This window comes from Dryobates pubescens, chromosome 17 (genome assembly GCF_014839835.1).
Source record: "Dryobates pubescens isolate bDryPub1 chromosome 17, bDryPub1.pri, whole genome shotgun sequence".
NCBI classification, from domain to species: domain Eukaryota; kingdom Metazoa; phylum Chordata; class Aves; order Piciformes; family Picidae; genus Dryobates; species Dryobates pubescens.
This window is the reverse complement of record NC_071628.1, coordinates 21,124,576-21,261,901: the sequence shown is the minus strand read 5'-3', so window position 1 is coordinate 21,261,901 and position 137,326 is coordinate 21,124,576. Positions and strand designations below refer to the sequence as shown.

At 54.9% G+C, this 137,326-nt stretch overlaps 6 protein-coding genes across 6 annotated transcripts in view; 4 read left to right on the top strand and 2 right to left on the bottom strand.

The window, feature by feature from the left end:
• Positions 1 to 21,669, top strand: part of EDC3 (enhancer of mRNA decapping 3) — a 33,283-nt gene extending 11,614 nt beyond the window's left edge. The window contains exons 3-6 of the mRNA XM_009911594.2: positions 1,859 to 2,194; positions 17,253 to 17,406; positions 19,005 to 19,222; positions 20,944 to 21,669. Of these exons, the coding sequence (XP_009909896.1) occupies positions 1,859 to 2,194; positions 17,253 to 17,406; positions 19,005 to 19,222; positions 20,944 to 21,278 (1,043 nt within the window). The 3' untranslated portion in view covers positions 21,279 to 21,669. The remainder of the gene's footprint in view (positions 1 to 1,858; positions 2,195 to 17,252; positions 17,407 to 19,004; positions 19,223 to 20,943) is intronic.
• A 3,375-nt stretch (positions 21,670 to 25,044) lies between these two features.
• On the bottom strand, positions 25,045 to 43,949 carry CLK3 (CDC like kinase 3). Its single transcript, XM_054168830.1, has 13 exons — positions 43,842 to 43,949; positions 43,264 to 43,415; positions 36,684 to 36,891; positions 33,091 to 33,184; positions 32,584 to 32,650; positions 30,782 to 30,898; positions 29,695 to 29,861; positions 28,776 to 28,870; positions 27,909 to 28,038; positions 26,950 to 27,032; positions 26,362 to 26,441; positions 26,131 to 26,221; positions 25,045 to 25,245 (listed from the first exon to the last, which is right to left on the bottom strand). The coding sequence occupies exons 2-13, from the start codon at positions 43,413 to 43,415 to the stop codon at positions 25,060 to 25,062; spliced, it is 1,470 nt and encodes a 489-aa protein (XP_054024805.1). The 5' UTR covers positions 43,842 to 43,949; the 3' UTR covers positions 25,045 to 25,059.
• Positions 43,950 to 55,500: 11,551 nt separating this feature from the next.
• On the bottom strand, positions 55,501 to 107,096 carry ARID3B (AT-rich interaction domain 3B). The gene is made up of 8 exons (XM_009911606.2): positions 106,479 to 107,096; positions 91,369 to 91,440; positions 89,032 to 89,104; positions 69,283 to 69,466; positions 61,471 to 61,736; positions 59,499 to 59,756; positions 58,146 to 58,247; positions 55,501 to 55,655 (listed from the first exon to the last, which is right to left on the bottom strand). The coding sequence occupies exons 1-8, from the start codon at positions 107,076 to 107,078 to the stop codon at positions 55,501 to 55,503; spliced, it is 1,710 nt and encodes a 569-aa protein (XP_009909908.2). The 5' UTR covers positions 107,079 to 107,096.
• A 3,984-nt stretch (positions 107,097 to 111,080) lies between these two features.
• Positions 111,081 to 112,629, top strand: LOC104310186 (actin, cytoplasmic type 5). The gene has a single exon (XM_009911595.2). The coding sequence runs from the start codon at positions 111,089 to 111,091 to the stop codon at positions 112,217 to 112,219; it is 1,131 nt and encodes a 376-aa protein (XP_009909897.2). The 5' UTR covers positions 111,081 to 111,088; the 3' UTR covers positions 112,220 to 112,629.
• An 899-nt stretch (positions 112,630 to 113,528) lies between these two features.
• Positions 113,529 to 123,509, top strand: LOC104310197 (ubiquitin-like protein 7). The gene is made up of 10 exons (XM_054169179.1): positions 113,529 to 114,005; positions 114,962 to 115,081; positions 116,075 to 116,157; positions 116,280 to 116,364; positions 118,534 to 118,591; positions 119,590 to 119,723; positions 120,946 to 120,995; positions 122,188 to 122,355; positions 122,554 to 122,676; positions 122,996 to 123,509. Exons 1-10 carry the CDS (start codon positions 113,822 to 113,824, stop codon positions 123,131 to 123,133), a joined length of 1,143 nt encoding a protein of 380 aa, XP_054025154.1. The 5' UTR covers positions 113,529 to 113,821; the 3' UTR covers positions 123,134 to 123,509.
• Positions 123,510 to 132,832: 9,323 nt separating this feature from the next.
• Positions 132,833 to 133,126, top strand: LOC128898027 (feather keratin Cos2-3-like). The gene has a single exon (XM_054169056.1). It carries the CDS (start codon positions 132,833 to 132,835, stop codon positions 133,124 to 133,126), a length of 294 nt encoding a protein of 97 aa, XP_054025031.1.
• Positions 133,127 to 137,326: the final 4,200 nt, after the last annotated feature.

The following is a 137,326-nucleotide window of genomic DNA, read 5'->3' as shown; positions in this document are numbered from 1 at the left end:
ACAGTGCTGGATGTGATTCCTTTGTTGGTGTGGCAGTTGGTTGCTCCCTGCCAAGTTCTGTGCACCTTTGGAGTTGTTTATCTGTTAGCTTTGGTTTGGGAATCCTTCATTTACAGCAGGAAGCTCTGTGTGTGTGTCAGTAACAAGCTTTCCCTTTCTCCCAAAGCTCTGCATGCAAATGACTGCTCACAGCTGGCCTACTGGAAATGTCTCCTTTCCTCTCTTCCAAACCCCACTTTATCACCAGGAGGTCTTGAATTCTGTGACCTGACATTCAGTGGGTTCTTGGCCAAGTCCCCAGTGTGGTGGGGTTTGGAAGGCACCTCTAGGCATCATCCAGTCCTCAAATGTCAGGAGGAGGTAGCCTCAGGTTGTGTCAGAGGAGGTTTTAGGTCAGACATGAGGAGCTGTTTCTTCCCCAGAAGGGTTGCCAAGGCCTGGACCAGGCTGCCCAGGGCATTGGTGGAGATCCCATCCCTGCAGGCATTCAGCAGCTGAGCAGACGTGGTGCTTTAGTGGCGACCTGGCAGGGCTCGGCTAACTCTTGAACCTGATCATCTGAAAGGACTTTTCCAACCCAAATGAATTGTGAAACATGCAGAGAGACACTGCTGCTGTGGGCAGGCTCGTTTTTCTAACCTTGGAGCTGGTGGAAAGTCCCTGGAAGTCCCTTCCCTTGCTGGGGTCAGAGTGGCTGGAGAGCAGCCAGGTAGAGAGGGACCTGGGGGTGCTGGTCGATGGTAGGCTGAACATGAGCCAGCAGTGTGCCCAGGCAGCCAAGAGGGCCAATGGCATCCTGGCCTGCATCAGGAACAGTGTGGCCAGCAGGAGCAGGGAGGTCATTCTGCCCCTGTACACTGCACTGGTTAGGCCACACCTTGAGTCCTGTGTCCAGTTCTGGGCTCCTCAGTTTAGGAAGGAGATTGACTTGCTGGAAGGTGTCCAGAGAAGGGCAACGAAATTGGTGAGGGGTTTGGAACACAGCCCTGTGAGGAGAGGCTGAGGGAGCTGGGGTTGCTTAGCCTGGAGAAGAGGAGACTCAGGGGTGACCTTCTTGCTCTCTACAACTACCTGAAGGGAGGTTGTAGACAGGCAGAGGTTGGTCTCTTCTCCCAGGCAAGCAGCACCAGAACAAGAGGACACAGTCTCAGGCTGCACCAGAGGAGGCTTAGGTTGGATGTTAGGAAGAAGTTCTATACAGAGAGAGTGATTGCCCATTGGAATGGGCTGCCTGGGGAGGTGGTGGAGTCATCATCATTGAAGGTGTTCAGGAGGAGACTTGATGGGGTGCTGGGTGCCATGGGTTAGTTGTTTAGGTGGTGTTGGATTGGTTGATGGGTTGGACACGATGATCTTGAAGGTCTCTTCCAACCTGGTTTATTCTGTGTATTCTATTCTATGCTCTCCTCCTGTTCTCTGTCAGCGTACCTAACCAGTATCTGAAGGGGGCCTACAGGAAGGCTGGGGAGGGACTGCTCAGGTAGTGATAGGACTAGGGGGAATGGAATGAAGCTGGAGGTGGGGAGATTCAGGCTGGATGTGAAGAGGAGAGTGGGGAAGCTCTGGAATGGGTTGTCCAGGGAGGTGGTTGAGGCCCCGTCCCTGGAGGTGTTTAAGCCCAGGCTGGCTGAGGCTCTGGCCAGGCTGATCTAGTGTGGGGTGTCCCTGGCCATGGCAGGGGGGTTGGAACTAGCTGATCCTTGTGGTCCCTTCCAACCCTGACTGATACCATGATACTAACAGTGGGCTGAGGTCCGCGGCCCCTGGGGCGCGCGAGCGGCGGCGGGGCCGCGCGCGGGAGCCGCGGGGCGGGGCCGGCTTTGCCCGGGCCTTCAGCTTGCTTGGCTGTCTTGTTCAGGGTCCTCCAGCAGCCGCCACCCCAACCAGGTGACCCCCAAGAAGAGCGGCCTGAAGAACGGGCAGATGAAGAGCAAGGACGACGAGTGCTTCGGGGACGACATCGACGAGATCCCCGACACCGACTTCGACTTCGAGGGCAACCTGGCGCTCTTCGACAAGGCGGCTGTCTTTGAGGAGATCGAGACCTACGAGCGGCGCAGCGGCACCCGCTCCCGGGGCACGCCCAGCGAGAAGCCGGCTCGCTACCGGCACGACGAGAACATCCTGGAGTCGGAGCCCATCGTCTACAGGAGGATCGTCGTGCCCCACAACGCCAACAAGGAGTTCTGCACGGGTACGTGTGCCGCTTGGGGCCCCGGCTGGGGCTGGAGAGCTCAGCTGGGGGCGAGCCTGAGGATCCCTCCCGCTCTGCACCCCCTCCTCTTGCCCAGCAGATGTGGCACCTGGTGCCGTGGTCTAGTCGTGAGGTCTGTGGTGACAGGTTGGACTTGATGATCCTTGAGGTCTCTTCCAACCTTAGTGATACTGTGACCCCTCCCTCTCTTCCCCCCTCCTCTTGCCCAGCAGATGTGGCACTTGGTGCCGTGGTCTAGTCGTGAGGTCTGTGGTGACAGGTTGGAGTTGATGATCTTTGAGGTCTCTTCCAACCTTGGAGATAGTGTGAGACTGTGAAATAAAAGGGAAGGGGAGAGGACAGGGAGGGGAGGAGGGAAGGGGAAAGGACGGGGAGGGGAGGAGGGAAGGGGAAAGGATGGGGAGGGGAGGAGGGAAGGGGAGAGGAGGAGGTAAATCCACCAAGAAATAATTTGGAGTTGGTCTGGAAGTAGAGAGGTGAAAGTTTAAAGAAAACTTTATATATATGTAACAATAACAGGAAGGGTTCACAAGGGATAAGGAGCAAGGGTACTGATTGACAGCTGGCTGAACATGAGCCAGCAGTGTGCCCAGGGGGCCAAGAAGGCCAAGGGCATCCTGGCCTGCATCAGGAACAGTGCAGCCAGCAGGAGCAGGGAGGTCATTGTGCCCCTGGGCTCTGCACTGGTTAGGCCACACCTTGAGTGCTGTGTCCAGTTCTGGGCCCCTCAGCTTAGGAAGGACATTGAGAGACTTGAAGGTGTCCAGAGAAGGGCAACAAGGCTGGGGAGAGGCCTTGAGCACAGCCCTGTGAGGAGAGGCTGAGGGAGCTGGGGTTGCTTAGCCTGGAGAAGAGGAGGCTCAGGGGAGACCTCATTGCTCTCTACAACTACCTGAAGGGAGGTTGTAGCCAGGAGGGGGTTGGTCTCTTCTCCCAGGCAGGCAAGCAGCACCAGAACAAGAGGACACAGTCTCAAGCTGTGCCAGGGGAAGTTTAGGCTGGAGGTGAGGAGAAAGTTCTTCCTAGAGAGAGTTGTTAGCCATTGGGATGTGCTGCCCAGGGAGGTGGTGGAGTCCCCATCCCTGAAGATTTCAAGAGGGGACTGGACATGGCACTTGGTGCCATGGTTTAGTAGTCATGAGGTCTTGGGTGACAGGTTGCACTTGATGATCTTTGAGGTCTTTTCCAACCTTATTGTTGATTCTAAGGATGGATGAGGGGGAAATAAAAGTATACAAAACCAGCCCACCAGGTGTGGAGGTAGCAAGGAGAGGCCCAGGCCTGAGCAGGTGGCAGAGAAGCAGGAAGCCAGCAGCAGCAGCTCTTGTCCAGGCAAGGCAGGAGCCAAAAAGAGAGCTAATGGCTGCAGTGTCTTCCTGTTTATAGGCTTGCTGGTCAGGGAGGGGGAGTGGAACAGACTAACTCAGTTTCCCAGGGGAAAAACCCCCTCCAGGGAGGGCAAAGCTCTCACAAGCCCTGTCCCATCCTGCAGTCAGGATGGATGTAACCCATCACAGTATGCCCCTGCCTCCTCCTCCCCTAGCCACAGGGGTGCAGGCTCTGCTGCTTTCCTGGGGGAGCATGTGCTGGATTGCTTTCCTCAGGGGGTGGCTGTCAGCTTCACGTGGTGCCAATGAGGCTGTGCCTTCAGGAGTGGTTTGGTTGGTAAAGCCCTCTAGGATCATCAAGTCCAACTGTTGACCTAACACCAGCATGGCCACTAAACCCTGTCCCCAAGTGCTGTGGCCACTCCTTTCTTGGAGACCACCAGGCACAGTGGCTCCACCACCTCCCTGGGCAGTCTGTTCCAATGCCTGAGTGCTCTTACAGCAAAGGCATTTTTCCTCATATCTGATCTAAACCTTCCTGGCACAATTTCAGGCCATTTCCTCTCCTTCTGTCAGCTGGTAGGAGGGAGAAGAGACCAACCCCCACCTCACTCCAGCCTCCTTTCAGAGAGTTGTAGAGAACAGAGAGGTCTCCCCTCAGTCTCCTCCAGACTCCACAATCCCAGCTGCTGCTAACCAGACCTGTTCTCCAAGCCCTTCACCAGCTTTGGTGAGCTTGGATCTGGGCCTTGTAGCTCCAAACAAGCTTTATCTGCTGTGTTTCTGAGATTAAAAAAGGACTTGGCCAGGGGAACAAAGGAAGTGTTTTTGTGGTAGGGAACAAAGCTGATTGTGGGATAACAGGAATGGAAACTGAGCAGGAGCCATTTGACTCCTTGCTTTGATTTCAGGAGCGTGACAAGCCTGTGGTGGCTTGATTGGGCTGTTCAGCCTGGAGAAGTGAAGGTTCCAAGCAGACCTTAGAGCAGCCTTCCAGTACCAGAAGGGGCCTACAGGAGAGCTGGGGAGGGACTTTTGGCAAGGGCTTGTAGTGACAGGATGAAGGGCCATGGCTTTGAGCTGGAAGAGGGGAGATGGAGACAGGAGATTAGGGAGAAATTCTTTCCAGTGAGGGTGGTGAGACACTGGAACAGGTTGGCCTGGGAGGTTGTGGATGCCTCATCCCTGGAAGTGTTCCAGGGCAGGCTGGATGAGGCCTTGAGGAGCTGAGTCTAGGTGACAGACATCCCTGCTGGTGGCAGGGAGGTTAGAGAGGCTAATCTGGAAGGTCCCTTGCAGGCTAAGCTGCTCTGTGATTCTGTAATCAGAGAATCCTTAGGGTCGGAAAAGACCTCCAAGGTCATCGAGTCCAGCTGTTAACCCAGCACTGCCAAGGCCACCACTAAACCATGTCCCTTAGCACCACATCTCCATGGCTTTTAAACCCCTCCAGTGACTCCACTCCTGCCCTGGTCAGCCTGTTCCAGTCCTTGACCACTCTTCCAGGGCAGAAATTGTTCCTCACTTCCAAGCTAAACCTCCCCCGGTGCAACTGGAGGCTGTTTCCTCTAATCCTATCACTTGCTACTAGGGAGAAGAGACCATCCCCCACCTCACTCCAGCCACCTTTCAGGGAGCTGTAGAGAGCCAGGAGGTCTCCCTCAGCCTCCTTTTCTCCAACCAACTGCAGTTCCCTCAGCCACTGCTGTTGCTGAACTCCTCCTGCCCTGTGGAAGCTGCCTGTTTGCAGAGGGCTGAAGGAGCAGCCCAGCCAAAGGGCCTTGCTACTGCCTTGTTTTGCTCTTGGCAAAGCCCACCCAGGGAGGCTGCTAAGCGACTCCCCTCTGTAGCTGCAGGGTCTTGGTGGCCTCATTAGCTGCTGTTGGGTGATTAGTGTCCCCTGTGGAATTCTGAAGAAGAGCTGTGGTGTCACACAAGGGGCAGGGCATTGGCAACTGCAGCTCCCAGGCGTGGAGCTGAGCAGGGCACGTTCACAGTCCCCTGAGCCATGGTGCAAGTGTCCCAAGTGCTTCCCTAGAGGTTTCTCCCCCAGAGAGTGACTTCCTTTGTGTTTGCTGCTGAAGTTTGCTTCTGCTTTTGGAAGCTGTAGTGACTTGCCTGCTGGTTCTGGCCTTGGGTCTGGAGCTCCTTGGAGCCAGGCTGAGGGACAGAGATGCTCAGTGTGCTTGGGGTAATGATGGGCTGTCCCTTGGAAAACAATCCTGCTGGCTCTGGTTAGTGGCTGGAAGAAGGATGCTGAGCTGTAGCAGCTCCAAGAGCTGGAATCAACTAAGTCCTGGTAGCCCTCAAACCCATGAGTCTGGGTTTATCTGTGGCAGGAATCTCTTTTTCCCTCCCTTCTTCTGATTTCTCTCTGCAGGCTTTTCTCTGGACTCCTAAGAGCTGCCTGCAGAAGCACTTCCCAGTTAGAAGAGCAATCAGTACTCTTTCTTCTTTCTTTACCCTAGACTCATCTCAGAGGTTAGAACAGACCTGGCTGATGCAATCATGACTCTCTCTGCTCTACCAGCAGCAAACAAAGTGGTGCTGGTGCTTGGCAGTGAGCTAACACCCAGCTCTTATGGCTGTGGGAGAGGAGAGAGCCTCTGAACCCTGCCATGCTCTTTTGTGCCACATTGCCATGGAGCTAGGAAAGAGCCAGGCTTGTGCAGTGGTTAAAGCAGCAAGCTGCTGGTGCCACTTCTGCAAAGATTCATCTGCAGGGCTTTCAGTTTGGTGAACAGCAATTGATTTGTGCAAGGCAGAGCTTGACCATCCCTTCAGTGCAGCAGGATGCTGTCAGGTAGGTGTGTCCTAGCCAGGGGGTTTAGAAGTCTTGCAGGGAATGAAGGTTTGTTCCAAACAGCACTGAAAACCTGCAAGTGAAGGAGCTTGCCAGGGCTTGGATCCAAGAGGCCTGTAGGCTGGAAAGGACCTGTGAGGTGATCAACCCCAACCATTAACCTGGCACTAAACCTTGAGGCACCATATCTGCATGGCTTTGAAGTCCCTCCAGGTTCAGGAACTCCACTGCTGCCCTGGGCAGCCTGCTTTAGGGTGTGACAGCCCTTTAGGGGGAAAAAAACCTTTCCACATATCCAACCTAAACCTGCCCTGGTGCAACCTGAGGCCATTTCTTCTTGTCCTGCCACTTGTTACCAGGGAGTGGAGACCAACCCCCACCTGGCTCCAGCCTCCTTTCAGGGAGTTGTGAAAAGCCAGAGGGGCTCCCCTGAGCCTCTTTTGCTCCAAACTAAACACCCCCAGTTCCCTCAGCTGCTCCTCCCCAGCCCCTTCCCCAGCTTTGTTGCCCTTCTGGGCACATCTCAGCCCCTCAATGCCCTCCTTGGAGTGCAGGGCCCAAAACTGAGCCCAAGACATGGCCTGAATGAAGAGGGACAATCCCTTTCCTGCTCCTGCTGGCCACACTATCGCTGCTCCAGGCCAAGCTGCAGTTGGCCTTCTTGGCCACCTGGGCTCACAAGTGGCTCATCTTCAGCTGGCTGGCAACCAGCACCCCCAAGTCCTTTTCTGCTGGGCAGTTCCCAGCCACTCTTCCCCAAGCCTGGAGTGTTCCTTGGCTTGTTGTGACCCACATCAGTCATCAGCAAGTGTGCAGATGGCACCAAGCTGGGAGCAGAGGTTGGTCAGTCAGAGGGCAGAAGGGCTCTGCAGAGGGACCTTGCCAGGCTGGACAGATGGGCAGAGGCCAACAGGATGGCATTCAACAAGTCCAAGGGCCAGGGGCTGCACTTTGGCCACAGCAACCCCAGGCAGAGCTACAGGCTGGGGGCAGAGTGGCTGAGAGCTGCCAAACAGAGAGGGAGCTGGGGGTGCTGAGTGACAGCTGCCTGAACATGAGCCAGCAGTGTGCCCAGGGGGCCAAGAAGGCCAAGGGCATCCTGGCCTGCATCAGGAATAGTGTGGCCAGCAGGAGCAGGGAAGTCATTGTGCCCCTGGACTCTGCACTGGTTAGGCCACACCTTGAGTGCTGTGTCCAGTTCTGGGCCCCTCAGCTTAGGAAGGACATTGAGAGACTTGAAGGTGTCCAGAGAAGGGCAACAAGGCTGGGGAGAGGCCTTGAGCACAGCCCTGTGAGGAGAGGCTGAGGGAGCTGGGGTTGCTTAGCCTGCAGAAGAGAAGGCTCAGGGGAGACCTCATTGCCCTCTACAACTGCCTGAAGGGAGGTTGTAGCCAGGAGGGGGTTGGTCTCTTCTTCCAGGCAACGAGCACCAGAACAAGAGGACACAGTCTCAAGCTGTGCCAGGGGAGGTTTAGGCTGGAGGTGAGGAGAAAGTTCTTCCCAGAGAGAGTTGTTAGCCATTGGGATGTGCTGCCCAGGGAGGTGGTGGAGTCCCCATCCCTGGAGGTGTTCAAGAGGGGATTGGATGTGGCACTTGGTGCCATGGTCTAGCCATGAGGTCTGTGGGGACAGGTTGGACTTGGTGATCCTCGAGGTCTGTTCCAGCCTTAGTGATACTGTGATACATGCAGGGGCAGCATTTGGCCTTGTTGAGCCTCATCCCTCTGGCCTTGGCCCACTGATCCAGCCTGTCCAGATGCCTCTGCAGAGCCTTCCTGCATGGCTGAACTCAGTTCATCCCCAAGGCCCCACAAGGAGCTGCTCTTCACTCTCTTGGGTTGGCTGCTCTCCATCTGTCTCTTTACTTACTGCTGCATGATGCTTGAAAGGGGCAATGCCACTGCTGCAGCGCCCTGGGATTGCTGCTCCTTGTGGGAGCTGTCTTCTGCTTCCAGAGCTGGCCAGCTAGGCAATTTCCACGTGTCTGTCTCCTGCTGCTGTTACTGGCATTGCAGTGACCTGTGCTTGAGCAGCTCTGTGGTTTGGATTCAGATCTTTCAGCAGAGCCAACCTCCTGTGGGTCTGGTGGAGCTCAGAGGAATTGGCAGTAGATGGAGTGTCTCAGGTCACCATTCAGTGACTCTGCATCCTGTAATCCCAAGCATCCCAGGCTGTCCAAGTGGTTCCTTTTCACTCTTCATCCCTCCTCCCCTCTTAGCCTTCTCTGATCACGCCAGCACATACCACATGCATACCGTGGCTTCCAGTTCCTGATGATTACACTGGATTAAACTCTGCCTGGCCTGCACTGTGGCCACCAATTGCAATCCCCATGTGGCACAGGGGGTGCAGATGCCTGTAGCCCATTCCTGGCTTGTTGAGTAGTGGTGGATTATGAGTAAGGAGGAGGAGATGAGTAAGGGAGGGCTGTATGCCACTAGCTCTGATGTGCTGCTAAGATGTTGTCCAAAGCAGGCACTCTCCTAGTTGATGCTGTTCAGGTAGAAAATGGGGGGGCTTTGCATCTTGGTGTCCCTGCTGGGACCTTTCAAGCTCCAGAAATTCAAGACTGAAAGCAGGGCTGTGCTCATACTCTCAGAACAAGTAAAGTCCCTAAGGTTGGAAAAAACCTCTGAGATCAAGTCCAGCCTTCTACCCAGCAACCTCCATGACCCCAAGGGCCACATCCACACATTTCTTGCCTCCAGCACTTCCCTGAGCAGCCTGTTCAGTGCCTCACACATGTCTCTGTCTTCCTTTCCTGGGTGATCTGCTCTCGGTGCTCCTGCTCTGGCAGGAGGGTTGGACTGGATGAGCTCTCAAGGTCCCTTCCAGCCCCTCCCATTCTGTGATTCCTCTTAGGAAAAAACCTTCAAGCTTGTCCCTTCAAGAAGCCTTTCCCCCCCCACCTTGGGGTAAGGAGATAGGGAAGGAGAATTGAATTGAATAGAATAGAATTGACCAGGTTGGAAGAGACCTTTTGAGATCACCAAGTCCAACCTACCACCCAGCACCATCTAATCAACTCAACCATGGCACCAAGCACCCCATCCAGTCTCTTCCTAAACACCTCCAGGGATGGTGCCTCCACCACCTCCCTGGGCAGCCCATCCCAAGGGGCAAATGTGGCATCTAGGAGTGAAGGGATGCAGCAGGCAGAGTTAATGTGCTGGGACTCTTGACTGCCAAACTCCCCTGAGCCTGCCCTGGGAGGGTGATGCCCACAGTGTGGCTTTGATTTATTTTTCTGGTGTGCCCTGTCCTTGACTGACTTTTCTCCTCTCTGTAGCTTTCAGCTCTTCAGGCTGTGGCTGGCTGCCTGGCAGTGACTGTGCTGAGTGTGTGAAGTGTCCCTGGGATCTCGGGGTCGGGTGCAAACGAAGTTCACTTGATCCAACCACAGGAGAAAACAAAGCAGGCCTGGGGCAGAGTCTCTTTTGTCCCTGGGATGAGGGGTTAGGGGTTTTTTGTTTGGTTTGTGGTGGGTGGTTTTTTTTCCCTCTCAGCTGGAGGGAATTGTGCTGGGAGAAGCTGACAGGGGAAGGTCAGCCAGAGCTGGCAGAGAATTTGCCTTCATTAAAAAACTAATGAAGAGGAAGCCTCCCCAAAATCCAGCCCTTAAGGGGAGGGGGGGGGGGAAGGAAAATCATTCCTGTTTGGGGGGGTTTTGCTGAGTCTGCAAGCAGGTGGCTCCAGGTTTACAACCAGCCAAAGCCAGCAGGTAATGTCCCAGCAGCATGGAGGGGACAAGAGTTAGAGTCTGAGAGCATGAGGTGGCTGTGGGAGCTGGAATTTCTTGCTGAAGGAAGGAGTTGAGGGTGAGGATCTTAACTCCTAAACAGCTTTCAGGCTGGTTCCATCTCCTCTGCTCCTGCAGCTTGCCTGGGGGTTAAATGATCAGGGGGCTGGAGCACCTTTGCTGTGGGGGGCAGGCTGAGGGAGCTGGGGGTGTGCAGCCTGGAGAAGAGACCTAACAACAACCTGCCAGGCTGGAGAGAGACTGTTAGCAAAGGCCTGCAGGGCCAGGACGAGGGGTAGCAGCTTCAACCTAGCGCAGAAGAGATTTAGATTGGATTTTAAGGACAACTTCTGCACCATGAGGCTGGTGGAACAGGTTGCCCAGGGAGGTGGTTGAGGCCCCATCCCTGGAGATACTCAAAAGTGAGACTTGCCAGGGCTCTGGGCAACCTGATCTAGTTGAGGCTGCCCCTGCTGACTGCAGAGGGGCTTGGACTGGGTGAGCTGCAGAGGTCTCTTCCAAGCCAAACCTTTCTGTGGTTCTCGAGGAAGTGATTGAGGGAAAGGGCTGAATGGTTATGGAGAAGCTGCTGCTCTCAGCCACACTCATGCAGAGGGACCTGGGGTGGTTGAGCCTGGAGAAGAGGAGGCTGAGGGGAGAGACCTCGGTGCTGGAGAGCTGCAGGAGGAGGAGCGGGGCTGACCCTCAGCTACTCCAGCAGCCAGCTTCACCTTTTTTCCCCTGCAGCTGCAAGCACAGGAGGCATTGGGGCTTCTGACAGCAGTGTTCCCCTGGAGGAAAACTCTTCTCTTTTTCACTTGTTGAGGGTTAGCTCAGCACTCCTGCTGGCACAGGCTGTTTGAACCCTACCAGCACCTATCTGCCAGTGCATAATGACCTTGGTCCCAGCCGTAGTGCCCAGGACAGTGCCTCAAACACACCAGGCTGCAGCAGCACCCCCCTGCCTGTCACAAGACTATGCAAAGTCTCTCTCTCTCTCTGCCTGCCTTTGTTGCTGTTGTTGTTGCAGGCAGCTGTAAAATGCATTGATTCAATATTAAAAGGCCTGGGCTAATTAATTTTATTGCCTTCATTACCGAACAATAAAAGCTGCAGTGTCCAACCCAAACATAATTAGGGCTGGCAGGGGCTCAGCTCTGCTGCAGCACTCTTATTGTTCCTGGGGTTTGCACCTCCCCTGCTCCAGCACTTGCTGCCAGAGTTTATTTAACTCCCTCAGCCTGGTGGTGATAAGCAGGTCTGACTGGTTGGGCCTTGCGTGAGTGAGTGTGAAGAAGGGAAGTTCTCTTGGCATTTCAGCCTGCTCTTCAGAGGCAGCAATTAGGACAAAGTGTAAGCCTTGGCATGCTCAATCAAAGTTCAGCTCCTGCCTCTGCTGCCTCCCAGTAACCCCCTTTCTGTTAACCCCCTGGGCACCGAGCTGCTGGCTCCGTGGTGGTGACCTGGGGGCTGACTCGTTGGGGAAAGGTCTCAGTGGTTATGGGGAAGGTGCTGGGAGGAGTTGTGCTAAATGGGGTAGGTGCCTGGTGCTGAGGGGACTGGAGCAGGAGCAGGGAAGTCATTGTGCCCCTGTACCCTGCACTGGTTAGGCCACACCTTGAGTCCTGTGTCCAGTTCTGGGCCCCTCAGCTTAGGAAGGACATTGAGAGACTTGAAGGTGTCCAGAGAAGGGCAACAAGGCTGGGGAGAGGCCTTGAGCACAGCCCTGTGAGGAGAGGCTGAGGGAGCTGGGGTTGCTTAGCCTGGAGAAGAGGAGGCTCAGGGGAGACCTCATTGCCCTCTACAACTCCCTGAAGGGAGGTTGTAGCCAGGAGGGGGTTGGTCTCTTCTCCCAGGCACCCAGCACCAGAACAAGAGGACACAGTCTCAAGCTGTGCCAGGGGAAGTTTAGGCTGGAGGTGAGGAGAAAGTTCTTCCCAGAGAGAGTTGTTAGGCATTGGAATGTGCTGCCCAGGGAGGTGGTGGAGTCCCCATCCCTGGAGGTGTTCAAGAGGGGATTGGATGTGGCCCTTGGTGCCATGGTCTAGCCATGAGGTCTGTGGGGACAGGTTGGACTTGATGATCTTTGAGGTCTCTTCCAGCCTTGGTGATTCTGTGGTACTGGGAGTTGTTTAATCTGGAGACCCAGAGGCCCTCTGCCAGTGGCTGGCCTGTTGTGCTCAGCTGTGTTGGGTTCAGTTTTGGGCCCTTTGCTCCAAGAAGAACATTGAGATGCTGGAGTGGGTCCAGAGAAGGGCAGCAAAGCTGGGGAAGGGCAGCTGAGGGAACTGGAGTTGCTTAGCCTGGGGGAAGGAGGGTGGGGGGAGACCTCATTGCTCTCTACAACTCCCTGAAGGGAGGTTGGAGCCAGGTAAGAAGTGCTAGGATGAGAGGAAACAGCTTCCAGTTGCTCCTGGGCAGGTTTAGGTTGGACAGTAGGGAAACTTTTTTTTCCCCTGCAAGAGTGGTTAAGACCTGGGTAAGGCTGCCCAGGAGGTGGCTGCATCCCCATCCCTGGAGGTGTTGCAGAGCTGAGGGCTCAGCCTTGGTGATCTTGAAGGTCTTTTTCCAGCTGAGACAATTCTGTGCTCCTGGTCTGGGAGGGGGCTTCAACAAAAAGGTAAGCAGGGAGTTTGCAGTCAGAAGGACCCAAAGCCCAGCTTGGGAGCCCCCCCTGCTTCAGCTTGGCAGAGGCTGAGTCCCAGCAAAGGCTCTGGGAGGGATCCTGACCTGGGGTCACTCGTTCCAGGCCCTCCCTCAAGCTTGCACAGCAGGAGCACCAAGGGGCGGGAGCCCCGGGGGGGCTGGGAGCCCGGGGCAGGTGCCTGGCTGCTGCCCAGGCTGAGGGCTCTGAGGGCCTCAGGACTCCCAACCTTCAGCAGCTGCTAGCAGGAGTCTGAAGGGACTCTGATAAGGTGCCTGCTTGCCCCTGTGCTGCCTGCAACGAGGGACTGTCAGCTGAGGGAGCTTAATGGGCGCTTGGCGTGCGAGGCCAAGTGTTTGGGGCATGCCTGGGCCCTCTGGGGCTGGCTCAGGAGCTGGTGAGGGCAGAAGGGAAGGCCAGAAGGATTCAGCAGCTTCTCTTCCCATGGCATTTTCTTCTCTTTTGCCTTGGAAAAACCTCCAGATGAAGAAAAGAGAGAGAGGAGGTGGTGGTGACCCCTCCCCTGCAGACATCATCTGGAGGGGCTGGAAGGTGTCCAGAGAAGGGCCCTGAGGATGAGCAGAGGGCTGGAGCTGCTCTGCTGTGAGGACACACTGAGGGAGTTAGGGCTGTTCAGTCTGGAGAAGAGAAGGCTCTGAGAAGACCTTCTTGTGGCCTTCCAGGATCTGCTGGGGGCTCCAGGAAAGCTGGGGAGGGACTTTTGAGGGTGTCAGGGAAGGATAGGACTGGGGGGGATGGAGCAAAACTAGAAGTGGGGAGATTCAGATTGGATGTTAGGAAGAAGTTGTTCCCCATGAGGGTGGTGAGAGCCTGGCACAGGCTGCCCAGGGAGGTGGTGGAAGCCTCCTGCCTGGAGGTGTTTGCAGCCAGGCTGGAGGTGGCTGTGAGCAACCTGCTGCAGTGTGAGGTGTCCCTGCCCATGGCAGGGGGTTGGAGCTGGCTGAGCCTTGAGGTCCCTTCCAACCCTGACAATTCTATGATTCAAGGCCAAACTGGATGGGGCCCTGAGCAACCTGATCTATCACAGGATGCTAGGGGTTAGAAGGGACCTCTGGAGGTTGAGTCCAAGATGTTAAAGGTGCCCCTGCTGGCCACCAGGGGTTTGGTTGGCCAAGATGACCTTTGGGGGTCCCTTCCAACCCGAGGCATTGTGTGACTCTGTGACAAAACTTGCTTGACTTCACTGCTTTGGGCCTGGGCCACCCTGGGGAAGGGTGGCAGTGTGAGCAACTCCTCACCACTGCAAGAGGTGCTGCTGCTCTCTGTTGCAGGTGGCCCCTGCTTGCCACAGCTGCTCCTTGCTGTGTGTTTTTGGTCTGCAGAAGGGCCCAAGCCCATGAGGAGCTGTTTGGTCTCCTCTCCCAGTGGATGTGCATGCTGTGATGGTTCCCCTCTGAGCTCCTGTTGCTGCAGAGCATTTCCTCTGGGCTGTGTCATCTTCCCACCACTCTTTGCAGCCAGCACAGGCAGTCTGAGCACCCAGGTGGCTGCTCTTTTGCCCCAGTTCAGAGGCAGGGCAGCTGATGGGAGTCCTGCACCTTCTAGAGTCGTGGGAACAGACTCCTCTGCACCTCCTCTGCCTGCAGGAGTAAATTCAGAGGCCTTGCTCAGCCTGGCTGTGCTGGGACTGCTTGTTCAGCTGAGGGCAGGGCTTGGGAATGCTGGGGACAGAAGTTGCTGGGAGCTTCCCTTGCTGGCAGCTGTGCTCCAGCTCTGTGGCCATCCCAGGCTGGGAGGGAATTCAGCTGTGCTGCTCCTTAGCTGCAAGGCAGTTGAGGGCATCCAGGCCTTGCAGGGGAATGTTTTGGGGGAAGAAAAGCTCTCATAGGGGCAAAGTCTCAAATGTGGAGCAAAGGGGCTCAGATATCTGAGTTGCTTTGGGGAATGGTGGAGTTGTTTAGGCTGGAAAAGACCTTTGAGGTGATTGAGTCCAACTGTTAACCCAGCACTGCCAAGTCTCTTGCTAAAGCACAGCCCTCAGCACCACCCTCCACCCTGCTTTTGAAACCCCTCAGGGGTGGTGACTCCACTGCCTCCTTGGGCAGCCTCTTCCAGGGCTTGACCACTCTTTTGGTGAAGACATTTTCCCCAACATCCAACCTAAACCTCCCCTGCTGCAACTGGAGGCCATTTCCTCTTGTCCTGGTGCTTGTCCCTAGGGAGAAGAGTCTGACCCCCACTTGGCTCCAGCCTCCTTGCAGGGAGCTGTAGAGAGCACCTACAGCTGCCTTCCTCTGTGTGCAGAGAGCAGGTGGAATGAGGAGGCTGATTTAGGTGGCTGAAGCTGCTCAGGGCTCTCCCCTCTCTGGCTTTTGGCACTTCTCTCCCCACCAAGGTTTTTCCTTCCCTTGTACTTCTCTACTCCACACAGCACCAAAAAACTGCTGTGGCTCCCTCAGCATGAGCCAGCAGTGTGCCCAGGAGGGCCAAGGGCATCCTGGCCTGCATCAGGAACAGTGTGGCCAGCAGGAGCAGGGAGGTCATTCTGCCCCTGTACACTGCACTGGTTAGGCCACACCTTGAGTCCTGTGTCCAGTTCTGGGCCCCTCAGTTTAGGAAGGAAGTTGAGCTGCAGGAAAGTGTCCAGAGAAGGGCAACAAAGCTGGGGAGGGGTCTGGAGCACAGCCCTGTGAGGAGAGGCTGAGGGAGCTGGGGTTGCTTAGCTTGGAGAAGAGGAGGCTCAGGGGAGACCTCATTGCCCTCTACAACTCCCTGAAGGGAGGTTGTAGCCAGGTGGGGGTTGGTCTCTTCTCCCAGGCAGGCAAGCAGCACCAGAACAGAGGACACAGTCTCAAGCTGTGCCAGGGGAAGTTTAGGCTGGATGTTAGGAAGAAATTCTTCACAGAGAGAGAGATTGGCCATTGGAATGTGCTGCCCAGGGAGGTGGTGGAGTCCCCATCACTGGAGGTGTTCAGGAGGAGACTTGATGGGGTGCTTGGTGCCATGGCTAAGTTGATTAGGTGGTGTTGGATGATAGGTAGGATGTGATGATCTTGAAGGTCTCTTCCGACCTGGTCTGCCCCATCCCATCCCATCCCATCCCATCCCATCCCATCCCATCCCATCCCATCCCTCTGTGTTTATTGCCAGCAGAGCTCACAGATGTTTATTTCTGCCAGGACAGTGCCAGCTCAGCCTGCTTGGAGGAGGAAAAGCTACAGAGTCCCCCAGTGCAGTGTTCCCCTTACCTGCTGATGGCAGGCAAGGCTGCTGCTGAAGCCAGGGGGAAGGATGGTGTTGCTGACAGCTGCAGGGCACTGTTCTCACCGCTGCACAAAGCCTCTCTTTGTTTGTTTTCCCTCCATCCTCCTGCTGGAGTGTTTCCTGGCTGGCAGAGCAGGCTGGCAGCAATGTCTGACAAGGGCTTTTCTGTCTCTTTTTCCCCCCTACAGCCTGTTTTTCATTCTTTCAGCCACCTCCTTCCCCTGCTGCTTCAGAGTATCATGGCTCAGCTTCTGTGCCAGAGGCCAGCTCTTCTGGCAGGCCACAGCTCAGCTTGGTTGGTTGGTTGGGAGCAGTGGGGTGGGGGCTGCAGGTTTGGGCTGGTCAGTGTGTCCCAGCTGTGGGGAATGAAGTCACAGCTGTCCTCCTGCTTTACACAGTGATGAGGAACAGTGAAATGTCTTTGGGAAGGGGTAGGAGTTAAAGCACTGGTGGCCTGGAGGTGGTCAAGAGGGAGTTTGGTCACAGAATTGCTTCAGTTGGAAAAGACCTTTAAGGTCAAGTCCAACCACTCTCTGACTCTGCCAAGGCTGCTGCTAAACCAGGTCCCCCAGCACCACCTCTCTGCCTCTCTGAAACACCTCCAGGGATGGGGGTTCAGTCACCTCCCTGGGCAGCCTGTGCCAGTGTTTGAGAACCCTTTCAAGTGAAGAAGTTTCTTCTGATGTCCAACCTAAACCTCCCCTGGTGCTACTTGAGGCCATTTCCTCTCATGCTGTTACTTGTTCCTTCAGAGAACAGACCAACCCCCACCTGGCTCCAGCCTCCTTTCAGGGAGTTGTAGAGAGCAGTGAGGTCTCCTCTCAGCCTCCTCCAGGCTGAACACCTCCAGTTCCCTCAGCTGCTCCTCCCCAGCCTTGCTGCCCTTCTGTGGCCCTGTTTCACCCTCTCAATGTCCTCCTTGGAGCATGGAGTCCAAAACTGACCCCAGGACTCAAGGTGTGGCCCCAGCAGTGCTGAGTGGAGTGGAAAAGGCCTCCTCAGTGCCTGTGTTTCTGAAGCTGGATTTTGGTGGCCACCTGTTCTTTGAAGGCCAGCAGCTGTCTTTAGCTGCCTCTGCTTCACTCAGAGGAAGGTTCCTGTGATGCAGGAGGTTGGATTCGATTGATGCTCTCAGAAGGCAGTTGGGTGACTGTGTTAAGCAAGCAGCTTGACAGCTACTAAACCACCTCCCTGTCACGATGTCCAAGAGCTGTCATCTAAGCCCAGGCCAGTCTGCAGCATTCTGGAGAAGTCTTCTGCTCACAGCTGGTTCTCCCTCCCCTCTCTCTGCCCCCCAGACTCCGGGCTGGTTGTCCCGAGCGTGTCCTACGAGCTGCACAAGAAACTGCTGTCGGTGGCAGAGAAGCATGGGCTGACTCTGGAGAGGAGGCTGGAGATGACAGGAGTGTGTGCCAGCCAGATGGCCCTCAGCCTCCTTGGGGGACCCAACAGGTAAGGCTCTGCCCCAGCTTGCCTGTCAGCCGGCTTCCAAAGGAGCCTGAGCACAAGTGTGAGGCTCAGGCTTGCTGAAGCAGGAGGAGGGCTTGGAGCAGCTCTCCCCAGCCAGGCTGCTTTGTTCCCCTCTCTAGGAAAGGGCTGGCTGCAGGTCCTGTCTTGGATCAGTGACTCACTGAGGGCTGCTCTTTGGCTTCTGTGTCCCACATTTTTCTCCTCACTGCTGTGGCCTCCTCTGGCCCTGCTCCAACAGGTCTCTGTCTGTGCTGTGCTGAGGGCTCCAGAGCTGGCCCCAGTGCTGCAAGGAGGCCTCAGCAGCCAATCCCCTCGCTGCCCCTGCTGCCCATGCTGCTGGGGGTCAGCCCAGGACGTGGCTGGAGCTGGGCTGGCAGTGCTTTGTGCCAGCTCATGTCCAGTTTTTCATCCCCTAGCACCCCCAAGTCCTCCTCAGGGCTGCTTTCCAGCCTGTGCTGATGCCAGGGGTTACCCTGCCCCATGTGCACCACCTTGCACTTGGCATTGCTGAACCTCCTGAGGTTCACACAGACCCAGTTCCTGAGCTTCTCCAGAGCCCTCTGGAAGGATCCTGTCCCTCAGGCACATCAGCTGCACCACACAGCTTGGTGCCATCTGCAGGTGTGCTGACTAAGGGTGCACTCGACCCTGCTGGCTGTCCCTGGTGTTTATTTTGCAGCTGATGAGGCTTAGGCAGTAGAAAGGATCTTTTTTCCCTTCTCTTTTTGAGCTGCAGCTGTGCTGACAGAGGTCACTCACCCCATGCTTCAAGCTGGTGCAGTTAGCTCTCTGCTCAAGTCACAGGGCCAGAGAGAAGAAAGCCTCTGGAAAGTGATGCTGCGGCAGAGCTGGGCTTGCTTGGTGATGAACCAAGACAGATTGGGACCTTGCTGCATTCTTTTGGTTGGAAAAGACCACCAAGGTGGAGTCCAGCCACTGACCCAACCCCACCCTGGCCACTAAACCATGTCCTCAAGTGCCATGGCCACAGGTCTCTGGAACACTTGCAGGGACGGTGCCTCCACCACCTCCCTGGGCAGCCTGTGCCAGTCCCTGACCACTCCTGCAGTGAAGGAACTTTTCCTCATCTCCAACCTAAACCTCCCCTGGCACAATTTCAGGCCATTTCCTCTTGTTCTATCACCTTAGAAGGGACCAACCCCCACCTGGCTCCAGCCTCCTTCCAGGGAGCTGTAGGGAGCAGTGAGGTCTCCTCTCAGCCTCCCTTTTCTCCAGGCTGAACACCCCCAGCTCCCTCAGCTGCTCCTCCCCAGCCCTCTTCTCCAGACCCTTCCCCAGCTTGGTTGCCCTCCTCTGGGCCCACTCCAGCCCTTCAACGCCCTCCTGGGAGTGAGGGCTCCTAGAGCTCATGCTCCCTGCCGCAGGTGTGAGGAGGGCTTGCAGGGCAGCTGCGGGCAGAGCCGCTGAGGAGGGGCAGCGCCGCGGAGGATGTGGTGGCCCGAGGCTTGCAGAGCACCTGGCAGCTTGCATCCGGCTGCTCCTCTTTTCCTCTGGCAGGAAGCAGCGGGGAGAGGCTCTGGGAGTTGATCAGCAGTCCCCTGCTGCTCTGTTTCTTTCAGGCTGAACCCCAAGAACGTGCACCAGCGGCCCACGGTCGCCCTGCTGTGCGGCCCCCACGTGAAGGGGGCGCAGGGCATCAGCTGCGGGCGGCACCTCTCCAACCACGACGTCCAGGTCATCCTCTTCCTCCCCAACTTCGTCAAGATGCTGGAGTCCATCACCAACGAGCTGAACCTCTTCAGCAAGACACAAGGCCAGCAGGTGTCCAGTGTCAAAGGTAAGGCCCCTGGGGGCAGAGCTGCTCCTCGCCTGTGCTCTGCTGCTTTTCTTGGGGTCTCTCTTTTTTTTTTCCCCTCCTCTGCTGAAGTTCAAAATGTGGCAGGGTCTTGGGTCAGCTGGGTAGTGGCAAGAGCAGAGTGAGAAGCAGTATTCAAAAAGGGTTAGAAAAAGCCAATATTTGGCAGGTGTGTGCTGAAGGGGAGCTGCTGGAGCAGGTCCTGAGCAGGCCACCAAGATGATCAGAGGGCTGGAGAACCTCCTCTCCGGGACAGGCTGGGAGAGTTGGAGCTGCTCAGGCTGGAGAAGGGAAGGGCTCCAGGGACACCTCAGAGCAGCCTCACAGTACCTGAAGGAGGCTACAAGAAAGCTAGGAAGGGACTTTTGATCAGGGCTTGGAGTGATAGGATGAAGGGCAGTAGCTTTGAGCTGGAAGAGGGCAGATGGAGACTGAAGATGAAGAAATTCTTCCCAGTGAGGCTGGGGAGACACTGGCACAGGTTGCCCAGGGAGGCTGTGGATGCCCCCTCCCTGGAGGTGTTTAGGGCCAGGTTGGATAAGGCCTCCAGCAGCCTGGGCTGGTGGGAGGTGTCCCTGCCCGTGGCAGGGGGTTGGAACTGGATGAGCTCTAAGGTCCCTTCCATTCTCTGAAGCTCCGTTCTCCCTGCTGCCTGCCCGGTCTGCTGGCGCCACCTAGTGGCCCCTCCGCAGGCCGGTGGGACCGCAGCGGCCGGGAGGGGCTGCGCCGCGCAGGGCTTGTGCCGGGGCAGCTGTTTCCTGGCTGAAGGGATGCGGAAGAGCTGCCGTCTGGCCGGGAGACAGAGCAGCCCTTCTCTGGGGACAAGGCCCTGCCTTGGCCGGCACATCAGAGCTGCCACTCCATGGGCAGCCAGCTGCTGCTTCCACCCAGGCAGACAGCTTTGCTGGACCAGTCCCAGCAGCTGTCACCATTCACATCTCTTGGTGTGGCCCTGCACAGGCTGGGGCTCCATCTCCTCTGAGAGCTGGCTGCCCTTTGGTGGCTCACCAGCAATGTTTCCTACCCTGGCTTCTTTCAGCTGCCTGGGAGAAACAAGGCTGGGAAATAGGTTGGTTTGTGGGGTGGTGAGGGGCTTGCCCTGTGCTGCCTGAGCTGCTCCTCTGTTCTAGAAGATGATAAAAGATTTCCTATCAAGGACAGAAGAGAAGGCTCTGAGGAGACCACCTTGTGGCCTTCCAGGATCTGCAGGGGGCTCCAAGAAAGCTGGGGAGGGACTTTTGAGGGTGTCAGGGAGGGATAGAACTGGGGAGGATGGAGCAGAAGTAGAAATGGGGACATTCAGATTGGATGTGAGGAAGTTGTTGCTCAGGAGGGTGGTGAGAGCCTGGCACAGGCTGCCCAGGGAGGTGGTGGAAGCCTCATCCCTGGAGGTGTTTGCAGCCAGGCTGGAGGTGGCTGTGAGCAACCTGCTGTGGTGTGAGGTGTCCCTGCCCATGGCAGGGGGTTGGAGCTGGCTGAGCCCTGAGCTCCCTTCCAGCCCTGACAATTCTGTGACTCTATGAACACTCCCCAGAGCTCTGAAGAGCTTTTAGAAGTCAGTGTGGGTGTCTTTGGCAGCAGTTAACAGCAGGTGAGGGCAGGCTGGGCCCAGTGAGGCCCTGCAAGGAGAGGGGGAGGCACCAAGCCTTCAGCCTGGTGCTTGAGGTTGGTGCTGAGCACTCAGTGGTCTCCCTGCCTTTCAGATCTGCCCGACACCCCTGTGGACCTGGTGATCAACTGCCTGGATTGTCACGAAAATGCCTTCCTGAGGGATCAGCCTTGGTACAAAGCAGTGGTGGACTGGGCCAACCAGAACAGGGCACCTGTCCTCAGCATAGACCCTCCCATCAACGAGCTGGAGCAGGGCATCGAGGCCAAGTGGTCGCTGGCCTTGGGCCTGCCCCTGCCCCTGGGCGAGAGGGCAGGGCGCCTGTACCTCTGTGACATTGGCATCCCCCAGAAGGTCTTTCAGGAGGTGGGCATCAACTACCACTCCCCTTTTGGCTGCAAATTCGTCATCCCCCTGCACTCCACCTAGAGCCCAGCCAGCCACGAGGCTCTGGAGAGAAGAGAGAGGCAGGAGGAAGATGATGATGATGAAGATGATGATGATGATGATGATGGAGAGGAGGAGGAGGAGGTCTGTCAAGGAAGCTGCCCAAGTGTGGATCCTGACCTAGTAAACTCGTGACGCCTTAAGGATGTGAAGTTCTGGAGAGCATTTTTTGGCCTTCCAGGAGAAAGGGAAGTTTGTGTGTTTAAACAAACAACCCCACCCCCACCCCCCCAGAATCATACTGAAATGAAACAAAGGAAAAACACCAAACCAAGAAGAAAGAATAAACAGGAGAAACAAACAGACAAAAAGCCAACAGAAGAGAAAACCCAAGGAGGAAGCAAAAAGCTCCTGCAGAGCCCTTTCCCTTCTCTTGTGCCATGGGGGGAAAGGGGCAGGCAGGGAGATGCTGCCTGGGCCCAGCCTAGGAGGCTGTTGAGTGCACCTGGAGGTGGTGCAAGCAAAGCGGGGGGGGGGGGTTGGAAATGTGAGACTTAGGTTTTTTTCTTGTCCTGCTGGGGCAGGGAGACCCCAGCCAGGCTGTCCTGGTGGGAGCAGCACCCCTTGGGGTGTGTTAGGAATCCCTTCTGTTGCAGTTGGGGGAGGGAGGACTTGGTTTGGTTCTCTTGTTCTCTCTTTGTGTTTTTTTACTTCCCCCTCCCCTGTTTTATGTTCCTGAGGGCAGCTGTAGCTTGCTCTGCCCCCCAGACCCTGGGGGAGAGCTTTCCCTCTTGGAATGTGTCATGAGCCAGCAGCTCTCAGGCCTCAGGTGCTCTGGGAGCAGTGATGTCCTCAGCTAGGCCTTACTTGCTTGTACCCCCTGTTGGCTGCTTGTTGGTTGGCTTGGTGGGAGCAGCAGGCTCTGTGGGTGCCAGGTGGCTTTGGGGGAAGAACTTTGCCAGAGGAGTCTTGGGTTAGGTTAGGTTTGGTTTGGTTGGTTCTTCTTCCTAGCACAGTGAGTGGCTGAATAAGGGAAGGCAGTGGTGAAGCAGGGCAGCATCACTCTGACTTTGGTGTGTATGGGGCAGGTGATGTTTGGGTGAGGTTCTCCCCAGTGCTTCCACTCTCCCTCCTCCCCTCAGTGCAGTTTGGGAAGCAGCTTCTGGATCTGCTCATTCCCTTTGGGCTTGAAGCCTGCACGGAGGGTGGGCCTGAGTGTGTGCATCCCTGTGCTTGAGACCCAGCTTGGGGAAGGCCTGGAGCCCCCAGTCCTGTTTACAGGCAGGAGAGGGCAGGGTGAAGGCTACTGCCCTCCTGGAGCAGCAGGAGGTTCTCAGCTGAATTACCATGGGGGCTGGATCTAGCCCAGGTTGCTCTGCCAGCTGCTGCTGTACTGTGCTCACCTCAGCAAGGGGTGGGTTGGGTGATCTCCTGCCCCCTTGGTGCTGAGAGCAGGGACAGGCCCAGAAGCCATCAGCTGGCCAGCCTCAGGAGGCCATGGTGCTGGCCCTGAGCTCCCTGGAGGCTCTGTGCCTGGTAGGAGCCCTGGAGGAGTGCTGAGTGATGCAGGAGGTGCCACAAGGCCAAGCTGTTCCCTCAGGGATGCAGAATTCCAAGCAGGGGCCCTGTTCTCACCGAGCAGCTCCCAGTGCTGCTGTGAGTGTGAGCACTGCTTGGAGCTCTGCTCTTCTTCTGGTACCTTACCTGGCCCCAGAGCTCTGAAAGCTCAGAGACCCTGTTCTGGCAGCTGGGAGAGCTTCAAAGGGGACCTTTCCTCCAGGGCAGCTGGATCCCCTCAGAGGCTGCAGGGCAGGGATGTGTGCCAATGGTCACCTACTGCTGTAGCTGCTCTGCTAAGCAGGGAGAGCCCCCCCTGGCCGAGCTGTGGCCCACTGGTGCTCCTAGAAGTGAGGAGGTAGGGGTCAGGTGCTTGGCTTCCGCTGCTTCTGCTTAGACAAGGGCCAAACGGTGTCCAAGGAGGAGGGAAGAGGCTTCCCTGCTTGAAAATGGAGTGGTTCCTCCTGCCTGCAAGTGTGGAGGGGTGGGGAAGGCACACAGCTCCCCCAGGCCTCTTCCTGGACCAAACCCTGCACCTTGGCCTATCTACCTCAGCAGGCCCCAGGGGGCTGGAGCCCTGGCTCCCACCCTGAGCTGCTCCCCACCTCCGAGGGACCTGGACCTGCATCTGCTGGCTTAGGCTGAGTGGTTTTAGAGGAGGCAGTGCTGTGCCAGGGGCCTTCCAACCCTCCTCCCCCTCTTGAAAGGGCACAGCCATGGCAGCTACTCCTCAGGGAAGCCAGGGCTCAGGTGGGGCTGTGGTGGCTCTGGTTCCCCCTCAGCCACGCTGGGGTTGGTTAAGCCACAAAACAGGAGGCTTCCCTCTGCCCTCTTCTTGGGTTTGTTTTGAGCCTCATCCTGTCTTGAGCCAGGCAGAGGAGGTGACAAAGTGGAGAACCACGGCCTGGTGGCTGCTGCAGCACAGCTCTGGCTTTAGCCCCCTTCCCCTTTTGCACTCCCCTTGCTCGCCACATGCAATAAGAGGCCTCAGCTGCCTCCACTGCTGCTTTCCTTGTGCCAGGCTGCAGCTTTGCCTCCAGCAGCAGGGTAGAAATAATCGAGGCTTCTTCACAGGCTCCTTCTCCACCTCCCCCCAGGCTGCCCCGAAGGACACCGAAGCAGCTTTTGTGTGGGTGTGTGCAGGGATGGCAGCAGACTCGGCTCTGTCCCCACTGCCAGGTGGCTCCAGGAAGCAGCGAGGCCCCGTGCAGCAATAGGCTCCCCCTCCCTCCCCCTTTAACCAAAACAAGGTATTGCACAGCAGGAGGGCGCAAGCCCTCCCCTGAGGAGGAGGCGTGCCAGGCCTCAGGGACCTGCAGCATTCATGGCCCAGCAGGCAGCTTTGGGCTGTGCTTGGCACGGCTGAACTTCACTTTCTGGAGTGCTTTAGGCACTGGGCTGTGCTTTCCCTCGGCTACAAAGGTTTTTCCTTTGGGAGGTGCTGGCCTCACCCCCATGACCCACCTCTCACCTGCAGCTGGGAGCTCCTCTGGAGCTCTGGGAGACCCACAAGGAGGTCAGGGTGGGGTTTTTTCCCCTCTCCCCTGCCCCCCCACCTCAAAAAATGGAACACTCTGGGGGTGGTTTGGGTTTTGTTTTTAGCTGTGTTTGAGCCTAGTTTCTGCCCTTCACCACCAGCCCAGGAACTGCCTGTGAGTGCTGCTCTGGTCACCGAGAGGTGAAGCTCACTGCACTGTGTCACTGCTTGATGACTCCATTTGTGACCTGACGTTTGTAACGATTCCTGCCGCTGCTGGGAGGGGGGAGGGGGTGGGGGAAGAGGGGGCATGCCCTGAAATAAAGTGCAACTCTTCACAGTCTTCTCCTGGCCCTCCAGCTGTTTTTTTGGTCCTGCTCTCCTTGCTGCAGCTGGCAGAGGCCCCACGCTGCTCAGAGGGAGACACTTGGGGAGGGGGAAGCACTCTCTCCTCCAAAGCCCCCTGGCTGCTTCTTGTCCCAGTGATATTTGTCTCCATCTTCCCCTCCAGAGAAGGCAAAGGTGGGAGGCAAAAGAACCCTAGAGCTGCCTACAAGGAAAGTATCAAACAATAAGAAACACTTTTATTTTAACTTTACAACATATAAATAGACAAATCTGTGCTTTCCAAGGGAGCTTTGTTGGGTTTTCGTCTCTCCTTCCCTTTTCCACCCCCTCCCCCCCAGCCCCTCTGCCCTCTCCAGCAGGGGCAGAGGCTCTGGAGCCTGTGGCACCCCCCAGCTATGTACAGCCCCTCCCCGGCAGGCCCCCCCGCGGCCTCCCCGGCCGTCATCTGCTGAGGTCCCTGCTGGCTCCCCGCCCGCACAGCAGCCGCTCCTCGGCCGACAGCCCCGCGAAGAAGGGGTGCAGGAGGGCTTCTGAGAAGGTGATCCTGCGGCAGGGGTCGAACTCCAGCATCCTCCTCATCAGGTCAAAGAGCTGGGCGTGCTCCAGCGAGTCGTGCAGCATGTAGGTCTGGAAGGGAAGGAGGCCGGGGGGGAGGGGGCGCTGCGGCAGGCTGCCACAGTGCCTGCCAGGGCGGGGAGCAGCCTGGGCCCTCGGCTCCCAGGTGGGCAGGGAGGGGCTGGAGGCAGAGAAGGGCAAACAAGCTGGGGAAGGGGCTGGAGAACAGAGCTGGGGAGGAGCAGATGAGGGAATGGGGAGTGTTTAGCCTGGGGGAAAGGAGGGTGAGGGGAGACCTCCTTGCTCTCTACAGCCTAGAGAATAGGTCTCATGAGGAGCAGCTGAGGGACTGGGGAGCAGGACACTGAGGGGAGACCTTCTGGCTCTCCACAGCTCCCTGAGGAGGCTGGAGCCAGGTGGGGGTTGGTCTCTTCTCCCAAGGAACAAGGGACAGGATGAGAGAAATTGGCCTCAAGTGGCACCAGGGGTGGCTTAAGTTGCACTTTAGAAGAAACCTCTCCCTGAAAGGGTTCTCAAGCTCTGGCACAGGCTGCCCAGGGAGGTGGCTGAATGCCCAGCCCTGGAGGTGTTTCAAAGCCACAGAGCTGTGGTGCTGAGTGCCACGGTTTAGCAGCAGCCTTGGCAGAGTTAGAGAATGGTTGGACTCCAGGACCTTAAAGGTCTTCTCCAGCTGCAAGGAATCTCTGACAGGAACCCAAGCCTATGGCCCCAGCAAGGCACTGGCTGTCTCCCAGCCTGGGGTACAGAGTCCCTCCACCTCCCCAGTGCCTGTTCTGCTTCAGTTCAACTTCTGTTACTGCAGGTGAGAGTTGGGGGGTGGTAAAAGCAGAACTCCCTGCCCCAAGCCCCATAGCACAGGTCTGGAGAAGGGGACAGCACCGTGGTTCGGCCTCCCCAGGCAGCCAAGGCCTCCAGCAGCCACCCAGCAGCACCTACCCGCAGGGGCTTGCAGTTCTCTTGGACGTATCTCCCATCAGAGGTGTTCTCATCCCACACCAGATTCCCATTGTGGAAATACTTCTGCTTCCTGCAAAGGAGAGGGGGTGCTGAGGGGAGCTGCTCAGGGGCCATACCTCCAGCACATCTGCCCCTGAGGTGAGAGCCAGTGTGAGGACCCAGCCTCGCCGGCCTGAGGTGAGCAGGCTGAGCTGAGGAGAAGGCTCTCACCGAGTTTTGTGGATCATGTGAGAGGGAATGGGCCCAAGGATCTTCTCCATCATCACAAGGTGCTCCCGATTCTCATGGGTCTGCAAAGCAGAAGGGGGAGGGTGCAGGAAGTCAGGGCTTGGGAGAGCTGGCAGCCAGAGCTCTGTCCCTGCGTGGCACAGGAGAAGCAGAGCCAAGCTGATGCAGCTCCTGGCCACCTCTGCTTCCCCTCTTCATGTTTCTACTCTTCACAGGCAGGGGGAAGAAACCAGAAGTGATCTGAATTCTGTCTGGAGAGCAAGGCACAAATCTCAAACCATGAGTTCTCCTGGGCTTGTTTTCAGAATCCCAGAATTCCAGCCCAGAACTGTCAGGGTTGGAAGGGAGCTCAAGGCTCAGCCAGTCCCAACCTCCCTGCCATGGGCAGGGACACCTCACAGCCACATCCAGCCTGGCCTTCAAAACCTCCAGGGATGAGGCTTCCCTCACCCCCCTGGGCAACCTCAGTGCCTCAGTTTCAAACTTCCCAGTGCCTGCTCTGCATTTGCCTTCCCCTGGGTGCTGTGGGGCAGGGAGGGAGGGCTGGGGAGGAGCCCCCGGGGGCCGTACCTGGAAGAGGGTGAAGCCGCGGTAGTACTCGAAGAGGATGCAGCCAGTGCTCCACACGTCGCAGGGCTGCGCCCAGCCCAGCTCTGCAAAGACAAACAGCTTCAGCTGGAGCTCTCCACACACCACAACAGCTTCTTCATCTTTGGCAGCAACAAGAGACACCGAGGAGATGCCTGTGCACGCTGGCAAGGACTTGGCCAGTCTCCCTCCAGTGATCTGGGTTGGAAGGGACCTCCAAAGGGCATCCAGTCCAAGCCCCCTGCAGGCAGCAGGGGCAGCCTCAACTAGATCAGGCTGCCCAGAGCCCTCTCAAGCCTCACCTGGAGTATCTCCAGGGAGGGAGCCTCAACCACCTCCCTGGGCAACCTGTGCCACTGTTCCACCACCCTCATGGTGCAGAACTTGTTCCTCACAGCCAATCTCAATCTGCTCTGCTCTAGTTTGAAGCCATTGCCCCTGGTCCTGTCCCTGCAGGCCACTGCAGAGTCTCTCTCTCCAGCCTTCTTGTAGCCCCCTTCAAATATTGGCAGGTTGCTATTAGGTCTCCCTGGAGCCTCCTCTTCTCCAGGCTGAACACCCCCAACTCCCCCAGCCTGTCCTTGTAGCTGAGGTGCTCCAACCCCTTGACCATTTTTGTGGCCTCCTCTGGACCTGCTACACCATTTGGAACAGATTGGCTTCTGTTTCAGCTTATGCTGACTCCTTGTTCCCCTGGAGCTAACCTGAGCACCTCTCAGGCTTTCCCCAGCTCCATGTCAAGCCTCTGCACCATCCCTGGGCACCTTCCATCCAGTCAGGACCTTCAGACCACTGAGGCAGGGATGCAGCAATGCACCGAACAGCTCATCCGCAGGAACTGGGAGCCCTTTTGAGCTGCTTTTCTTCCAGCCAGCACCACCCTACAGCCTCCCTGGGCCTCCTGCAGCTCTGGCAGGCCCCCAGGGGCCAGCAGCACTCACCCAGGATGACTTCTGGGGGCCGGTAGTGCCGGGTGGCCACGATGGTGGTGTGGTGCTCGTGGTCGAAGGTGGCGCTGCCGAAGTCCGCCACGCGGATGCTCGTGTTCCGGATGGACTTCTCCTCACAGCTCTGCAAGCAAACAAGGAGCCCTTGGGGCTTCCAGCAGCTGCTCTGGGATTAAGCTGGGCTTTGAGAGGAGCCCTCTGACCACCCCCACCCAGAGCTGCCAAGTCCACGCCGCTAAGAGGAGGAACGATGACGGCAAAGCTCTGAGCTCTCTGCGTCTCAGAGCAGCGCTAAGGGAAGCCACCACACGCTCCACTGGAGGCAGCCACGGGATGCAGAAGAGGCTCAGCTTTCAGGCTCTTCCCACCAAGCAGGCTTGCTCTCTACAACTACCTGAAAGGAGGCTGTGGAGAGGCTGGTGCTGGTCTCTTCTCCCAGGTCATTAGTGACAGAGCAAGAGGGAATGGCCTCAAGCTACGACTGGGGAGGTTCAGACTGAAAGAATTTTTAGGTTTGGTATTAGGAAGAAGTTTTTCCCAGCAGGAGTGGTCAGGGTGCTGCCCAGGGAGGTGGTGGAGTCACCAAGCCTGCAGGTGTTTAAAGGTCATCTGGATGTGGTGCTTGGGGCTATGGTTTAGGGGTGAGCCTCATACAGCAGGGTTCTGGGCTGGCCTTGGGTTTGGGTTGGAAGGGACCTCTGAAGGTCATCCAGTGCAAGCCCCTCAGGGGCAGCCTCAACTAGATCAGGATGCCCAGAGCCCTGCCTGTTCCAAGCTGGATGTTTCTGTGACTGGCAAGGCCCTGTGAGGGGCAGATGGCATTTGTGCAGGCAGGGACAAGGCTGTGGGGCACCCACTCACCTTCTTCTCGTTGTAGAGAGTGTCGAAGTCCGAGTTGACAAAGAGGATGTTCTCTGGCTTCAGGTCGGTGTGGGTCAGTTGGTTGTCATGGAGAACTGCATGGAGGGGGGCAAGGAGAATCACAGACCTGTCAGGCTTGGAAGGGAGCTCGAGGCTCAGCCAGCTCCAACCCCCCTGCCACGGGCAGGGACACCTCACACCACATCAGGCTGCTCACAGCCACATCCAGCCTGGCCTTATAAACCTCCAGGGATGAAGCTTCCACCACCTCCCTGGGCAACCAAGGAGGAGAAGTGTGGGGGTGTGGTAGTTTCAGGCTATACCTTTAAAATGTCTCAAATCTTGAGCAGAAAAGCAGCAAAAATGTGAATCAGTCACTGCTGGGGGTAAAAATAAAGGGAACTAAAGAGAATCCTAAACAATCCCCCTGGAGGGATAAGGAACTTAAAAGTGGTTGTACCAAACCCATTCTCTCTTCTCTTCTGGCTTCTCAGCTCTGGAGAGAGACTAACTGGATTCTGGCTTGAGCTTGGCTGCATTGGTTTGGTATTGGTGTCCTCAGCTCCTCCTCTCCCTTCTTTTGGGCAGGGGGGTAGGCAGAAAAGGAGGAGCTAGTAGCTGCAGGGGGTCCTTGTTAGTTGTAAATACCTCTCAGTATTGTAACTCCTGTGCATTTTGTACACATTCATTGCATTCCACTCTAGCTTGTGGTTCTGCCTGCAAATACAGCTTCCATTTCCTTCCAGCTGGGCTGGGCTGGCAAAAGTTAATGCTGGGGGGGCAAACTTGCAGCCCCCTAATGCTGGGGGGAGGGGAAACACCTAAGGACCACAGAGTGAAGCACCCCGACAGCTCTGCCCATCCAAGCAGCAAGCTCCCTCCCCAGCAGGCAGGCAGGCAGGCAGCAGGGCTGACTTACACCTCAAGGCATGGCAGAGCTGGTAGGCCATGTGCCTGATCTGGGGCAGAGGGTAGGGCTGGAAGTTGTTCTCCTTCAGGAACTCAAAGGTGTTCTTGCCCAGGAGCTCGAAGGCGATGCACATGTGGCCGTGGAAGTTGAACCAGTCTGACATCAGGACACACAAGCTGGGCAGAGAGGAAGACACCAGGATGAACCTGCATGCAGTCACTCTGCCTGGGCCTGGCTCCCTCAGAAGGGGTTGGTGAGCCAAAGCTCTCCAGCAGGGGACTGAGGCAGAAGAATCCCTCGGTGTACACCACGGACACAGCTCCTCCCCAGCTCTGTCCAACACCTTTGGGGAGACAGCTCCAGTTCAAGTGGGACAGGGCAGCAAGAGGCTGTTAGAGAACTTCTGGCTGATCTTGCCTTGCTGTGACTTGGCAGGGCAGTTGTTGATGTGTTCATATCACCACTGGAATCCTTTGGGCTGGAGAAGACCTTTAAGGTCCTGGAGTCCAACGGTTCTCTAACTCTGCCAAGGCTGCTGCTAACCCATGGCCCTCAGCACCACAGCTCTGCCCCCTGGAAACACTTCCAGGGCTGGGGCTTCAACCACCTCCCTGGGCAGCCTGTGCCAGTGCTTGAGAACCCTTTCAGGGAAAAGGTTTCTTCTCATGTCCAACCTAAACCTCCCCTGGTGCAACTTGAGGCTGTTTCCTCTTGTCCTGTCCCTTGTTCCTAGGGGGAAGAGACCAACCCCTACCTGGCCCCAACCTTCTTTCAGGGAGCTGTAGAGAACAATGAGGTCTCCTCTCAGCCTCTTTTCCTCCAGACTGCACACCCCCAGTTCCCTCAGCTGCTCCTCCCCAGCCCTGTTTTCCAGCCCCTTCCCCAGCTTTGTTACCCTTCTCTGGACCCACCCCAGCACCTTAATGTCCTTCCTGGAGCGAGAGGCCCAAAGCAGAGCTACTTCTCTGCCTCTCTTCCAAAAACCAGAGGAGGGACAGCAAGCAGCAGGTATTCCAGTACCCAGCCCCACATTTCTCTGGCTGTCACCCAAGCCCAGAACACTTCCTGCCCACCCTGGAGTCCTGGAGGAACTTACAATTTGTTGTCCTTGTCCTTCTCTTTGATTTTTTTCAGGACATTGATTTCCAGCCTGGCTGCTTCTCTGTACTTCCCAACATTCTTTATGATTTTCAGAGCCACCTGAGATTTGCCTCTGGGAGGGAAGAGAGCAGAAAAGGCTGGAGTCACAAGCAGCCCCCCACAGCCATCCTCAGCCCACAGGGAGAGGGCACATCCCAGTCACTCCAGTCACATTTTCATCTCTACAAAGCCTTTGTCCTTCCCTGGCTTTCAAGGTCTGCCAGAGATTTCTGATGCTTGACCAGTAGCTAACTGGGAGGGGAAGGCTCTTGCCAGTTCAGACTGCAGACAGCAGCAGGCAGCTCTGCCAGCACTGCAGTCTCCCAGGGCTCTGTGCCTCCAGCAGCCACCTGCAGAGGTTTCTGAGAAGGCAGAAGCCACTCCTCAAGCAAGCTGACCTCAGGGCTCAGAGCCAGACAAAAGGTCAGAAAGAGGCAGGGGTCAAATGTACTCCCTGGAGGGGTAAAACAGAGAAGGACCCAGGCAGATCATGAGGTCACTTCCCCAGCTGGAGCTCGCTGCAGAAGCCCTCAACCATGGGACTCCAAACCCTTCCTGCTTCTCCTAGCAGGACAGCCTGAGAAGCCTGAGGTGTGCCGCAGGCCCCTTCCCACCTGCTGTGCAAGTGGAACTTCTCCACTTTTACAGAATGGTTTGGGTTGGAAGGGACCTTAAAGATCAGCCAGTTCCAACCCCCCTGCCATGGGCAGGGACACCTCACACCAGCCCAAGTTGCTCAAGGCCTCATCCAGCCTGGCTCTGAACACCTCCAGGAAGAGGACAGGCACAGCCTCCCTGGGCAGCCTGTGCCAGTGTCTTATCACCCTCCCTGGAAAGAAACTCTTCCTAATCTCCAGTCTCAACCTGTCCTCCTCAGTGACAAGTGGAAGGTGCTGATGGTTTGCTCCAGGCAAGGCTGGCACCATTAGTCCTGTGCACTTGTGAGGGCCTGGGCTGGCTGCAGCAGGGGTGGGAGCAGGGGCGGAGGCGGGGGAGCTCCCAAACAGAGAGGGACCTGGGGGTGCTGATTGACAGCTGCCTGAACATGAGCCAGCAGTGTGCCCAGGGGGCCAAGAAGGCCAAGGGCATCCTGGCCTGCATCAGGAACAGTGTGGCCAGCAGGAGCAGGGAAGTCATTGTGCCCCTGGACTCTGCACTGGTTAGGCCACACCTTGAGTGCTGTGTCCAGTTCTGGGCTCCTCAGCTTAGGAAGGACATTGAGAGACTTGAAGGTGTCCAGAGAAGGGCAACAAGGCTGGGGAGAGGCCTTGAGCACAGCCCTGTGAGGAGAGGCTGAGGGAGCTGGGGTTGCTTAGCCTGCAGAAGAGGCTCAGGGGAGACCTCATTGCCCTCTACAACTCCCTGAAGGGAGGTTGTAACCAGGAGGGGGTTGGTCTCTTCTCCCAGGCAAGCAGCACCAGAACAAGAGGACATAGTCTCAAGCTGTGCCAGGGGAAGTTTAGTAGGAGAAAGTTCTTCCCAGAGAGAGTCATTTGTCATTGGAATGTGCTGCCCAGGGAGGTGGTGGAGTCTCCATCCCTGGAGGTGTTCAGGAGGGGATTGGATGTGGCCCTTGGTGCCATGGTCTAGCCGTGAGGTCTGTGGGGACAGGTTGGACTTGATGATCCTTGAGGTCACTTCCAATATTAGTGATACTGTGAGCAGGGGCAGGGCAGCATGCAGGGGCAGGGGAGGGCAGAGCAGAGAGCTGGAAGGAGCAGGCAGGGGCAGTGGGCAGGGGCAGGGGCAGCTACTCACCTGGCATGGTCCACGCACTCCACCACTTTGCCGAAAGTGCCTTCCCCGAGGCTGCCGACGATTTCATCTAGGAGAGAAAACAGGAGCGGCTGTGAGCTCCAGGGCTCAGCCAGGGCTGGTCAGGGTCCTGCAGCTTCACAGCGAGAAAACCATCAAAGCCAAAAAAACAAAAACCAAACCAAAAACCAACCAACAAAAAAAAAAAACCCAACCCCAAACACCCCCAAAAGTAAACCCCCAAAATGAAACCAAACAAACACTGAATTGTCTCTGCCTGCTACTCTCTTTGCAGCTCAAAGCATCTATGGTCTGCCTCAAGCAGTTTTACTGCTCAGTCCCTGTTTTGTTAAGCAGTAAAAGACCAGCAGAGACCTCTCCAGGGCAAGAGGAGAGAGCTCTGGGCTAGGAGAGAGGGGGGAAACAGAAAGGAAAGAAGGAGAAAGAGATGGAGAGAGGAGAGAAGGAGAGAGAGGGAGAGAGGAAAAGGTTTACGAAAGGTGGCTGTACATCGCTCCTGGAGCCAATCGCCGATCCTGCACACCAGGTGACCTTCTTTGTCATCTTCCACGCTCCTGCTGCGCTTACTGCTCTGCTGGCTCCTCTGCACGGCGCCACCCGGGCCACAGATGCCACCCAGGCCACCAGCAGCGCAGCACCGGGGCGGCCAGCCGCGGCGGGAGGGGCGCGGGTTGATGGGCGGGTGGTAGGTTGGGAGTTGATTGGTTGGTGGTTCGTTGGTGGTGGGTGGTTAGTTGGTAGGTTGGTGGTTCATTGGTGGTGGCAGGTTGGTAGTTGATGGTAGGTTGGGAGTTGATTGGTTGTTGGTTCATTGGTGGTTGGTAGTTGATTGGTTGTTGGTAGGTGGTTCATTGGTAGTAGGTTGGTAGTTGATTGGTAGTTGGTAGTTCATTGGTGGTAGGTTGGTAGTAGGTAGTTGATTGGTTGGTGGTTCATTGGTGGTAGGTTGGTGATTGGTTGGTGGTTCATTGGTGGTAGGTTGGTAGTTGATTGGTTGGTGGTTCATTGGTGGTTGGTTGGTAGTTGATTGGTTGGTGGTTCATTGGTGGTTGGTTGGTAGTTGATTGGTTGGTGGTTCATTGGTGGTTGGTGGGTAGTAGGTAGTTGATTGGTAGGTGGTTCATTGGTGGTAGGTTGGTGGTTGATTGGTGGTTGGTTGGTAGTTGGTAGTTGATTGGTTGGTGGTTGATTGGTGGTTGGTTGGTAGTTGGTAGTTGATTGGTTGGTGGTTGGTTGGCAGTAGGTAGTTGATTGGTAGGTGGTTCATTGGTGGTAGGTTGGTGGTTGATTGGATTTTCCAGATCCCAGCATTTCATAAGGCACACAGCATATATAACGATAGGGATATTGCAAGGGACACGTCAAAGACACAAACTAACTTCAAAACAGAAAAGTAATCAACAGCTACAGGTATGTAAAGGAAAAAAAAACAACCAAACAAACCAACCAAAAAAAAAACAACCAACAAAAGCCAAAACAAACAAAACCCAAACAAACAATCTCCTTGGCTGATGCCTCTCAGCTAGGAAGGTGTCTCCTGCCTTCTCCAGGGGGGAAGCTCGAGGGTTCGGGAGGGCTTTGGCACCACCGTTCCCCACAGAGGGCAGCACCAGAGCACAGGGTCACAGAATGCTTTCAGGTGGAAGGGACCTCTAAAGGTCATCAAGTCCGAGCCCCTCACAGCCAGCAGGGAGATCTGCAGCTGGAGCAGGCTGCAGAGAGCCCCAAACAGCCTGACCTGCAGTGCTTAAAGGGCTGGGGCGTCTACCACCTCTCTGGGCAGCCTGGGCCAGGGGCTCACCACCCCCAGCGTAAAAAATGTCTTCCTTAATGTAGCCTGAATCTCCCTCCTTTAGTTCAAAGCATTAGCCCTTGTCCTCTCACAACACACCCTGACAAAATGTCTGTCCCCATCTTCTTTCAGGCCCCCTTCAAGTTCTGAAAGGCCACCAGAAGGTCCTCCCACAGCCTTCTGCCAGAGGAGGGCTTTGCCAGAACCTGATTTTCTCCACTGGCCAAGCTGATGAAGGCTACACAAAGCTGTCAGTTAGGACATGCTCTCCAGCAGGAGCCAGAGGAGCAGCTGGGCTCCTGGTCATGCCTCAGCTAACAGACCTCCAGCTACCCAGAGCCATGCCCTGCCCTGGCTGCCAACCAGCCCATCCCTTCCTGACACCCCCACTGACCACCCTGGCCCCTAGGTCCATCCACACAGACCTGGTGTTGCACATTGGCCTCAGGATGCAGTTTTCAGCCTGGGAGAACTTTAGGACAGTTCAGTTAATTCCCCCCAGGGACCATTTCACTCCACTGAAGGTGTGAGGTCACATTCTGCTAGCTTCCACTGGAAAACCAGCCCAACATTCCTGACAGGACCCCAGGGTCCACCAAACAGCCAAAGAAAATCATACAAAGCTTCTACCTCTCCATGCCTGAGTTTGTAACAAGCTTCACCCCCACCCCCAGCTAGTCCAAAATCATCAGCTACAACTAAAACCCCAAAAGGCCAGTGGAGGAGGAGGTAGAGAGAGCTAGGAGAGCTGTGAGGCTTCCAAAAGGACTTGAGGTGACACCAGCCCAAAGCTGCAGGTTGTTGCCACCACTCACACACACAAACCCCACCACAACCCCTGGCTCTGGCTAAAAGTCACATTCCAGCTGGAAAGCAATCGAAGGAGGAAAGCAGCAGCCCCTCAGAAGCTCTTGGGCCATGCAGGTATCTGCTCCAGCTGCAGGGAGCAGAGCCTGCTCACTTAGCTGTAGTGGCATTGAAAAACAATAAAGGTGTGAAGGATGGAAAGGTTCCTGCCAGGAGAGGAGCAGGGAGGCACAGGGCTGGTACCTCACCACGCTTCCAGGGTATTCCCAAGTCTCAGGCCCAGCCTCCTCACCCAGTTCTCAATATTCCCTGGAAGGAATGCTGTGTGCTTCGGGGTGGGGAAGAACACCAGGGGGATGTCTTCAGAGAAGCTGAAGTCTAGGGACAGTTGTGTGGAAGGAGGCAGAGAGCACAAGTGCACATCCCCAGGAGGTGGAAGCCTCTAACTATGGTGGGGCAGGGGTTTACAAGCCCAGTGGAGAACCAGGCTGGGAACAGAATCCACTGGAGGTGCCTCTGCAGGAGCGCTGCACACCAAGCCCTGCCAAGAAGCAGCTCTCTGCAGAAGCCAAGCCCTGGCCATGTTCAAACCCTACCACGACACAATCCCCAGCAGCCAGGCTGGCCTGTGGCCAAAGCTGGCTCTCCTCAGCCTGTCACATGGGTGCCATTTGAAGCTCTCCCTGATCCCCAGCTTAGTTCCCTCATGTATTAAAGCTAGAAGGGGTTGAACCAGGCAAAACCCAGTAACTCCAAACGCTTCCCACTTCACAAGAGACAAGCTTTTGAGACCATTCATGGAATCACAGAACTGTTAGCCTTGGAAGGGAGCTCAAGGCTCAGCCAGCTCCAAGCCCCCTGCCATGGGCAGGGACACCTCACACCACAGCAGGTTGCTCACAGCCACATCCAGCCTAGCCTTAAAACCTCCAGGGATGAGGCTTCTACCACCTCCCTCTAGGGTATAGCTGCACCTCCAGCAACAATGAGGGCTGCAAGTGTGTGAGGGAAGTGGCTTTCAAACCCTCAAAATCTCTGGCTTTGAATGTCTCCAGAGAGGGAGACTCCACAAGCTCTCTGGGCAGCCTGCTCAAAATCTCTGGCTTTCAAAACCTCCAGGGCTGAGGCTTGCACCACCTCCCTGGGCAGCCCGTGCCAGTCTCTCACCACCCACACGGTGAAAGAATTTCTTCCTAACATCCAGTCTGAATCTCCCCACTTCTACTTTTGTTCCATTCCCCCCAGTCCTATCACTCCCTGATAGTCCCTCCCCAGCCTTTCTTGTAGCCCCCTTCAGATCCTGGAAGGCAGTGAAGGCACAAACACACACACACACACACCGGCTCGAAGGAGGAACGAAACCAAACCAACAACGACAAGAGAAGGGATCAGAGGTTACTCACCCAGCGCCCTCAGAGCTGGAAGGAAGGCAAGAAGAGTTAGTAACCTGAACCCTCCTGAGCTCGTGCTGGCTGCTACTCACCGAGGAGGCACTGCTACAAGACCTGCTCCTGCGTTTCCGGCAGTAGTGCTGGTGCTTGCGGGGCCGGTGCTGCTCCCTGCCCCGCGAGCGGCGCCAGTGGCGCGGGCGGCTGGGGTAAAAGTCCTCGGCGAAGGAGGGGCTGCGCTCCTCGCAGCGGTAGGCCTCGCTGTCCCGCCGGTACCTCCGGTGGTAAGGCATCCTCTCGTGGCTGCAGCACAAACGACAGCGCCCTTCAGCAGGCCTGGCAGCCAGCGGGAAGCTTGGGAACAGGCCTGCAGGGAGCTGGAGCCCAAGCGTCCGAGCCGAGCGCCGCCGGAGCGCGGCTCTGCCCGCGGTGGGCGCTCGGAGCCGCACGGAAACAGGCGGGTGGGAAAAGACCCTCGGGGTCACCCAAGGCCAGCCCAGAAGCCTACTCTGCAAGGTTAGAATAGAATAGAATAGAATTAACCAGGCTGGAAGAGACCTCTGAGATCATACAGTCCAACCTATCACCCAACACCATCTGCTCAGCGCAGCCGTGGCACCAAGCACCCCATCCAGGCTCTTCCTAAACACCTCCAGGGATGGGGACTCCTCCACCTCCCTGGGCAGCACAGCCCAATGGCCAATCTCTCTCTGTGTGAAGGATCTCCTCCTAAGATCCAGCCTAAACCTCCCCTGGCACAGCTTGAGACTGTGTCCTCCTGTTCTGGTGCTGGTTGCCTAGGAGAAGAGACCAACCCCCACCCGGCTACAACCCCCCCAAGCACCACAGCCAAACCACCTTCCAACACACCCAAGGCTGGCGACTCCGCCACCTCCCAGGGCAGCACGTGCCAAAGCCTGACCACTCTTGCAGCAGAGAGTCATAGAATCATAGAAGAGGACTTGGCAAGTCTCCCCCCTCAGAGATGTCATGGAACCACAGAACGGGTTGGGTTGGGAGGGACCTCCAAAGGCCATCCAGTCCAACCCCCCCTGCAGGCAGCAGGGGCAGCCTCAACTAGATCAGGCTGCCCAGAGCCCTCTCCAGCCTCACCTTGAATGTCTCCAGGCATGTAGCCTCAGCCACCTCCCTGGGCAACCTGTGCCACTGTTCCACCCCACTCATGGTGCTGAACTTGTTCCTCACATCCAATCTAGATCTGCTCTGCTCTAGTTTGAAGCCATTGCCCCCAGTGCTGTCCCTGCAGGCCTTTGCTAACAGTCTCTCTCCATCCTTCTTGTAGCCCCCTTCAGGTACTGGCAGGTTGTTCTTAGGTCTCCCTGGAGCCTCCTCTTCTCCAGGCTGAACACCCCCAGCTCCTTCAGTCTGTCTTGATAGCAGATGTGCTCCAACCCCCTGATCATTTTCATGACCCTCCTCTGAGAAAGCAGGGAGCTGCTCAAAAGAGTCCAATGCAGAGCCACAAAGGTGATTAAGGGAGTGGAACATCTCCCTCTTGAAGAAAGGCTGAGGCAGTTGGGTCTCTAGCTGAGTCTGGAGAAGAGAAGACTGAAGGAAGATCCTGTTGCTCCCTACAGCTACTTGAAAGGAGGCTGGAGTGAGGCTGGTGCTGGTCTCTTCTCCCAGGTAACTAACTAATAGGACAAGAGGAAATGGCCTCAAGCTGCACCAGGGCAGGTTTAGGTTGGAGATTAGGAAAAATGTCTGGGCTGCAAGAGTGGTCAGGGATTGGAACAGGCTGCTCAGGGAGGTGGTGGAGTCCCCACCTCTGGAGGTGTTGAAGAAGTGTGTGGCCATGGCACTTCAGGATAAAGCTTAGTAGTCTTGGTAGTTTGGTTAGAATTGGGCTTGATCATAAAGGTCTTTTCCAGCCTTAACTGCTCTATGGTTCTTCAGCCTGGAGCAGAGGAGCCTGAGGGGTGCCCTCAATGCTGCTGATAAAAGATGTGCAGGGCAGTGCTGGGAGGATGGAGCCAGGCTCTGCTCAGAGATGTCCAACAACAGGACAAGGGGCACTGGGTGCCAGCTGGAGCAGAGCAGGTGCCATGGGAACAGAGGGGAAAACTTTGTCAGTGTGAGGCTGACAGAGGCCTGGAGCAGGCTGCCCAGAGAGCTTGTGGAGTCTCCCTCTCTGGAGACACTCAAAACCCACTTGGATGTGTTCCTGTGTGACCTGCCCTAGGTGATCTTGCTCTGGCAGGAGGGTTGGACTGAATGATCCCTCAAGGTCACTTCCAACCCCTAATGTTCTGTGATTCTGTAAGGGACTTTTCCCTAACATCCAACCTAGACCTCCCCTGGCACTACTTGAGATCATGTCTTCTCATCCCATCACTTGTTACTTCAGAGAGGAGACCAGCCCCCAGCCTAGCTCCTTCCAGGGAGCTGTAGAGAGCAGTAAGATCTCCCCTCAGCCTCCTCTTCTCCAGGCTGAACAACCCCAGCTCCCTCAGCTGCTCCCCCTATGCCACCCTCCAAACTCCTCACCAGCCTCACTGCCCTGCTCTGGGTGCACTCCAGCACCTCAATGTCTTTTTTGGGCAGCTTGGAAAAGCACAAAAGGGCAAGAGTCCTGCTGAAACAAAGTGCTCCTGCCCTCTGGCAGCAGGGCAACACCCCAGCTTCCAACCACCCCTCTGCTGTGGCTCAAACACTGACCACCTCTCACAGAAGGAGAAGGTTTGCAAGAGAGAACAATGTGGCCCTCCCACATTTCATGATGCCAGCAGGAAACAACCCACTTTGGAGCTCCACCTGGGATGCCTACCTCATCTGAGCCACCTCCACCACCACACAGAATCACAGGGGCTGAAAGGGACCTCTGAAGATCACCAAGTCCAACCCCCCCTGCCACAGCAGGATCACCTAGGGCAGGTCACACAGGAACAGACCCAGGCAGGCCTTGGAAGCCTCCTGCCATGGAGGCTCCACACCAGTGTTTGTCTGCCACCCTTTCTCCTCCCCCTGGAATCACTGAATCATTTTGGTTGGAAAAGACCTTCAAGATCACCCAGTCCAACCATTCTCTACCTCTCCCAAGCCTGGTGCTAAGCCATGTCCCTCAGCACCACATCTCTGCCTCTGTGAAACTCTTCCAGGGATGGGGGTTCAATCCTCTCCCTGTGGAGCCTGTTTCAGTGTTTGTAACCTTTTCAGTGAAGATGTTTCTTCTAATATCCAACCTAGAGCACCTAGGGAGATGGCTCATTAGGTCCTCAGCAAATGAGACTTGAAGGCAGCAGCAGTCATCATCCCAGGGGAGAACTGGGGGCCCCTGAAGGCCAGGCCTTTGGTGCACACCTGCCCAGCAGATCATTAGCTGAAGCCAGAAGCAAAATGTGGCCTCTACAGTGTAGAACCATAGAATTGTCAGGGTTGGAAGGGAACTCAAGGATCAGGCAGTTCCAACCCCCCTGCCAGGGGCAGGCACACCTCACACTACAGCAGCTTGCTCACAGCCACATCCAGTCTGGCCTTAAAACCTCCAGGGATGAGGCTTCCACCTCCTTCTACAGTACAGCTGCACCTCCAGCAACAATGAGGGCTGCAAGTGTGTGAGGGAAGTGTTCAAGCAAGCTCATCTCTGGCCTCAAAAACCTCCAGGGATGAGGCTTGCACCACCTCCCTGGGCAATCTGTACAAGTGTCTCACCACCCTCATGGAGAAGAACTTCTTCCTAACATCCAATCTGATGCCAGTCTGCTGTGTGACCACTTCTACCCTCCCTTTCACACACAGAATGCTCTGGGTTGGAAGGGACCTCCAAAGGTCATCCAGCCAAACCCCCTGCAGTCAGCAGGGACATCCTCCACTAGATCAGGCTGCCCAGAGCCCTGTCCAGCCTCACCTTGAGTATCTTCAGGGTCCCAATCACATCTCTGGGCAACTTGTCCCACCACCCTCCTGGTAAAGAGCTTGTTCTTAGCATCCACAGAGCTTGTTCCTCACACAGAATCATAGAACTCTCAGGGCTGGAAGGGAGCTCAAGGCTCAGCCAGTGCCAACCCCTCTGCCATGGTCAGGGACACCTCACACCAGAGCAGGCTGCTCACAGCCACATCCAGCCTGGCCTTCGACACCTCCAGGAATGAGGCTTCCACCACCTCCCACGAGAGTACAGCTGCACCTCCAGCAACAATGAGGGCTGCAAGTGTGTGAGGGAAGTGTTCAAGCAAGCTCATCTCTGCACTGGGAAGGGCCACAAGGCCTCACACAAAGCTCCTGGCTGTGAGTATTTACTGCACACAAGAGTTTCAGGCACCCTGAGCTGCTCTGCAGGTCCCTGTGCTTCCCTCTCTTGCAGAAGGCAGCAGAAATGGTGCCACTGAGCAGTGCCCTGATTCTGCCCCCAAAAGCACCACTGCCACTGCCAGCCCAGCTGGTGCAGCTGCTCTGATCAAACACCTTCCACTGCCTTGCTTCACAGGTCAGCAAGTGAGAAGCTGTGGTTGAGGCAGAAGATCCAAGCACTCAGCAGGGAGATTTGCTGCTGGCTTTCCAGATACCTTTGATCTCATTTTAGACCAAGAAGGCAATTTCAAGCTGCCTGCCAAGAAAGCAGCAGCTCCAGGTCGCTGCTGAACTGGCCAAAGCACACACAAAACCCAACCCACAGTCCTGTTCTGACACCCATCCTCAGCTCCAGCCACACCTCTGGCACACCTCTGCCTACCTGCAAGATATGGAGGATTCAGAAATAAACACAGAGGAGGCCAACAGACCTCTGAGAGGCCCAGAGGCTGAGAATAAAGGGGCAAGAAGACTTCCACCTAGCAAATCACAGAATGGTTTGGGTTGGAAGGGACCTTAAAGATCACCCAGTTCCAACCCCCCTGCCATGGGCAGGGGCACCTTGCACTAGACCAGACTGATCAAGGCCTCATCCAGCCTGGCCCTCAACACTTCCTTGGAGGGGGCATCCATAACCTCCCTGGGCAGCCTGTTCCAGTGTCTCCCCACCCTCACAGCAAAGAGCTTCTTCCTAATCTCTCTTCTTCCAGCTTCAATCTAGTGCCCCTCATCCTGATGGAGAGGGTCCAGAGGAGGGCCATGAAAATGATCAGGGGGTTGGAGCAGCTCTGCTAGGAAGACAGACTGAGGGAGCTGGGGGATGTTCAGCCTGGAGAAGAGGAAGCTCCAGGGAGACCCAAGAACAACCTGCCAGTACCTGAAGGGGACTACAAGAAGGATGGAGAGAGACTGTTAGCAAAGGCCTGCAGGGACAGGACCTGGAGCAATGGCTTCAAACTAGAGCAGAGCAGATTGAGATTGGATGTGAGGAACAAGTTCTGCACCATGAGGGTGGTGGAACACTGGCACAGGTTGCCCAGGGAGGTGGCTGAGGCCCCATCCCTGGAGATATTCAAGGTGAGGCTGGAGAGGGCTCTGGGCAGCCTGATCTAGTTGAGGCTGCCCCTGCTGCCTGCAGGGGAGGTTGGACTGGATGCCCTTTGGAGGTCCCTTCCAACCCAACCCATTCTGTGATTCTGTGGTCCTATCACTACAAGCCCTTGTAAAAGGTCCCTCCCCAGCTTTCCTGTAGGCCTCCCTTCAGCCAGCTCCATCCTAGGTGCTCCACCAGACGAAAGAAGGGGAAGGCCTACTGCGTGCGTCAGCTGTTATTTCACAATGCTGCAAGTAAACAACAGCCAGGCTGGGAAGAGAAATTCATCTGCAGAACACTTCAGGAATGATGACTTCAGCTCCCTTCTGGCTGCACCTGCCCTGCTCAACCTGCTCAACTGCACCAGCCTTGGTCCTGGGGAGCAGCAAGGACCAAAGCAGTCTATTTCGGCCGCACACACGGCGGCGATGTGTCAGCAGGTGCCTACTGCCTCTGTTCCAGAACCCTCACTGCCACTCCTCTCACCAAAGGGCCTCATCCACCCTGCTTCCAGCACCTCATTGTCCCTGTGGAAACGCTGAACAAAGAGAGGATCAAAGGTAAAAGCCAGTGCTGAAGCAGGAAAGAGCAGCTAGTGACGCTCGGATCCTTGCTGGCAGCACAGGTGAGGGCAAAGCTCCTCTCACTCCAAATCTGCTCTGGGATACTTTCAGAGAGGCTCACAGAACAGAATCACTGAGGCTGGAAAAGACCTCTAAGATCACCCAGTCCAACCATCAGCCCAACACCACCATGGCCATTACACCACGTCCCAAAGTGCCACGGCCACAAGTGTGAACACCTCCGGGGACGGTGACTCCGCCGCCTGCTCGGGCAGCCTGCTCCAACCCCTGACCACTCCTGCAGTGAAGGAATTGTTCCTCATCTCCAACCTAAACCTCCCCTCATGCAGCTTGAGGCCGCTGCCTCTTGTCCTGCTGTCAGGAAGGGAAAGGCTTGGAAGCCCTTCACAGCATCAGTACTGGGAAAGATGATACTAGGGCAGGTTGTTATCCCTCTCTGATAGTCAGGACATGGCTTTGGGGAGAAGGTTTGGCCAGATGCAGCAACATGTAAGGGAAAGCACACACACACCCCCACAGCCCTTTCCTTCCATCTCTGGGATTTACAGGTTTAAAGCTGATCCTCAGCCAGCAGATGAAAGCTGCCACCGTGCAGCGCTGGCTCTGGAAGGTGCCCAGCAGAGAGGAGGAGGAGGAGGGTCTGTGAGCTGGCTGTCCCCTCTCCCCCTGCCCAAAACCTGCTCTCACCTTCTGGATCGTGACCTCCTGGCCAGATCCCTGCGGGGTGGGTATCGCAGCCTCCCCTCATAGTAGTCTCTGCTTCGAGATCTCTTCCTCTTCCACCTGTGCCCCAGGTAGTTCTCCTGCTCCGGGGACCGGTACCTCTTACAGTGATGCATCTGGGGGGACAGGAGGGCTTCCAGCCAGCTCTAACCACGCCTGGCTCTTCACACACTCACCCCTTGGCCTGGCACCAGCCCGCAGAGGCGCCCGACCTGGTCCCCCCGGAGCTGCGGGCTCGGGGCAGAGCGCAGGCCGAGAGGCGCCGTGCGGAGCCCCGGGGCTTTGCCGGGACCTTACCGCTCGCGTCCCCGCTGCCCCCTGCCACGACCCGGCCGCAAGCCGCCGCCGGGCCCGGGCCCGCGGCACCCTGCCCGTTTGGCTGGGGGCAGCCGGGGCGCGGAGCGCTGCAGGCCGCGGGCACCGCACCGAGGGCGCCACCAACAGCCCCGGGGCGCCGCGGCCGGGCCCGGCCCGATCCCCGCCCCGCGAACCCCTCCGGAGGCCCCGCACGGCCGCGCTCCGCCGCCCCGCTGCCTACTCACCTCCCCTCCGCTCCCCTCCGGCCGCGCTCGGCGGCTGCGGCCCGGCCTGGCCCGGCCCCACCGGCCCAGCAGCGCCGCCGCAACGGCTCCGGCTGCCCTTCCGCTTCCGGCCCCGCCCGCCCGGGCCCGCCGCGCCACCGCCTCCCGCTGCCCCCTGCGGGCCGCTCTTAACTCCCGCCGCGCCGGGGCCGCCGCCGGCGGCCGGCATGGGGGCGCCGCGGGGCGGGCACTGGCGGCGGCCCCGCCGCGGCCTCACGGCCCCGGGGCGGCCTCCCTTCCTCACCCTCACCCTCCTCACCCTCGCCATGCCCTTCTGCTCCCTGACCTTCATCACCGTGGCCACCCTCATCCTCCCTGTGACCTTCCTCACTCACCAGCGCCATCCTCACCCTCGCCATGCCCTTCTGCTCCCTGACCTTCATCACCGTGGCCACCCTCATCCTCCCTGTGACCTTCCTCACTCACCAGCGCCATCCTCACCCTCGCCGTGCCCTTCTGCTCCCTGACCTTCATCACCGTGGCCACCCTCATCCTCCCTGTGACCTTCCTCCCTCACCAGCGCCATCCTCACCCTTGCCATGCCCTTCTGCTCCCTGACCTTCATCACCGTGGCCACCCTTATCCTCACCGTCACCTTCCTCACTCACCAGCGCCATCCTCACCCTTGCCATGCCCTTCTGCTCCCTGACCTTCATCACCGTGGCCACCCTTATCCTCACCGTCACCTTCCTCACTCACCAGCGCCATCCTCACCCTTGCCATGCCCTTCTGCTCCCTGACCTTCATCACCATGGCCACCCTCATCCTCACCGTCACCTTCCTCACTCACCAGGGCCATCCTCGCCATTGCCATGCCCTTCCTCTCCCTGACCTTCCTCGCTGTGTCCATCCTCACCCTTACCATGATCTTCTGCACTGTGGCCATCCTCACCCTCAGTTCCACTTTCCTCACTATGGCCATCCTCTCATCCTCAGCATGATCTTCCTCCCTATAGCCTGCCTCCCTGTGGCCTTCCTCACCATGACCCTACCTCACTGTGCTCCTTCACCCTCACCATGGCCCTCCTCACCATGGTGTGCCTCACTCTGCTCCTTCATCCTCACCATGGCCCTCCTCACTCTGCTCCTTCACCCTCACCATGGCCATCCTCACCATGGCCTTTGTCTCCATGGTCTTCCCCACCACAGCTTGCCCCACCGCTGCCATCCTCACCCTCATCATGGCCTTCCTCCCCATGTCTGCCTTACAATGACCTTCCTCAGCAAGGTCACCCTTGCCACAGCCATCCTCACCTTTGCTTTCCTCCCTGCTGGACCATCCTCAGCCCAGCCTGCTTCACCCTGACAACCTTCACCATGACAACCCTCACAATGGTCTGCATCACTGTGGCCCTGTGCACCTTCTCTCCCCATGGCTTCTGCAGACACTGTCCTGACACCAAACGGGGCTGAGAGCTGCTCTTGTCCCCACCTGGGACCTGGCCTTGGGACTGGAGATAGGTCTGGGACAGCAGGGTGAGGAGCTGGTGGAAGAGGCTCGGTGATGAGTTAATCTCCATGGAGAGAGGACCTCATTCCCATTGATTTGGTGTCCCTCAGGGGTCTCTACTGGGACCTGTGCTGTTTCATATTGTTATCAGTGCTGTAGACAGTGAGATTGAGGCACCATAAACAAGGGTGCAGATGACACCAAGGGTGCTGTCTATACACCAGAGGGACAGGATGGCACCCAGAGGGACCTGGACAAGCTGGAGAGAGAGGCAGTGCCCAGGGGAACCTCATGAGGTTCAACATGAGCAAGTGGAGGGTTCTGCTCCTGGGCTGGAACAATCATCACTGTCAGGACAGACCTGGGGAGGAGGTGATGGAAAGCAGCCTTGAGGAGAAGGACTTGGGGGTGCTGGTGGGGGAGAAGCTGGGCAGGAGGAGGCAGGGTGAGCTTGCAGCACAGAAGGCAAATCACAGCCTGGGCTGCATCCAAAGCAGCATTGCCAGCAGAGCCAGAGAGGTGATTCTGACACTGTGCTCTGCTGTGGGGAGACCTCACCTGCATCCAGGTGTGGAGCTCTCAGTAAAGGAAGGACATGGACCTGGTGGAGAGGATCCAGAGGAGGGCCACAAGAATGCTCAGGGGGTTGGAGCAGCTCTGCTATGAGGACAGGCTGAGGGAGCTGTGGATGGTCAGCCTGGAGAAGAGGAGGCTCCAGGGAGACCTAATAGCAGCCTGCCAGCACCTGAAGGGGGCTACAAGAAGGATGGAGAGCAAAGGCCTGCAGGGACAGGACCCGGAGCAATGGCTTCAAATTAGAGCAGAGCAGAGTGAGATTGGATGTGAGGAACAAGTTCAGCACCATGAGGGTAGTGGAACACTGGCACAGGTTGCCCAGGGAGGTGGCTGAGGCCCCATCCCTGGAGATATTCAAGGTGAGGCTGGAGAGGGCTCTGGGCAGCCTGATCTAGTTGAGGCTGCCCCTGCTGACTGCAGGGGGCTTGGACTGGATGACCTTTGGAGGTCCCTTCTGGCCTGGACCATTCTGTGATTCACTATTTAGCACCATCATAGCAGGGGTTAGGAGTGGGGCTTTGCTCCCTCCAGGCCCATCAGTAGGTGACCATCCACTCCCACCATGGCCACCACTCTGGAGGACATTTCTTGCTCCTGCCCCTGGATGCTGCCAGCCTGTGGCAGAGCTGAGCCAGGAGCCCCAGGGTGGGAAGAATTCCACTGACTCCACGGTTACAGTCATGCTCCACCCCTTTATTTATTCACTGACCACTTGTCTGGGCCACCAATACATTCAAAATGCTGGTGATCATCTTTAGCACTGCGCCAGGGAGGGCTGGGGAGATGCCCATGAGTCCTTGACCTTCTTCTGGGCAAGGGGCAGAGCAGGGCATTGTGACCACAGCAGAGCCACCAGAGCTGCCAGATGGCATCCTGGCCTGCCTCAGGAACAGTGTGGCCAGCATGAGCAGGGAGGTCATTCCATCCCTGTACACTGCACTGGTCAGGCCACACCTTGAGTCCTGTGTCCAGTTCTGGGCTCCTCAGTTTAGGAAAGATGTTGATGTTCTGGAAGGTGTCCAGAGAAGGGCAACAAGGCTGGGGAGAGGCCTTGAGCACAGCCCTGTGAGGAGAGGCTGAGGGAGCTGGGGTTGCTTAGCCTGGAGAAGAGGAGGCTCAGGGGAGACCTTCTTGCTCTCTCCAACTCCCTGAAGGGAGGTTGTAGCCAGGTGGGGGTTGGTCTCTTCTCCCAGTCAGCCAGCACCAGAACAAGAGGACACAGTCTTAAGCTGTGCCAGGGAAGGTTTAGACTGGATGTTGAAAGAAATTCTTCACAGAGAGAGTGATTGCCCATTGGAATGTGCTGCCCAGGGAGGTGGTGGAGTCACCATCACTGGAGGTGTTTAGGATGGGGTGCTTGGTGCCATGGTTTAGTTGATCAGATGGTGTTGGGTGATAGGCTGGACTCTATGATCTTGAAGGTCTCTTCCAACCTGGTCTATTCTATTCTATGCCATGCCATGCCATGCCATGCCTAGTGGAACAACAGCATAGAGCACAACTGGCAGCTAAGAGCAGTCACAGCTTGGTGGTTTGCATCATCCCACCCTGGCCATGGGGCTTGGGAAAGAAGCCCAAGGTGGAGCACAGAATTATTTCAGTTGGAAAACACTTCCAAGATCACTGAATCCAACCATTCTCTTAACTCCACCAACACTGCTGCTAAACCAGGTCCCCCAGCACCACATCTCTGTGTCTCTGAAACACCTCCAGGGGTGGGGACTCATCCACCTCCCTGGGCAGCCTGTGCCAGTGTTTGAGAACCCTTTCAAGTGAAGAAGTTTCTTCTCATGTCCAACCTAAACCTCCCCTGGTGCAACTTGAGGCCACTTCCTCTCATCCTGTCGCTTGTTCCTTAAGAGAAGAGACCAACCCCCACCTGGCTCCAACCTCCTTTCAGGGAGCTCTAGAGGGCAATGAGGTATCCCCTCAGCCTCTCCTCCAGACTGAACACCCCCAGTTCCCTCAGCTGCTCCTCCCCAGCCCTGTTCCCCAGACCCTTCCCCAGCTTGGTTGCCCTTCTCTGGACACACTCCAGCCCCCCAATGACCTTACTGGAGTGAGGGGCCCCAAACTGAACCCAGTACTCAAGGAGTGGCCTGAGCACAAGGAGGCTGTGCCAATGTGTGCCAGAGGCCCTGCTGTGGTCCACAGCCATGTGTGGGGCTGCTCTGCAGCCAGATGCTGATGGCAGCAGAAGGGGAGACGTTTCCAGGTGGTGATGCTGCGGCAAGACTACTGGAAAGGTGTTTTAAGGTTTAAGCAGCAGGGCCCCTGGGTGGGCCACCAGCCAAAGCAAAGGCAGACAGCAGGGCATTGGACACATCACAGAATCACCAAGGTTGGAACAGACCTCAAAGATCATCAAGTCCACCCTGTCACCAGAGACCTCATGACTAAACCATGGCTCCAAGTGCCATGTCCAGTCCCCTCTTGAACATCTCCAGAGATGGACACTCCACCTCCTCCCTGGGCAGCACATCCCAATGGCTAACAACTCTCTCTGGGAAGAACTTTCTCCTCACCTCCAGCCTAAACTTCCCCTGGCACAGCTTGAGACTGTGACCTCTTGTTCTGGTGCTGCTTGCCTGCCTGGGAGAAGAGACCAATCCCCTCCTGGCTACAACCTCCCTTCAGGTAGTTGTAGAGAGCAATGAGGTCACCCCTGAGCCTCCTCTTCTGCAGGCTAAGCAACCCCAGCTCCCTCAGCCTCTCCTCACAGGGCTGTGCTCCAGACCCCTCCCCAGCCTTGTTGCCCTTCTCTGGACACCTTCAAGTCCCTCAATGTCCTTCTTAAATTGAGGAGCCCAGAACTGGACACAGGACTCAAGGTGTGGCCTAACCAGTGCTGAGTCCAGGGCACAATGACCTCCCTGTTCCTGCTGGCTGCACTCTTCCTGATACAGGCCAGGATGCCCTTGGTCTTCTTGGCCACCTGGGCACACTACTCATGATGTTCATCTGCTGTCCACCACTACCCCCAGGACCTTTCTGCCAGGCTGCTCTCCAGCCACTCTGTCCCCAGCCTGTAGCACTGCATGGGGTTGTTGTGGCCAAAGTGCAGCCCCTGGCACTTGGACTTGTTGAATGCCATCCTGTTGGCCTCTGCCCATCTGTCCAGCCTGGCAAGGTCCCTCTGCAGAGCTCTCCTACCCTCTAACAGATCAACCTCTGCTCCCAGCTTGGTGCCATCTGCACACTTGCTGATGACTGACTCCCTTCCCTCATCCAGATCATCAATGAAGATGTTAAAGAGCACAGGGCCCAGCACTGCTCCCTGGGGCACACCACTAGTGCCTGACTGCCAGCTGGCTGTGGCACCATTCACCACCACTCTCTGGGCTCAGCCTCCAGCCAGTTCCTAACCCAGCTCAGAGTGCTGCTGGCCAAGCCAGGGGCTGACAGCTTGGCCAGCAGTTTGCTGTGGGTGACGGTGTCAAAGGCCTTGCTGAAGTCCAGGCAGACCACATCCCCAGCCTGCCCCACATCCACCAGGCAGTCACCTGGGCATAGAAGGAGATCAGGTTGGAGAGGCAGGATCTGCCCTTCCTAAATCCATGCTGGCTGTCACTCCAGTGAGGGCTGGAAACCAGTTCCTCTCCCAGTGCCAAACTGGTTCAGCAACTGGAAAAAGCAGCGTCAGGTGCTGCGTCAACAGCAAATCTTGGGGGAATCTTGGAAGCTAAGGTTCCAGGGGGGCAAGAAAGGAGGCCTGGGGGTGTGAAGAGGTAGAAGTTTATTGGAATATAAACATTCAGATAACATGTAAGATAGAAAAAAACCCAACAACAACATATACAGACACTTGTTGGAAGGAGACCTTGAGGTATTTATCCACCGCCTAGGCTAGCACATTTCTTTTTTTAATTAATTTTTTTTTCTAGTCTTTTTGTTTGTTTGTTTTTATTTTTTTTTTTTACTTTTTATTTTTTTTTTAAACTCTTTAAATAGGTAAGAAAACAAATAAGCAAGGCTGCTGCAGCTGGTTGGTGACCACATCACCCCAGCCGAATCGGGTATGATGCCTTCGACATTCGGCTGTGGGAGCCCAGCAGGCGGGCAGCAGCCTTCCCCCACCCCCTCACCCCTTCCCCAGCTCACAAGCTCTGTGCCTTCCCAGCATCAACTGGGAGCTGCTGGGGAAAAAATAAAAAGAGGATGAGAGCAGGTTTGGGTTTATTTTTATGGATTTTTAAATGACTTTTTGCTTTGTTTCCCCCCCCCCCAGCTGGTAAATCTTCCCCCCCCCCTAGATGGGGAGCCTCGAGGGCTGCACAGAAGCAAGCTGGGGGAGGGCTTGGAAAAGTTTCTTATTTCTTGCTGCTCAACTGTAAATAGGGAAAAAAAAAAAGGAAAAAAAAATGGGAGAAAAAGGAAAAAAAGAAAAAAAAATAAAGAAAAAAAAGGGCAAGAAGAAAGAAAAAGAAGAAAGAAAAAACATAAAAAAGAAGAAAAAATAAAAAAGGAAAAAAGAAGAAAAATAAAAGAAAAAAAGAAAAAATAAAAGAAAAAGAAGAAAAGATAAAAGAAAAAAGGAAGAAAAAATAAAAGAAAGAAGAAAAAATAAAAGAAGAAAAAAGAAAAAATAAAAAGGAAAAAATAAAAGAAAAAAGAAAAATAAAAGAAAAAGAAAAAAATTAAAAGGAAGAAAAATAAAAAAGAAGAAAAAAGAAAAAAAGAAAAAAAGAAAAAAGAAAAAAAAGAAAAAAAAAGAAAATAAAAGAAAAAAGAAAAAAAATTAAAAAGAAAAAATAAAAAGGAAGTTAAAAAAAAGAAAAAAGAAAAAGGAAAAAAGAAAATAAAAAGAAAAAAGAAGGAAAAAAAAAGAAGAAAAAAAAGAAGACAAAAAAAAAAGACACACCCCCCCACCACAATAAAACCAAACCAAAACCACCAACAAGGGTAAAACCAAAACACCAAACAACCACCTTGGCTGGTCTGGAGTTGAAGGAGAATTTAAGCCACACTGCAAAGCAGAGCACTTCACACCAGGAACAGTCCTACCCGCAGTATCAAAACCCCTGAGTACTATACAATCGAACACGGTCGAGTGAAATGAAGCAGAGCTGGGGAGAGGCCAGAGGAGGAGGCGCCACCCCCCTCAAGTCCCTCCCTCCCCTCCTCCTCAGCCCTCTCCCCCAGCTCCTCTTGCCCTGCGCCTCTGCTGCTGGTTTCCCTAAAACCCTGTTCCCCAAAGCCTGGCAGCTCGGTAGGAGATCTGGAGCTCAGCAGCAAAACAAACCCCCAAACCAACCCCAACCCCCCCACCAACACATCGACAAACGGCCCGCGTGAAGCCGACTTGCCACAGTCTCAAAGCCAGGCTTCAAGGCCAGGGTTAACTCTTCACAGTCTGAAGGGCTGGGCCTCCTCAGCAGGCTGCTGAGCAAGGCTCAGGTTTATTGTTGCAGCTTATTTTCATCTCTCTTTTTTTTTTTTTTTTTTCTCTTTTTTTCTTTTATATTTTTTTCTTAACTGAGGTATCTGTTAAGCATCCCAAACTTGAGTCTTTTTCCCTGAATTGGATACAATCTGTTAGTCCCTGTCTAGTTCCAGTCTAGCTGTGTCAAGCTTATCAACGTTAATACTCTAGAAGTAGTGTCAAAGCTGTTCTTATTTTTTGTTGAAGCAGTTCAGTGATCTGAGTGCCTCTTTCTGTGCAAGAAAACACCAAATGTTAGCCATGGGAGACAGAAGCAAAGAAACAAAACACAACAACCACCCACCCCTTTACTAACCTCTGCTCCCCAGGACCAGAGAAGAAAAGCAGAAGGGAAAGCCAACAACAACAGAACAACCCCCAGTGCCCCCAGTCCCACTCGTTAGGAAACAGCACCACCCCAAGCCCATCCCAGGTTAAAAACCAAACCAAACAAAAGGAAACAAGAAAAGAGGGGAGGAAACCCCCCAAAAAACCCAGTCTGGATGAGGCTTTGAGTCTGGGAAATCCTCTTGGAGCCTGCAAGGGTGAAATGCCATGGAGGCCTGCAGGACCTGGCATTTCAGCCTTGCAGGGGTTGGGCCTGCAGCCCAAGAGCAGCTCCAGGGCATCTCACCCCTGCAGGCCAAGAGCAGCTCCAGGGCATCTCACCCCTGCAGCCCAAGAGCAGCTCCATGGAATTTCAGCCTTGCAGGAGTTTGTCCTACAGCTCAAGAGCAGCTCCATGGCATTTCACCCCTGCAGGGGTTTGCCCTGCAGCCCAAAAGCAGCTCCGTGGAATTTCAGCCTTGCATGGGTTTGCCCTGCAGCCTAAGAGCAGCTCCAGGGCATCTCACCCCTGCAGCCCAAGAGCAGCTCCATGGAATTTCAGCCTTGCAGTGGTTTGTCCTACAGCTCAAGAGCGGCTCCATGGCATTTCACCCCTGCAGGGGTTTGCCCTGCAGCCCAAAAGCAGCTCCATGGAATTTCACCCTTGCAGGGGTTTGGCCTGCAGCCCAAGAGCAGTTCCAGGGCATCTCACCCCTGCAGGGGTTTGCCCTGCAGTCCAAGAGTAGCTCCATGGCATTTCACCTTTGCAGGCGTCTGGCCTGCAGCCCAAGAGCAGTTCCCTGGCATTTCTTTCACCCCTGCAGCCCAAGAGCAGCTCCTGGAATTTTGCCCCTGCAGGAGTTTGCCCTGCAGCCCAAGAGCAGCTCAGCATCCCCAGGCCCAGCAGTGAAAGCAGTGCTCCAGCTGAAAGCAGCCAGAGCTGGGTCATGTTGGAGCAGCACCCATCTCAGGACATGTGCATCCTCACCTCTTTCTCCTTTTCCTTCCACGTGGTTGGGCAGAGGTCAAGCTACAGTGCAGGAACTAACACATGGAGAGCACAGAGCTTCTGGCAAGCAGAAGGTCCTGCCTGGGGGTCACACAAGCTCCCAAGGACACAGCAGCAGCCCAGCTGAGCAGTGCTGGGAGGTTACAAAGGACAACCTGAGCGTCTGAGGAAGGCTGCTGGCTGCTGGTGGGGCCTCTCCCCTTGTGTTTTTTTAAAGCCACACTTTTCAGCAGTAGAAAACCATCAGCTTCTGGGAGTAGGACATCCAGGGAGCACAGAGCCCATGCTGTGGCTAAGCAGAGGTATCAGGGCATCTCCCCCGGACCTGTGAAGGCTCTCAGAGCACCAGGCCAGGCTCAAGCTGCAGGTGACTGTGCAGGAAAGGCTTGCAGGCTGAACTTGGGCTCAGTGGTGCAGGCAGACAGGCACCAGTGCCTGGAGCCTCCTGCAGGGCTGAACGCTCCCACAGCTCTGCTCATTTCTGGACCAGGGAGAAGGTGACCATCTCATACTCCTGTGACAGACTGCAACTCACCCTCCATGCTCCAAGGAAGCTAAACCTCTGGAGTGAGAACATGGCTTTTACTTACACCATAACACATCTAATAGCTCAGGTGGTCATTACACAGAGATGAAAAAACAGAGTAACTTCTACTTTTGGCCTCTTTCAGGGGCTACTTAACATGCCTTGGACTCAGTGTAGACAGGATTAGCTGTGGCAGGGATACCAAAGTCCCAGCACAGCTGAGGAGGTGGTTGGGTGCAGCACCACAAGCCCAAGCTGTGCTTTCAGGCCACCAGAGACCACCTTGCTGGCCAGAGGCTTGGCCAAGCTGTAGTGTAAGGAGTGCTGGCCTCTGCCAGAAGCATCCTCAAGCAGCTTTGCTGAAGGGAAGCTGGGAGAGAAAAGAATGGGGCCTTTGGAGTCACCCTGGGTGTCCAACATGAAGGACAGGTCTTCTAAGCAAGCAGTCACTCTTGCTCCTCTTTTCCCACCTCTACCTGTGCCATGCACATGTCCTGGGACAGAGCTGCTCCACTTTAGCTCCTGCTTGGCCCAAGGGCTGGGTGGAAGCCACTGCTCCTTTGGCTTCAGCCTTTTCTTTTTGCTTGCTGTCTTTGGTGATAGGATTAAAATCAAAGAAAAAGAACCCAACCAAAACCCCCAACCCTCACCCCCAAACACAAGGCCTGCAGAAACCACATATAAAAAGAAACCCCCAAACAATTAACAATCCAAACCAAAAAAGAACCCCAACCCCCAAGCAATAAAGATATGCCAAGGCTTCCTGAAGAGGTCAAAACCCAACCAACCAACCCCACCCCAACAAGAAGAATATATCTGAGGTATTTCATCTGCTCAAAACAACAAACCAACCAACCTGACTGGGGCCTGGAGGATGGCAAGGACGTCACCAGGGCAGGGGGGATGATGGATGGGGCTTGCACCCTGTTCTCCAGGGCTGGGCAAAAGGCCAGGAGAAGAAAGGGGGATGAAAAAAAAAAAAGAGGGCCATCCTGAGCAGCTGCTGAGGTTATGGAGTCACTAAGTCAGCTTGGTTGGCTTCAGACACAGGAGAGCTAGGGCCAGCTTCTGCTTGCTGGAGGGTTGAGGAAGAAGGGCAAGGAAGGGCTTGGTCTCCATTTCTCTGCTTCCAAAAGGCCTCACTCAACTGAGAGCCACTTTCCTTCTGCTTGTGGACAACTTAAGGGGTCTGGGCTTCTGCAGGCTTGTCCAGATGCCAGCCTGTGTAACATTGACCACAATGCCAACAAACCCACCAAAACTCTGTTGAGACTTCCTCTATCACCACCACCTGCTTCCTCAGCTCACAGATGTGGGAAGCTTAAGACACCTCACGAGGAGGAACGGGCTCCAGGAAGCCCAAATCCACCTAACTGCCAGTGTCCTGGGGGGCAGGGGACAGAAACACCAAGCCAGCAACAAGTTCAGGCTGTCAGGGTAAATGTCAGTGGGATGAGTTCCTCAAGGGGAGAGAGAGAGATGAGGTCAAGGGCAGTTAAAACTTGGCTGAAAGCCTGAAGGCAACAGGAGGGAAGAGGCAAGCACCAGCCAGGAGAAGAAAGCAGCTGATGGAGAGGTTTGCCATGGGTCTGTGGGTCAAAGGTAGCGGTGAGGAAGTCCTTCAAGCCCTCTTGCCAAGACCTCAGAGAGGAGGAAGGAGGCTCCCAAGCCACGAGCATGTGTTCTACAGCAGGACAGAGCAAGGGTGGCCCCCAGCAGAGCCTGGAGACGAGGGAGGCAGCTCGCCAGCCACGGGAGGCCGGGGACAAGGGCAGCCCCGCTGCTGCCTCTTCGGATTGTCAACACATGGAGTTGCTTTGGGGGAAGGGTCCTTGTGGCCACTGGTTCAGATGAGAACCAAGTTCCCTGCCCCAACTCCAGCTCTTTCCACCTGCCTTGGTGACGTCTCGGCCATCTCTCAACCTGCGGCTCCAAGAGATGATCCCTGATTGAAAAACGCCAGGCGTGTCCCCCCGGCCCACCTCCCCACTCCCCTCCACGTCCCACCCCCTGACAGGAACACAGCAAACCCTGGGAGGAGGAGGAGGAACACCACCAGAAACAAATAAAAGCAAAAGGGAGGAAGAAAGGGGAGAACAAAAATCAAAGGCTGGGCAAACAGACGATGAAGACAAACTCGCTGGCATGGAAAGGTTTCAGCATCATCAGCATCATCATCATCTTGCTGTTGGCCAAGCCCAAAAGCAGGTTCCTTGAGATGAGGTAATCTGTGCGACTCCTTCCTGCCCAGAGCAGAGAGGATGAGCTGCTGGAGGCCAGTGTGGGAGACAGAAGGGCTGGGCCCATGCATCAGAGAGACCAGCTGGTGGAGGGCTCCGCGCTGGGGGTTCCCCGCGATGAGGTAGGGCTGGGAGAGCAGTGGGAGCTGCTGCTGCTGCTGCAGGAGCTTTGGGTGCTGGAGCCTGCAATGAGGTGGACCACTGGCTTCTGGGCAAAGAGAACTCCTGCAAGGCAGAGGCAGGTGGTGAAGAGGAGGCTTACTGGGTGGAGGGCAGAGCAAAGGGCGGTCTGTCTGACCCCAAGGATCTCAGCCCAACAGAAAGAGGCTCAGTGAGAGACAAGGAGGCTTGGAGACAGATCACAGAATCACCAAGGCTGGAAGAGACCTCAAAGATCACCAAGTCCAACCTGTCCACAGACCTCATGACTAAACCATGACACCAAGTGCCACATCCAATCCCCTCTTGAACACCTCCAGGGATGGGGACTCCACCACCTCCCTGGGCAGCACATCCCAATGGCTAACAACTCTCTCTGGGAAGAACTTTCTCCTCACCTCCAGCCTAAACTTCCCCTGGCACAGCTTGAGACTGTGTCCTCTTGTTCTGGTGCTGGTTGCCTGGGAGAAGAGACCAACCCCCACCTGGCTACAACCTCCCTGCAGGGAGTTGTAGAGGGCAATGAGGTCTTCCCTGAGCCTCCTCTTCTCCAGGCTAAGCAACCCCAGCTCCCTCAGCCTCTCCTCACAGGGCTGTGCTCAAGGCCTCTCCCCAGCCTTGTTGCCCTTCTCTGGACACCTTCAAGTCTCTCAATGTCCTTCTTAAACTGAGGAGCCCAGAACTGGACACAGAACTCAAGGTGTGGCCTAACCAGTGCTGAGTCCAGGGGCACAATGACTTCCGCACTCCTGCTGGCCACACTGTTCCTGATGCAGGCCAGGATGCCATTGGCCTTCTTGGCCACCTGGGCACACTGCTGGCTCATGTTCAGCTGCTGTCCACCACTACCCCCAGGTCCCTTTCTGCCAGGCTGCTCTCCAGCCACTCTGTCCCCAGCCTGTAGCTCTGCATGGGGTTGCTGTGGCCAAAGTGCAGAACCTGGCACTTGGATGTGTTCAATCTCCTGCCCTTGGCCTCTGCCCGTCTGCCCAGCCTGGCAAGGTCCCTCTGCAGAGCTCACCCACCCTCTAACAGATCAACTCCTGCCCCCAGCTTGGTGTCATCTGCTAATTTGCTGATGACTGACTCAATCCCCATCAGATCCTGGCCATCAGTGGTGACAAGGATCTGAGAAGGGATCCCACAAGACTTGTTCTGGCAGGGGGACAATGTGCTTACAGAAGGCAAATACCCCAAATGGCTTCAGCACTGCTGGAGGAGAAGCCAGCTGGCACTGCACTGGGTGGGTGCCCTGCAGGAGCGAGATGGCCTGGGCAGGGTGCAGGGGAGGACAGTTCCTGCTTCCTGGAGATGTGTTGAGGGATGGCAGAGCAAAGCCACTGCTCAGCTGGAGAAGAGGGATAACGCTCCTTCTTGCTGGCCCTTCCCTTAGGCTTCACCACCAGCAGAAGGCAAGGCTGTTCATCTTGCAATCTCTGAATTGTTTGGCTTGGAAAAGGCCTTTAAGGTCACAGAGGCCAACCATTCTCTAACTCTGCCAGGCCTGGTGCTAAACCATGGCCCTCAGCACCACATCTCTGCCTCTTGGAAACACCTCCAGGGATGGGGATTCAACCACCTCCCTGGGGAACCTGTTCCAGTGCTTGAGAACCCTTTTGGGGCAGCAGTTTCTTCTAATCTCCAACCTAAGCCACTCCTGATGTAACTTGAGGCCATTTCCTCTCATCCTCTCACTTTTTACTAGGGAGAAGAGACCAACCCCCACCTGTCTTCAGCCCTCTTTCAGGGGCTGCAGAGAACAATGATGTCTTTCCTTAGCCTCCTTTTCTCCAGAGTAAACACCCCCCAGTTCCCTCAGCTGCTCCTCACCAGCCCTGTTCTCCAGACCCTTCCCCAGCTTCATTGCCCTTCTCTGGACACACTCCAGCCCCTCAATGCCCTTGTTGGTGTGAGGGGCCCAAAACTGAACCCAGTGTTCAAGTTATGGCCTCACCAGTGCCCAGCCCAGTACAGGGACACCATCACTTCCCTGCTCCTGCTGGCCATGCTGCTCCTGACCCAGGTCAGGGTGCTGGTGGCCTTCTTGGCCAGCTGGGCACACAGGTGGCTCATCTTCATCTGGCTGTGACCAGCACCCCAGGTCCTGTTCTGCTGGGCAGTTTCCAGACAATCTGCCCCAAGCCTGGAGCTATCATGGGGTTGTTGTGACTCAAGTGCAGGGCCCAGCACTTGCCCTTGTTGAACCTCACCCCACTGGCTTCTTCCCACCCATCCAGCCTGTTCAGGTCTCTCTGCAGAGCCCTCCCTACCCTCCAGCAGACCAGCACTCCCTCCCAGCTTGCTGTCACCATCTGCAAACTTACTGAGGGTACCTCCAATCCCCTTGTGCAGCTCACTGACAAAGAGATTAAGGAGAACTGGTCCCAGCACTGAGCTCTGCTGACCACCAACCAGGAGAGAAACAGAAACCAGCTGGTACCCAGCTCACACACCAGGCAGGTTATGTCTGTTGTGCGCTGGCAAAGCCCTGGGAGGACCTCACCCTCTCCCCACCCTCTCCCCACCAGCCCCATTCTCTGGGGGCAGTTTTCTCACCAGCATAAATGGTGCCATTGATCTCCACCGACATGTTGATGCTCCCGATGCCGTTGGGGGAGACGTTCAGCGCCGCTGCCGCCGCCGACTCTGCTTTGTCTTCTTCCAGGAAGGAAAGATGCAGAGTTAGAGAGGAGCTCCCCTGTCCTCTTGCCTGGGCTGCCCAGAGGTGACCCAAGATGTACAACAGCACTCTTTGCCCAGCAAATCCCCACACCATGGCCCCTTCCAGTCTCACTATAACCTAGTGCTGGCCCCAGGCTGCACAGCTGCCCCCAGCCCCGGGATGCAGAGCTGCCCCCAGCTCCTGAGGTGTTTCAGTGCCTCAGTGTGGAGATGCCAGGCTAGGAGCCTCCTGGCTTTGCAGATCCCTGCCCAGCTCACAGACTGGGGCCAGGTGAAGTCCCCTCCAAAGGAAACACTGCCAGCACCCAAGCTGTGCTTGCAGCAGCCAGGGAGCACCCCCAGCCCTCAGCTGAGGCTTCGCAGGCTCTCCAGGAGCAAGGCTCAGCCTGCAGCAGCTCTAGTGGCCACTGGAGGAAGGGGACCAACCACAGAGCCGAGGATCCAACCCAACAGCACTCTGCTTGTGTGCTGTCTGCTGTTTGTGCTGTGCCCTCAGCCACCAGAACTTCTCTAAGCCATGATGGGCAGCTCTGGGGGCTTCCAGGGCTCAGCAGGGCTTCAGTTCTCCTGGATAATTGAAATCTCCAACCTGAGCAACCCCTAAAAAATTCTTGCCAGTGAGGGTGGTGAAACACTGGCACAGGTTGCCCAGGGAGGCTGTGGATGCCCCCTGCCAGGTTGGAGGAGGCCTTGAGCAACATGGGCTAGTGGGAGGTGTCCCTGCCCATGGCAGGGGGGATGGAACTGGATGATCTTTAAGGTCCCTTCCAACCCAAACCATTCTATGAGTGTAGGTGTGAACCTGGGCTGCAGAATCACCTCACTTTCCTCAGCTGCTCCTCCCCAGCCCTGTTCTCCACACCTTTCACTAGCTTGCTTGCCCTCCTCTGGACATGGTCCAGCACTTCGATGTCCTTGGAGTGAGTGGCCCAAAACTGAACCCAGTTCTCAAGATGTGGCCTCACCAGTACAGAGAACAGGGGCAATCTCTGCCCTGGTTCTGTTTGACACACTATTGCTGGTGGCCTTCTTGGCCACCTGGGCCACCCCCTGGCTCATCTTCAGCCAGCTGTCGACCAGCACCCCCAGGTCCTTCTACTGAGCAGCTTTCCTGCCACTTCTTTTCAAGGCTGTGCATGAAGGTGTTTGAAATCCTAGAGGGGGAGCAGTCCCCTCCCAGCTGCACCTGCAAAGGCCTCCTGTGCAGCTCAAGGTGCTGCTGCTTACCCTTGCCATTGATTTTGATCTTCATGGGGATCTGCCGCGCCATGCTGAAGAGGTTGCGCTGCAGAGCCTGCTGGACCAGCCGCTGCTCCTCCTCTGTCATCCGGGAGACCTTCTTCTCTGGAGGTTCTCCAGACTCCAATCTCTCCCTCAGCTGCTCCAGGGTGGCTGTTCTTGCTGCCACAGATGCCTGCTGGCTAGCCAAGGTCACTGGCACGGCAATACGGTTTGGCATAGACACGGTCAAGGGCACGCCGTCACCTGGGACAGGGAAGAGCCACTCAGTACCTCCCACAGAACCTCCGGCCAAGCCCAGTCCCACTCCTCCCTGCTCCACCTCACCAGTCTAGGTGGCCAAACAAGGACAAGAACCACAGAATCAAGCAGGCTGGAAAAGACCTCAGAGATCATCAAGTCTAACCTGTCACCTAATACCCAACACCTCCTGACAACTAAACCATGGCTCCAAGGGCCACATCCAATCCCCTCTTGAACACCTCCAGGCATGGGGACTCCACCACCTCCCTGGGCAGCACATCCCAAGGGCCAATTCCTCTTGCTGGGAAGAACTTTCTCCTCACCTCCAGCCTAAACTTCCCCTGGCACAGCTTGAGACTGTGTCCTCTTGTTCTGGTGCTGATTACCTGGGAGAAGAGACCAACCCCTTCCTGGCTACAACCTCCTTTCAGGTAGTTGTAGAGAGCAAGAAGGTCTCCCCTGAGCCTCCTCTTCTCCAGGCTAAGCAACCCCAGCTCCCTCAGCCTCTCCTCCCAGGGCTGTGCTCAAGGCCTCCTCCCAGCCTCGTTGCCCTTCTCCAGACTGGTGAGAGGTCTGGAGCACAAGCCCCATGTTTGAGTGCCTGCAGCCTCCCATAGAATCAGAGAATTGGTTTGGCTGGAAGAGACCTCTGAGACCAGTGTTGGTCTCTCCTGCCTAGCATCAGGTGACAGAATGAGAGGAAATGGCCTGAAATTGTGCCAGGGGAGGTTTAGGTTGGATGTTAGGAAAACGTTTCTTTGCTGTAATAGTGATCAAGGATTGGAACAGGCTGCCCAGGGAGGTGGTGGAGTCACCATCCATGCCTGGAGATGTTCATGAAACCTGTGGCCATGGCACTTTGGGCCATGGTTTGATGGCCATGATGGTGTTAGGTCAGTGTTTGTACTCGATGATCTTAGAGTTCTTTTCCAACCAAAACTGTTCCCTGTGTCTACTGTGTCCAGTTCTGGGCCTCTCAGGTTAGGAAGGAGGTTGAGTTGCTAGAAGGCGTCCAGAGAAGGGCAACAAAGCTGGGGAGGAGTCTGGAGCACAGCCCTGTGAGGAGAGGCTGAGGGAGCTGGGGTTGCTTAGCCTGGAGAAGAGGAGGCTCAGGGGAGACCTTCTTGCTCTCTCCAACTCCCTGAAGGGAGGTTGTAGCCAGCTGGGGGTTGGTCTCTTCTCTCAGGCACCCAGCCCCAGAACAAGAGGACACAGTCTCAAGCTGTGCCAGGGGAGGTTTAGGCTGGAGGTTAGGAAGAAATTCTTCATAGAGAGAGTGATTGTCCATTGGGATGTGCTGCCCAGGGAGGTGGTGGAGTCACCATCACTGGAGGTGTTTAGGAAGAGACTGGATGGGGTGCTCGGTGCCATGGTTTAGTTGATTAGGTGGTGTTGGGACTTGATGTTCTCAAAAGTCTCTTCCAACTTGGTCTATTCTATTCTACCCCATCCTATCCCATCCTATTCCATCCTATCCCATTCTATCCTATCCTACTCTATCCTATCCTACCCTATCCTATCCTTTTCTACAACATCAGAGCCCAACCATCAACCCAACACCGCCAGAACCACTAAACCCTTCCCTGCAGCACCATGGCCACAAGCTTCTTGCACACCTCCAGGGAGGGATGGTGACTCCAGCACCTCCCTGGGCAAGCCCTGGTGACACTCTTCCCCCAGCCAAGGCTTTCTGCTGCCCGGAGCAGCGGCTGCTGACCTTTCCTGACGGCCGCTGCCGCTGGAGACACCCGAGGGTTGCTGGTGCCGCTGCCTGGCGCCACGCCGATGATGGGGAAGCGGATCTTTGGGGGGGAGAGGAGGGAAGGAGGCCCCGTGGTGGTGGTGGGGGAGTAGCTGAAGAGAGAGGAGCTGTAGCTGGGCCTCCTGCCTTCCCGCCGGTTGCCGTCGATCGCAGCCTGCAGCTCGGCCGGAGAGCTGAGGGACTTCTTCTCGCACTCGTAGGCGTACAAGTACTTCATGTACCTGGAGGGGGAGCACAGCACAGGGCGGCTCGAGCAGCTTCCACACACCCACAGAAGGGAGGTTCCCTCCCAACCTCTAACAGATACCATCCAGTCCAACCCATCCCCGCCCCCAAGCGGGATCGCCCCGGGGGAGTCTGCACAGGAACGCATCCAGGTGGGTTTGGAAAGTCTGCAGGGGAGGAGACTCCACAACCTCTCCGGGCAGCCTGCTCCAGGCCCACTTCTTATCTGCACCCCCTTGAAAGCCCATCAGTTTCTGCTTCCCTCCTCAAGGAGCTGGGCTGACAGCAGCCCCTTATCAGATTTCGGCTGCTGAACCGGAGGCGGCCGACCTGGCACCCGGTGCCCTGCTCCCATCGGCCAAGGCTCCAGCCACACTGACCTCCCCCACCCCCACAGCATCAAGACTTTCCCTCTTGCACCCAGTTCAGCCACAGCCCACCTCTTCTGTTGGGCCCAGTGGCTTACAAAGCTCTTCCCGAGCTGCTCGCGCTGCCCTGCAGCTGGCGGTGGCTTCCCATACACAGAGAGCCACAGAGGCACAGAACATTCGAGGCTGGAAGGGACCTCCACAGATCATTCAGTCCACCCCCCCTGCCACAGCAGCATCAGCTAGGGTGGTCCTCACAGGAATGCATCCAGGTGGGTTTTGGAGGTCTCCAGAGAAGGAGACTCCACAACCTCTCTGGGCAGCCTGCTCCAGGGCTCTGTCACCCTCCCTGTGAAGAAGTTTCTCCTCCTGTTGAGGTGGAACCTTCTGTGTTCCAGTTTCTCAACAGAGCATGAAATTAGAGGCTACAGCAACAAGCACTACACTCAGGAAGACTTTCAGGCTGAGGTCCTCTGCAGATCTGGAAGAGTTTCAAGGCTTAGGGCCTCTGCAAGATGATCAATTAACATCAGTGCATCCCAGGAACCTCTCAGATTGGTGGTGCCCTGCTGTGTTGTCCTTCCAACAGATATCAGGGTGGTTGAAACCTCCCTTGAGCACCAGGGTTTGTGAATGTGAAGCTGCTCCTATCTGCTTCTAGAGGGCCTCATCCACCTGGTCTTCCTGGGCAGAGACACCTCCCACCAGCCCAGGTTGCTCAAGGCCTCATCCAACCTGGCCTTGAGCACCTCCAGGCAGGGGGCGTCCACAGCCTCCCTGGGCAAACTGTGCCAGTGTCTCACCACCCTCACTGGAAAGAATTTCTTCCTAATCTCCAGTTTCAGTCTCCCCTCCTCAAGCTTCAATCCACTGCCCCTCATCCTGTCACTCCAAACCCTTGTCCAAAGTCCCTCCCCAGCTCTCCTGTAGCCCCATTCAGGTACTGGAAAGCTGCTCTGAGGTCTCCCTGAAGCCTTCCCTTCTCCAGGCTGAACAGCCCCAACTCTGGCAGCCTGTCCCCGTAGAGACTAGACTAGACTAGACTAGACCAGACCAGGTTGGAAGAGACCTTTGAGATCATCCAGTCCAACCTACCACCCAACACCATGTAATCAACTAAACCATGGCACCAAGCACCCCATCCAGTCTCTTCCTAAACACCTCCAGGGATGGGGACTCCACCACCTCCCTGGGCAGCACATCCCAATGGCCAATCCTTCTTTTTGTGAAGAATTTCTTCCTAACATCCAGCCTAAACCTCCCCTGGCACAGCTTGAGACTGTGTCCTCTTGTTCTGGGGCTGCTTGCCTGCCTGGGAGAAGAGACCAACCCCCAGCTGGCTACAACCTCCCTGCAGGGAGTTAGAGCAAGAAGGTCTCCCCTGAGCCTCCTCTTCTCCAGGCTAAGCAACCCCAGCTCCCTCAGCCTCTCCTCACAGGGCTGTGCTCCAGACCCCTCCCCAGCTTTGTTGCCCTTCTTTGGACACCTTCCAGCAACTCAACATCTTTCCTAAACTGAGGAGGTGCTCCAGCCCCTCTGATCATCTTCATGACACTCTCTGGACCCCACTCTAGCAGTTTGATGTCCCTCTTACTCTGGGAGCACCAGAATGATGTCTCCTTGACTTTGCCTTCCCTTCAATCCTCACCCATGGGCTCTTTGTCACCTCTTCATCTATCCCCACGCGCAGCTCCACGGACTCCTTGAAGTAGGGGGCAACACCACTTCCCCTTCTCCCCTGCCTGTCTTTCCTGTATCCATCTAATCCTCACCCATCCCACCACGATGCCAATGACATCACAGCATCTCAGATCTGGAGTCTTTGTGTATCCTGACAGCTGCTGGGCTGGGTTTGATAAGCATTGAGCAGTCTGAGTGTGCAGCAGCTGCCAGAGAATCTCTGAGGTTACTCCACGTGTCTAGGGAAGCACATAGTCACACACTGCTACACCCACCAAGGGCAGGAAAGAACCATCCAGAATTCCTTTACAACTGAGATACCATCAAAAATGGTAAGAATGAAGGTCTTGGGACACTGAATGCCCGGAAGGAAGTTGGAGGAATTCCCCTTGTCCAGGGCAGCTTCAGCGCTTCAGCTGAGCTGTGGCACACTGTGGAGGACTGGCTAAAGGCTAAGGGACACAAAGATGAGCTGACCAAAGGTGATTTAGCAAAACACAGGACGCAGCTGGCCTAGTTAATGGTACAAGATGCAGCTGGTCCAGCTTGGTCCAGCTGATAGAGCGTGACTTGGCAAGGTATAGTGGATTTTGACCAATCATGGACAAGGACAGAGTCACCTTGAAGAGTTTTAGGAGGAATCGTGGCCAACAAAAAGAGGAACTTGTGGTTAGCTTATCAGGATGGAAAACCGCAAGAGGCAGGTTTGACATTGAACATGTAACCAATAGCATGATAAAGATTTGCATATATGAATGAGCTATCCTATATAACCTGTGTGATTTTCAATAAAGTTTGAAGCTTGCTTATCAATCACATTGATTGAGTCGTCAAGTCTTCCCGCACTGCGACAAATGGTGGCCCGTACGGGGACGATCTTTCTGCAGGCAGAACTGATTCCCTGCCATCGGGGTTTTTTTTTCCTTCCTTTCTTTTCTTTCCTCTCTTTCTTCTCCTTTTGACGGGGACATAGGCCCGTCCTGTGATCCGCCACGGAGGCGACGAGGTGAATTCCGCCACGGGGGCGATGAGCCAGTCCAGTGTGAGGATGCCGGCCCTGTTGCAGCGCAGGAGGTGATTCACCTTGGAGACACGACGTGTAAGAGGCCCCTGGGTTCAATCCCCAGCATCTCCGCCACGAAGTGATCCAGCCGAAGACGCTGCGAGAGCGACCTCAAAAGGCTGCAAGGAAATAGGTGCGCACCTAGGGTAATTATGGAGAGGCAAGCAGCGTATGGTTTATTTAAGTGCTTTTTAGAAAAGCGGCATGTACAAGGTGTAGACCTGAATAAGGATTTAATGGGGTTATTTATGTATGGGGTAGCAAAAGAGTGTTTTAAGGACCCTAATACTGTTTTTGAGGAAGGAGAGTGGCGCAAGTTAGGAGAAATATTATGGGAAGGCATGTTAGATGATGATAAGACTGCAAGGAAATTGTCAAGGCCGTGGCAAGAATGCATAAACTGTATTGAAAACTATGAGCTGGAACAGCGGATGGCTGCTGGAGTTACAGCAAACTTGTCAGGACAAGATGCAGCCCCAGTTGTATCTGAATTGCAACCAAACGACGTGTTTGAGAGGTATCGACCGATCGACCGGGGCCGCCCCCGATACCACACTGCGTTTTACCAGCCACCACCACTGCCGTCTGCACCCAGCGGGGAAAAAGCCGAGAAAAGGCAGCTCAAGTGTGTCTGATCCCGTTCATCAACATCTTCCTCTGATATCGCCAGCGAGGGCTCGGATTCGGAGGACCACAACACCGGCAGCGAGGAATTCAAACAGCGCCGACTTTGTTTTACGGCCCCTCTGAGAAACAGCGGAGCGCTTGGGGGCTCGCGGCTACGGCGTTCTTACCACCGCACCCCGCCCGCCAGCCCTGCCGGCCCCCGCGGATACCGACGGCTCCGACAAAGGCAGTGCCGACTGACGCACCACTGATACCGGCAGCACTGAACAGCAGCGGCAGCCCAGCGGCGGCCGCTTGCCCGGCCCCCACCCTTTCCCCCGCAGAGGCTTGCACTAGCGACCCCCCCCCCCCCCCCTTCCCAGTGGCTTTAGCCGCAACTCTGTTTGCACTTAAAGCAACAGTGTTAATTTTTTCCTTTTTGGTTGTAATGTTTTTCAGAGATTTGTTATTTAGAGTTTTGCTAAGTTTTTGTAGTAAGAATGATGACTGGTATGCATTTGGTACTTGTGGGTGGTTAATACATAGCCATTGTGCTAAGGTGTGAAGATTTGTTATTTAGAGTTTTGCTGGGTTGTCCTGGTGAGCGTGATGAATGGTATGCATTTAGTACTTGTGGGTAATTAATGCATGGTTATTGTACTGAGGTGTGTGTACTTAGTGATGAGTTTATCTTGTGAGATTTTTTTTTTGGTTCGAACCTTTTTGGTTTTGTTTTTTTTTTTTTTTTTGTGTTTGCCTAGGCATTTTAAAGGAGCTCCATGTAATATTGTAATAATGTTAAGGTTTGTAGTAAATAGGTATTCATTTTTTAAGGTGTTCTTTAGCTAATGTAAGGTTTTTAGATTCCTTTTTTAGACATAGACTATAAAAGAAAAATAAAGAAAAAATATAAAAAAAAAAGTGTGAACAAAAAGGGTAACAAATGCAAAGAACAAAAAATTTTAAAATGGTAAACAAAAAGGTGACAAGTGTAAAGAAAAAGTTTAAACATACAAAATATAACAAAAGTACAAAAACTCTGGATATAAAAAACATAGAAAGAAGACATCAGGAAAGTTAAAATGCACAATAATAATAAAAGGAATTAATCGAAATGCAGAAGGTTACAAAATATAATAAAAAGCAGTAATATAAATAAAAATAGAAAATAAAAAAATAAAAAATTTGAAGAATATAAGATCAAACAAAAGATTAAATATTAGATTAAAAAAAAAAGAAAAGAAAAAAAAGGGTTAAAAATAAAAAGGTGATTAGAATAACAAATTAAAATACAGATTAAAAATTATAACAACAAAATACAAATAATAATTAGGAAAGTAGACAAGAAATAAATTTTAAAAGCAAATGGCAAGTAGGCCCCCTCAAGCCTTCTTTCCTGCTACCTGTGATCATCGCAACAAACAACAGCAGAGGAGTCAAGACCATGAGGACACAGCATCTCTCATGAAGCTGAACATTGATCATTTGGGATCACAAACGTTGTTTAGAAAAATGTACCATGGTTCCACGTGAATTAGGACTGAATTTTGATTTTGTTTGTTATAAATTTTGTAGAAAATGATAAACTTTATCGTAATGAGTGTTAACAATTAACGATAATTGGTAGTTAACAGGAACCGTGGAAACAACTTATTTATAATAGTTATTGAAATAACAGAGAAGGACAGTAACAAAAATAAGAATTATAGCACTGATTGAGACACCAAACAGTAAATAAACTAACAGTTTACGTTGCCTTTGACCAATCACCTCGATGCTGTGATGTATGTTGAAGTCACGGCCATAATTATATTGGGCAACGCAATGAAGCTTTTTGTTTTTGCTGTTTGTTTGCATGTTATTTTTGACCATGTTATTGTAGCGATAGGAGTATAGTGGCAAAGTACAGGTTGTCAATGGACAAGGAGCTGGACTCGAACGTGTATTGTGTTTGGAGGTATGTTTAAAGGGCAGTAAGGTTTTGAGCAAGTGTTACAAAGTTAGAGGAAAGTGCCGGTTGAGATGTTTGAAAAACTATTATTTATTTTTTAAGGAGAACGGGGGAGAAGGAGGATACCACTGTATTGGAATGGATCTTCCCCTCCCTGTAACCAAATGTAACCAAAAATAATAATTTAACAAAAAATTGAAATTTTGGAAGGAATGTGTTGTTTTAACTTGTTGGATAATAGTGTTTTTATATATAAGCAGATCAAATGGTTGGAGGAATATAATTAGAAAATTGAGAAGAATATGAATTTTTGATACCAGGTTTTAATTGTGGTTTGGGTGTTTATTTATTTGGTTAATGTCAATTGTAAAGGAGGGTTGTGATTGGTGGGAATTGTTTTATTGACATTGTTAGTTGTGAGAATTGTTTATGTTTGTGTTGTTGTTCAGGTAAGGAAGATCACAGCCAGAAAATTGCAAAAGATGTCAACCCACTTGATGATTGGTTTTGTTCATGGTTTGGAGGTGTATCCCCGTGGATTATGTCACTTGTTAAGGAAGGTTTGTGATGGTTAGGCATTATTATACTCATATTGTTGGTTGTTAAGATTGTTTATACTTGTATTGTTACCCAAGTTAAACAGATGACTATTTTTGTTTTGTTTGTTAAAGAAAACGGGGGAATTGTGGAGGACTGGCTAAAGGCTAAGGGACACAAAGATGAGCTGACCAAAGGTGATTTAGCAAAACACAGGACGCAGCTGGCCTAGTTAATGGTACAAGATGCAGCTGGTCCAGCTTGGTCCAGCTGATAGAGCGTGACTTGGCAAGGTATAGTGGATTTTGACCAATCATGGACAAGGACAGAGTCACCTTGAAGAGTTTTAGGAGGAATCGTGGCCAACAAAAAGAGGAACTTGTGGTTAGCTTATCAGGATGGAAAACCGCAAGAGGCAGGTTTGACATTGAACATGTAACCAATAGCATGATAAAGATTTGCATATATGAATGAGCTATCCTATATAACCTGTGTGATTTTCAATAAAGTTTGAAGCTTGCTTATCAATCACATTGATTGAGTCGTCAAGTCTTCCCGCACTGCGACAGCACACAGCTTTCCAGGAAACGGCCTGTTTGCACCAACAGCTGTAGGAACAGGGAGGAACTTCCCTCCCTGGGACTCCACAGCTTCAGTAACTTCCAAGAAAGCAAGGATTGCAGGAGAGCTGGCTTCCAGAGCCCAGCTTTCCATGCTGCTGTCCCTCAAACACAGCTCTTTACAGGAGGTTTACTTTCACTGTTCTTTCTCCTCTGCTTATTCTGCCTTTTCTTTCTGGTTGCTTTTTCACAAGGTACTGCTGGTAAGCCAAACAATCCTCACAGTAAGGAGCTCCTAAATGTCACAGAATCACAGAATATTAGGGGTTTCAAGGGACCCTGAAAAATAGAATCATAGAATGGTCCAGGCTGGAAGGGACCTCCAAAGGTCATCCAGTCTGACCTGCCCGCAGTCTGCAGGGACATCCTCAACTAGAGCAGGTTGACCAGAGCCCTGTCAAGCCTCACCTTGAAGATGTCCAGGGAAGAGGCCTCAACCACCTCCCTGGGCAACCTGTTCCAGTGTTCCAACCCCCCTGCCAAGGCAGGATCACCTAGAGATGGCTTTCTGCACCTTAGGAGTGATCACAGGCAGCCAACGATCAAATTCATACTTGCTGCCTACACATCAGGAAGCCTCTCTCCCTCCTCACTCTGCCAAGGGAGGCAGAGCAAGATCCTCCTTGCACAAGGAGTTGAAGCTCTGCAGAAAGGTGCAGAGCAGAGTGAGGGCTGCAGTGGTGGGGCTGGGATTGTTCCCACCCCAGCTGGGCTTACTGGGTTCGAAGGGTGAAGGCGGCACTGGTGATGGAGGTGGGCAGGTTAAGGCCTTTGGTGATCTCTCGCCAGATCTTCTTGTTGATGATCTCCACCAGCCCTCCTTTCTCTGTCACCAGCTTGTAGAGCATGTAGAGGTCCAGGATCTGCTTTGCCATGATGGGGATCCGATTGATGGGAGTTCCTGCAGGGAAACAGCAGGGAAGGAAACTTGGGAGTCAGGGAGAAAAGGAGGCTGAGAAAACCAGTAGGTGGAGGCCAACCATCTCCTTCCTAAGAGGAAACTCAGGCAACTCTATTTGTAGCCTGTCTGCCTGGAGGCCTCTCAACTGGCAAGTAAGTGAGCCAGAGGAGTAAGGCTACCTGGCATCCCTTCTCCAGGAGAAATCCTTTCCTGTAGGCAAAAGCAATTAGCAGACCTGGAGTACTGCATCCAGTTTTGGAGCCCCTATTACAAGAGGGATCTGCAGGTGCTGGAAGGTGTCCAGAGAAGGGCCACAAGGATGAGCAGAGGGCTGGAGCACCTCTCCTGTGAGGACAGACTGAAGGAGTTGGGGCTGTTCAGTCTGGAGAAGAGAAGGCTCCGAGGTGACCTCATTGTGGCCTTCCAGTATCTGAAGGGGGCTACAAGAAGGCTGGGGAGGGACTGCTCAGGATCTCAGGTAGTGATAGGACTAGGGGGAATGGAATGAAGCTGGAGGTGGGGAGATTCAGGCTGGAGGTGAGGAGGAAGTTCTTCCCCATGAGAGTGGTGAAGCCCTGGAATGGGTTGTCCAGGGAGGTGGTTGAGGCCCCGTCCCTGGAGGTGTTTAAGCCCAGGCTGGCTGAGGCTCTGGCCAGGCTGATCTAGTGTGGGGTGTCCCTGGCCATGGCAGGGGGGTTGGAACTAGATGATCCTTGTGGTCTCTTCCAACCCTGACTGATTCTGTGATATAAACAGGAGCCTGCAGCAAAGAGCAGCTGCTGAAATAAAGAGTAGTTGGGACTGAGGAACTCAGCAGCACTGAGGAATCATTTTTTAATGAACTCTCAGGGTAATCTCAGATAAAAATCTGCCCTGCCTGTGCTCAGGAAGGACTGAGCAGCCAGGCATCTGCAGCTATGAGTGTGTGGGGATTCGACTCCCTCACTCCTCAAGGCTTGCTTGGGAACTTTGCTGTCCCCATACTGCAGCAGAAAAAGGTAGGTGACATCTGCAGGCATCTCCCTCCCCCATGTACATTTACCTCCAACCTCCCTCACAAGCACATCTGTGAAGCTCTGCTCTCACAAAGTGCTTTCATCCTCCCACTCCTTAGCTTTCCACATGCTCCCCAAACAGCAAGGGCGAGGCCATGCCTGTGGGGACCTTGGTGGCAACCACAACCCAGGTGCCAGAGCAAGTAACATGCCGGGAGAGCAACATGAAGCCCAAACCCCTTGGAGCCCCAGCCAAGCATCACAGAATGGTCTGGGTTGGAAGGGGACCTCCAAAGCTCATCCAGGCCAACCCCCTCTGCACTCAGCAGGGACATCCCCAACCAGATCAGGTTGCTCAGAGCCCTGTCCAGCCTCACCTTGAATATCTCCAGGGATGGGGCCTCAAGCACCACCCTGGGCAACCTGTTCCAGCACCCTCATGGTGCAGAACTTGTTCCTAAAGGTCCTGCTCTGTCCTCACACAGACAGAGGGAGAATCCATCCTTCCTCTTCTGTAATTCTGTGGCTTAAGAGAGGTAAGAAACAAAATCTGATTTTTTAACCTGACTGCCCTTTTAGCAGCACCTCGAAGTGACAAAGCAGGGAAGGGTTGAAAAAGGTCAAACTAATGAGGTGTAGGCAAGGAGAAGAAGAGGGGCAGGAGAATGCTGATGTGGCCAACCTTTGATTTTGCAGAGGAAACACTGTCCTGGATCAAAGAGCCATCCACCCCAGGTCAGTATCCTGCCTCCCACAACGGTCAGCTCCAGCCTTTCCAGGAAAGCCTTCCAAGTGCTGTAATGGACAATTATGGAATTCCCAACCCACAGGGGAGGCTTCTGCCACTGCTCATCAGCCAACCACTCAGCTAATGCCCTGAAGCAGAGCAGTTTATGGCCCTTATAAATGGGGTTTATTCTGCTGACTGAAAAGGAGTTGGGCTGGGCTCCGCAGATGTCCTCATTACACATCTAAGCGTAATTTTCCCTCCCCAACCCTCTTCTCTCTGTTTTTTGTAGCCTGTTATGCATTAGCTCATGGTAGCAATCCCCTCCAAGATTAATGAGATGCTGGATGGGGAAAAAAACAGTCAAACTTTTTCACCAAGCTCCCAACTCTTGAATTGGAAGAAAACAAAAGAGCAACCTGAGCAGGCTCGGGCTGCCTGCTTCAGCATTTAACATCTACCATATCCTTTTCTCTCCTTGTCTAAACAACCTCTTCCCTGCCCACAACAGCAAAGTCCACAAAGCAATCATTTCCCAAACTGCAGCAGATCCTCTTCCTGCATTTCACAGACAACAGCTCCCTCGGGGAGCAGAGAGAGAGACAGAGACCTTCCCAAAACGTCTGAACGCGGCACACGGCTCCGGCCATCCCCAGCCAGCCACCCCGAGCCTGGCGGTGGTGATCCCTCCCCTGTGCAAAAAGGGCAATGCTCACTTTGCTCCTCAGCTTCTCCTCAGCCACCATTTTGTCTGGGTGTGTGGTTGCAAAGATGAAGAGGAGCACACCAAGGGCGTCACTGCAGCCAGGCAGAGGGCTGGTGGCGATCATGTTACCGGCCTGAAATTATCATTCATCAGCTGAGCCACAGCAACCAGAGTCCCACCCTGCCCACTCCAACTGAAAACAGGCAAATAGCTCTCTCTGAGCTTTCTAAGAAGAGCCAGGGGCAGGCTTTTCTTCCCCCCTCCCCACCCCAAAATGCCCCTTCAGGAACAGTTAGAATTTCAGCAGCTAAGCAAGCTGAGGTACCCCCAGCAGCGCCACGGCACCAGCAAAGCCTTTGCTCCCCGGGGGCAGGATCAAGATCCTCTCTCCTCACCCCCCCCCCTCACCCCCCCCCCCCCCCCCCCGACTCCTCCAGCACCCACTTTTCCCCAATCCAATTTAGGGGAATAGTATTAACTTCTCCAGAAGAGACTTTCATCCAGGACTCCTTGGGCACTGACCAGATGGGAGAGTGAAAGGGAAGGGTGATGGGCAAGGCTCCTTCAGGCTGCTAAACACAGGAGGGCAAGGAAATAGCTATATTTTAAGCACTATTTATTTATCCCAATCATGGTTTTAATCTTCCCTAGGATCCTCCCATCTCAGAGTTTGTAGAAGGTGAAGTCTATTCACCCAAGCTCTCCTTTGGAAAGGGCACCAGTGGGAAATAAAGGCTTAAACATATTTCCAGAGGGCCTGCTCGGAGCTGGAGCAGAAACAGCCATCAGCTCTGACCTCCCCTCCTCATGTTACCACCCCTTTGACACCTTCCCTTCCTCAAGTTTGCTTTTAAACAAGACCCACAGACCAAAGTGCCCTGAAATTTAATTAGCAGCTTTATAAACCAAGCTAAAGAAAAGGAAAAAAGGCTGAAGGTAGTTTGTCTTTTGGGTTTTTTTTTTCCCCCCCTCCCATAAAATGTCTTTATGCAGGTTGAGAAACTTAACAGCAGGGCCAAAAGACTTCCACCCTTCTCTCCCAGCTGAGCATGGAGATGCTCAGTTTTCCTCTCCACACCTTCTCAGAGCACCACTCCAGAGCCATAAAAACCAAACCATGATTCGGGGTTTGGGGGCTGGTAAATCAACTGGACAATGCGAGTACAGTAAGGCAGGGCTCTGTTTGGTAGGATCTGAGCTGGGAAGCAGGGGAAAGGCAGCTCAGGAGCCCTCTCCTCCCCCCCAGCCCCTGGCTTGGAGAAAGGAGAAGGTGATAAAGCCTTTATTGGACCCCCCCCCCCCCAACTCCAGCCCTGCAACAGGAAAGGCTGCAAAACGAGTATCATGGGACGGGTGGCTGCCGAAGCCCAGCGGATCCTTTCACAGGCTGCTGCGAGGCTTGTCAGGGGCCATGATGGATTACTGTCATCTGGCAGCATCAGGATTAATGATCTGGAGGTCAGAGGGGAGAATTCCAGAGGGAAAGGTCAGCAGCCAGGGGCACAGCAGAAGACTTGTTGCCTTTTGATGGCAAACTCGTTTTACTGTACTCTCGAGCCTCTCTCAGCAACGCTGCGAGGACCGTGGCGTGCAAGGAGCCGGAAGCCTTGCCCAACTTGAGAGCCCAGCTCCCTTCCTCTCCTCCTCCTCTTGGCTCTACAGCTCTTCCTCCTTTTAGCACAACCCCAGCTATCTACCTATGGGCTGTTCCTGCGAGGACCCAGCCAAAGAGGAGGACACCAGGAGCCTGCTGCCACTGCCCACAGGTGATGAGCACGGGAGACCTCAGCAAGGCAAACTCGAGGGCAGGCCAAAGAGGAATCACCCCACAGCTTGTTTTTCTGAAGGGAAAGACAGCTGTAGCTACAATTCAGACTGCTGGAATAAAGAGTTTCCCTGGAGGAAACCTGACTGTAGCTATAAACATCTCTGTCCTTCAAGGGAAACAAGCAGCACCCCCCCAGCCCCTCCTCTGCCAAGCTGCTGCGCCCCCTTCAAAAGCCTCTTGTGTTTCAGGCAGACCTAACAGAAGCCCAAAGGGCTTACATGGGCTTGAATGTCCCCTATGTGCCCTGTGCAGAAGGAGCAACTGCTTCATTTTTCCTCCTTCAAAAGCTATTTAAGAAGGGGTTGAGGAAGCTGTGAACCCAGCTCCTTTCTGAAGGGCTTCTTCACATCTGCTGGCAAGGAATCAGTACCTGGGGAAGGGGCACTTGGCTAAGCCACCACCACTCACTCAGGGCTGGGACTCAGCCTTGCCATTCTGAAGAGAGAAACTAAGCTTTGGATCAACACCTTCCTCATCCCTCCAAGGTGGATCTGCTTCCTGCTCATCAGGCCTCAGAATCAGAGCTCAACCTGAGGATGCAGACTGATGTTTGACAAAGAAACCAAATGGCTCTGTGGGCTCTCCACGGTGGAGATTCCCCTCCCAGAGGCCGCTCTCCTCTCCCCCTGCTGAGCCATGCCCACTGCAGGGAGTTCCCCAGCAGCCAGCAGTCTAAGCCATGACTTGTCCTGCATGCAGGAGGCAGAGCAGTTAATTATCCCCAGCCTGGAGCACTGCTTTTTGCAGTCCCCTCCCATTTTTCTCCCTACCCAATTTACTTTCAGAAGTGTCCATATGGTTTTTTTTTCAGTAAGAAACAAAGGAGGTGAAAATCCCAAACGTTTCTTCTGCAGAGCAACATTCAAAGTGCAATCAAACATGCTCTGGAGGGAAAAATAGGTATAGAGGGGGCATTTTGAAGCCACCACCTGTACAGCGAAGCAAAGAGCTGCCTTTTCCACCTTCCACTCTACCTTCAGAAAGGAAGCAGCTATGACAGGAGCAGGTCTTCTGCAGGAGACTGAGGAAACCCACAGGGGTTTGAAATCAGTTTGAACCAAATCTTGAGGAGATCTTCATGTTTTGTTGAAAGGAGAGGGAGTAATTGGCACACAAAAAAATATCTCCCCACCCTCCCAAGCTAAACAGAGGGAAAAATTCAGTTTGTCAGCAAACCAGCAGCAGAGAATGGGAGCAAATCAGCTCCAATCCTGCACTGCCCCAGTCCCCAGTTGGCTTTAATTCCTCTCCAAGTACAAACCCTGGCTGGCTTCATGTGAAGCTGCCTGTTCAGCTCCCTTCACCTGAGTTTGATTTGTTGATCTGAGCCTGTCCTGAGCACTCATTTAATATTAAAAACAAAAGCAAGAGGCAGACAGAAGGGAAACCACCCCTCCTCCCTCTCCTCCCTGCCACCCCTGATCTAATCTCTCCCTCTGCCTGGCATTTCCACAGCGGGCATCCTCACCTCCCAACAGGGCTGTCACCACCTGATCCTCAGGCCTGCAGCCCATTAGACCCTGCTAGCAAAGCAGGAGCCAGGAGAGAGGCTCATTAATCATGCTCCATTTGACAGGAGGCCCACTTCTTATCTGCACCCCCTTGAAAGCCCATCAGTTTCTGCTTCCCTCCTCAAGGAGCTGGGCTGACAGCAGCCCCTTATCAGATTTCGGCTGCTGAACCGGAGGCGGCCGACCTGGCACCCGGTGCCCTGCTCCCATCGGCCAAGGCTCCAGCCACACTGACCTCCCCCACCCCCACAGCATCAAGACTTTCCCTCTTGCACCCAGTTCAGCCACAGCCCACCTCTTCTGTTGGGCCCAGTGGCTTACAAAGCTCTTCCCCAGCTGCTCGCACTGCCCTGCAGCTGGCGGTGGCTTCCCATACACAGAGAGCCACAGAGGCACAGAACATTCGAGGCTGGAAGGGACCTCCACAGATCATTCAGTCCAACCCCCCTGCCACAGCAGCATCAGCTAGGGTGGTCCACACAGGAATGCATCCAGGTGGGTTTTGGAGGTCTCCAGAGAAGGAGACTCCACAACCTCTCTGGGCAGCCTGCACCAGGGCTCTGTCACCCTCCCTGTGAAGCAGTTTCTCCTCCTGTTGAGGTGGAACCTTCTGTGTTCCAGTTTGCATCCATTGTTCCTTCTCTTATCACTGCACATCACCAAGCAGAGCTTGGCCCCCTCCACTCGACACCCACCCCTCAGCTATTGACATTAATCAGATCCCTCTCAGCCTTCTCTTCTTCAGACTAAACAGCTCCAGGGCTCTCAGTCCCCTAAGCATCCTTCTGGCTCTCCATTGGAGTCTCTCCAGCAGGTCTCTCTCTCTGTCTCTCAAACTGGGGAGCCCCAAACTGGACACAGCATTCCAGGTGTGGTCTCCCTAGCAGAGAGTGGAGGTTCCTCAGAACCTTCTCCACTAGGCAGAGAGGCAGGAATACAGGAGGCAGCGCAGGGGAAGGAAGGGAGCTGGGGAAAAGAAAGGTTGGTCAGAGAGGACAACCCATCCCCAACTCACAACATGGAGTATCTCCATGCCAAACAGTTCCCTCCTCCTTCCATCCACCTCCAATGCTGTCCCTCACTGAAGGCCAATAGCATCCTGGCCCAGATCAGCAGTACTGTGACCAGCAGGGCTGGGCACCCCCTGTTCTCAGCACCGGTGAGGCCACACCTTGAATACTGGGTTCAGTTTTAGGCCCCTCACTCCAAGAAAGACATTGAGATGCTAGAGCAGGTCCAGAAGGGCAGCAAAGCAGGTGGAGGGTGTGGAGAACAGGGCTGGGGGGAAGCAGCTGAGAGAACTGGGGTTGTTGAGCCTGGAGGAGGCTAAGGGGAGACCTCATTGCCCTCTAGAGCTCCCTGAAAGGAGGTTGGAGTGAAGCAGGGGTTGGTCTCTTCTCCCCAGTAACAAGAGGAAACAGCCTCAAGTTGCTCCAAGGGAGGTTTAGGTCGGACATGAGAAGAAACTTCTTCCCTGCAAGGGTTCTCAAACCCTGGAACAGGCTGCCCAGGGCAGTGACAAAGTCACCATCCCTGGAGGTGTTTAAAAGACACAGAGAGGTGGTGCTGAGGGATGTGGTTAAAAGCAGTGGACTTGGGAGTGTTGGGTTGATGGTTGGACCTGAAGATTTTAAAGGTCTCTTCCAGCCTAAACAGTTTTCCATTTCAGTGCTGAGCCTCAAGCAGCAGCTCATTAGTCATGGGGAAAATTCTGAGGAGGTAGGAGAAAAGGAAGGCCAAGAACACTCCTAGCAGAGGAAGCACCAACAGAAGCGCCTGAGGAGATCAGGCTTTGTATGAAAGATACTGAAGGAACATCTGACAACATCTCAATCTTCAGGGGAAATCCCCTTGAAGGCCATCACCCAAGCAGCAGCCTCTGGGATTCCAAGCTGGGATTCAGCTGGCAACCAGCTGAGCAGGCTGGGGTGAGATGAATCAGCTCCAGCAAGGCTGGTGCAAAGCAGCTGCTGCCAATCAATTCCCAATCACTCTGTTTCTACCTTCTCCAGTGCCAGCTCAGCTCATAACAGGACATTTCAGCTCCTCAAACATCCTTCATGCTGCCTGAATTTCCAACAAACCTCTGAGCCATAGGCAAGTAAACTCCCAATACTATTTTCCCTGCAGCTTCCAATAGAAGCAGGCTGGAAGAGACCTTTGAGATCATCAAGTCCAAGCCATCATTCAACACCCCCTAATCAACTAAACCATGGCACCAAGCACCCTACCAAGTCTCCTCCTGAACACCTCCAGGGGAACATATTCCAATGGCCAATCTCTCTTTCTATGAAGGACTTCTTCCTAACATCCAGCCTGAACCTCCCCTGGTGCAGCTTAAGACTGTGTCCTCTTGTTCTGGGGCTGCCTGCCTGGGAGAAGAGACCAACTCACTCCTGGCTACAACCTCCCTTCAGGGAGTTGGAGAGAGCAAGAAGGTCTTCCCTGGGCCTCCTCTTCTCCAGGCTAAGCAACCCCAGCTCCCTCAGCCTCTCCTCACAGGGCTGAGCTCAAGGCTTCTCCCCAGCCTTGTTGCCCTTCTCTGGACACCTTCAAGTCTCTCAATGTCCTCCTTAAACTGAGGAGCCCAGAACTGGACACAGAACTCAAGGTGTGGCTTAACCAGTGCTGAGCAGAGGGCAGAATGACCTCCCTGCTCCTGCTGGCTACACTCTTCCCAATGCAGGCCAGGATGCCATTGGCCCTCTTGGCCCTCTGGGCACACAGCTGGCTCATGTTCAGCTGCTGTCAACTACTACCCCCAGGTCCCTCTCTGCCTGGCTGCTCTCAGCCACTCTGACCCCAGCCTGTAGCACTGCATGGGGTTGTTGTGGCCAGTGTGGAGAACCTGGCACTTGGCTGTGTTCAATCTCCTGCCCTTGGCCTCTGCCCATCTGTCCAGCCTGGCAAGGTCCCTCTGCAGAGCTCTTCTACCCTCCAGCAGATCAACTCCTGCCCCCAGCTTGGTGTCATCTGCACATTTACTGCTGGACTCAATCCCCTCCTCCAGATCATCAATAAAGATATTGAACAGGATGGGGCCCAGCACTGATCCCTGGGGGACACCACTAGTGCCTGGCTGCCAGCTGGCTGTGGCACCATTCACCATTCCTAAATCCATGCTGGCTGGGCCTAGTCCCTTGGCCATCCTGGAAGTGCTGTGTGATTGCACTCAAGATGACCTGTTCCATAATCTTGCCTGGCACTGAGGTCAGGCTGAAGGGAAGGGCATTGGTGAGGCATAGAGAGAGGGACTGGAAGAGCATTTGGGGAGGAATTGAGAGAGAAATTTTTGCCACTAATTTGGAAAAAGCCTAGAGGTTTCCCTAGGGAAAAATCAGGCAAAACAAATCTTTGCAGGGAAAACTGTTCAAATGCCATCTGTTTGCTAGAAGCAGCTGGGGAAAAAATGGTGTTTTAGAGTGAATCTTGCTTTAGCTCCAGTGAAAAAAATCCAGCACTAACAGGATGGCCAAGGGCTCAGGCCCAGCCAGCATGGATTTAGGAGGGGCAGGTCCTGCCTCTCCAACCTGATCTCCTTCTATGCCCAGCTGACTGCCTGGTGGATGTGGGGCAGGCTGTGGATGTGGTCTGCCTGGACTTCAGCAAGGCCTTGGACACTGTCCCCCACAGCAAACTGCTGGCTCAGCTGTCAGCCCCTGGCTTGGACAGCAGCTCTCTGAGCTGGGTTAGGAACTGGCTGGAGGCTGAGCCCAGAGAGTGGTGGTGAATGGTGCCACAGCCAGCTGGCAGCCAGGCACTAGTGGTGTCCCCCAGGGATCAGTGCTGAGCCCCATCCTGTTCAATATCTTTATTGATGATCTGGAGGAGGGGACTGAGTCCATCAGCAGTAAGTTTGCAGATGACACCAAGCTGGGGGCAGGAGTTGAGGCTCAGGAGGGACCTTCTTGCTTTCTACAATTCCCTGCAGGGACGCTGTAGCCAGGTGGGGGTTGGGCTCTTCTCCCAGGCAAGCAGCCCCAGAACAAGAGGACACAGTCTCAAGCTGTGCCAGGGGAGGTTTAGGCTGGAGGTGAGGAGAAAGTTCTTCCCAGAGAGAGTTGTTGGCCATTGGGATGTGCTGCCCAGGGAGGTGGTGGAGTCACCATCCCTGGAGGTGTTTAGGAGGAGACTGGGTGGGGTGCTTGGTGCCATGGTTGATTAGATGGTGTTGGGTGATAAGTTGGACTCGATCTCCAAGGTCTCTTCCAACCTGGTTAATTCTATTCTATTCCCAATCCCCTCCCCACTCCTCTCCCAAATTTCCTGTCTCTCTATCTGCAGTGACTGTTCTGATGCCTACAAGACTACAAGGTGTTTCATGGGAAGCACCTGCTGGTAACTCCTCCCAGGTCACAGCTCTTCACTAGCTTTGCAGGTTGGCCCAGGCAAGCACCCCCCAAAACATCAACTTCTGTCTCTCCTGGAAGCTTTCACTCACCTGGCACTTAAGGTTGCTGAGCAAGATGTCTCTTCAAGACTCCTCTGGATGTTACAGAGAAGCCTACCTTAGGTACAAGACTCTGCATTCCCAGAGGAGCTGGATTCAAGCTGTTCAGTGTTCCCAAGCACTTGGTTTCAGCCAAGCATCACTTAACAAGAGTTTAAGGAGCTGGAGCAGCTCTGAAAGGCTCAAACCTCTTGACAAATACAGGAGAGGTGAGATGCTAACCTGCTGGAAAGCAGCTCCATGGGGCAGGACCTAGAAGTGCTGGTGGACAACAAGGTCACCATGAGCCAGCAATATGCCCTTGTGGCCAAGAAGGCAAATGGTCTCCTGAGGTGTGTGAAGAAGAGTGTGACCAGCAGGTTGAGGGGAGTTCTCCTGCCCCTCTGCTCAGCCCTGGTGAAGCCTCATGTGGAGTCCTGTACCCAGTTTTGAGCTCCCCAGTTCAAGAGAGACAGGGAACTAGCAGAGAGTTCAGAGGAGGCTACAAAGATGCTGAGGGGGCCAGGAGCATCTCTGTGAGGAGGAAAGGCTGAGAGCCCTGGGGCTATTGAGCCTGGGGCCAGACTCTTCTCAGAGGTGCCTGGTGACAGGACAAGGAGCAATGGGCACAAACTGGAACCCTGGAGGTTCCATCTGAAGAGGAGAAACTTGTTTGGTGTGAGGGTGCTGGAGGCCTGGAGCAGGCTGCCCAGAGAGGTTGTGGAGTCTCCTTCCTTGGAGAGCTGCCAACCCCATCTGGCCATTGTGATCCTGGGCAAGCTGCTGTGGGTGACCCTGCTTTAGCAGAGGGGTTGCACTGGATAATCTCCAGAGGTCCCCTTCCAACCCCTACCATGCTGGGATTCTGTGATACAGAAGGCTGTCTGGCAGAATGCCAGGTCCCCCCCACAACTCCAGAGTCATTCTTTCCACTCTATTTCTATTTAGTAACAACCTAAACCACTGCTCCCCACCTCCTTCTCACTGCTCCCCACCTCCTCCCCACCTGCAGAACACACATTTTTCCTGAGTCTAAGACCAGCTGACCAAAGAAGAGGCTCCTCAAAGGAGAGAGAGAGGTCAGAGATGAAGCTGTGTACAAACCCAAAGGCCTAGCAGGGCAGAGAAGGCTTTGCCTGGTTGATTTGGACCCTCCAGAACTGACCTCAAAGGAGATTTTTCCAGTGCAGAACATCACCTGCTCCTCAGGGAGTCATTAGGCAGGTAGCAGGAGCCAAGGATGCTGAGGACTAATGGCTACTGATGCCCCATTTAAAGCACTACCTTGCTTAATGCTGATTCCAAAGGGTCTCCAAGAGGATCTTTTGATCCTCTCTGCTGTGAGGCCAGGCTGAGAGAGTTGGGGTTGCTCAGCCTGGAGAAGAGAAGGCTCCAGGAAGACCTTCTGGTGGCCTTTCAGTGCTTAAAGGGACCCAGAAGAAAGCTGGGGACAGACTTTTAACTGGGCCTGTTGTGACAGGGCAAGGGATGATGGAGCCTGCACCCCTGAATCAAAGAATGAAGTTTGTTTCCTGAACAAACATCTCAGCAGCACCACTTGGCCTGCAGATGAAAGGTTCCATCAGCAAATGCTTTCTGTCAGTGCCCTGGATGTGTTGCATTTCCACCTCTCAGAGGTGCAAGGCAGGGCAGACAACAGCAGGAAAACATTAAGCCCACAGAGATCTGGGCTCACAAAGGCCCTTCTATGGATAACATACATTAAAAAGAAAGAAAAGGAGGGAAAAAAAAACCCCCACCAACCAAAAAACCCCCAACAGAATGGGCAAACCAGCTGGGAAAAGCAAGGTCAGGCAGGAAAAAAGAAACCCCCATAAAAACCACCTTGGAACAAAATTAGAGCTGGACAATTGGAGGCATTTTATGAGGCCTTTCACAAAGGGCAGTGCTTCAGATGAACAAAACAGCTTCCCCTTGCAAGGCAGCCTCTCCTAAGGCACCACAGCACGCAGCAGACCTTTCCTCCAAGGCTGCTGAGCCTGCCAGGCAGGTCCCAGCTGCTCCAGCTTCCCTCCTGACACCACCAGCACCAGTGGAATCCAATCAGCTCAACTGCTGGTGGCTACTTTAGCCACAGGGGGGAAAAAAAGGCATGGCACTATGAGCCTTTCATTATCTGGGGACAAAAAAGCAGCTTGGCTGTGCCACAGGCCTAACAGTTTTGCTGCTCCTGATCCACCTCTGCCCCATACACAAAGGATGGAGAGGAAATGTAGCTGCAGGGGATGCTCAACACGGTGTGAAAGACCTAGAAAGTGGCAGATCAGAGAATGGGGACATATAAAGGGTCACCTAGTCCAATCCCCCTGCAGCAATCAAGCAGATCAAGTTGCTCAGAGCCCCAGACAACCTGGTTCCAGGGATGGGGCATCTCCCACTGCTTTGGGCAGCCTGGGCCAGGCTCTCACAACCCTCAGTGTAAAACAAAATTCTTCCTTTATCTTGACTGAATCTCCCTCTTTCAGTTCAAACCATCATCCCTTGCCCTGTCACAACAGGCCCTGTTAACAGTCTGTCCCCAGCTTTCTTCTGGGCCCCTTTAAGCACTGAAAGGCCACCAGGAGGTCTCCCTGGAGCCTTCTCTTCTCCAGGCTGAGTGACCCCAACTGCCTCAGCCTGGCCTCACAGCAGAGAGCTTCCAGCCCTCCCATCACTGTTGTGACCTTCTCTGGACCCACTCCAGGAGGTTAATATAGAATCATAGAATAGAATCATAGAATCAATAAGGTTGGAAAAGACCTCAGAGGTTATCGAGTCCAAGCTGTCACCCAGCACCTCCTGACAACTAAACCATGGCTCTAAGTGCCACATCCAAGCCTCTTCTGAACACCTGGGAGACCAAGGACGGGTCACCTGCCAACTGGCAGCAGAGGCAAGGTGCAGAAAGTCACCTGCCCTGCCCACCCCAGGCAGCAGCTTTGGAGGGAGCAGCCCAAAATGAAGCCACAACTGTCCTGAGCTTCAGCTTGACCCAAACCCTCCTCTCATCTCCTCCTTGGCCTAAACCCTCCTGAGCTCCTCCCTGGCCCAAAGCCTCCTCAGCCACCCTCACTGAAGTTGTGTTCTGAAGAAATCTGGGGCCACTGATGAGGATGACACCTCCAGGTGAGAGACAGAGAGGCCACAGCAGGCACTCGAGCGCAACTAGAGCCTCACTATCCTGAAACCCTGAAGTGTTTCCAGGGATGGGGCATGTGCCAGCTTCTCTGGGCAACCTAAGCCAGTGTCTCACCACCCTCAGTGCAGAAAAGAATCCTTCCTTGCATCTGGTCTGAACCTCCCTTCTTAAAGCCATCACCCCCACCATCATCTCCAGCACTGAAGCTCACCCACCTGCCTACATGGTCCTGGATGAAAATCCTTTTCAGCAACATTAGATACAAGATGTCCCCAAATTATTGGCACAGATGCAGCTCTAGCCTGGGCACTCAGCAAACTTCTGCCTGCAGCACCCTCAGTGGCAGGCAGAGCAAATCCAACCTCCCTGCATCCACCGGGACCCCACTCCACCGTGCACCAGCAGAGGAGCCTCAGCCTGTGCCCCTAAAGATGCCCTGAGCCACAGCTGTGCCCACAGAGCAGCTCCTCCTGCAGCAAGAGGTTAAGGATGCACCTGTGGAGAAACCAGAGCTCAGCACATCACAGCTCAACCTGTCACAAGACACCAAGTCAGCAGTGGAGATGGAGGGAAGCCACTGCTGAAGCTGCTTGTCCCTGCTCAGCCCATGGGAAGCCAACCTTCAGCTTGAGACTGCAGAGTTGCTGAGGATGTGGAGAGAGTGCCCTGGAGGGGCTAGGGACAAGCCCAGTGGGGGCTAGGAGCAAGCCCAGTGGGTGTGGAGAAGAGAAGCCTCTAAAGAGACCTTCTTGTGGCCTTCCAGGATCTGCAGGGGGCTCCAAGAAAGCTGGGGAGGGATTTTTGAGGGTGTCAGGGAGAGATAGGACTGGGGGGGATGGAACAAAACTAGAAGTGGGGAGATTCAGATTGGATGTTAGGAAGTTGTTCCCCAGGAGGGTGGTGAGAGCCTGGCACAGGTTGCCCAGGGAGGTGGTGGAAGCCTCATCCCTGGAGGTTCTTAAGGCCAGGGTGGAGGTGGCTGTGAGCAACCTGCTGCAGTGTGAGGTGTCCCTGCCCGTGGCAGGGGGGTTGGAGCTGGCTGAGCCTTGAGTTCCTTTCCAACCCTGACAATTCTATGATTCTGTGTGAGGAACAAGCTCTGTGGATGCTAGGAACAAGCTCTTTACCATGAGGGTGGTGGAACACTGCAACAGGTTGCCCAGGGAGATGGTTGGGACCCTGGAGCTATTCAAGGTGAGCCTCAACAAGGCTCTGGGCAACCTGCCGTGGTGTGAGGTGTCCCTGCCCATGGCAGGGGGGTTGGAACTGGCTGAGCCTTGAGGTCCCTTCCAATCCTAACAATTCTACAATTCTGTGTGAGGAACAAGCTCTGTGGATGCTAAGAACAAGCTCTTTACCAGGAGGGTGGTGGAACAGGTTGCCCAGAGACATGATTGGGACCCTGGAGATACTCAAGGTGAGGCTGGACAGGGCTCTGGGCAGCCTGATCTAGTGGAGGATGTCCCTGCTGACTGCAGGGGGTTTGGACTGGATGATCTGGGCTGCCCAGGGAGGTGGTGGAGTCCCCATCCCTGGAGGTGTTCAAGAGGGGATTGGATGTGGCACTTGGTGCCATGGTCTAGTCATGAGGTCTGTGGTGCCAGGTTGGACTTGATGACCTTTGAGGACTCTTCCAGCCTTGGTGATACTGTGACCTTTGGGGGTTCCTTCCAACCCAGAGCACTGTGTATGTGAAAGGGAAGGTGGAAGCTGTCACACAGCACAGTGGCATCAGGCAAGTCCTCTTGCAGGCCTGCTTGCAAGCCAGCCCTGCCCTCCTGGCTCAGCTTCTCCTCCTCTCCCCATCTGCCCCTTCAATCAGAGCCCTGGTGGGACCCATTCACCTCAGCACAGGCAAGGAATAAAACATCCAACAAAGGAAGAGTTACAGCTTCCCTCTCATCTCCCCCTTCCAGCATTATTGCCACTGAAGGGCCATTTTATCACTTGCAGCTGTGGTCATTGAGGGACAACCTGCTGTGCTCAGAGGCAGATGAGACCTGCACATTTGATCTGCATTAAGCCTTTTTTCATGGCTTCACATTGCTAGGTGCATTCCTACCAGCAGCACCACCAAGCAAAGCTTTTCATCCCCCTCCAACTACTCAGCAGCTCCTGGGAAAATCTCTCATTGATCTTTCACATCAGAGCTGCTGATTTCAGGGTTTGGGCTTGGTTTTGGTTTGAGCTTCAGCAGCTGTGCCCCAAACCCATCAGCCTACAAAGCTTCTCCAGCTCCTCCTGGACACCAGCAAGATCCTCCCCCCCTTTAATCCAGCAAGGGTTTCTCAGCAGAGCTGCCTCCCATCCCCTTCAGACAGGAGGTGCAAATGAAGCAGCTCTTCACACCCAGCAGCTAAGAAACAGCACTTTGCTCTCAGGTGCCACCAGGGTGCTTGGAGCCTCCTCTGGGGGACTCTTTGCTGTCCAGCCCTGTTTGGTTTCAGATGCTTGGCTGGCACAGAAAGCAAGGAGAAAGGAAAGCCTGAGTGGTTTCCTAGCAGAACTTTGCTGGAGAAGCTCCCTGATCTCTGAAGGTCCTGGAACAGGACACAGTGGGAGAAAGGCCATCTGCTGGACCAGAAACCCAGAGAAAAGCTGCTGGAGATAGCAGTGAGGAGGAAGGGGACAGGACAGCTGCTGAAAAACCCTGTCCAGGCACAAGGCCCTCTGCAGTGAGAGACAGCAGCTGGCGGAAAGGAGCTCAACCACTTCTGCTTTCCACCACCTTCCAACCACCCTGCCCCACTCCCCCCCACCACCAGAAAGGGGTCCCCCTGCCCCTCTCCCTCCCCCCCACCAGACGGGGGTCCCCCTGCCCTTCCTCCCTCCCCCCCACCAGACAGGGGTCCCCCTGCCCCTCTCCCTCCCCCCCACCAGACAGGGGTCCCCCTGCCCCTCTCCTTCCCCCCCACCAGACAGGGGTCCCCCTGCCCTTCCTCCCTCCCCCCCACCAGACAGGGGTCCCCCTGCCCCTCTCCCTCCCCCCCACCAGACAGGGGTCCCCCTGCCCCTCTCCCTCCCCCCCCCCAGACAGGGGTCCCCCTGCCCCTCTCCCTCCCCCCTACCAGACAGGGGTCCCCCTGCCCCTCTCCCTCCCCCCCACCAGACAGGGGTCCCCTTGCCCTTCCCCCTCCCCCCACCAGACAGGGGTCCTCCCAGGCACTTCTATACATTTTGGCACCCCCAAAAAGCAGGCCCCCAACTGCCTTGCCCCCTGCAGCCTGTGGCCAGTCCCCCAGAGCAGGGCTACACGTTTGCAGCCTCACCCTGAATGCCAGCTCAGGGCACCTCTCCCTCAAGGGGTGCTGCTGGGCTCTTAGATTTCATTCCCAGCCTTCCAGCCAGGAAGACAACAAGGGAGTCTCCAGTAAACAAATACACTTGGAAATACCCAGCTGATTAAAAGCTAAACTCCTCCAGCCAGCAGCTGGTGACCAGCTCAGCCCCTGCCCTGGGAGCATGTCAATTATGAATAATTAAAAGGTAATAGGAAGGAGCCACTGAAGTATTAAGCAGATTTCTCTCTGGGTATCTGGAGGTTTCTATTGCTGCCAATCACTCTTCCCCCCAGCACCTCTCCCTCCCCCTTCAGATTATTGTCTTGTCTGTCAGCAGGCCAACCCTTGCATGCACACTGTGAGCTCAGGTTAACATTGGCCAGTAAACCAATTAAAGCTTGGTTGTGCCTCTGCACAATGAAAGCCAGAAACACCAGCAGAAAAACCCCAAAGCAGATCTCACTTTGAGCTGGGCTTGGAAGAATAAACCCCCAGCTGCTCCAGAGTGAAGGATTCACACAGGGCAGCTCTCAGCTCCAGCCACAGCAGGGAAAAGATGGACATGGGAGATGAGGAGCAACTGAAAGGGCACTCTGGGGAGCTGTCTGTGATCCAGAGGGACTTCCCCAGGAGGGTGGTGAGAGACTGGCACAGGCTGCCCAGGGAGGTGGTGGAAGCCTCATCCCTGGAGGTTTTGAAGGCCAGGCTGGATGTGGCTGTGATTAACCTGCTGTGGTGTGAGGTGTCCCTGCCCATGGCAGGGGGGTTGGAACTGGAGGATCCCTGAGGTCACAGAATCACCAAGGTTGGAAGAGACCCCAAGGATCACCAAGTCCAACCTGTCCCCACAGACCTCATGACTAGACCATGGCACCAAGGGCCACATCCAATCCCCTCTTGAACACCTCCAGGGATGGGGACTCCACCACATCCCTGGGCAGCACATCCCAATGGCCAACAACTCTCTATGGGAAGAACTTTCTCCTCACCTCCAGCCTAAACTTCCCCTGGCACAGCTTGAGGCTGTGTCCTCTTGTTCTGGGGCTGCTTGCCTGCCTCAGAGAAGAGACCAACCCCCTCCTGGCTACAACCTCCCTTCAGGGAGTTGTAGAGAGCACTGAGGTCTCCCCTGAGCCTCCTCTTCTCCAGGCTAAGCAACCCCAGCTCCCTCAGCCTCTCCTCACAGGGCTGTGCTCAAGGCCTCTCCCCAGCCTTGTTGCCCTTCTCTGGACACCTTCAAGTCTCTCAATGTCCTTCCTAAGCTGAGGGGCCCAGAACTGGACACAGGACTCAAGGTGTGGCCTAACCAGTGCTGAGCACAGGTCCTTCCCAACCCCAACAATTCTGATTCTATCTGAGGATGTAAGCTTCAAAGGACAACTGGGAGTGAGACCCTAGCTCCACCTCAGAGAGCTTCCAAACAGGTGAGACTGAGATGCTGCATCTTCATGCTTAGAGCTCCCAATATGTGCAGGAGAGCTGAAGAGGGACTTTGTACAAAGGCATGGAGGGCTGATGGCTTCAGTGTGGAAGACATTGGGAAGAAACTCTTCCCCATGAGGGTGGTGAAGCACTGGAACAGGTTGCTCAGAGAAGCTGTGGAGGCTCCAAGCCTGGAAGTGATCTGAGCCAAGCTGGATGGGGCCTTGAGCTAACTGCTCTAGCAGGAGGTGTCCCTGCCCATGGCAGGATGATCTTTAGGGTCCCTTCCACCCCAAGCCATGATTCATGATTCTATGACTCTCCAGGCACAACTTTGCCAGCCACAGCCCTTCCAATCTGGCTTGTTTGGTCCTGCCCCCTCAGAGAGCACTGTGCTAGGTGGGAGGGAAGGGTCCTTTTCAGGTCTGCTCTTCACACCTACCTTCAGCAGACCTTTTGGAACCAATGAAAAGGTTTAGAGCACAATTTGACACTTTGTCAGAGGTATCTTAGCTGGAAGAATCCACCTGGCATGCTTGGAGGGGTAAAGGAAGAGAGCACCACAAAGAATTTACAAATCAGATGTTCAGTGCTGTGCTTCATACACCAACCACCTTCTCATCATCAACAGCTTGCCATGAGGGAACTGAACTTTGCTAATTAGGGGACAGTAAGACCTGTGGGGACATCCCCTCACTCAAGCACCAGCTCAGGAGAGATGCAAGTTGCTGACAGCAGAGAGAGGAATGTGAGAAACTCAGTGATTTGGCACTCAGCTGTGCATAAAACCACTGAAAACACAGAGCTGCCAGGCTGTGGATCTCCAGGGAAATGTGGCTTGGGGCTCTGTTCTCCCAGTGCCCAGACTGCAGGCCACTGCTCTGAAGGCACTTACACTCAGCTTCCACAAGCCATCACAGCCAAACACCAGACAGAGATGGATGAGGGGCAATGGCTTTGAGCTGGAAAAGGGAGACTGAGACTGAAGATTAGGAAGAAATTCTTCCCAGTGAGACACTGGCACAGGTTGCCCAGGGAGGCTGTGGATGCCTCATCCCTGGTGGTGTTCAAGGCCAGGGTGGATGAGGCCTTGAGCAACCTGGGCTGGTAGGAGGTGTCCCTGCTCATGGCATGGAGATTGTAACCAGATGATCTTCAAAGTCCCTTCCAGCTCAAACCATTCTATGAAGCAGAAAACCAGAGAATTCCCAGTGGTACTCAGCTTTGGTTCAAGTATTTTTAGGGCAATCAGGTTCCTTGGCCACTTCAGTGCATGGACAAGGAGTATTAGGTAGGAAGGGTAAACAAAGAGTGTGTGTGAAATGAAGTTAGAGGGCAGAGTCCTTTCCTGCTGCCCTCCTTATCTCCCAAGGCAAACATCTCCAGCCTTACCACTGCTCTTCCAGCTGATCTGCAAGTTCAAGGGCTGGAGCTGTTCCTTCAACCTCCAAAAGGATGAATTCAAGTGGCAGCAGCATCCCTCCAGCCCATGCTGCCCCTGTTGAGTTCAAAGCCATGCTCACTCACCCCTCTTCTGCATGAAGATGAAGAGGTCGTCCAGGAACTCCTTCCGCTCAGGGTCGCTGTCCAGTTCGTAGAGCTGGGGGAGGGAAGGAAAAGCACAACCCACAGTGAGACAGAAAAGCAAGGCACAACATCTGCCAGTGGCTGCAGGGGTGAAAGGCAGCCACAGGCCTAGAGGCAAAGCAAGGAAGGATCCTTGAGGGCTCTGATGGACAAGGCTGCAGGGAGAGTTTGAGGATCTTGGCGCTGGTTTGCCTTGCTCAGCCCCTGCCCAGCAGCCCCTCCAGGCACAGCAGAGACTGGCAGCCTGAAGAGGATTCAGCTCAGTTGTTACAGAGCTACACAGCAGGCTTTGGAAGCAAAGGGGAGAGGAACTACTGAGCTGGAGAGAAAGAGGAGACAACCAAAAGGAAGGTGCCAGCAGTCCAGCAGCCTCGAGGCAGCAGGGAGGGGAAACTTCTCTGCAGCTTCTCTCAGTCTCACGATTCCCTGCATCAAGGACTGGCACAGAAGAGACAAACTCCAAGTGCCTTGAAGGAAGAGATGAAAGGGCTCAGCTTTCTTGGAGCTACTAATGCCTGGCAGGTAAGAGCACCTTTGAAAGAAGCCAAAAAAGCCTTCAAAAACCACCCCAAACAAGCAAAAAGTCAGAAACCAGCCTGGAACCAATTTGCTGCACAAATCATTTCACCAACAACCCTAAGGACTGGAAATGAAGTCCCACTGGCAGCTGATTGCAGAGGAGAGGCACTGTGTGCCAGCTTTACCCACTGCTTTTCCCACTAAGTGTCTTACAACTACCTCTTGAAGGGGGGGGGGGAAACAACCCCAAAACCAAACTCATTTTCACCTATCAAGAGGCCACAAAGTGAGAGGTGAAAAGGGCTGAAGTCAGCCTCTCACTGGGGACACAGCACAAGGCAGAAGACAAGAGGAAGAATTCAGGGAATCAATAAGGTTGGAAAAGACCTCAAAGATCATCAAGTCCAAGCTGTCACCCAACACCTCCTGACAGCTCAACCATGGCTCCAAGTGCCACATCCAATCCCCTCCTGAACACCTCCAGGGATGGGGACTCCACCACCTCCCTGGGCAGCACATCCCAATGGCCAATCTCTCTTGCTGGGAAGAACTTTCTCCTCACCTCCAACCTAAACCTCCCCTGGCACAGCTTGAGACTGTGTCCTCTTGTTCTGGTGCTGGTTGCCTGCCTGGGAGAAGAGACCAACCCCCACCTCCTCTTCTCCAGGCTAAGCAACCCCAGCTCCCTCAGCCTCTCCTCACAGGGCTGTGCTCAAGGCCTCTCCCCAGCCTTGTTGCCCTTCTCTGGACACCTTCAAGTCTCTCAATGTCCTTCTTAAACTGAGGAGCCCAGAACTGGACACAGGACTCAAGGTGTGGCCTAACCAGTGCAGAGTCCAGGGGCACAATGACCTCCCTGCTCCTGCTGGCCACACTGTTCCTGATGCATGCAAGGATGCCATTGGCCTTCTTGGCCCTCTGGGCACACTGCTGGCTCATTTTCAGCTGCTGTCCACCACTACTCCCAGGTCCCTTTCTGCCTGCCTGCTCTCCAGCCACTCTGTCCCCAGCCTGTAGCACTGCATGGGGTTGCTGTGGCCAAAGTGCAGTGCCTGGCACTTGGACTTCTTAAATACCATCCTGTTGGACTCCACCCATGTGTCCAGCCTGGCAAGGTCCCTCTGCAGAGCTCCTTCTCTCTGGAACTCAGGAAGAATCTCTGCAGGGAGTTTTGTGTTGGTTGGAGCTGCTCTTGTGGGGCAGCTGGGCAAAAAAAAGGCAAAGCTCCATTAGGAAATGGGTGCTGCTAGGTAGTCCAAAAGAAGAGGAGCTTTGGGGGGGGCTCCTTGCCTGAGAAGCTCTGTACTTTCTCACCCCCACTCCCCCCCAAGCTCTGGGAAGAAAGGGCAGCAGTGTCTCTGGAGAGCAACCAGCTGCCCCCTTGCCCAAAGAGGCAGCTTGGGTTAAAAATGAATCCCTCTGCCTGATGGTGAGAGGCAGCTGCCACATTCAAACCCAGGAGCAGAGCTCTTCTAATCAGGATCAAGAAATGAAATACTCTTCCCTCAGCTGCAGAAGGTATTGACTGAGGCTCTCAATGTCAGAAGTCTGCTTATTGAGGCTTAGCTCCAACTATTTGGAGTGAACAAAAGCAATAACCCAGCAAAACAGCAGGTCTGGAGGCAGAGGGCTGCAGGAGAAAGCAGTTTCCTTACTGAGTCACTGTGAGGACACCACAGGCACCTGCTGGCAATGAGCAGGGGGAAGAATTCCCTCCCTTCCAAGTTGCCCCTTCCCCCAAAATCAACCCTCACCAACCTTGGCAAAGTCTCTTGAGATCTCTCTTCCTCTGCATCCATCCCCTTCGTCGCTCCAGGTCACGCTGCCGTTCTAGGGAAGAGAAGCACAAGGCTGAGAGGCTGGGCCAGGAAGAGCAATGTGGGAAATGATTCCAGAAAGCTTGGAAATGGGCATTTTGGGGGGGCAAACCCCAAAGAGCAGCTGCTGCCTTGGACCAAGAGGACAGAAGCATTTGTGCATTTGTTCCAGCACATTGGCCTGGAACTGTGGAATGGATTCACAGCACACCGAGGCTGGAAGGGACCTCAAGGGGCTCTGATGCTCAGCCCATCAAAAAGAAGAGACCTGGGATTTCACCCACTAAGGGCAGGGGCAAGTTCTTCAGAGCTAAGACTTTTGCTTGCAGATGTGGATCTCCAAAAAGCTACCTGCTGCCAGAGAGAGCCACTCCAGTGGGAAGTCCTCTAACACCTCCACCAGCTGCCTTCCCTCACCTGCTCATGGCTCCCCCCCACCCCCTGCAGCAGGGGCTTTGATGCAAGCACAGAATTCTTCAGGCTGGAAAACAACTTTAAGATCAGAGTCCAACCATGGCCCCAACACTGCCAAGGCCACCACTAAACCATGTCCCTCAGCACCACGTCCACATGGCTTTTAAATGCCCCCAGGGATGGAGACTCCACCACTTCCCTAGGCAGCCTGTTGCAGGCCTTGCCAGCCCTTTAGAGGGTGTTCAACCTAAACCTCCTCTGGTACAACTTGAGGCCGTTTCCTCCTGTCCTGTACCCTGTCACTAGGGAGAAGAGACCAATCCCCACCTCACTCCAACATCCTTTCAGGGAGCTCTAGAGAGCAATGAGGTCTCCCCTCAGCCTCCCCTTTTCCACACTAAACACCCCCAGTTCCCTCAGCTGCTCCTCCCCAGCCCTGCTCTCCAGACCCTTCCCCAGCTTCACTGCCCTTTTCTGGACCATCTCTAGCCCCTCAATGTCCTTGGAGTGAAGGTCCCAAAACTGATCCCAGGACTTGAGATGTGGCCTCGTCAGTGCTGAGTAGAGGGGGACAATGCCTGCCCTGCTCCTGCTGGCCACACCATTCTTGATCCAGACCAGGATGCTGTTGGCCTTCTTGGCCACCTAGGCACACACTGGCTCATTTTCAGCTTCATCTAATGATGAGCAACCAGAAGTGCTGCTTTTGCTCTGCACATCATCCTGGAATCCCCAGTGAAAGGTGCTGGTGGTACCCAAGCAACTACCTTTCTGTTTGCTAGATGACACCAACCACACCTGGAAATACAAACCCAGAGCCTGCTGAAGAAAGAGGGAAATGATCCCACTGGAATGCTTCTGGCCAAGCCAGGACCCTTCCTCCTGGAAGCTCCTGGCTGTGGATTTTCTCCACAGAAATGGAAAGCTCAGCTTTGCTAGATTAAGCTTCATTCTTCTTAAGCATTAAAAGGATTACACCAGTCAGGCCCATTCTGAAGTGATCACTGGGGCTAGAAACCAGCTTCTGGCTGTACAGCTGGACCAAGGCCATAAAGAATGCTCCTGAAACCTGCCTGAGCACCTTTAAACTTCACAAAGCTCCAGAACCTCTCAAGAGGGCAACCAAATCCCAAGGTGGTTTGGACTGAGAGACCTGGGGCTGTTCAGTCTTGAGAGAAGGCTGAGGGGGGGAAATCTTATCAATGCCTATCAATGAGGAGTGGATGTCAAGGTGAAGGTGCCAGGCTCTTTCTGGTGGTGCCCAGTGGTAGGACAAGGAACAAGAGGCACAGGCTGGAACCCAGGAGGTTCCACCTCAACAGGAGGAGAAATTTCTTTGCTGGGAGGGTGAAAGAGCCCTGGAGCAGGCTGCCCAGAGAGGTTGTGGAGCCTGCTCCTCTGAAGACTTTCCAAACCCATCCTGGATGCATTCCTGTGTGACCTACCCTAGGAGATCCTGCTCTGGCAGAGGGGTTGGACTGGAGGTTCCCTTCCAACCCCTACCAGCCTGCCCTGACAAACACAGCACCCTAAGCAGACAGGAAAACACCAAAGACAGCAAGAGCTTTCAGCACAGACCCCTCCTCCCCACCCCCAAAAAAGGGGGAGGTGAATTAGAGAGGTGAGTCCAATATCTGAAGCCTCAGAGGCATCTGGTTGTGACACACACATTGAATTAGAAAGATGAATAGCTCCTGTCAAGGCCAGGCAAAGCTACAGTTCCCCCCTTCCAAAGCCACAGCCCTGAGCTGCTCTAATGCCTGCTGATTTAGTTTGAGCCAGTAATTCCTGCTGGAAAGTCAATTATCCAGTGAGTGCCATCAGCTGAAAGATATTTAATGGGGGATTATTGCCACTTCTGTTATGTCAGCTGTTTATTACAGCAGATCAATTCCCAGCCCTGGCTAGGGAGAGAGAGAGAGCTGAAGAGTGGGGTCTGGTCACGGGAGGGGTTCCTGGGGGTGTCCTTTGCTAGCAGAGATTCAAACCAAGTTGGGGGCTGTGTCTTATGCTAATTACAGTACCAACCAGCTGCTCCTAAAACCTCTACACTACCAACAAACCTGTGTGGACACTCAGGATCCTTCAGAAGTCTCTTCAGAAGCAGATATTCATACAATCTAGGATGGTTTGGGTTGGAAGGGACCTCCCAAAGCTCATCCAGCCCAACCCCCCACTGCAGGCAGCAGGGACATCCTCCATGACATCAGGGTGCCCAGAGCCCTGAAGCCTGACCTTGAATATCTCCAAGGATGGGGCCTCAGCTACCTCCCTGAGCACCCTGTTCCAGTGTCCCACTACATCCCCACCATTTCCCATCCCACAGAATCACCAAGGTTGGAAGAGACCTCAAAGATCATCAAGTCCACCCTGTCACCACAGACCTCATAACTAAACCATGACACCAAGTGCCACATCCAATCCCCTCTTGAATACCTCCAGGGATGGGGACTCCACCACCTCCCTGGGCAGCACATCCCAATGGCTAACAACTCTCTCAGGGAAGAACTTTCTCCTCACCTCCAGCCTAAACTTCCCCTGGTGCAGCTCGAGACTGTGTCCTCTTGTTCTGTTGCTGGTTGCCTGGCTACAACCTCCCTTCAGGGAGTTGTAGAGAGCAATGAGGTCTCCCCTGAGCCTCCTCTTCTCCAGGCTAAACAATCCCAGCTCCCTCAGCCCATCATTTCCCATCCTCAGCTTCACACACTCCAAGGCAAAATGATTTCACAGCATGGCAGGGGTTTGAAGGAACCTCTGGAGATCAGAGTCCAACACCAAAGCAGGTTCACCTCGAGGAGGTCACAGAGAAACCTGCCCAGGTGGGTTGCGAATGCCTCCAGAGATGGATGCTCTACCACCTCTCTGGGCAGCCTGCTCCAGTGCTCCATCACCCTTAAAGAAGTTGCTCCTCATGTTCAGATGGAGCTTCTTATGTTCCAGTTTGTGCCCACTACCCCTTGTCCTCTCGCCGGACACGCAACCAGGTCCCATCCTCCCGCCACCCGCCCTTCAGCTATTTATAGGCATTTATGAACTCCCCCCTCGGACTTCTCTTTGCCAGACTGAAGCACCCAAATGTCCTCAGTCCAGCCCCCTCCTCACCTCTGCCGCCCCCCTCGGCCCCCTCCTCACCTCTGCCGCCCCCCTCGGCCCCCTCCTCACCTCCGCCGCCCCCCTCGGCCCCCTCCTCACCTCCGCCACCCCGCCCGGCCAGCCCCCTCCTCACCTCTACCACCCTGCCCAGCCGGCCCCCTCCTCACCTCCGCTGCCCCGCCCGCCCCCTCCTCACCTCCGCCGCCCCGCCCCGCCAGCCCCCTCCTCACCTCCGCTGCCCCGCCCCGCCAGCCCCCTCCTCACCTCTGCCACCCCGCCCCGCCAGCCCCCTCCTCACCTCCGCTGCCCCGCCCCGCCAGCCCCCTCCTCACCTCTGCCACCCCGCCCCGCCAGCCCCCTCCTCACCTCTGCCACCCCGCCCCGCCAGCCCCCTCCTCACCTCCGCCGCCCCGCCCCGCCAGCCCCCTCCTCACCTCTGCCACCCCGCCCCGCCAGCCCCCTCCTCACCTCCGCCGCCCCGCCCGGCCAGCCCCCTCCTCACCTCCGCCACCCCCCTCGGCCCCCTCCTCACCTCCGCCGCCCCCCTCGGCCCCCTCCTCACCTCCGCCGCCCCGCCCGGCCAGCCCCCTCCTCACCTCCGCCACCCCGCCCGGCCAGCCCCCTCCTCACCTCCGCCGCCCCGCCCAGCCAGCCCCCTCCTCACCTCTGCCACCCTGCCCAGCCGGCCCCCTCCTCACCTCTGCTGCCCCACCCGGCCCCTTCCTCACCTCTGCCGCCCCGCCCAGCCCCTTCCTCACCTCTGCTGCCCCGCCCGGCCAGCCCCCTCCTCACCTCCACTGCCCCGCCTGGCCAGCCCCTTCCTCACCTCTGCTGCCCCGCCCGGCCAGCCCCCTCCTCACCTCCACTGCCCCGCCTGGCCAGCCCCTTCCTCACCTCCACCACCCCACCCAGCCAGCCCCCTCCTCACCTCTGCTGCCCCGCCCAGCCAGCCCCTTCTTCACCTCCGCTGCCCCGCCCAGCCGCCTCCTCACCTCCGCTGCCCCTCCTGGCCCCCTCCTCACCTCTGCTGCCCTTCCCAGCCCCCTCCTCATGTCTGCAGCCCAGTTGCAGAGGGCTGAGCTGCCCCCTCCCCAAGTTTGTGCTTGGGTTACAACTCCAGAGGGCACAACTGTTTGTGGGGTTAACCTGGGTGGCTCCAAGCAGCAAACCACCTCTTTCACAGGCAACTTTGGGTCATGCCGAGAGCTTATTCCGCTACATTTGCAAACAGGAAAGAGAAGGGGGCTTAAAGGAGACAAATCTCTGCTGCCAGTGGGTTTGAACTTGGTAACATTTCCAAGAACAAAACCTTGCATGGGCTTAAAGCCTCTTTAGGAGGTTTATTTGACTTGTTCTGTCGGAAGCAGAAAGGGTAATTAGAAAGGCAGGAAGGTATGAGAGAGAACAAGCAGAATGCAGGCAGCCTACTTCCTGGCCCTCCACCCCCAAACACTCGAGGGCACAGCAGTAATGCTCCCCCACCCTACAAGATGTTAGTGAAAAGGAGCTTACAGCTCCACTGAAGCCATCAGGGGCTGGCCATATGTCCAGAAAATTGGCAGAGATGGACATCACCTGGTGTGACACGGAGTGAGCCGAGGTGAGAGACGGGGGCCCAGCATTAACGTTTCCTCCTTGCAGTGGTTGGAAAGGTTTTGAGCCAGTTGCCACTCCCCACGAGAAGCAGCTCTCAGAAGAGATAAGGAGAAGGCTGCTCCTCCAGCCCCTTGTAAATCAGCTGAGGGGGGCCACTGGAACGTGGGCTGCGGGGACACCAGGCCAGGGCACAGGTTTGTTTTGGGTAGCAAAGTCTCTGGCCAGCACGAAATGTCAGCTCAGCAGCCAGGGAATCAGGCTTTATTTATTCAGAGCACAGACTCCAAGCACCAAAAGGCACTTTTCCCAGGCCTCAGCTTTGATCTTGAGGCACTGCTCTGCTCACAGAGGGGCTGCACTGCTGAGATCTTTGGACCCAAAGGTCCCCGCCGGGGCTACAACCAGAGACATCAGCAGCAGTCGGAGCACAGCTGGAACAGGTACCTCAGCAAAGAGCCCCACGTGAAGCTACTGAGCCAAAAGGTGCTCCAGATGTAAAATAAACTACATTTTGCACAGCAAGAGAGCTCAGCAGGAGCTTTGGTCTCCAGCTTCCTTTCTGCTGCTGCTCAGAAAACAAAGTCCCCCTATGCTGAGAAGCCTTCCTCCGTATAAACAGCAGGAACCTGAGAAATCAATATAGCCTCACAAGTCATTAAAAGACCTTTGTAGAAGTCAGGCAATAGCAGCAGGAAGGAAAAGAGGGGGGAAAAAAAACCCACAACAAAACAACACTGTTGAGAGAGGCAGGGGACTTCTGCCTCTCCCTCCACCAATTTGTATCAAGGGAATTTGCTGAGGCTTGACAAACAGCCCCTGAGCTACCCCCCGCAAGAGCTCACCTGCTTTCTCCTAGTTACAGGTGGTAGGAGGGGGACAGGCTGTGCTTGAGCCTCTTGTGCATCCCCAAGAGGTACTGGGAAGGGCTGGCCACCTCCAGGGGCTGCTGGCAGAGCCAGGGAGCCTTCCCCATGCTGCAAACACCTTGGAAGCCATCAGAGCCCCCCCCGGGACCACCCTCCTCCCCGGGAGGCTGCAGGCCTGGCTTCAGAAGCAATTATATCTGGAGCTATTTTAGGATTACTCCCTAACCACCTGGAATATCTTATTAGAGGGAAGGCTCAGATGTCCAGAGCAATTTTGGTTTCCAATCCCACATTCAAAAGCCAGAGTTTAACCCTGAGTTGCCAAGCAAGGCAGAAGAGGGGAGCTGACAAACTGCTTTCCCGCTCTGCCCAGCCCCATCCTCCTGAGGGCAAAACCCTCACAAACAAGCCTAAAATCCCTCCCTGCAGGACACCTACCCCTCAGATGTCACCTCCCAGACACTGAAGAATCACACCCCCTCCACCCCCACCCTCCCACCCCCGTGTTCAACTGAAAAGGTGAAGTATTAAGGCAAACACAACAGCAAGCAGCTCCTCCTCCAGTGGTCTACACAAATTGCTGTGCAAACAGGGACAGGGAGGAAGAATGCAAAATGCTCCTTTCCCAGATCCTTTCTCCCTCACATCCCAGTTCCATGGAGGGGTTTGAGAGGAGCTCCCAGGGAGGTGTTTGAGGGGGGCTCAGCTAAAACCCCCAACTGCAAAGCTGCATTCAACTGGCAAACTCTGGAGAGAATCCACTAAAGCTTTAATACGGAGAAAACAAAGGGGGGTGGGTGGTAAAAAACACCCTTCTGGCACGAAACTCAAAATGATTCTGCACCTCCCCACTGCAGGCAGTGGTTCTGACAGAGGTTTTTAGGCCAGAAATCTGCTGAAATAGCCACTTAGGGGCTAAGCTAAACCTTGCAGTAGCAAAGCAAGCCCCTCCCCTCCCCCCATGGGTTAACTGAAAGCCCCCGAGTCAATGAAAAGGTACAGGGGCAGCAATTTCAGGATTATCAGAGAATCCCCAGAAATTCCTTTTGTGGGCAGAGTTAAGCCTTAGGAAGTGAAACAGATGCTATTAGAAAGAAAACTGTTGTACTACAAACCCACTGATAAAGATCAGGGCTACTGCCTTGAGCTGCAAGTTCTCAAGCATGGAAGAACCAAGTTATAATTACCGCTGCGACTGGGATCAACCCTTCCCCTGGCTTCCTAATAACAGAGCTCAATCACTGGCAGCTTCAAAGATGGGCTTTGAAAGCATTTTAGTGATGCCAGGAATGGCAGGGAGGATGGGGAAGGGAAAGGGAAAAGAATGGCCTGAAGTTAACAGCTTCATGACTTGTTGTTTTTTCCCCCCCCACCCCCTCCTTGATGAAGTTTTTTCTGCCCCCTCTCTTCTGTGCTCCCATGACCCAGCCTTGCAAAACAGGAATCTGCTTTCCTGATCCCTCAAGGAAAAGCTGGGCTCTTTGTGAACCACAAAATGCTCAGAGGAACTGACTGAGAAGCAGAGTGAGAAGAGCTGGGTGGCTCTGGTGGGAAGAAGAGAGCTCCACCCTGCCACACCAGCCCCAGATTTAGCCCCGAGGGAGAGAACCCCAAGCGCAGGAACACGACACGGTGGAGATCTTTCCACCTACAGCTCTCCACTCTTAGCTACAACTTCTATAAATGGGCACTGGAGGAGACAAGCTGCAACTATTCCTGCAGATAAATTTAGCCCCTGAACAAATCCACAAAGGAGCTGTTTCTCTCCCCAGGATATAAAGGAGCTCCTCAGCTCTGCCTCCTGGCACCTCGCACCCGCTGCAACCCAGCCCTGCCCTGATGCAGCCCCACGGACCTGCCTCAGAGAGCCCTGCAATGGTTTGGCTTGGAAGGGACCTTAAAGGTCATCCAGTTCAAACCCCCTTCACCATGGGCAGGGACACCTCCCACCAGCCCAGGTTGCTCAAGGCCTCATCCAGCCTGGCCTTGAACGCCTCCAGGGAGGGGACATCTACAACCACCCTTGGGCAACCTGCTCCAGGGTCTCCCCACCCTAACTGGAAAGAATTTCTTCCTAATCTCCAGCCTCAATCTCCCCTCTCCCAGCTCAAAGCCATTGCCCATCATCCTATCACTCCAAGCCCTTGTCAAATGTCCCTCCCCCAGCTCTCCTGCAGATCCCTTCAGGTGCTGGAAGACTGCTCTAAGGTCTCCCTGGAGCCCTCCTTCTCTTCTCCAGGCTGAACAGCCCCACTGTGAAGATCTGGGGGGAACCCCTGATGCCTAACACCAGTTGTTTGCAGGCTGCTGCTTACAGTCATTATCAGCAGTGGTTTCTTGGTCCTCCTCTCTCATACATTCCTTGGTATATTAAACAAAGAGGTGATGCTGTTAGCTCCCACCAGTGATGCTGCAGTTGAAGTTCCAAGTGAGGTGCTACAGCAGGAGAAGAATGAGATGAAGGCTTCATCAAAGCAACTCTGCTAGAATCCCAGAACCATTCAAGTTGGAAAAGAGCTCAAGGATCATCAAGCTTGGAGTGGATGACCTCTAAGGTCCCTTCCAACCTAAGCCATTCTATGACAAGTCCAACCTTCTACCCAACTCAACCACGTTCTGAAGAGCCACTCATGCTGGGATCATTTCTTAACCAGGAATTAAGAGAAGCAGCTGTGGTGGGCTGAAATCCCCTCCTCCCCCAACATTTCATTTGCTTCCAACTGAGCTGGTCTGGCAAAGTTAGTGTTGGGGGGGGTGGGGGTATGTGAATTTCAACCCACCACAGCAGCAAATGGCAGTGGAAGGATAAAAATTTGTTCTTAAGGGGGAAAAAACCCAGCAAACCAAAGCTTTCAGGGAAAGAGAAACCAAGCATCTAACATCAGCTCTTCAGGAAGAATTGAGCAGGAGCAGGGAGGTCATTCTGCCCCTGGACTGGTTAGGCCACACCTTGAGTCCTGTCTCCAGTTCTAGGCCCCTCAGTTTAGGAAAGAGGTTGAGCTGCTGGAAGGTGTCCAGAGAAGGGCAACAAAGCTGGGGAGGGGTCTGGAGCACAGCCCTGTGAGGAGAGGCTGAGGGAGCTGGGGTTGCTTAGCCTGGAGAAGAGGAGGCTCAAGGGAGACCTTATTGCTCTCTCCAGCTCCCTGAAGGGAGGTTGTAGCCAGCTGGGGGTTGGTCTCTTCTCCCAGGCAGGCAACCAGCTCCAGAACAAGAAGACACAGTCTCAAGCTGCACCAGGGGAGGTTTAAGCTGGATGTTAGGAAGAAGTTCTTCGTAGAGAGATTGGTCATTAGATGTGCTGCCCAGGGAGGTGGTGGAGTCCCTGAAGGTGTTTAGGAAGAGCCTGGATGGGGTGCTTGGTGCCATGGCTGAGTTGATTAGATGCTGTTGGGTGACAGGTTGGGACTGGATGATCTCAAAGGTCTTTTCCAACCTGGTTAGTTCTATTCTATTCTCTCCCTGCAGCATAAAAAAACCCCAACCCCAAAACATCCAGTGCTTCACATGAGGAATTACACATCCAGCCCTTGAAGGAGGCTTTGGATATCTGAACTGAGCAGGAGGCAAACCAAAAAAATGCACCCTGGGAAGCACAGATTTTTTTGGTTTTTTTGGACTGCTGGGACCTTCAGCCCCCTCTGGATTAAGGAGCATCTCCTGAGCAATGCCTGCATCCACACACCCCACTTGAGGCACATACTTCAAGTTATGGAATCTCAGCCACTCAGTCCTAGGCCCTCGAGCCAAAAAGAACAGGGAAAAAAAAGAAAAGGAATAAAAAACCCAACCCACAAGGGCAGCAAAGCAATTCTGTGAAGCTGCCTTCTCTCAAGACACACCATGACCTTTGGTCAAGGTTTTGGGGTCAGGATTTTCAGGAGGGACTGGTGACTCCTCCATGTGAGAAAGCCCCTCTCAAAAACCAGGCCACAAACCGTTCTCTGGAAGTCAAGACAGGACAGCTGCTTCCTGGGAGGCTTTGGAGTCGAAGGAGGCATTAAAATACCAGCTGATGGCCTCAGAAACTGCAGCCTGCTCTCCACATTCCACCAAGGAATGGGCTGGGCTGTGCTAACAGCCTGACAAACTCGCTCATGCTGCTGCTGCGCTCCGGCCTTGAGTGCAAAAGGAGCAGGACCCTGCCTGTGGCCCTGCCTTTCCCCACCAGCCTCTCCCTAGGAGCCAAAGCCACCACCAAGCAATGCCACAACCCACCAGGACCCCCAGACAACCACCTGGAGCACTGCCTCCACTTCTGGTGCCCTCCCCCAGCAGAAGAAAGACCCTGGAGTGCTGCTGCAGGTCCAGAGGAGGCCAGGAAGATGATCAGAGGGCTGGAGAACCTCCCCTATAGGGACAGGCTGGGAGAGCTGGGGCTGTTCAGCCTGGAGATTGAGAAGGCTCCAAGGAGACCTTAGAGTAGTCTCCCCATACCTGAAGAAGGCTGCAGGAGACCTGGGGAGGGACTTTTGACAAGGGCTTGGAGTGGCAGGAGGAGGGACAATGGCTTTGAGCTGGGAGAGGGGAGATTGAGACTGGAGATTAGGAAGAAATTCTTGACAGGGTGGGGAGACCCTGGAACAGGTTGCTCAGGGAGGTTGTGGATGCCCCCTCCCTGGAGGTGTTCAAGGCCTTGAGCAACCTGGTCTAATGGGAAGTGTCCCTGCCCATGGCAGCGGGGTTGGAACTAGGTGATCTTTAAGGTCCCTTCCAACCCAACCCATTCTAAGCTTCTCTGAAACCTTCTCCCACAGCAGCATTTGCACCCACAGGACGAAACCCTCATTCTCATTCCCACAAGATCCTTTCTCAGAAGGCTCAGGGGAGCAGTGACAGATTTGCAGGGGGTTTGAGGAAGTCTGAGGAGCAAATGAGCTGAGCTCCCACATCCCCTCCCCACCCCCCCCCCTACTCTGCCTCCACCTCTCCAGCTCTTCTTTTGGGACTGCAACTCCCCGACAAGCAGCTCCACTCCCTTGTTGTTTTGTGCTGACAGGATTCCCACCGCCCCTGTCATGAGCTGAGCCAGCTCTTTTGTCTGCCAGCTTGTTCTACAATTATTTACTTGGCTGTCCAGGGCCAAACTGAATGGGGGGGCAGGGGGGGAGAGAAGGCTTCATCTTTGCTGCTCCTTTCCATCTTTCTGCCATCTCCTCACTGCAAACCTCCCAGGTGCTCTCAGCCTTAATGCTATCAAGAAACGTTTTGCCTCCAAGGGCAGCTCTCTTCCACACTTGAAAGGAGAAACAAGTGACTTTTTTCCACCCCCACCCCCCCCAACCTCCTCCTCATATGCCATTATGCATACCACAAATGCTCCCAGAGCAGTGTGTACCCAGTGCTTCTTAGCCCCCACCTCGAGAGAAGCGAAAGCAAAGCCCAGGGGAAGAAAACAAAACAGCTACTTCTCTATTTGATCCTGGACTGGACTCTTTGGGTGGGTTATTTTTCTGCCTAGGACAACCATTTTAGGCATAAGAATAATCCCAGTCTCTTTCAAGCATGCCTTTGAAATGAAAAAACCCTCAAGCCAGGCTGGCAGGAATGGCATGGACAGCTTACAGTGCCACAAGCATCCCTACCCTTTGCTGTCCTGCTGATGGTTGCTGTCTGCCACCTCCCCCCCCTAGTTTATTCCCACCTCCATCAGCTTCTCCCCCACTGCTCCCCAGCCCTGCACTGGTGCAGCACAGTTAAATTTTTACTCCCTGGTATGCAGACTCCAGTGGTGAATGCAAACAAGTTGATCTGCAATATTTACCTGACCCAAGGTGATTATACCACACCACCATCACTGCTGTTGGGCCCTCTGGAGCACACCACAGCACCTTCTAACATCATTCTCCAGCAGGACTGAAGAAAAGCCAGGGGCTTGCTGGGCAGAGCATCTGCCTCAGCACCCCTGACTTCACTGACAGCACCAGGAAGCTGTTTGGGGACAGCTGAACCTGCCCACCACCACCTGTGATACTTTCCCACCATCCCTGAGACTCCCCTATAGGCCACTCCTCAACTTGATGCCCAAGGCATCTCCCCCAACTCTTCACTCAGGTTGGACTTGATGATCTTTCAGGTCTTTTCCAACCTTGTTGATTCTATGACCCACTGCCTTCCCAGCAGTGCAACAGATTAACCACAGCAGCAAGGGACTTCTGCTTCCCAGTGCAGCTCGGTGCACTTTGGCTTCCAGACTAAGCTGGACTGAAATGATAGAGTCACAGAATTGGGTTTGGGTGGAAAAGACCTTTAAGGTCCTGGAGTCCAACCAGTCTCTTAATTCTGCCAAGGCTGGTGCTAACCTATGGCCCCCAGCACCACATCTCTGTGGATTTTCACCACCTCCAGGGCTGGGGATTCAACCACCGCCCTGGGCAGCCTGTGCCAGAGCTTGAGAACCCTTTCTGGGAAGAAGTTTCTTCTCATGTCCAACCTTAAACTCCCCCCTGGTGTAACTTGAGGCCATTTCCTCTCATCCTATCACTTTTTGCCAGGGAGAACAGACCAAGCCCCACCACACTCCTTTCAGGTAGCTGTAAAAAGAATGAGATCTCCCAACAGGCTCCTCCAGGAGGGAAAAACAACCAACCAACCAAACCAGAGGAAGCTGCAACCTGCTCCCAAACACTTGATCACTGCTAAAATGGGCCAAAGGAACTGGCTCAGTATCAGAATCACAGAATCACCAAGGTTGGAAGAGACCTCAAAGATCACCAAGTCCAACCTGTCACCACAGACCTCACGACTAGACCATGGCACCAAGTGCCACATCCAATCCCCTCTTGAACACCTCCAGGGATGGGGACTCCACCACCTCCCTGGGCAGCACATCCCAATGGCTAACAACTCTCTCTGGGAAGAACTTTCTTCTCACCTCCAGCTTAAACTTCCCCTGGCACAGCTTGAGACTGTGTCCTCTTGTTCTGGGGCTGCTTGCCTGCCTGGGAGAAGAGACCAACCCCCTCCTGGCTACAACCTCCCTTCAGGGAGTTGTAGACAGCACTAAGCTCTCCCCTGAGCCTCCTCTTCTCTAGGTGCCCAGCATGCTGATTTTAAAACAGCATTTTGGGTTTGTTTGTTTGCTATTCCACACCAACTAAGAGCAGTTCTGGCACACTCATGGTCTATTTGCCTTCCCCAAAAGAAGGAAAAACAGCCTAAGAGTCAAACCAGCCTAAGATTCCAGAGTGTAACCCTCTCCACCCTAAACCCCTGAAAGAAGAGGATGGTTGCACCACTCACTCCAGTTCTGGAAATTCTGAAGCAGTTTCTCTAGTGACTATACCCTGACCACTATCCCCTGACCCCCACTTCATTTCCCTACAACAGCTTGAGGAACTCATTCTTTTCAGTCCAAACCCTCTTGAAGGGCAAGCACAGATGAAACACAGCAGCAACTGGGTGCCTGCAGCATCTCATGCACCAAGGCTGCTCCACCATCATGCTTTGGAGCACCCACAGCACAAATGCCACTCATGTAGCAGCCTTGAGGAGTTCCAGCCACAAGCACTGGTGTAGGAACACCAATCAGGCAGAGGTTTGCAGGAGCAGCTGGGCAAGGAGCCCACAGTACATGGAGTGGGAGAAGAAATTAAGAGAGCTGAGCTTTAGCAGCTCACAGAATTCCAGCAAGGTGGAGGTTGGAAGAGAACTCTGGAGATTATCCATTCCAGGGTCATCCACATCAGCTTGCCCAGCATCCCAATAGCCAGGTAGGTTTGGAACCTCTCCAGATCAGGAGACTCCACAACCTCTCTGGGCAGCCTGCTCCAGGCCTCCAGCACCCTCACACCAAAGAATTTTCTCCTCCTCTTCAGATGGAACCTCCTGGGTTCCAGTCTGTGCCCCTTACCCCTTGTCCTGTCACTGGGCACCACTGAAACCACAGTTTCTCTTCAAACTGCTGCCTGTGACAGCATGAACCAAATCATCTCATGGAAGTGACCACCTGCTAAGGGAAGAGCATGCCCTGAGCACTCACAGCAAACCTTCCAACCTCTGTGGCTCACCACAACACCTCTAGCTTTTTGACTTGGGAAGAAAAGACCATCTCTGGCTGTTTCCATACAGGGGTTTTGAGCAACATCTGAAGCATCTGGGCTGCCCAGGGACGTGGTGGAGTCACCTTCCCTGGAAGTGTTCAAAAAAGGATTGGATGTGGCACTTGGAGCCATGGTTTAGTTGTCAGGAGGTGTTGGGTGACAGGTTGGGACTTGATGATCCCTGAGGTCTTTTCCAACCTTATTGATTCTCTGATTCAAAACCTGACCCTCCTGACAAACATCTGTGGAGAAGGACAACAAAGTCCATTTCTTGGTTTGGTTCTCTTCTTTCTTTGAATCATGCTGTCCTTTGCCTTGGAATCCAACAGACTTAAACAGTGTCACAGCCCCTGAAGGTCTGCTCCAATCAGCTCTGCAACAGCACACTAGTGCTGCATTAACTGAACACCCACTTCCAACCCAAGAGGAGAACTCTCCATCCTCTGGCATTCATCTACAAGGAGCAGTCAACCTTCAAACACACAGTTAACCTCCCACCAAACCCAGGCAGCAGCACATCAGCTCCTTCCACCCCACAGGTGGAACACAAAGTGGCTCTGCTGGCTCACAGGATCAGTGGCAGGACACAAACCCTGCCCACAGACCCAGCTTCATCCCAGAGGTCCTACACAAAGGGGTTTTAGATGTTGCACATCAAATAACTCCAGGGTGACATTAGCAGGAGGGTGTCTGCACCAGAAACAAATATAACACCAGCTTGTCCCATTCTGAATGGCTGAGCAGCAGCCAGAGAGATGAGAAACAAGCCAAAGCTCAAACCTATTCTCCCACCAACCAAAGGTTCTGCCAGCCCTAAGCTGGAGCTCTGCAGCTGTAAAGCAAACCAAGCTCTCCTGCAAGCTCCTTCTAAGAGCCTAACCCCAGAGGAGCACAGCAGGCCAGCATCACCCTGCACATGCCTGCTCCTAAGCCCTGGCAAACAGTCAGAAGGCCTTGTGAGAGGACACAGGGCCACAGAAACCCTCAGTCTGACTGAATATGGTCATTCTGAGGCAGAAGGAAGAAGTGCTGGTGACACTGACCTGTTTGAGCTGCTCGTCCAAGCGCCAGCTCTGGCGGCCAGACGGGGAGCCCCCCGCGTAGGGCTGCTTAGTAGTGTCTTTACCCTGCTCTTCCTTGCCCTGCTGGCCCCGTGGGTGCCCCGGAGCCGGCAGAGGGCTGGAGGTAGAGGCCACTCTTTGGTTGTGATGAGCAACTTTGGGAGCATGAAAATACTTCAGAGCGGAGCAGCTCTCTTTGCCAGCGCCGTCGGTGCCGTCCTCAAGATCGCCACCTTCCAACCCCCCTTCTTCTTCTTCCTCTTCCTCCTCCTCCTCTTCTTCTTCCTCCTCCTCTTCATCCTCCTCCTCCTCTTCTGGCTCTGAATTCATGCTGCTCTGATCAAAAGCCCTGGTAGCTCCTGCCGCAGGTGGGCCTCTGGCCAAAGGCCTGACGGGGGAGCCCCCCGAAGGCCTGCCAGATGTGGCGGCCAGGACGGCCTGCTGCACGGCCAGCTGCTGCGTGTAGAGCAGCTGAGCCTCCCGCATCTGCCTCTGCTGCCTCTCCCTGGAATCCATCTGCAGAGGCGGCTGCTGCTTCTGCTGCTGCTTCTGCAGCTGCTCAACCACAGCTTCCAGCTTCATCCTGCAGTTTGCATGGCTGGGAGGGGGGGGGCCCAAAAAGAAAACCAAGGCAAAACGAAGAGGAGGAGGTGGTGGTGGTGTGGGGGGTGGGGGTTTGGGCTCGACTTTATCTGGCAGGGTTCAAGCCCCGACCTTGGGAGACTGGGGGGGAATCTGAAAGAGAGACAAATATTTGTCTGTATGAATATAAAATGCTTTCATCTTTTCCTCCCCCCCCCACCCCCTCTCCCCAGGAAGAGGATAAATAGAGTGCAAAGCCAATACTCTTTCCTGTGCAGGAGACCGTGAAACAATCAGCTTCATGTTTAACAGCCTCAGGCTCAAACTTGCATTCAATTTTCAGACTGTTTAATTGTATTTTTCAAGCTGAACACATTTGCCTATAACCTCAAGTTTCAGAGGCACACCCCCTCGCCCCCTACCTCCCTCCCTCCCTCCCTCCCCAAAAAAGACAGCATCTACAAAATGCCTTTGTCCACAGGCCCAGCAGTTTGGGGCTCTGGGTCAGGATCCTTCCACCCTCCCTAAATAATTCCTTTTTTTTTTTTTCCCTCCCTTTGCAAGGGTTGGTTTGCTGCTTCTGAAAATACTTCCTTAAAAGGAGGCAGCTGGGATGAGCAGCTGGATCACTTTGGCCATTAAAAAAGCTGGGCAGGAATTTATCACACACCAGTTATCTCCAAATTCTTTCATGTTTTCATTGCATGGCTACATTCTTTACACTTTACACATCTGCCTGAAAAAAAACAACCCAACAACTATATTTAGCTATTTCCCCCCTCCCAGGAGAGCAAGAGGAGAGTAAAGCAAAGACCACAGCAGCCTGCAAACAGACTGCTGAGCACCCAGCAACTCCTACACCTCTGCTTCCCCACCCTCTCTCTTCAATTTTCCCCCACCTGAAGGACCCAAGAGCTTTCCTACTTCTCCATTTTGACCTGCAGCAAACTTGTGCTGAGCCAGCCCCAACCTCTTGTGCAAAACCCAGATCAGAGACACAGCACTGATCTGCAGTGAATCCTAGAAAGATGACTACACCCTTTCATTCCAAATCATGGGGGGAAAAAATCATCAAGCTTGGACTTTGTGTCACCAGCTGGACCTGCTGACAGAGACAGGCCTCCTCCAGCTTGGTAAAAAGATGCTTGAAGAGATCCCACTGGCTGCCCTTCAAGGTGCAGTGATAGCCAAATACCCTCACAGCTTGGAGAAACAAAGGAAAAGGCCAACTACAAACAAGCTCCAGGGTCTCCTGGCCACCTCCCACCACCCTGTTTACAACCAGCACTGCTGGATTCAAGAGTTGAAAACCAACCAGAGAGCCTCTTTTGCTAACACACACACACACACACACACTTCCAAGCAGGCACAGCTCTGTCCTAAACCAACAAATAACCTACCAGACACCGGTTCTGAAAGTGAAAGACAACTTCCAGCACTCCTAGCGCCACTCCAAGCCTTCCTCTAAGGTGGGTCAGAGCATGGCTCTCCTACCAAGTTCCCACCAGCTCTGAAGCCAACCTCATTCTTTCCCCCCACCCTCTTCCCCTCTGTGAGCTCTTCCCTGTGCTAAGTAAGAGCACATCACCCAAATGAAAAGCCTGGCTGATGCCTTTTGGGTTCTCATCTAGCAGGAGGCTGTGAGCTCGCAAATGAAACGATATAAAGTGGATTAGTGGTTTGGATGTCAGGAGCAATAATGCATTACCTGCCAGCTGAAAAGAGCCTTAGATTCCTTCTGAAGGCACAATGCACCATCTGGCCTAGCTCCACACACACCACACACACACAGAGGGAGAAAGCAACAACGAATCGGTGCAGGGTGTTGCAAGAGGGTAAAGAGAACCTCCAGCCCACACCTCGCCCGGTGTATTGTTGCACCTGAGGCGGGGTGAGGTGTCACCTCTGCTGCCTGGGGGACGTTCAGGAGGGGTGTGAGGCTAGCACACAGGCACACACACACCTCGGGTAGGATAATAAATGACTTGATACCGGGCTAAGACGCCGAGCAAACACACCTCAGGTGCAGCAACACCCTGGTATGCAGGGCCCCGGTGTACTTCCCGGAGGAGGTCAGGTACAATGGCGTGTGACAGGTTCCAGCACAACTGCCGAGGGCCTTCGAAGCCCTTCCTCCCTCCCCCCCTCCCCCCAAAGACATTTGGGATCCCTCCTCACTAGGAAGCGATGCCATTGTGGAGAGGCAAACCCACTCCACCGCCACTTGGAAGGCCCGACAAGGTGATGCCTCGCAGCAAATCCTTCCCTCGCAGGGCCAGGCCAGAGCTTAAGACACCAACCACAACCAGACTGATAACACGAAACCACTCCAAGTTTTCACACCCATTTTAACCCCCCCCCACCCGCCGTGTGGATATTTGCTTCCTTTTCTGTCTCTCCCTCCCAGTCAGAGCAGCGAAAGGATTCGCTTTAACCTTCAGCTTCCTCACACGCCAGCCTTTGTGCGGCTTTTTAGTCCCCGGGAGAGCCGTTTAATTAATTAAAAAGCCCCCTGATTTGCATTTTTAACTAGCTCTGCTGGCAGCCTCAGTGGGTGAACGCCTGCTTCTGGGCTCAGGGGAAAAAAAAGGTTTTCCAAGGCGAAACCACCTGAAAGAGTTAAAGAGTGAGAAAAGCAGCCGCAGCTCCCAGCCCAAGTTGGGGTGAGGTCTCCCGGGGCGGTAAACAATTACAACTCCCACGCCGCTCCGGTTTTACCGGAGACTTCCCTCCACGCCTCACAGCCACCACTCAACCACCGACCACCCCCCGCAAAGGGACCTACCCGGGGAAGGGCGGCTGCACTTGGCGGCCAGCGCCGCTCCCCCGGCCCCACCCGTCCGAGCAACCGGCGAGTTCCAGCCCACCTCCTCCCGCTTCGGTACTGGCCCTCGGTGCAGGCCTGGCCACGGGACCGGCACTCCCCACCCATTTCCTCGGTAGCGCCCCCTTCCTCCTCATCTCCCCCCTCCCCCCTAGCCGCCCGGTATCACCCCACCCGTCCCGTAGCCGCCCAAAACTCCCCACCCCACCGAAGCGAAGGGGGCCGTTACCTCCCGTGGGCCCCGGGAGCGGGTCACCGCCGGCCCGTGCGCGGCCGCCGCAGCTTCGCCGGCTCTTCCCCTCTTACCCCCCCCCACCCCTCACCCCGCACCGCCCCTCCTCAGCCCGGCCGGAAACGGGGCGGCGAAGGCGGCGCCCAGTAACGGAAGCGCCGGCCCCACTTCCGGGTACAGCCCCGGCAACGGAAGGCGAGCGCGGCCACCCGGCACCCGGAAGCGGCTGCGGTGGGGAGGAGGAGGCGAGGCTGCGGGCTGGCTTGCAGCCAATCACAGAGCGAGGCGAGGGGCGGCTTCCGGTTCCGGGCGCAATAAAAGGCGGGGCGCGGTGCCGGGCCCAGCACTCGTTGAAAAGGCAGCGCCGCAGGCTGAAAGCAGTCGCGCAGGTGAGGGTCGATGTGATGCGCGGTCCCGGGGTGAGGCCTCGGCGTGGGGTTAGTGGTTCCCCGCTGGCTTTTCGCTCCCGAGAAGGGAGCCTGCTTGGGTTGGGGCTGGGCTTTGTTCTCTCAGGGTTGCGGCAAAGGTGTGCGTGGGGAGCAGCCCTGTGGGGTCTCTCCCCGGGGAGGGAGCGGGAAGGGTCTGTGCTTGTTTTTTACCTCTATTCTCCTCTTTCCTTATTTGAAGCTTGCACGTACACGTGTATCTTTTGGCAATAAATAGGTCTTGTGCCTCGCTGGCGTCTTCTCTCCACTGAGGAGCCTTCCTAAGGCTCCTCTCTAGTGTCTCTAGTCAGGCGCTGAGGGTTCTATGGAACAAACGTTCAAACCTTCTCAATTCCCCCCGCATTTATCTCCACTCCTTCAGCACTTCGTTGAGGCTTTCTAGTATCCCAAATTCTTTCAGACCTATAGTGCATGGGGATAGGTGTTCAGGCTTCTTGATGTTTCTGCACCGATCTCTCTGGGGAGGGACTCTAACATCTGCATATTCCCCATCTCAGGCCCAGTCAACATGGCAGATGAGGAGATTGCTGCTCTTGTGGTGGACAATGGCTCTGGCATGTGTAAGGCAGGCTTTGCAGGGGATGATGCTCCCCGTGCTGTGTTCCCTTCCATCGTGGGGCGTCCACGGCACCAAGGGGTGATGGTGGGCATGGGGCAGAAGGACAGTTATGTGGGGGATGAAGCCCAGAGCAAGAGGGGCATCCTCACCCTGAAGTACCCCATTGAGCACGGCATTGTCACCAACTGGGATGACATGGAGAAGATTTGGCACCACACCTTCTACAACGAGCTGCGTGTTGCCCCAGAGGAGCACCCCGTTCTGCTCACCGAGGCCCCCTTGAACCCCAAGGCTAACCGGGAGAAGATGACCCAGATCATGTTTGAGACCTTCAACACCCCAGCGATGTACGTGGCCATCCAGGCTGTGCTGTCCCTCTACGCCTCTGGCCGCACCACTGGCATCGTCATGGACTCTGGGGACGGTGTCACCCACACCGTGCCCATCTACGAAGGCTACGCTCTGCCCCACGCCATCCTGCGTCTGGACCTGGCTGGCCGTGACCTGACCGACTACCTCATGAAGATCCTGACGGAGAGGGGCTACAGCTTCACCACCACGGCCGAGAGGGAGATCGTACGCGACATCAAGGAGAAGCTCTGCTACGTCGCTCTGGACTTCGAGCAGGAGATGGCCACGGCGGCCTCCTCTTCCTCCCTGGAGAAGAGCTACGAGCTGCCCGATGGGCAGGTGATCACCATTGGGAACGAGCGCTTCCGCTGCCCTGAGTCCATCTTCCAGCCTTCCTTCCTGGGCATGGAGTCCTGCGGCATCCACGAGACCACCTTCAACTCCATCATGAAGTGCGACGTTGACATCAGGAAGGACCTGTATGCCAACACCGTGCTCTCTGGGGGTACCACCATGTACCCTGGCATCGCCGACAGGATGCAGAAGGAAATCACCGCCCTGGCGCCCAGCACCATGAAGATCAAGATCATCGCCCCGCCGGAGCGCAAATACTCTGTCTGGATCGGTGGCTCCATCCTGGCCTCCCTCTCCACCTTCCAGCAGATGTGGATCAGCAAGCAGGAGTACGATGAGTCCGGCCCTTCCATCGTCCATCGCAAGTGTTTCTAAGAGGGACTGCTGGCAGTCACCTGAGGGCCATCCTCACCTGGACACGCATGGGGAGCATGGACTTGCTCCTTCCCCACCATCCCAGCATCACTCGGCTGTTACTGATTTGATGTTTGAGCTCCTGATGTTTTAACTGGATTTCAAAAGTTCTCTGGTTAAGCATCAGGTGAAGGCTGTGTCCTCGAGAGGAGGCTTAGGAAGAACGGATCTGTGAGGTTGCATTCTTCATGCCCTGTTGGGATGTAGCTCTCCTCCGGGTGCTCCTCCTGGCTCTGTGGGGCTGGGGAGCAGACAGGCTTGTTCCACTTCTAGGTAGCACTTGATAGGATGACACTTGAAGTTTAGACTTGTCACCTTTTAGGCTTGTCACAAGGTAGTCCTTTGTAAGACAACAAATAAACTTCTTCATGCTTCACAGCTGTGAGATGGCTTTGCTTTTCTTTCAGGGTGGGCTCTCCATTCCCTGTCTGTGAAGACTGGTCGTGCAGTAGATGGTTTGGGACTCAAACCTGGCCTGGGTTGAAACAGAGAAGGAAAATTTGGGGTAAATGCTTCACAAATGATGTGAAGAGACCTTTTAAAAGCTGCTTTCTGCTGTACAGGCCATTTTAAGAACTCTTGGGGAGGAAAGCTTGGCTGGTATGTGGCTCCTGCAGCCTGGCTGTACTTTGATGGTAACTCGGCTTTTTTTAGAATGTAAACAACTCTCTGAGAAGAGATTGAAGCCTTGGCATGGCTTCTGATGGCTGGAGGAGCAGCAGATTCCTTTTTTGGGAGAGATGAGATGAAGCAGCAGATAGGAATGAGAGAGGAGGGTCCCTCCTGTTCTGGGAGGGTGTCTGCAGGAGCCCCTGAGCTGCGAGGAGGGCTGATGGAAGGGTGGCAGCCCCTTAATGAAATACCACTAATTAACAAGCGCCTCAGGCGCTCCCCACCCGCGCTCCCCGCGGCGGGCAGTCACGCCTTTCCCAGCCCAGCCGCTTTTAAACGCCAAGCCCTGCTGCCTATTGGCTCATCCCGCTTGGTGACGGCAGGGCTAGCCAATCGGGAGCCGCTCCTGCGCGGGGCGGGGAAGGGGCAGCCCCTCCTCCTGTGGCTGCCTCGCTTTCCCAGCGTGCACTGCGCAGCGGGAGGAGCGTTTCCGCTTCCGGCGCTCCCCGGGGCTGCGGCAGAGCGGAGCCGAGGCGCTTGGACAGGGACCGCCCGGTCGGGGGCTGCGCGGCGGGAGTGGGGCTGGCGCTGCTGGGACCCCTCGCTCCGCATCCTTCTCTGCCCTCCAGCGTCTCGGGGCCGGGGCTTCGGTGGGGAGAGGCGGGCTAGGCCCTGCTGGTGGCTTTTCCTCGGCTGAGCGTGGAGCCTGGCCGGGGCGTTTCTGCCTCTCCTCTGCCGCCTTTTTGCCTTTCCTTTGGCTTCAGATATGGCTTTGCGCTGAGGTAGGAACCTTAATAGCCCGGCGTTGCTTTGGTCAGGCCTCCTGTGAGGCTTGTGGGTTTGTAAAGTGTCTGGTTATAGAGAGAATGCCTCGTTTCGGTTTGTTTTCCTCCCTTCCCAGAGCCTTGCGGGGCTTAGGCTGGCTCGGCTCCCTTGGGTGAAAAGGCTGCCATGGCCCTGCCGGAGTGGCACATCGCGGTGAAGCTGGCGGACCAGCCCCTGGCTCCCAAATCCATCTTGCGTTTGCCGGAGACAGAGCTGGGAGAATGCCCCCTCGGAGGGTGCAGCATCTCCTACCTCAAGCAGCTCATCACTGGCAGACTGCAGGAGTCTGTCCCGGACCCTGAGCTCATTGGTAGGTGCCCGTGGGGGGTCGTGTTGAAGTTTTTCTACCTTCTTCCTCTCCTTAATACCTTTCTGTTGGTGGCCCTTGGGTTGGTGGGAAGACTTGGCACAGGCAGCTAGCATGGTGTGCAGACTCACAGAAGTGTTTGGGTTAGAAAAGCCCTTTAAAATAGAGTCCAACCATTCTCTAGCTCTACTAAGGCTACTGCTAAACCATGTGCTACATCACTACATCTCTGTCTCTTTGAGACACCTTCTGGGATGGGGATTCAGCCACCTCCCTGGGGAGCCTGTTCCAGTGCTTGAGAACCCTTTCAGTGAAGAAGTTTCTTCTCATGTCCAACCTAAACCTCACCTGGTGCAACTTGAGGCCATTTCCTCTTGTCTGTTGTTTCTAGGGAGAAGAAATCCCAACACCCTGCTAGCTCCATCCTCCTTTCAGGGAGTTGTAGAGAGCAATGAGTTCTCCCCTCAAGCCTCCTTTTTCCCAGGCTGAATGATCCCAGGTCCCTCACCTGTTCCTCTCCAGACCCTTCCCCAGCTTGGTTGCCCTTCTCTGGACCTGCTCCAGTCCCTCAATGTCCTTGGAGTGAGGGGCCCAGAACTGCCCCACTATCTGAGGTGTGACCTCATCAGTGCTGAGAACAGGGGCACAATCACTTCCTTGCTCCTGCTGGCCACACTGGTGCTGATCCAGGCCAGGATGCTGTTGGCCACCTGGGCACACTGCTGGCTCATTTTCAACCAGCTGTTGCCTATCACTTCCAGGTCTGTCTTTTCTGGACAGCTTCCAGCCACTCTGCCCCAAGCCCAGAGCATTCATGGGGTGGTTGTGACCCAAGGGCATGGCCCAGCCCTTGGCCTTGTTGAACCTCAGCCCATTGGCCTTGGCCCAGGTCTGTCTGCAGAGCCTCCCTTACTCTCCAGCAGAAGAGATATTTATCTTGAGGGGTTTCTCTCTCCTAGATCTGATCTACTGTGGCCGGAAGCTGAGGGATGACCAGACCCTGGACTTCTATGGCATCCAGTCCGGCTCCACTGTCCATGTCCTGCGCAAGTCCTGGCCAGAGCCTGATCAGAAACCAGGTGAGGAGGCAGTGCAGGTCCTTGCTTAGAACTCCTTGGGGTGTGGTTGCTGAGGAAGAGCTTCTCCTGTGGCTTGTGTCCTGATGTGAGGTTTAGGAGAAGAATGGACTGATGGCTCTGTGTGCTGTGCATCTCTGACATCAGCCCCTGAGTGTGGTGTGTCCCTGCTGGTGGAACTGGCTGAGGGCTGTGTGTGCTGTGCACCTCTAACATCAGCCACTGAGTGTTGTGTGTCCCTGCTGGTGGAACTGGCTGAGGGCTGTGTGTGCTGTGCACCTCTAACATCAGCCACTGAGTGTTGTGTGTCCTTGCTGATGGAACTGGCTGATGGCTCTGTGTGCTCTCCACCTCTAACATCAGCCACTGAGTGTTGTGTGTCCTTGCTGATGGAACTGGCTGATGGCTCTGTGTGCTCTCCACCTCTAACATCAGCCACTGAGTGTTGTGTGTCCTTGCTGATGGAACTGGCTGATGGCTCTGTGTGCTCTCCACCTCTAACATCAGCCACTGAGTGTTGTGTGTCCTTGCTGATGGAACTGGCTGATGGCTCTGTGTGCTCTCCACCTCTAACATCAGCCACTGAGTGTTGTGTGTCCTTGCTGATGGAACAACTGAGGAATGAGCTCTGTCATGTAGAGGGCAAATAAGTGCCTGTGACCAATTTTAGGGTGTTGCCAGAGAACTGGGAGCAAAGAAGGTGGTTAGTCAGCTGCAGGGGTGTGTCCCTGGTCTGCTTGGGTGTAAAGCTGGGTTAGTTTAGAGCTGTGGCATTAACACAGCTCCCTTGTCTATGCCCAGGAAGATGTACCTCTGTGTTTTCCTGTCTGGGAGCTGACAGTGCAGCTCCTTCAGACACTGCCAGTGGTTAGTCCTGCTCTCTTTGGATGAGCTGCATCTAGGGTGGGTGTTAGAGGATCCCAGTGACGAGCAGAGCAGCTGGTGAAGCTGGCAGAGGGTCAGCCACCTTTTGTTCTGTTGTTGCTCCTCCCTCAGAGCCTGTGGACAAGGTGGCAGCCGTACGAGAGTTCCGAGTCCTCCACACTGCCCTGCACAGCAGCCCTGCCTACAGAGATGCAGTGAGTAAGGGCCTTTGTGCTTGTGCTGTCAGGGTGTCTGCTCTTTGGCCCATCTGTGGCAAGAGTCCCACAGTGGAGCCCTGTTGTGTGACACTTCTGAGCCCTTCTGGTTTCTCTGGCAGGTCTTCAAGATGCTGGGGAACAAGGAGTCGCTGGATCAGATCATTGTAGCTACTCCTGGCCTCAGCAGCGACCCTGTTGCTTTGGGTGAGTCACAGCATGGGCAGGGTTGGAAGGGAGCTCGAGGGTCAGCCATGGGAAGGGACACCTCACACTACAGCAGGTTGCTCACAGCCACCTCCAGCCTGGCCTTAAAACCTTCTAGGGGTGAGGCTTCCACCACCTCCCTGGGCAACCTGTGCCAGTCTCTCACCACCCTCATGGACAAGAACTTCTTCCTCACATCCAATCTGAATCTTTCCACTTCTAGTTGTGCTCCATTCTCCCCAGTCCCTGACACCCTCCAAAGTCCCTCCCCAGCTTTCTTGGAGCCCATTTCAGATACTGGAAGGCCACAAGAAGGTTTCCTGGGAGCCTTCTCTTCTCCAAGCTGAACATTCCTAACCCTCTCAGTCTGTCCTCATAGCAGAGAAGCTCCACCCCTCTGCTCATCCTCTGGACACATTCCAGCACCTCCAGATCTTTCCTGTACTAGGGGCTTCACAACTGGCCCCAGAGCTCCAGCTGTGGGCTCAGCAGAGTGGAGCAGAGGGGCAGAATCCCCTCCCTGCCCTGCTGGCCACACTTCTCTTGCTGCAGCCCAGGCTCTGCTTGGCTCTCTGGGCTGCAAGTGCTCACTGCTGGCTCCTGTGGAGCTTCTCATTCACCAGCACCCCCAAGGCCTTTTCTTCAGGGCTGCTCTCCAGCCAGTCCCTGCCCAGCCTATACTGGTGCCTGGGATTGCCCCAGGCCTGGTCCCAGTAGTGATCCTTGAGAGACTCCACTTGTCTCTGTCCTGCACTTGGAGGTGCACCCACTGACAGCCACTCTTTGGGTGTCTAGGTGGGATCCAGAGGATGCAAGGAGGATCAAATAAAGATAGTTTGGTTTTCATTCCTGGCACAGGGAATGGGGACAAAGTGGCTTTTGGGTCCCTTTGTGGAGTGTGAGAATCGATGCCTGCTCAGGCATCAGGGTTGTGCTCCTGTGGTCATGTTTGGGATAGATGCTGGCTCCATAGAATCATGGAATGCTTTAGGCTGAAAGGGACCTTTGAAGGTCCTCTAGTCCAGCCCCACTGCAGTCAGCAGAGGCATCTGCAACCAGCAATGGTTGCTCAGAGGCCCAAACAGCCTGACCTGGGATGGTTCCAGGGATGGGGAACCTGCCACCTCTCTGGGGTCCTGCTGCTCTCAGTGTGAAAAATCTCCTCTCCAGTCTGAATCTCCCTCTTTCAGTTCAAACCATCACCCCTTCTCCTGTCACAACAGGCCTTCCTCAAAAGTCTGTCCCCAGCTCTCTGACTGGCCCCTTTGAGCCCTGAAAGGCCACCAGAAGGTCTCCCAGGATGGAACCTTCTCTTCTCCATGCTGAACAAGTCCAACTCTCTCAGCCTGGCCTCACAGCAGAGGGCTTCCAGCCCTCTCATCGTTGCTGTGACCTGCTCTGGCCCTGCTCCAACAGGTCTGTGCTGTGCTGAGGGCTCCAGAACTGGCCCCAGCACTGCAGGGGGGGGTCTCAGCAGAGGGGCAGAATCCCCTCCCTGCCCATGCTGCTGGGGATCAGCCCAGGACAGGCTGGGTCTGGGCTGGCAGCGCTCGGAGCCAGCTCACGTCCAGCTTTTCACCCCCCACCACCCCTAAGTCCTTCTCCTCAGAGCTGTTCTCCAGCCCTCCATCCACAGCCTGGATTGTCTATGGGGACTGCCCTGGCCCAGTTGCAGCACTTTGTGCTTGGTCTCATTGAACCTCCTGAGGTTCACACAGACCTACTGCTCAGAGAGGAATTGAGGACCGTGGAGCCCAGAGGAGCTCAGCAGACATGGCTGCTTTTCTCCTGCTGCAGAGGCTCAGGCAAAGGCTTATTAAATTCAGCTTGCTGCTTCTGGCCCAGGGGTTTGCAGCTGGTCTGACACACTGAGGCAGGAGGAATGATGGGATGGAGCCAGCTGGGTGCTAGATTCGATCCTGACCATCAGGTGGAGCTGTCAGCACTGGATGTGCTGTGACCGGGACCGTGGCTGTCATCAAAAGTCTCCCCAGGAAGGTGTAAAAAGCTTCAGGGAGAACAGTGATGAAGTATTTATGGTGCTGGGTAGTGACTCAGTTCCTGAAAGACAATTCATTCTTTGGCTTGTTATTCCCATGGCTCAGGTCTGACTGGCTCCTGTTCCTCATATCCTCTCTCACACTCCTCATGTTTCCTCTTCCCTCTCAGGAGTCCTGCAGGATAAGGATCTCTTCTCAGTGTTTGCAGACCCCACCATGCTGGACACGTGAGTTGATGTCAGCTGGGGCAGTGACTCAGCAGTGCCTTTGTTGTGGGCACTGTTCCTTGGGGTGAGGGGGAGAGAGTTCTGCTCTTGTCTGCCAGGAAGGCTACACCAGGCCAGAGGTTCGGGTGGGACACTTCCCTCAGCAGGAGGAAAGAGGGAGCTGACACTTTGACACCCATCTAACCCCACTGTTGGGTTAAACTAGAGGATATACAGCAGGACACAAGGCCATCATCACCTCCAGATCATAGAATTGTCAGGGCTGGAAGGGAGCTCAAGGCTCAGCCAGCTCCAACCCCCCTGCCATGGGCAGGGCCCCTCACACTGCAGCAGGTTGCTCACAGCCACCTCCAGCCTGGCTGCAAACACCTCCAGGCAGGAGGCTTCCACCACCTCCCTGGGCAGCCTGTGCCAGTCTCTCACCACCCTCCTGGGGAACAACTTCTTCCTAACATCCAATCTGAATCTCCCCACTTCTAATTTTGCTCCATTCCACACCCCCCCCAGTCCTATCCCTCCCTGACACACTCAAAAGTCCCTCAGGTGCTGTGTTCACATCTGGAGCTAGCTGCTCACAGCAGAGAGTTGCTCCTGTGAGAGCTTGAAGGATGGTTTGTGTCACAGGAGGGTCAAGGAGCCACGTGGAACAACATGAAGAGATCACAGACTCTTAGAATGGTCTGGAGTGGAAAGCACCTCCAAAGCTCATCCAGTCCAACCTCCCTGCAGCCAGCAGGGACATCCCCAACTAGATCAGGTTGCCCAGAGCCCTGTCCAGCCTCACCTTGAATATCTCCAGGGGTGGGGCCTCAACCACCTCCCTGGGCAACCTGTCCCAGTGTTCCACCACCCTCCTGCTGCAGAACTTAGATGTCTGTGGCTGGACAGGCAGAGGCAGAGGTGGGGCTGGCTGTGCCCCAGCTTCTTTGCCAGTGTTGAGCTGCTGCTTTCCCAGGGGCCCTGTGCACATCATTCATTCTTCTGCTCTCTCCCTGCAGGCTAATCCCAGCCCACCCTGCCCTGGTCAATGCCATTGTCCTGGTGCTGCACTCAGTGGCTGGCAGCACTCCCTTGCCAGCCCCTGAGACCTCCTCCCGAGGCATGGCCTCCGGCTCCTACCGTGACATGCCAGGTATGGGCAGCCACAGCCTCACCCCTGGGGAGGGAGGCTTTCCCTGGCAGGGAAAGAGAGTTGGGTTCCTCAGCTAGGGCTTCCTCAGAGAATCAATAAGGTTGGAAAAGACCTCAGAGCTCATCAAGTCCAACCTGTCACCCAACACCTCCTGGCTACTAAACCATGGCTCCAAGTGCCACATCCAGTCCCCTCTTGAACACCTCCAGGCATGGGGACTCCACTACCTCCCTGGGCAGCACATCCCAATGGCCAATGCCTCTTACTGGGAAGAACTTTCTCCTCACCTCCAGCCTAAACTTCCCCTGGCACAGCTTGAGACTGTGTCCTCTTGTTCTGGGTCTGTTTGCTTGCCTGGGAGAAGAGCTCAACCCCCATCTGGCTTCAACGTCCCTTCAGGGAGTTGGAGAGAGCAAGAAGGTCTCCCCTGAGCCTCTTCTCCAGGCTAAGCAACCCCAGCTCCCTCAACACCTCCCTGGGTAGCCTGTTCCAGGGCTTCACCTTTCTTTCAGGGAAGAAAATTTCCCTGATGTGCAGCCTAAACTTGAGGCCCTTTCCTCTTCTTCCTTGGGAGAAGAGACCAACCCCCACCTCACTCCAACATCCTTGCAGGGAGTTGTAGAGAGCAATGAGGTCCCCCCTCAGCCTCCTTTTCTCCAGGCTGAACAACCCCAGCTCCCTCAGCTGCTCCTCCCCAGCCCTGTTCTCCAGACCCTTCCCCAGCTTAGTTGTCCTTCTCTGGACCTGCTCCAGCCCCTCAATGTCCTTCTTGGAGTGAGTGGCCCAAAACTGAACCTAATACTCAAGGTGTGGCCTCACCAGTGCTGAGTACAGGGGGATAATCCCAGCCCTGCTCCTGCAGGCCACACTGTTGCTGATCCAGGCCAGGATGCTGTTAGCCTTGACCACCTGGGCACACACACTGGCTCACCTTCAGCCCCTGTTTACCAACCCCCCCAGGTCCTTTTGCACTGGGCACTTTCCAGCCACAAAGCTCCTGCACTGTGAGGTTCTTCTGGGGCACTTTGGCCTTGGGGCCATTCCCAACCAGATGTGTACAATGTCTGTGTTGTGCAGATGTTGCTGAGCCTGTCCTGATCTGCTGCACAGGAGCTTGTGGGTGCTGAGGCCTCTGTCCTGACCTGGGGCTGCAGGGCAGCTGAGGACTCCATGTGCTTCTCACCTGTTTTTCTGCCTCTGTTTCCTCTCCTTTCCTTTGCAGGTGGCTTTCTGTTTGAAGGTCTGTCTGATGATGAAGATGACTTCCACCAGGTAAGCAGCCAGTTTTGGTGGAACTCCTGCCTGGGGTGTGAAGTGAGCTTCAATCTTCCAGGCTGATGAGCAGCAGGAGCTGCTCTGCTTCCTTAGGGCTGTTGTGATGCCAAACATATTGAGTGTGGCATGCTTGGATGCTGTCCATGTTAGGAAACATGCAAGTGTTGGTCCCTGCCCTTCTTCTGCAATGGAAGGAGCTTTTCCTCTCCAACTTTCAGCAGAGAAATTGCATATTTAGGCCAAGAAAAGGCCTGTCAGCAGCCAGTTGTTCTGTTACAGCCTTTGGTTGCTGCCAGCTTCCATGGCTTTGGAAGAGAAGAGGCTGTGGGGAGGAATAAAGCACATCCTGTCCTGTTTACCTCCACACTTGTGAGCTGGGAGAGTTGTAGGGAAAAGGATCCCTGGGGACAAGCAGGTGAGCCAGACTGGACTGGCATGTGGACACCAGCAGCACCATGTAGCAGGACAGCTGAGGGCTTGACCTGCTGGAAAGCAGCTTCATGGGGAAGCACCTCAGAGTGCTGGTGGACAAACAAGGTCAGCAGGAGCCACCAGTGTAACCTTGTGGCCAAGAAGGCCAATGGTGTCTTGAGGTGCACTAAGAAGAGTGTGACCAGCAGGTCGAGGGAGGTTCTCCTCCCCCTCCACTCTGCCCTGGTGAAGCCAGCTCTGGAGTTCTGTGTTCTGGGCTCCCCAGTTTAAGGACTTCTGGAGAGAGTGCAGGGGAGGCTGCAGAGATGCTGAGGGGCCTGGAATATCTGTGAGGAGGAAAGGCTGAGAGCCCTGGGGCTGTTCAGCCTGGAGCAGAGCAGCCCCAGAGGGGATCTGAGCAATGCTCAGTGAGAGCTGAAGGGTGGGGGGCAAGAGGCTGGGGCCAGACTCTCCTTGTAGGTACCTAGAAAATGGACAAGGGGCACAAACGAGAGCCCAGGATGTTCCACCTGAACAGAAGGAGAAAGTTGGTTGTTGTGAGGCTGCTGGAGGCCTGGAGCAGGCTGCCCAGAGAGGCTGTGGAACCTCCTTCTCTGGAGAGCTTCCAACCCCCCCCGGCCACGGTGCTGCTGGGCAGGCTGCTGTGGGTGCCCTGCTCTGGCAGAGGGCTTGGACTGGGTGATCTGCAGAGGTCTGCTCCAAGCCCAGCAGGCTGGGGCTCCGTGCTCAGGGGTGTTTGTTCCTTTCCTCCACGCAGAGCACAAGATCCACGCCGTCCGGCAGCACCTCCGGCTCCCGCCCGGCCTCCCTGGGCTACGCAGGGGCTGCCGGCCCCCGGCCCATCACCCAGAGCGAGCTGGCCACCGCCCTGGCCCTGGCCAGCACCCCAGAGAGCAGCTCCCACACACCCACCCCTGGCACCCAGGTACAGAGACGCAGCACCGGCCGGGGAGGGCCTCCTGGGCTGTCACAGCAGCTCTGGGAGCCCTCCCTGTGCTTTGCTTCCTTCTGGCTGAAGGCTCTCCGGTGCGAGCCGGAGGGGCCGGGAGGGTGAGGGGCAGCGGGCCTGGCCCTGGCTCCTGTGCCAAGTGTGCTGATGCATCTGCAACTTCTTTCCTCCTAGGGTCACTCCTCTGGGACCTCCCCAATGTCATCCAGCGTGCAGTCAGGGACACCCATCACCAATGACCTCTTCAGCCAGGCCTTACAGCACGCCCTGCAGGCCTCAGGGCAGCCCAGCCTGCAGGTCAGTGCCACAGCTTCCAGCCCCACCTCTCACTGCAGAGGGCAGGTGGTTCTTCCAGCTGCCTCCTGAGGCAGGGCATGAGGCTGGAGGCATCACTGGAGAAGGGCTTCCTGGGGGCCTGATAGATCTTGCAGAGGAGCTGGGTGGAAATGGGCTCGTGGGAGCTGGCAGCAAGCCTGCAAGCTTCGAGGTCTGTGCTTGTGAGCTGGAGAGGGGTGGCAGAAGGCAACATGGGAGAGCAGGCTGTGGAGAGGGCTGCTTGGTTGCTGCTTGGACCTCTAGCACCTCCTCTCAGCTTCTTCTGTTTTGTTGCCTGCAGAGCCAGTGGCAGCCCCAGCTCCAGCAGCTGCGAGACATGGGCATCCACGACGATGAGCTGAGCCTCCGTGCCCTGCAGGCCACTGGAGGGGACATTCAGGCTGCTCTGGAGCTTATCTTTGCTGGTGGGGCTCCCTAGCTTTGGGGGCAGGAGAGGCTGGACTGGGGAGTTGGACTGAGGCAGCTGTCGCATTCCTTGGTCTGGGACTTGGCCCTGACCCTTTGTCTGCACTGGGGTTCAGCGTGGAGCTGTTGGGGTGGTTGCTTCTTTCCCTTGTAGGTGGGCAGTGTACTCCTGTTTGAGAGCCACTGACCATGCTGAGGGCAGCTGCTCCAGGAATCTCTCTCCAGCCTCCTGGCCACCAGAAACAAGACCTCAGACCTTTGTCCAGCATGGTTCCTCTGTCTTAGATCTGCCAGCACCCTCTCCTGTCTGCTGTTTCATTCCTGCCCCCCTGATGTGTCTCTTGTTCTGCTGTTGTGGTCCCTCAGACTGTATTAAATGGACTACATTCATTCACTTGCCTCTTGGTTGGGCTGTGATCTGTCCTGGGTTGTCTTCATGCTCACTGCAGGGGAGCTGTTCATGTTAGAGGTCTTCATCTGGAGTACTGTGTCCAGTTCTGGGCTCAAGAAGGCCGGGGAAGTGCTGGAAGGAGTACAGCAAAGGGCTGCAAAGATGGTTAGGAGACCAGAGCACCTGGCTGAGGCACGTGAGGCTTTTTGGGCTGGAGAAGAGAAGACATCACTGATCCTTCCTCTGCTTTCACAATGATGCTGGAACCTTCCCATGTATGAAGTAACCACAAGGAGCAAGACCCAGGAGCAGACTTTGGTGCCTGGCGTGGGTTGTGTTTGGGTGAAGTGTTTCAGACCATAAACTTCCCCCAGCTTTGAGCTCTTCAGCCTTGCTTTCTGACTTGGGAATGCCTCCTCATCCTCCCACACCTCTCCAGGATTTCAGGATCAGTGTTTAGCTTCCTTGCTCCTCCAACCAAAGAGAGGCTCTGAGTGTCCCCTGCTTGCAGGACCGTGGGCACACCGAGGCAGCAGGGCACCTGAACCCAAGCAGTGTTGCTGGTTTGCCCTGCCCCATCCCAGACAAACGTGCAGGAGCTGGAGCACAAACCATCAGCACAGCCCTGGGCATCGTGGCAATGAGCTGGGGGAACATGCTTCTCTTCTCCCCAGCACAGTGTGGGGCTCCACACCTTGCCTCCCACCCCAGCTTGAGGACCTTGCTGAAAGGGGCTCCCGAGCGCAGCCGCTCAGGGTTTGCTGGGGCTGGAGCAGTAAGTTTGGGCAGCCTGGCAGGCTGCATCCACATCCCAAACAGCAGCAGGGGAGCTGACCTGGCAGCCCTTGGAGCTCCTTTGCAAAGGACTCTGTGGTTTGCTGGCTGCTTTCAGCTTTGTCCTTGTGAGGAATGCCAGAGTGTCAGGAAACACAGAAAACGTTGTCTTGGTCCTCACTTGGCTTTGTGCTGCTTCAGTGAGCTGCCACTGAGGGGGCCTCTGAGGAGCTCTGCTCTGCTCAGCTGAGTCCATGTGATGCCAACTGCAGAGCAAACCAGTGCAGTTTGGAGGCAACTGACTCATTCTAACTTGCTGAAAGCAGAAATGTACTGGAAGTGTCACATTTGTGAGGATGCTTCTAATTTCCTTCTATACTCTTCTGTATTTATAGAGTTCTGATATTTATAGGTTGCAAAATTTAGGAGCAGTCCTTTGATTTTTTTCAGGGCTACAGAGCTGCTGAGGGGCCTGGAGTATCTCTGAGGAGGAAAGCCTGAGAGCCTTGGGGCTGTTGAGCCTGGAGGAGAGCAGCCCCAGAGGGGATCTGAGCAATGCTCAGCAAGAGCTAAAGGGTGAGAGGCAAGAGGCTCTTCTCAGAGGTGCCCCAGGGACAGGACAAGGAGCACAAAATGGAACCCAGGAGGCTCCATCTGAGCAGGAGGAGAAACTTGTGAGGGTGCTGGAGGCCTGGAGCAGGCTGCCCAGAGAGGTGGTGGAGTCTCCTTGTCTGGAGAGCTTCCAAGCCCACCTGGCTGTTGTGCTGCTGGGCAAGCTGCTGTGGGTGCCCTGCTCTGGCAGTGGGGTTGGACCGGATGGGCTCCAGAGGTCCCTTCCAACCCCCAGCAGGCTGGGGTTCTGTGACTTGCAGAGCCAGCTGTGGGGTGGTAACAGACCCCACACAACTTCTTTCTTTAAACAGATCAATTGCAAGCTCTGTGCATCCTGCAGCAGGAGCCCTGTGCTTTAGGCACAGGTTCAAAGCCTACCCACAAGCAGCTGGCTGGAGGATGTCAGCTGTGGGGCTGTGGCACAGGTAACTGCTGGCTTGCTGCACTCCCCAGGGGTGGTGACAGTCCCAGCAAGCTCTGAGGTTCTACTTTTGGGGTGCCTGGGACTGCTGGGAGCACTGGAGCAGCATGAGGTGAGAGGGAGAGGAATGTTGTGTTGTCTCCAGCACATTCCTTTCTGAGGTGAAGCTGCCTAGCATGAAGTGCTCTGAGCCCACAGGAATTCTCAGCTGTGTGTGATTTCATCACCCTGTGGATCCTGCCAGCTGCTAGCTGGTCAGGCAAGTTTACCTCCACTTATTTCCCTTCTGCCTCATTCTTTCCCTCCCCATAAAGCCTGTGACCTGCTTGCTCCTGGCTTCCTTCAATCCCTTTCCCAAATGAGGTGGTCTGGGACACAGGACAACCAGGAAGCAGCTGACAGGCACCCAGCCTGCACCAGGAAGGGCAGATAGGAGGCAGGACAAGAGAGGAGCTCTTCCCTGTGAGCTGGTCAGCATCACCTCTTGACAGGAGTTTACTTTCCTGAGCAGCCTCCACTTCATCTTCTGTCCCTGCCCAGTGTGGAGGAGCTGTTTGGCTCTTTTCCCCCACCAGCAGCAGCTTCCAAGTGGCTCTGTGGGGACCTGGTGGACTTGCTTTGATTCCCCAGCTATGGCCTTAAAATCCAACTTCTCTCTTATGGCAGGAAATAGGAGAGCAGATTGCAGGGGGGGCAGTAGGAGTTTGAGTGCTACCTGGAGGACTTGGAGGGTTTAATGGAGCTTGTTTTATGGGGTGTGGTGGGTGCTGGGACCCTGAGAGCCCCTGCTGGCCTTGGAGCCATTCAGAGTGCTGTGGAGGAGGCTGCTTTGCCCAGCTGGATCCCAGCATGTTGGGGTGGGAAGTGACCTCTGGAGATCATCCAGTCCAACCCCATTGCTAAAGCAGGGCACCCACAGCAGCTTGCCCAGCAGCACAGTGGCCAGAGGGGGCTGGAATCTCTCCAGAGAAGGAAACTCCCCAACCTCTCTGGGCAGCCTGCTCCAACCCCACTGCTAAAGCAGGGCACCCACAGCAGCTTGCCCAGCAGCACAGGGGCCAGGGGGGGTTGGAATCTCTCCAGAGAAGGAAACTCCCCAACCTCTCTGGGCAGCCTGCTCCAACCCCACTGCTAAAGCAGGGCACCCACAGCAGCTTGCCCAGCAGCACAGTGGCCAGAGGGGGCTGGAATCTCTCCAGAGAAGGAAACTCCACAGCCTCTCTGGGCAGCCTGCTCCAACCCCACTGCTAAAGCAGGGCACCCACAGCAGCTTGCCCAGCAGCACAAGGGCCAGGGGGGGTTGGAATCTCTCCAGAGAAGGAAACTCCCCAACCTCTCTGGGCAGCCTGCTCCATCACCCTGAGCGTAGCTATTCCCTTGGGAGCTGCCCTGCAGCACATGATGATTCTACCCTGAGCTCCAGCACCTGCCAGGACTCAGAGGAGCACTGTGGGCAAGAGAAGAACCACCAGGAGCCTCAGGTGAGCAAAACACAGCCCAGGCTGCTGAGCCTTGGTGGGAAGACAGAGCTGGCAGGCTGTGCAGCACTGATGGATCAAGGTGCAGCTCTCCTGGGTGGATCCCCACAGAGCAATTTCATTCCTCTTCTGTTTTTTGCTTTAACTTCCCTTTGAATTGGGTAAGACTCTGCACTGGGCTTTATTTCCTCCTTGCCACAGGTCAGCGGCCCAAACCGGCTTCCCTTATCTCTGCCACCCGTTCCTCCTCTATTCCTTCAGCTACCCCCACAAGGCATTGCCTACCATCCAGGAGTCAGTGCAGAGGTACAGCACTGGCCAGTTCTCTCGTTCTGCTATGTCCAGGGCCAGCTGGACAGCTTTTCCCTCTGCATACTGACTGGACTCGCCTTCCCCATCCCTTGCTTCCGCCACTTGCCTTGTTGGGCTCCAGACAGCTGCCTTCCATCTCCGCTTGCTGCCTGCAAGCCAGCAGGACCCATCTGTAAATAGAGCATAGCCCTTCTCCTTGTCAGGGAGATCATTGTATGGGGGAGCCTCCTCAGCACGGGTCACTGTCTGCTCTGGTGGCATTCCCAAGCCAGCACCCTCTGGCCAGTTGGGGATCACTTCCACTCTGCCAGGGCGTTCGAAGCTCCCCATCCGAGCTTGCTGAGTTACCAGGGCCATCCACTCACTCCAGGTGGCATCTGTGGCATGATGTGGGGTTGAGCCTCTCCCTTTGAACATCCAGGTCAGGACTGGAAGCCTTGGAGCAAGGAATAGAGGTGACTCAGTCCCAATTACCTCAGAGGCAGCTAGGATTTCCTTCTCTGTGGTGGTGTAGTTGGCCTCAGAGCCTTTGTACCCCTTACTCCAGAAACCTAGGGGCCTGCCACAAGCTCCACATAGGACCATTCTCACCGGCCGCAGTGTACAGCACATTCTTGATCTCTGGTCCAGTTCCAACAGGTCCTAGAGCCACAGCCTGGACCACCTCTCATTTGATCTGCTTGAATGCTACCTGCTGCTCAGGTCCCCACACAAAATCATTTCTCTTCCTTGTTACATGGAAGAGAGGCTTCACAATTTGGCTGTACCCGGGAATGTGCATTTTCCAGAAGCCCACAAGCCCCAAAAAGGACTCTGCCTCTTTCTTGTTCGTGGGCTGCACCATAGTGGCTACCCTGTTCACCACCTCCTGAGGGATGTGGCGACGGCCATCCTGCCATTGAACACCCAGGCATCGCTTCCCTTTTTCAGTTCAGACATGGGGGTCTTGATCTCTTTGACAATGTCTTTAGCCATAGTTTCTATGGCCAAGATCAGGGGTTTCTGATTTATGCTGTCCTCATATTCCCTTAAATCATTGGCAAACTCACAGACAGTTTTAGGACTTCCATCCTGTCCAGTCAGGAGTATCCCTCCTAACGTGGGAGCATATTTCTGAGGAGCACCCTGGGTGAGCTTCTTTGTGAAGGGCTGTCTCATGGGCACCTCATCTGGGTCCGAAGGGAGCTGGCCATCCCCATAGTTTGGCTAACTCTTTGTCCAGACCAGCATCACGAGTCAGGGAGCCTAAAAGCTTTGCCTCCCTCTTATCCAGGTCCACCCCCTTGTCCCAGCATCTCAGGGCCCAGCTTAGTATTGGCTTCCTTGCGTAGTCCAGACGAGTTTGCCTGAGGTCCTTTCTGGGCAGCGATGTGACAGTTATTTCCTGGTCTGACTCATCTTCATCCACCGCTGGGTCCTGTGAGGGGCTGGGGCCTGCTGAGGTTCCTTCCTCACCATCTGTGCTTGGCAATGATTTTTGCCTTCTTTTCCTGTGTGTGCTGACCGGTGCTAGAGAGACTGCGTTGGCAGGAGCATCAGGGGTTAAGTGTGGAACTGCTGGTGGTGGGGCAAACCCTTGTGCCTGGGGCTCAGGCTGAGATCTGGCACACTCATTACAACCTGACCCCTCCCTCTTTGTGTTTACAGAGTGCTCACAATGCCTACAGCAGACAGGCCCCCGGTCGTTAAAGAGTACAAAGGAGTGTGTTACCACCCTCCAAACAGCTCTTAATGGGTTAGCTCTTCCCCCACCCAACATGGTCACAGCAAAAGCCCCTCTAAGGATTACATTTAAGCATATGGAGCATAGTGCAATGTAAAGCAATTTTCCATCACAGACATTATCTACACCGTTGGTTTCATAGCCTGCTTCAGGACAATTTCCTGTGTTAGAGGAGTTCCCACTGCCAGTAAAATTCAAGAGATACATGCCCAGCCTCATTGGGAAAGGTTTTTATCCAGTTGAGCAGCAATTCTATCATTAACCACACCACAGGGTAAGTTATTAATTTGTAGATGTGGGTCCAAAAGATCCAGCCAAACACCCATGCAAAGGCTTGGACCATCAGCTTCTTCAAAATGCCCATCTCTACTTCCAGTCCCTTTCTTTCAGAGGAGGTTATTGCTTTCCAAATACAATGTTAATTTCCAGGCCCCACCTTGGAGGCACCAAAAATTGTGGCGGTTTAAGCCTTAACTGGGAGTTAAGAGCTCAGATGGGGGCAAGGCTGAGAATCTCTCCCCTGCTCCCCCCTTCTCCTCCCAACAGAGAGGGAAGGAAAAAAAAGGAAGGAGCAAATCCACCAAACAACAATTTGGAGTTGGCCTGGAAGTAGAGAGGTAAAGAGTTTTCTTAAAATATATAAAACAATAACAGGTAAGGTTCACAAGGGCAAGGAACAAGGATGGATGGGAGTGGAACGAAGAAGAATACAAAACCAGTCTCTCTCTGAGGAGGCGTGGAGGCAGCAGGGAGAAGGATCAGGCCCGACCACGTGGCAGAGGAGCAGGAAGGCAGCCACAGTAGCTCTCATCCAGGAGAGGCAGGAGCCAAAAGGAGCCCTAATAGGTGCAATGTCCTGCTTTTTATACCCTAGCTGGGCAGAGAGGGGGGAGTGGAGCAGACTCAGTTTCCCAGGGAGAAAACAACCTGCATGGAGGGCAAAGCACCCGCAAGCCCTCCCCCCTGGTTTGTTTTTGTTTGCAGAGTGGGCATTAACCCACTAAAATGTCTGAATGGAAAGGAATGGACCAGGTTGGAAGAGACCTTCAAGATCATCGAGTCCAACCCATCAACCAATCCAACACCACCTAAACAACTAACCCATGGCACCAAGCACCCCATCCAGTCTGCTCCTGAACACCTCCAGTGATGGTGACTCCACCACCTCCCCTGGCAGCCCATTCCAATGGGCAATCACTCTCTCTGTGTAGAACTTCTTCCTAACCTCCAGCCTAAACCTCCCCTGGTGCAGCCTGAGACTGTGTCCTCTTGTTCTGGGGCTGCTTGCCTGCCTGGGAGAAGAGACCAACCTCTGCCTGTCTACAACCTCCCTTCAGGTAGTTGTAAAGAGTAATAAGGTCTCCCCTGAGCCTCCTCTTCTCCAGGCTAAGCAACCCCAGCTCCCTCAGCCTCTCCTCACAGGGCTGTGCTCAAGGCCTCTCCCCAGCCTTGTTGCCCTTCTCTGGACACCTTCAAGTCTCTCAATGTCCTTCCTGAACTGAGGGGCCCAGAACTGGACACAGGACTCAAGGTGTGGCCTAACCAGTGCAGCATATAGGGGCACAATGACCTCCCTGCTCCTGCTGGTACACTGTACCTGCTGCAGGCCAGGATGCCATTGGCCCTCTTGGCTGCCTGGGCACACTGCAGGCTCATGTTCAGCCTACCATCGACCAGCACCCCCAGGTCCCTCTCTGCCTGGCTGCTCTCAGCCACTCTGACCCCAGCCTGTAGCACTGCCTGGGGTTGCTGTAGCCAATGTGCAGAACCTGGCACTTGGATGTGTTCAATCTCCTGCCCTTGGCCTCTGCCCATCTGTCCAGCCTCTCGAGGTCCCTCTGCAGAGCCTCTCTGCCCTCCAGCAGATCAACTCCTGCCCCCAGCTTGGTGTTGTCTGCACATTTACTGATGATGGACTCAATGCCCTCATCCAGATCATCAATAAAGATGTTAAAGAGCATGGGGCCCAGCACTGATCCTTGGGGCACACCGCTAGTGACTGGCTGGTTAGATTTGCTGGGAGGTGCTAGTTTTGCTCACTCTAGCTCAGCAGCCTGTCCACAAGCTGCCTGCCCCTGGCACAGTAAAGCTGTTTTTCCCAGCTTCAAGAAGTCCTAAAAAGGCTTTTTGATGGCTCTTTTGGCTCTTTTGCATATAATCTATGAAGCCAGGAAGGAATTGCAGCTGTGCCTGGCTCCATGTCCACCTCTCCAGCACTTCAGCAGCTTTCTCACTGGGCTCATTCTCCTCCTCACTTGTCACCAGCTGCCAAAGGCTGCTCCATCTGTCTGAGCAGGCTGCTGTTGCAGGCTGAAGGCTCAGACAGTTCCCAGCTGCAAGGCAAGAAAGGGATTTCCCCTCCTTGGGATGATATGCCCCAAAAAGGGATAGAAAATGGAGTGGGACCATTGCTGGTGATGCCAGGAACTGGTAGCAGTGGAGCATGAGCTCTGCAGGGACCACAAAAGGAGAGGTCAGGAGAGAGGAAGTGCATTTCTGCATCTCTATCCTGGACAGATCTCCAGCAGGATGTTGCCATCACCATGCAGCTGCAGTTGGGCTCATTCTGACCCTAGGAAATTGCTTTCTCCTTCTTGCAGACAAAACTGCAGACACAAAGAGAAGTACAGCACAGGTAGGAGCAACATTTGATAGGGTCAGATGTGAGTAGCACAAGACACAGGTGGGGAGGCCAAAACTATTGACCATCAGAGTGAGGTGAGGAGGGAAGCAAAGACACAGAAGCCCAGGGTATCTAGCTCAGGGTTGAGTGACCCAGGCTGACATCACTGCTCTGATCCGGACCTCTCCAGCACCTGAGATCAGTCTTCTGCCTATGCTCCTGCATTCCTGCCCTGGAAATCCTGGATCCTTTCCACCCAGTGCTCAGAAGAAGCCATCACTGGGGCTTGGGACTGGCACAGACCTGGAGAATAAAAGGCAGCAATTGATCACTGGTGTGAGCTGAGGAGGCAGTAAAAGACAAGGACATGACAGGACCTCATGCTCAGGAGCCCATGGAGTCCACCTGAAGGCTGCTGGAGTTTCTACCTGACAACAGCACTTCAAACAGCCCCAACAGAGCGACCCAGGCTGACATTGTTTGTCTGATCTGGACCCTCCACAGAGCAGCACCGTGAGCCATGGACTCTGCTGAAGACCCTTGAGACTGGACAGTGTTATACAGGATGAGGTCAGATCTGAGCAGGACAAGGCACAGACAAAGAAGTGAGCTGAGGACACACAACAGCACTTCAAACAGTCCCAACAGAGAGACCCAGGCTGACATCACTGCTCTGATCTGGACCCCTCCAGCACCTGAGATCAGTCTTCTGCCTGCACTCCTGCATTCCTGCCCTGGAAATCCTGGATCCTTTCCACCCAGTGCTCAGAAGAAGCCTTCACTGGGGCATGGGCCTGGCACAGACCTGGAGATGAAAAGGCAGCAGTGCAGGAGATGAAAGCACAGCCATGTCCTTAGCTGTGATGCTTTGCATTCAAGACGAGCTTGTGCAAAAATTGTTACCTCTGCCAAGGTGCCTCTGGTCCTGCAGCAATGAGGGGCAGGTATAAAAGGCAGCCCAGGTCCTGCTCTCTCATCCACTTCTCCTGCCTCCTTCTCCTTGGCAACCAGGTGAGTCTGAAGCTCTTTCTGCTCCTCTTGCAAAAGGAGATCTCCCCTCGGAGCAGCTCTCAGCTGCTGCTGCCTCTCTTCTCTCCTGATGAGTCTTCTTGTGAGGAGAGAGGGAAGCAGGAGAAGGTCTGCTTAGGGAGAGGCTGGGAGGTGGCTGAGGCAGCTTTTGGTGTCTGAACTCACAGAGAGCCTCCCTGGGCCAGGCTGCTCCTAACAGGGTGATGAAGGCCCTGTGGCTGCTGCACAGCTTCCAGCTCCCCACTGAGTCTCGGCCTCGGCTCCTTTGTGATAGTGTCACCAGGCTGCCGCTCACCCAGCTGCCTTCTCTGCTTGCTCCCTGCCCTCTCTCCCAGGTGCACCTCCAGCCATGTCCTGCTACAGGCAGTGCCGGCCCTGCGGCCCAACCCCGCTGGCCAACAGCTGCAATGAGCCCTGTGTCAGGCGGTGCCAGAGCTCCACTGTGGCCATTGAGCCTCCTGCTGTGGTGGTGACCCTGCCCGGCCCCATCCTCAGCTCCTTCCCGCAGAACACCGTTGTGGGCTCCTCCAGCTCCGCTGCTGTGGGCAGCATCCTCAGCTGTGAGGGAGTGCCCATCAACTCTGGCTGCTGTGACCTCTCTGGCATCTCCAGCCGCTCCTATGGCAGAAGGTACCTGCGCTGAGAGAGCTGCTGGGAAGCCCCAGGGACACACCTCCAGGAGCTCAGAAGATGCTGCTGGCCCAAGGAGGGACACCCTGCATGTCTTTGCAGCACAGCTGCTGGGCTTTGCCTTTCCCTTTCCTTGTTTGCTTTGCTGACCCTTGGCAGCAATGTCCCCCGCCTGGAGGGGACCATCTGTCTCCTCTTCCTCTCTGAGGCAGGCAGACAGACATCATGCAGGAACTTCTCCATGGCTATGGACCACAGAACCTTGAGGGCTTCGAGGCATTCCTGCACTGCTCTTCTCCATTTGCAGTGACTTTGTATTTCTCTTTTGACTCATTAAAGTTCTGCTGCATTCAAGCCTGGCCTCTGTGTGGTCCTTTCCTGTCTGGACACTCCCCAGGCTGTCAAAGGACAAGGGTTTTGCTGTGGGGTAAAAGGCACTGAGGGCACAAGGAGACTTCTCTGTTCTCAGAGGAATAGGTGGTTGGGACACTCTGCAGTGGTTCCTCTGTGTGCCCCATGCCCGGTAGCTGAAGAAGGGACTATCAGATCTTGTCAAGGAGGTCCTGAGGTCTCAGCAGCAGCATGTGCTGTTCCTCTTGCTGTGGCAGCAGCTGTGCTGGGCTGACAGGGGTGGCTCTGGGGCTCCACAGGATGATTTGCTCTGCAGAATGGCCAGAGTGGTAAAGCAGGGAACAGCCCTTGGCATGGCCCATAGCTGCTGCTCCAGATTTCTGTCCCCTCCAAGACCCAACCTGGGGCTCTGGCCAGCAGCCATGGGCAGGAGAGCAGGGAGAAGATGTTTCAAGGATCAGCTGCTGAATGACTTGAAGCTGCTTGCTGGAGCTAAGCCTGTGGGAGCTGAGGGCAGTCAGCAGCCAGATGGGCAGAGTGAAACAGTGCATTTCTAAGGGAGATCAAATTGCTCTGATCCAGAGCATGCAGGAGAGGCTGAAGATCAGCCAGGACCAGGCAACTGGCTCCACTTGCCCAGAGAGCTGCAGATGGGCTCAGAGGTCTTGACAGTGTCATTGGTGCCTCCAGAGACTTTGTGCTCAGGAGCTGGCTGTGGGCAGTTATATCCCATTCTGTGCCACAAAACCATAGATCTCTTGACAAAGGTGTAGAAGCAGAAGGATGGAAAGGGCCACAGCCATGCCCTGCATTGAGGGGGAATTATGGCTAATGAAGTGTATGTGAATGACTGAGGTCCAACAAAATCAGACTCACTTCTCCAGTGACTTCCTTCCAAAGGTATAGAATAGAATAGAATAGAATAGAATAGAATAGAATAGACCAGCCCAGGTTGGAAGAGACCTTCAAGATCATCACATCCAACCTATCAACTAATCCAACACCACCTAAACAACTAAACCATGGCACCAAGGACCCCATCAAGTCTCCTCCTGAACACCTCCAGTGATGGTGACTCTACCACCTCCCCGGGCAGCCCATTCCAATGGGCAATCACTCTCTCTGTGTAGAACTTCTTCCTATCATCCAGCCTAAACCTAAACCTCCCCTGGTGCAGCCTGAGACTGTGTCCTCTTGTTCTGGTCCTGGCTGCCTGGGAGAAGAGACCAACCTCTGCCTGTCTACAACCTCCCTTAAGGTAGTTGTAGACAGCAATAAGGTCACCCCTGAGCCTCCTCTTCTCTAGGCTAAGCAACCCCAGCTCCCTCAGCCTCTCCTCACAGGGCTGTGTTCCAAACCCCTCACCAACTTCGTTGCCCTTCTCTGGACACCTTCCAGTGAGTCAACCTCCTTCCTAAACTGAGGGGCCCAAAACTGGACACAGCACTCAAGGTGTGGCCTAACCAGTGCAGTGTACAGGGGCAGAATGACCTCCCTGCTCCTGCTGGCCACACTGTTCCTGATGCAGGCCAGGATGCCATTTGCCCTCTTGGCTGCCTGGGCACACTGCAGGCTCATGTTCAGCCTACCATCAACCAGCACCCCCAGGTCCCTCTCTGCCTGGCTGCTTTCAGCCACTCTGACCCCAGCCTGCAGCACTGCCTGGGGTTGCTGTGGCCAATGTGCAGAACCTGGCACTTGGATGTGTTCAATCTCCTGCCCTTGGCCTCTGCCCATCTGTCCAGCCTGTCGAGGTCCCTCTGCAGAGCCTCTCTGCCCTCCAGCAGATCAACTCCTGCCCCCAGCTTGGTGTCATCTGCACATTTACTGATGATGGACTCAATGCCCTCATCCAGATCATCAATAAAGATGTTAAAGAGGATGGGGCCCAGCACTGATCCTTGGGGCACACCACTAGTGACTGGCTGGTTAGATTTGCTGGGAGGTGCTAGTTGTGCTCACTCTAGCTCAGCAGCCTGTCCACAAGCTGCCTGCCCCTGGCACAGTAAAGCTGTTTTTCCCAGCTTCAAGAAGTCCTAAAAAGAGCTTTTTGATAGCTCTTTTGGCTACAGATCCCCTGCCCAGCACAGCCTTACCCGCACTGAAGCTGATCTCTGCAGCAGGACCCCAGGCATGGTCCCATGTGGCCAAAGAGAGGAGCAGGCTCCATGCTGTCTCTGCTGCTGACACCTTTGTCAAGACATCTGAGGGTGCAGCTGTTCTGCCTTGCCACAAGGGCACACTGCTGACTCGCCTTCAGCCAGTGCCCAGCAGGCACCCCAGGCCTTCCCAGCTCTGACTCCACCACAATCCAAACACAGTCAAGGAGCTGCAAGGTGCCTGGTCCCAGAGGAACTGGTTGCTGCTGTCAGACAAATTCTGTTCTGTTGTGTCCAGCTTGGATGGTCCCTTCCAGAGGGAACTACAGCACAAATCCCTTGTGCATATAATCTATGAAGCCAGGAAGGAATTGCAGCTGTGCCTGGCTCCATGTCCACCTCTCCAGCACTTCAGCAGCTTTCTCACTGGGCTCATTCTCCTCCTCACTTGTCACCAGCTGCCAAAGGCTGCTCCATCTGTCTGAGCAGGCTGCTGTTGCAGGCTGAAGGCTCAGACAGTTCCCAGCTGCAAGGCAAGAAAGGGATTTCCCCTCCTTGGGATGATATGCCCCAAAAAGGGATAGAAAATGGAGTGGGACCATTGCTGGTGATGCCAGGAACTGGTAGCAGTGGAGCATGAGCACAAAAGGAGAGGTCAGGAGAGAGGAAGTGCATTTCTGCATCTCTATCCTGGACAGATCTCCAGCAGGATGTTGCCATCACCATGCAGCTGCAGTTGGGCTCATTCTGACCCTAGGAAATTGCTTTCTCCTTCTTGCAGACAAAACTGCAGACATAAAGAGAAGTACAGCACAGGTAGGAGCAACATTTGATAGGGTCAGATGTGAGTAGCACAAGACACAGGTGGGGAGGCCAAAACTATTGACCATCAGAGTGAGGTGAGGAGGGAAGCAAAGACACAGAAGCCCAGGGTATCTAGCTCAGGGTTGAGTGACCCAGGCTGACATCACTGCTCTGATCCAGACCTCTCCAGCACCTGAGATCAGTCTTCTGCCTATGCTCCTGCATTCCTGCCCTGGAAATCCTGGATCCTTTCCACCCAGTGCTCAGAAGAAGCCATCACTGGGGCTTGGGACTGGCACAGACCTGGAGAATAAAAGGCAGCAATTGATCACTGGTTTGAGCTGAGGAGGCAGTAAAAGACAAGGACATGACAGGACCTCATGTTCAGGAGCCCATGGAGTCCACCTGAAGGCTGCTGGAGTTTCTACCTGACAACAGCACTTCAAACAGCCCCAACAGAGCGACCCAGGCTGACATTGTTTGTCTGATCTGGACCCTCCACAGAGCAGCACCGTGAGCCATGGACTGTGCTGAAGACCCTTGAGACTGGACAGTGTTACACAGGATGAGGTCAGATCTGAGCAGGACAAGGCACAGACAAAGAAGTGAGCTGAGGACACACAACAGCACTTCAAACAGTCCCAACAGAGAGACCCAGGCTGACATCACTGCTCTGATCTGGACCCCTCCAGCACCTGAGATCAGTCTTCTGCCTGCACTCCTGCATTCCTGCCCTGGAAATCCTGGATCCTTTCCACCCAGTGCTCAGAAGAAGCCTTCACTGGGGCATGGGCCTGGCACAGACCTGGAGATGAAAAGGCAGCAGTGCAGGAGATGAAAGCACAGCCATGTCCTTAGCTGTGATGCTTTGCATTCAAGACGAGCTTGTGCAAAAATTGTTACCTCTGCCAAGGTGCCTCTGGTCCTGCAGCAATGAGGGGCAGGTATAAAAGGCAGCC

Excerpts from the sequence above, each read along its gene's own strand:
- LOC104310186 (XM_009911595.2), top strand. The coding sequence starts at position 111,089 with ATGGCAGATGAGGAGATTGCTGCTCTTGTGGTGGACAATGGCTCTGGC.
- ARID3B (XM_009911606.2), bottom strand. The coding sequence starts at position 107,078 with ATGAAGCTGGAAGCTGTGGTTGAGCAGCTGCAGAAGCAGCAGCAGAAG. Across the intron at positions 69,467-89,031 it reads CATCTTCATGCAGAAGAGGG|GAACTCCCATCAATCGGATC; the intron begins GTGAGTGAGCAT and ends GTTTCCCTGCAG. Across the intron at positions 58,248-59,498 it reads GATCAAAATCAATGGCAAGG|AAGACAAAGCAGAGTCGGCG; the intron begins GTAAGCAGCAGC and ends CCTTCCTGGAAG.
- LOC128898027 (XM_054169056.1), top strand. The coding sequence starts at position 132,833 with ATGTCCTGCTACAGGCAGTGCCGGCCCTGCGGCCCAACCCCGCTGGCC.
- CLK3 (XM_054168830.1), bottom strand. The coding sequence starts at position 43,415 with ATGCATCACTGTAAGAGGTACCGGTCCCCGGAGCAGGAGAACTACCTG. Across the intron at positions 36,892-43,263 it reads AGGAGGTCACGATCCAGAAG|CCACGAGAGGATGCCTTACC; the intron begins GTGAGAGCAGGT and ends TTTGTGCTGCAG. Across the intron at positions 29,862-30,781 it reads AAGGACAAGGACAACAAATT|CTTGTGTGTCCTGATGTCAG; the intron begins GTAAGTTCCTCC and ends CTCTCTGCCCAG.
- LOC104310197 (XM_054169179.1), top strand. The coding sequence starts at position 113,822 with ATGGCCCTGCCGGAGTGGCACATCGCGGTGAAGCTGGCGGACCAGCCC. Across the intron at positions 115,082-116,074 it reads AGAGCCTGATCAGAAACCAG|AGCCTGTGGACAAGGTGGCA; the intron begins GTGAGGAGGCAG and ends CTCCTCCCTCAG. Across the intron at positions 116,158-116,279 it reads GCCCTGCCTACAGAGATGCA|GTCTTCAAGATGCTGGGGAA; the intron begins GTGAGTAAGGGC and ends TTTCTCTGGCAG.